At 44.0% G+C, this 144179-nt stretch overlaps 3 protein-coding genes across 5 annotated transcripts in view; 2 read left to right on the plus strand and 1 right to left on the minus strand.

The window, feature by feature from the left end:
- The first annotated feature begins 5865 nt into the window (after positions 1-5865).
- Positions 5866-10820, plus strand: PCBD1 (pterin-4 alpha-carbinolamine dehydratase 1). 2 transcript variants are annotated; one of them, XM_070364947.1, is made up of 4 exons: positions 5866-6008; positions 8537-8668; positions 9396-9479; positions 10249-10820. In XM_070364947.1, exons 1-4 carry the CDS (start codon positions 6006-6008, stop codon positions 10345-10347), a joined length of 318 nt encoding a protein of 105 aa, XP_070221048.1. In that variant the 5' UTR covers positions 5866-6005; the 3' UTR covers positions 10348-10820. The 2 variants fall into 2 exon arrangements, with proteins under 2 accessions (XP_070221048.1, XP_070221047.1); XM_070364946.1 differs by having other exon boundaries at positions 5890-6008; positions 9399-9479.
- Positions 10821-57250: 46430 nt separating this feature from the next.
- Positions 57251-111206, minus strand: SGPL1 (sphingosine-1-phosphate lyase 1). 2 transcript variants are annotated; one of them, XM_070364934.1, is made up of 15 exons: positions 111177-111206; positions 110206-110267; positions 88752-88917; positions 83156-83223; positions 79649-79796; positions 77245-77321; positions 75742-75870; positions 69057-69145; positions 67421-67526; positions 65725-65823; positions 64896-65045; positions 63503-63741; positions 62224-62370; positions 61199-61319; positions 57251-60699 (listed from the first exon to the last, which is right to left on the minus strand). In XM_070364934.1, exons 2-15 carry the CDS (start codon positions 110230-110232, stop codon positions 60559-60561), a joined length of 1707 nt encoding a protein of 568 aa, XP_070221035.1. In that variant the 5' UTR covers positions 110233-110267; positions 111177-111206; the 3' UTR covers positions 57251-60558. The 2 variants fall into 2 exon arrangements, with proteins under 2 accessions (XP_070221035.1, XP_070221034.1); XM_070364933.1 differs by having other exon boundaries at positions 111051-111182.
- Positions 111207-136173: 24967 nt separating this feature from the next.
- Positions 136174-144179, plus strand: part of TBATA (thymus, brain and testes associated) — an 11543-nt gene continuing 3537 nt past the window's right edge. Inside the window, exons 1-6 of the mRNA XM_070364719.1 lie at positions 136174-136401; positions 138587-138742; positions 139563-139642; positions 141009-141179; positions 143125-143206; positions 144075-144179. The exon at positions 144075-144179 is cut by the window's right edge and continues 40 nt beyond it. Of these exons, the coding sequence (XP_070220820.1) occupies positions 136248-136401; positions 138587-138742; positions 139563-139642; positions 141009-141179; positions 143125-143206; positions 144075-144179 (748 nt within the window). The 5' untranslated portion in view covers positions 136174-136247. The remainder of the gene's footprint in view (positions 136402-138586; positions 138743-139562; positions 139643-141008; positions 141180-143124; positions 143207-144074) is intronic.

The following is a 144179-nucleotide window of genomic DNA, read 5'->3' on the forward strand; positions in this document are numbered from 1 at the left end:
GAGCCACCAGGAAAGCCCAAATGAGGGGTTATCATTTCTTGTTGACTTGTTACAAGGATAATCTTGAATTAAGGGGGGGGAAAAAGGAGCCAGCAGGCAGGTTAGTGGAGAGGGAGGAAAGTCAGGAGCGTGTGTGGCAGTGAACAGGGTGTCACCAGGGGCATAGGGCCTGGTAGCGCTGGGCCCCTGGGGGCTGCTTACACCAGAACAGGGCAGCATCTGGACATTTGCACACTGAGCCCCACCCTCATTTGTTGCTGGCGGGTGGGTGTGTTAATGCCTCTCACTTCGTGGACAGAGTGCCTCCCACAGGCAGAGAATATCCTCAGGTAGAGAGTGAGGCAGAAAGGCATGATGCAAAGAGAAACTATGCAGGTGACCTCCAGCCTTACTTTTATGGTTTCTGAGTTTCATGCAAAAGAAAGATATTTTAGGTGCAATAGATTAAGCCCCTTGTCTTTTGTCACTCTAAATTTCCTCATGTCACATCCCTCATGTTTGATTGTGTTAAACATCGGACATGTTTGCGGATCGTATTAAGGGCAAGTTGAGTTGGGGATACAATTCGTTTGGGTTTAGAGAGATACATGAATGAATGATTCTCAGTTATACCCATGTCTAGGTTAGTTACTGGTAATAGAAATTCCTTCAGGAAATACCTCCACCCCCTGCTCTGCCGACGCACCCAGCATTGTGAGGTGGTGTAAAGACAAAGGGCCAGAAGCGGTGATAGGAACGCATCCCGCAGCCCCTGGCAGAGACGCTGTGGGTAAAGGAGGAGAAACAAGGCCCGGTGTGTACACAAACAGCATCTAACCTCCGTAAATTTCTTTTAATCATTGGATGCGTGTTATTTGTAAGCAGATGATTTATTTTTATTTATTTATTTATTTTTTAAATTTTCAGTGTGGCTTCTATCACTTGGCATGCTTTTGAGAGTCGTGAATGTTGTTGCATGGGTTGGCAGTTTGTTCCTTTATATTGCTGAGTAGTATTCCAATGTATGAATGGACCACATTTGTTTACTCATTCATCTGTTGATGGGCATTTGGATTGTTTCCAAACAGAGCTGCTCTACACATTTGCATACAGGGGTTTTGTGTGTGTGTGTGTATGTGTGTGTGTGGACCTGTTTTCCTTTTTCTTGGAGTGGGATTGCTGACTTACGAGTTTATGTTTAACTTCATAAGAAACTGTGAAATTGTTTTCCAAAGGGCTGAACCATTTTGTTTGTTCACCAGCAACACATGAGAGTTTCAGTGATCTCACATTTTTGTCAGTGCATGGGATTATCAGGTGGCATCTTTTTTTGATGAAGGTGAAGGAAGAAAGGGAGAAAGCTGGCTTAAAACTCAACATTCAAAAAATGAAGATCATGGCACCCAGTCGCCATCACTTCATGGCAAATAGATGGGGAAACAATGGAAACAGTGACAGACTTTATTTTCTTGGGCTCCAAAATCACTGTGGACAGTGACTGCAGCCATGAAATTAAAAGACGCTTGCTCCTTGGAAGAAAAGCAATGACCAACCTAGGCAGCATATTACAAAGCAGAGACATTACCTTGCCTACAAAGGTCTGAAGACATTACTTTGCCTGCAAAAGTCAAAGCTATGTTTTTTCCAGTAGTCATGTATGGATGTGAGAGCTGGACAATTAAAAAGGCTGAGCAGCGAAGAATTGATGCCATAGAACTGTGGTGCTGGAAAAGACTCTTGAGTCTCTTTGACAGCAAGAGATCAAACCAGTCAACCCTAAAGGAAATCAGTCCTGAATATTCATTGGAAGAACTGATGCCGAAGCTGAAGCTCCAATACTTTGGCTACCTGATGGGAAGAGCTGACCCTGATGCTGGGAAAAACAAGGCAGGAGGAGAAGGGGACAACAGAGGATGAGATGGTTGGATGGCATCACTGACTCGATGGACATGAGTCTGAGCAAGCTCCGGGAGATGGTGAAGGACAGGGAAGCCTGGTGTGCTGCAGTCCATGGGATCACAAAGAGTCAGATACAACTGAGGAACTGAACAACAATTTTTTTTTTCCTAGTCCTTCTAAGAGGTGCGTAGTGGGATCTCATTGTGGTACCAACTGGCATGTCCCTAATGATCTCACAGGAAGAAGGCGTCTCTCCACATGCCGCCTACGTTCTTGCCCTTCTCCCGGTGGTACACTACTAGACCCAGGTTCATGGTAGGGGGCTGGGCTCTCTGTTGCCCTGGATGCTGGAGCTTTCTCAGTGTTCCTGCCCATCCCTGCCCCACCCCTACTCCTGTGGCAGCCAGACTGCCTCATGTCTGTGGCTGCACTTGTATGGGTTTCCTGCTTTTCCCCAGAGGTAGCTGACCTCTAGTGGTACTGGCATAGGATCCTGTAGCCCAGACTGTTCCTTGCCCCTCCCCAAAGGCAGAGGTGTTTGTTTGTTTGTTTGTTTTCCCCCTACAGGAAATGAAGCCACAATGCATCTTTATCTGGGTCCCAGGGGTGACAGGATTTGTTGGCCTTCTCCTAGTGATTTAACGGCTTTTGCTCCTTTAAGACAAGGATTTGGAGAAGACTGCACTTTGGCATTTTTCCCACAGCAGCAGCCAATCCTCTGCTTGTCTGGGGAGGAGGGAGAGCAGGAGTAGGGGATATTCGCTCCCACCTCTTGCCCTTACCCCACTCTTTCCTGAGCACTCAGCGGAGGTTCATAAATAAAAGCTGTTCTTGTATGCAAACTCTCCCTGTGTCTCAGGGCTCCAGCTGTTCAAGACTGCATGCCAGCACACACCTGGCTTCCAACATGTTAACATTTTATATCTCTTCTTACCCACTTTTATGGAGACCGCGTGTCTTCCCCCTCCCTGCTCATGCCTGGCACGGTTGAACCCCTCTGTGCATCCTGCCTCCCATGGTTGCCCTGTGACCTCAACTCCCTGGCATGCTGAAGAAAAGTGATGACTTTGTATCATCTCCAGGCTTTTCTCATCCTTAGTGTGGGAGCAACACTCTTTCCGGCTGACTACACCCTAGGAAGTCTAAATTCTCCTGTCTTTGAAACCTCTCTTCCATCTTCTACCCACCAGTGTTCCCAAGCTGATGCTACCTGTTTGAGGTTGGTCTTAACACTCCACTTTCAGGGACCAATTTTTATTCAGGAATCTATTTGTCCTGTTATCTATTGCTGCCTAACAAATGACCTCAAAATTTGGTGGCTTAAAAATGTCCTACTTTTCTCTGAGTTGCCTGGTTTTTGTTGGGCAGTGTTCTTGCTTGGGGTCTCCCATGTGATTGCAGTCAGGTGTCATTGGAAGGACAAGGCAGCCAACAAGTCTCACTCCTGCGACTGGTGGTTGATGATCAAAAGTCATAAGACAGGAATCTGGGAGTCAAGTTTCACTGGAGGGCCATCTTTGTAGACTAGCTGGCTCAGTGGTAAAGAATCCACCTGCCAAGCAGGAGATGCAGGTTCGATCCCTGGGTCAGGAAGATCCCCTGGAGAAGGAAATGGCAACCCATTTCGGTATTCTTGCCTGGGAAATCCCATGGACAGGGGACTTGGTGGGCTACAGTCGATGGAGTTACAAAGAGTTGGACACAACTTAGTGACTAAACATAACATCTTGCTTAACATTGCATACAAAAGGGACCTTTCATACTTTGGTCTTAAATTTATCTAACTATAAAATTAACAGAAGGAAAAGGGACAATATTTTTGTGACAGTGATTTGTCAAGTAAATCTTCAAAAGCATAAAGGTATAAGTAGAGGACAAAATATAAATCTTATTACACCAAAACATAGGATTTCTGCCAACAAAGAACATCATGGAAGAAGTTATGTACAAATGGCTAAATGGGAGGAGATATTTGCAGTATCTAAAACTAACAATGTTGAGATATAAAGTCCTGATAACCAACTTAAAAAAAAAAAAAAAACACTACAAATTCTAAAAAAATGAAACCCGAGACTATAAAATATGGAAGAAAAACAGAAAAGTCTTTGTGACCTTGGATTAGACAAAGATTTCTTAGTTACAACATCAAAATACCAACCCAGAAAAGAAACGTTTGATAAATTGGATTTCATCAAAATTAAGAACATTTGCTCTTTGAAAAGCATTGTGAGAATGCAAACAAAATATCTGCAAATCAAAAATATCTGATAAAGGGCTTGTATGCAGAATGAAGAATTCTCAAAACCCAATACAAAAACAAACTCAACTTTTGTTGCTTTTGTTGTTGTTAACGGACGGGCGATTTGAACAGGGAATCCACCAAAGATGGGTCGTTGGCAAATAAGCACATGAAAATGAAACCATGTGGTCTTGTTTCGGGGGCTCCAAAGATCTCCAGGAACACAGTTCTTCAAGTCTCGGCACAGAAAGAACTCAGTGAGAGGCAAAGTGATGGATAAGAAGCGATTTATTAGAATAAATAATGTGAGGCTTACAAGCAAGTGGGAGAGAGGATGCCATTCCCCAGAAGTTAATGCGCTACAGTTTTATAATCAAAGGAAAAGTGGGAAGGAGAACTTCTTTGTCTTTCTTGAATAGATGTCATCATCAGTTGCCATCATCAGTTCCTCCTCCAGGTTGGGTAGGGAGTTTTCTTGTCCCTGTGTGGTTAAGTTAGGTTCACAAATTATTGTGGATTTTTTAAATCTGTGCAGAGAGCATGTCCTAGGGATCATTAACTTACTGAGTTCCCTGGGCAGGATGTGGGTCTCCAGCCACCATTGTTTAATTGTCTGGGGGCATGTCTTATGCTTCTGTTCCATGGTTTTGCTGCTAAGTAAGCCTACTTGGTTTTGTGGTTAAGCAAACCTGCTCTCCTGAGTAATCATTAACTTACAGGGGTCTCCTATACTTTTTTCTACTTACAATCCCCTTGTGGGATTAACTATTTAATCACCTACTCTATCCCTTTACTCTGTCCCTAATCAAAGAGGTATTTAACATCATTAGTCATTAAGGAAACTCAAAACCACAGTGAGATACCACTGCATACCAATTAGAATGGCTAAAATTAAAAAGACTGACAGGGCAAATTTTTGTGCACCTGTGAAGCGGCAGGGGCACTCGAAGTCTCATACACTACTGCTGGGGATGTAAAATAATCTGACCACTTTGAAAAGCAGTTTGGTAGTTTTCCCAACAAGTTATAAGCATATACCCCTGCATATGAAAGAAAAACGAAAGCATATATGAACGCAAAAGTTTACAGCAGCGTTACCTCTAATAGTCAAAACCTGGAAACAACCCAAATGTCAAACAAATGGTAGCATTTCCCAAATGTCCAACAAACGAACATTTCCAACACAATGTAACACTATTAAATAACTTCTACTCGGCCATAAAAAGAAACTATTGATATATGCAAAAGCATAGATGAACCTCAAAGTAATTATGCGGAGTGAAAGAAGGCAGATATAAAGAATGGAATGTTATGTCCATTCACATATCATTCACAAACCATTCACATAGAAAATGCAGTCTTATCTATAGGGAAACAGGTCAGGGGTTATTTGAGTTAGGAGGAGGCAATCTAGGGGTTATGGCTATGTTCATGATCTTCATCGCGGTGACGCATACCACGTGGTGATGCATGGTTGCACAGATGCATACTACGTCAAAACGCATCGAAGTGTACTCTTGAAATATGCGCAGTTTATCGTGGGGGTCAATTTCTCAATGAGGTGTTTGTAGGAAAGAAAAAGTAATCTCGCGCCGAGTCACGTAGTAGGAAGCAGCAACGCGCAATGCAAATACTGAAGTCCGCGTTTGGAGCCAGCGTCCTTAATTCCCCCAGCTCCCTGTAACTTTGCCTCCGAGGAAAGTGCTGGAAGGGAACCTCAGCTGTAGTTAATGATTACCGGTGGGCGGCTCCTTCTCGGCCGCGCTCCCGCCTCGGGGCGGCCCGAGCGTGGCCCCGCCCGACGGCTTCCCAGAGCGCCAGGCGTCGCGCTAGTGGGCCCCGCCGCCACCTGCTGCTGCTGCTGCTGCCGCCCGTCCCCGCGTCCGGCATGGTAAGGGGGCTCAGGCGCTGCCACCGTCTGGGCAGCGGGTTAGGAGCGGACGCGCGGGAGGAACGGAGGAGGGCCAGGGGCCCGCGCAGTATCCCCGCCCAGGCCAGAGGACCGCGCTAGGCGTGCGGGGAGCCTCCCTCCCAGGCCTTAGCGAGGCAGCCGCGCGCCGGGCGGGGAGAGTCGGGGTCTCGGTCCCTCCTCCACCCTACCCGCAGTGGTGCCGCCGGGGACACTGAGGCCGAGAGACGGGCGGTGGCAGGTTCAGTGACAGCCAGGAGGGAGCTCAGGCCAGAGTCCGCTCAGGGCCTCGGTGCCTCGGGCAGGGAGTGGGGCGGTGAGGCGGGGATGGGGAATGGCAGCATAGTGAGCCCGCAGACGCGGCCCTGTCCTATATTGGGGGCTGGCGCGGGGCGGGGTGCAGCGGCGAAGAGACCGATGCCTGTGTGGGTGTGCAAAGGAGGGGCGGCTGAATTTCCCCTGTGCCTCTGCCTGCCTGTTTACTGCCCTTTTCGCTTGCACTTCTGGGCACGAGGTCTAGCTGAGCCCCCTCTGCGGAGCCCGGACCTCAGGGCCAGCCTCTGGCGCCTAGTTTGAGGCCTGTGCCCGGCAGTGGGGACGTGATTGCTCAGGATCACACGCCCTCCAGGCTGAGCTTTCTGGGAGCAGAGTGTCAGCTATAGAGATGAAGGTGAACCTGCAGGGCAGCAAGAAGGGAAGCTTCTAGACCCAGACCTTTACTAAACAGCAAAAACGTTAGGCTGCAAAGCATCAGGAGCAGTTGGGACTGTGGTGACACCTGGGAGGGCACTTTGGAGACCTTGGCTTGAACATAGGGGAGGTGGTGGGTGAGCTGATTGTGAGGTACATCCAGGCTCCGCAGCTGCAGGGCATGGGTAATCAGTAACCCCTCTGCACACCCCCAGAGGCCCAGGCCTGGCCTGGGATTTACTAAGCAAACACTGCCCCTGCTCCCTCTCTGAGCCCAGATCTCAGAGGGGTTTGTCAGTTCAGCCCCAGGCTGTGAAATGTGGGGATTCCAGAAGACTCTAAAGAGAAAGGGGAGCCTCCTAGGAGCCCGCTAGTAGCCATGCACTCCTTTCAGAGTCAGCGCACTAGGTGGTAGCTTCTGATGCCTTAGCTGCCATCTGGTTGCCTGGATACACAGACCAGGCTTATCAGCCACTGAGACAGGGCCAGGCTCCGGAAGAGAGACTGGGTTGAATGGTGATGCAAATCTCAACTGTCCTTGCTGATCTTCCAGAGCCTAGGAGAGGAGACGGACCCATCCAGATCTCTCCAGAGAGAGCCCACGCTTTTTAGGAGGGAGAAAACTGTTGAGTTAACAGAACCCTGCAGTGTTTTGTTCAGTTCTAACCCACACCTGAAGGCCTGTCATAGACCTGCTTGCCCCAGGAAGTCTCCTTCTAAAAATGCAGATAATATCCCTGTAATAACAAGGGAATTAAGCGTCTCCTGGCTCCCCTTGCTGATTCCTAAAGTGGCAATTCTCGTAACTTTTACCCTTCAAGCCAGGAGAAATGAGTGCCCCCAGGCCACCTGGCTTCCAGTTTGCAGGCTGCCCTATCAAAACTAAATTAACCTCCCTCATATTCTTTTCCCAGACCTAACTAATTCACTTTTAATTTAGTACCCAACGATGTCCATCCTTGGGTAGTTCTACTTCACAGGCCTGAATTCTAGGATCTCTTAAGCTCCTCCGCCTGGATCTTTTTAAGAGGCTGGAGAACGGACCTTCCCTTTCTTCTGTTTTCCAAGAGAAGGTTCCACTCATGGCCTGAATGGTGCCAGTTTGGGCTGCCCTGAGGACATTTTGCACAATAGGAAAATGGCACTGCCCTGGCCGTTTGCCCTTGGCCAAGTTACTCCTGCTTTGGGCCTGAGCTCTGGCTCAAGCTGACAGAATAGAAAAGAAGGTGCAAATAAAAGAAACATAGGCCTGGCAGCTGGGAAGCAGAGGCTGTGTAGGAACGAGGTGGGGTACCCACCGGGAAGGAATACCAGTGGCTAAGAATCTCCTGGAACATGTTTTAAGTGCGTTCCTTTGCCAATCCCCAAGGATATGGACCCATCTTGAGAATAATGCCTGTGCTTTCACTGACTGGGGGGAGGGGGGCTGGTCATTTCCCCTCTCCAGGCCTGTTTCCTCTTCAGTACACAGTAACAGTAGGACTTGCTTTTATTCTCTCATGAACGAAAGAGACCTGATTTTTAAATGGAGGGGTGCCCTCTGAAAGCTCTGAGGACAGGCGCAGGGAGGAACATTTCTCTGCCCCGGTGATTGGCATTACACCTCAGGACTCTGTTCTCTAAGAACCTACGAGTGCCCGAGCCAGAGCCCCGCCTCCCAGTCTGTTGCGTTAGACAGGCTGCCCTTTGACTGTGTCACCACGGCCACCAGTGGAGGCTGGCTAAATTTCCCCAATGGCCCAGGGCCCTCTCTTTTGTCCTGTTTAAAGGGAAAAAAAAAAAATAAGTGCCCTTGAGCTTCTGTGTTTTCCCTCTCCTAGGCTGGCAAAGCACACAGGCTGAGTGCTGAGGAAAGGGACCAGCTGCTGCCAAACCTGCGGGCCGTGGGGTGGAACGAGCTGGAAGGCCGGGATGCCATCTTCAAGCAGTTCCATTTCAAAGACTTTAATCGGGTATGACGGGTGGGACACAGTTCTGAGACTGGGGCCAACTGGGTCACATTCCAGAACGTGTCCCCTCCCTGAGAGTCCTGTTAGCCAAGACTCTCAAGATGCTGGGCTAATCCAGTTTAGTTGTCTTCATCCAGTTTAGCTGAAGATAGGTCCTGGGCTGTCTCCATTTTCTGTGTGTGAGTCGCTCAGTCGTGTCTGACTCTGCGACCCCATGGACTGTAGCCTGCCAGTCTCCTCTATCCGTGGGATTCTCCAGGCAGGAATACTGAGTGGGTTGCCATGTGCTTCTCCGGGGGATTTTCCTGACCCAGGAATCGAACCTGGGTCCCCTGCATTGTAAGCAGATTCTTTAGCCACCAGGGAAGCCTTGGACTCTCCATGCCTGGAACTTTTAGAAGTAGTCCTAAGAGGAGACAGTTCCAGTGGGAAACGGGTGACTATTTGAAGACATTTTAGTAGATAACCTAAAGATTGGCCAAGATGCAAAACCTCTTTGGGATTTCCACCTTCTTAGTGGTCCTGGTGATAAGACTTTCTACTGCAGAAGGACCACCTCAAACTCCAGCCTCAGAACTAGTGGCAAGGCACCAGGAGGAATGCTTAAAGCTGGGAAGGTCACCTTGGAGGGAGCGGGGCTATCCTCTTCCTTCTGGGCCTCACATTGGCCATAAAGGGAGCCCAGCTGTCCTTTCTCTCAGAATACTAACCTGGGTCTCACTTCATTAAGCAGGCTTTTGGCTTCATGACAAGAGTGGCCCTGCAGGCTGAGAAGTTGGACCACCATCCCGAATGGTTTAACGTGTATAATAAGGTGAGTGATGCATGCCTTGAACTCCAACTCACTCTGAGGGCCTCTCCCTTGGACTTCCCTGTGGGCCCTCCTCACTGACATAGTATCAGCTCCAGTTCCTTTCATCTCCTTCCTAGAATCGACATAAATGGCCCCTGGAAAATATTCAGTCTCACTACAGATAAAAAAAAAAAAGCAAACTAGAACGCTAGTGAGATAATGTGTGGCTAAAGTAGACGTTAAGGAGGCAAATCCCAAGGACGGAAAACCTGTGGGAACCAGGCATATTCATTGTTAATCGCTCTCAAGGGCTGAAATTTTTCTTGAGATATAGAAGAATGAAAAAGCAATAATCTTGAACTAAGAATGCCCAGGCACACCAGGAAGGTCAGCCTATCTGCTGAATGAACGGAAACAGTCATTAAATGCCTGCCATGCGCCAAGCGCTGTGCTGGACTCTTTCTAAAACATTACGGTTGGAAGAGACAGTCTGTAAATGGACAGTGTTTAGGAGCTGAAGTTGGTCTGGAGTCTTGTCTGTAGCTTTTAGGTTGCTCTTGATATTTGGATATTTCTTTTTGATCCCGTGCTGCAGTCACCACTGTTTATGGAGATGTAGTAGAAGCCAGTTTTGCCCTGTTAAAGACCGGTCAGGAAGGCAGCCCCGGGGAGAGCCAGTGTGCCCAGGTACTCTTCATAGTGTGCTTGAGCCCGGGAGCTGGCGACTCCCGCCTGCTCGTGGGTTCAGTTGGTGGAAGCAGCTGGCCTGGAATCTCTGGTTTTGTTTCAGGTCCACATCACCCTGAGCACTCACGAGTGTGCGGGCCTTTCAGAACGGGATGTAAACCTGGCCAGCTTCATCGAGCAAGTAGCGGTGTCCATGGCGTAGACCCTGCCCTCTGTCAGCTCTTCCGGGGAAGGGTTGGGGGCACTGAACTGGGATCCAGAGAGGGAGCTGGGGGAGCCCGGAGATGCTACTCTAGTCAAAACTGCCAAAGCGACCCTGCTGCCTCTTTAGGGGCAAGTCCTTGCTGCTGGAAGGAGAGGCCAGCATCACTGCTAAGACCAGGAACTTAGACCGTTTTATCCCACATCACTTTCATCTTCCTTGAGGCTCTGTGATGTGTACACTGATTTGAATAAGCTCTTCTCTTTCATTACAACTTTCCAGCAAAAATAATGACTTTATGTCCAAGCTGTGTCTTGCTCCCTTTCTAATTCACTTCCTAAAAAGCTGTGATAAAAGCTGTGTATAAGATAAACAGTCTTATCTTAGAAGCTAGGATCCTAGGGCCATCTTTATCCTATGTGACAGAAACCCATGCACTTTTATGCCTAAAATAAAACTGTTGTTTCACTTGGCCTCAGGCTCTAGAATCTTCTTTTCCACAGTTCAGTCGCTCAGTTGTGTCCGACTCTTTGCAACCCCATGAATCGCAGCACGCCAGGCCTCCCTGTCCATCACCAACTCCCAGAGTTCACTCAGACTCACATCCATCAATTCAGTGATGCCATCCAGCCATCTCATCCTCTGTCGTCCCCTTCTCCTCCTGCCCCCAGTCCCTCCCAGCATCAGAGTCTTTTCCAATGAGTCAACTCTTTGCAAGCCAAGCCAAATTGGAATCAATAGACATTTAAAGCACCTACTTTGTACAAGACAGTGTTCAGATTGCTAAGGGGAAAGGGGACCAGAACACCCTAAGCTCCTATTGTCTCTGGGAATTAAGTAGAAAAATAATTAAATATTACTAGGCAGCATGAATGAAGTTAATGCCAGATGCAAAGATAAGAAATGAGTAAATGAACATACAGTGATTCACACAGTTGAACCAGGAAGAATTTGACTTAATTCTTGAGGCAGAGGTAACTGAGGGAGCATCTTGAACAAAGATAAAGGTTAGCCAGACAGTTTTATGCATGATGGGACCTATGACTGGGTCGTCTTCCTGGCCTACAGCATCCAACATGGAGACTTTTTTTTTTCTTGAAGCATAGTTCTTTTGCCATATTATGTTAATTTCAGGTGTAAATCAAATTGATTCAGTTGTATATATGTGTGAGTACATATATATATACATACACAATATACAGGCATATGGTTTTTATACTTTTCCATTGAAGGTTATCACAGACTATTGGATATAGTGCCCCTTCTGTACACTAATCTTGTTTATTTTATATGTGATAAGGTATAGCTGTTAATTCTGTACTCCTAATTTATCCGTCCCCGGCCTTCCCCTTTGGTAGCCATGAATTTGTTTTCTATTGCTATGTTTCTGTTCTCTAGTTAATTTCTTAATTCCACATATAAGAAATTATATTCTGACTGATTGCATGTAGTACGGTAATCTCTAGGTCCATCCATATTTTTGTGAACAGCATTCTTTCTTTTTTTATGCCTGAGTAATATTCCATTGTATGTGTGTGTGTGTGTCTATGTGTGTTCACGCACACGTAAACGTGTGTGTACAAATGTATATACAGGGGTCCTCAACCCCCAGCTGAGGACTGGTGGTGGCCCGTGGCCTACTGGGACCTGGGGCAGACAGCAGACGGTGAGTGGCTGGGCAGGTGAGTGAAGCTCCATCTGCTGCTCACCATTGCTGGCATTACCACCTGAACCTTCCCTACTCCATCTGTGGAAAAACTGTCTTCCAAAAAACCAGTCCCTGCTGTCAAAAAGGTTAGGAACCGCTGATATAAACTGTATCTTCCTTATGTTGATGGACACTAGGGTTCCTTCCGTGATTTGGCAATTATAAACACTACTGCTTGCATATTGGGGTGCATGAATTTTTTCCCCAATGTGTATCTATCATTTCTTTTAATGAAAAGCAATTAGAGAAAAAACAAAGAGCATATATTTCCCTAAGTGCATTTTTATTTTTACATTTATAAAATGTAAAACTTATTTTTACATTTATAAAATGTAACTTACTGGAAATGTTTTTAAAATTTTTATTTTATATTGGGGGATAGCCGATTAACATACGATGTGGTGGTGGTTTCAGGTGAGCCGTGAAGGGACTCAGCCATACACACACCTGTGTCCATTCTCCCCCAGACTCCCCACCAGCCAGGCCCGTGACACTGAGAGCATACCACACTGTAAGTTCCGTGGGCTACACAGGACGTCCCTTTTGGTTATCCATTTTAATACAGCGTGTGTGTAGCATGTATATTTTTTAATTAGTTTTTTGGAGGGTATATTCCCAGTCCTGCAATTCCTGGATCACATGCTAGCTCTATTTTTAGTTTTTTAAAGAACCACCATGCTCTTTACTGTTGAGGCTGCACCAGTTCACATGGCCAGCAACAGGGAGGGGGATTGCTTTTTCTCCACTTCCTCTCCAGCATTTATCATTTGTAGCCTTTTTGACGATAGCCAAGACTCAGACCAGTGTGAGATGACAACTCACTGGAGTTTTCACTTGTGTCTCTGGTAACTAGCGATGTTGTCTGTCTTTTCACGTGCCTGTCGCCCCTGCGTATGTTGTCTTTGGAGAACTGTCTCTTGAGGTCTTCTGCCAGATTTTAAAGTTGGGTTGTCGATGGTTTGGTATTGATTGTATGAGCTGCTGGTATATTTTGGAAGTGAAGCCCTTGTTATTCGCTCTTTGCAGATATTTTCTCCCAGCCCATAGCTTGGCTCTTGGTTTTGTGTATGCTTCCCTTTGTTGTGTAAAAGATGGTGAGCTTGACTGAAGTCCTGTTTGTTTAGTTTTGCATTTTAGTTTGGTTTAGTTCCTGTAGCCTTGGGAGACTGACCTAAGAAGACATTACTAGGATGTACGTCAGAGAATGTATTGTCTGTTCTCTTCTAGGAGTCTTGTGGCGTCATGTCTTGTGTTTTAACTCGGTAAGGCATTTTGAGCTTATTTTGTATGTTGTATGAGGGAGTATCCCAGCCTCATTGATTCACATGTAGCTGTCCAGCTTCCACAATACCAGTTGCTGAAGGGACTGTCTTTTCTCCATGGTATATTTTCTTGCCTCCTTTGTCTAAGATTAATTAACCATAGGTGTGTGAGTTTATTTCTAGGCTCTTGGTCATGTTCCCTCGACCCATAAGGCTGTTTTTGTGCCAGTACCATGCTGCTTTGCTTACTGTAGCTTGGTAATACGGTCCGAAGTCTGAGAGCTTTCATTTTGTATACAGGATTGCTTTGGGCATTCTGGGTTTTTCTGGTTCCATATACATTTTAGGACTATTTATTTTAGTCCTGTGAACAACGTCATAGATTGATTTCAGTCGTATGAAATCTGTCATTTGCTTTGGGTAGTGCACGCACGCATGCTGAGTCCCTTCAGTTGTGTTCAACTCTTTGTGACCCTATGTACTATAGCGCCAGGCTATGTCCATTGTATTCTCCAGGCAAGAATTCTGGAGTGGGTTGCCATGCCCTCCTCCAGGGGATCTTCCTGACACAAGGATCGAACCCATGGCCTCTGCACTGCAGGCAGATTCTCTACCACTGAGCCACCAGGGAAGCCCCGCCCCCACACCCAAGAGAACAGGGTGGCTGTCAAATTTTGAATCCCCTTCAGTTGCCTTTATCCGTGTTCTATAGTTGTAAGCAGATGAGTCTCTCACCACCTTGGTCAGGTTTATCCTATGTATTTTATTTTGCTTTTTGATATGATTTTAAATGAGACTCTTTGCTTTACTTTCCCATTCTGTTAGCGTGAAGAAATGCAGACGATTTCTGTGTATCAGGTTTGTTTCTGCTACATTGCTGCATTCACCACTGCCAGGAGTCGATGTGTGACATCCTTAGGGTGTTCTGTGTACACTGTCTCATCATCTGCATGGCATTACAGTATGCTCTTTCCTTCCAATCTGGACACCTTTTCCTTTTTTTTTTTTTTTCTGATTGTTGTGGCTAGGATTTCCAATATCATGTTGGATAGAAGTGGTGCTAGGGGGCATCTGGATTTGTTCCAGCTTTCAGTGGGAAGGCAGTCAGCTTGTCACTAGTGAGCCTTATGTTGGCTGTGGGTTGGTCCTACATTGCCTCTTCCCATCCCTGCTTTGGGAAGAGTGTTTGTGATGAATGGTGTTGAATTGTATGAAACGCTTTTCCTGCATCTGTGGAGATGATCATGTGATTTTTGTCTTTTCCTTTGTTGACGTGCTGGGTCACATTGATTGATGAACACTGAACCATCCTTCTGATCCTGAGATGAATCCAACTTGATCGTGGTGTATGATCCTTTTTTATGATTGAAGTATCTTTAATTTAAAATGTTGTGATAATTTGTGGTGTAGAGAGAAGTGACTCAGTTAAATATGTGTACATCTCTCTATTCCTTGTCATAGTGTTTCCATTATAGCTCCTTATAAGACATTGAATGGAGTTCCCTGTGGTACGGTAGGACCTCGTCTTTCAGTTCTATATATAGTAGTCTGCCTCTGCTAATCCACAACCCCTCATTTATCACTCCCCCACCCTTTCCCCTGTGGTGACCATGAGTTTGTTTTCTGTATATGAGTCTGTTTCTGATTTGCAAATAAGTTCATTTATATCGTAGTTCAGGTTTCACATATAAGTGATCTCACAGAATATTTGTCTTTCTCTGTCTGACTTCACTTTGTATGCACATTCACATTGCTGCAAGTGGCATCATGTCATTCTTTGTTGAAGACTGAGTAACATATTCATGTGTATAGGTAGAGATATTCATATGTGTCTATAGAGCACAACTTTTTGCATTCATCTGTTCATGGCCATTTAGGCAGCTTCCATGTCTTGGCTATTGTGAACAGTGCTGCTATGACCCTTGGAGGACATATATCTTTTTGAATTAGAGTTTTTTCCAAATATAAACCAGGAATGGGATTGCTGGATCGTGTGGTAACTGTGTTTTTAATTTTTAAGGCACCTCCATACACTTCTCCATAGTAGCTGCACAGTTTCAAGGCCACCAAAGGGTGTTGGGGTTCTTTATTCCCCACATCCTCTCCAGCATGTATTATTTGTAGCTCTTTTGATGATGGCCTTCTGATGAGTGTGAAGTGATAATTCATTGGAGTTCTGACTTGGACTTTAATAATTAGGGATGTTGGCCATCTTTTCACATGCCTTTGCCCACAGGCATGTCTTCTTGGAGAGCTTCCCTGGTGGCTCAGTGGTAAAGAACTCCCCTGCCAATGCAGGAGACATAAGAGATGTGGGTTCGGTCCCTGGGTTGGGAAGATCCCCTGGAGGAGGGCATGGCAACCCACTTCAGTATTCTTGCCTGAAGAATCCCATGCACAGAGGAGCCTGGCAGGCTATAGTCCATGAGGTCACAAAGAGTCAGACACGACTGAAGTGACTTAGCATGCATGCACCCACATATCTTCTTGGAGAACCAAAAAAATTGGGTTGTGTCCAATTTTAAAGTTGGGTTGCTTGTGGTTTTGGTATGGAAATGTATGAGCTGCTGATGTATTTTAGAAGTGAAACCCTTGTGGGTCATTCTGTTTGCAGATATTTTCTTCTAGTCTGTTGATTGTGCTTTGATCTTGTTTATGGTTCCCACTGCTGTGTAAAATATGATAAGTTTGATGAGGTTCTATTTGTTTAGTTTTGCTTTTGTTTCAGTTGCCTTGGAAGAATGACTGTAGAAAAACATTACTATGATTTATGTGAAAGAATGTTTTGCCTAATGTTCTCTTCGAGGAGTCTTGTCACCGGTGTATTGTGTTGTATTTAAGCCATTTTGAGTTTATTTTTGTGTGTGGTGTGAGAGAGTCTTTGAAAATTTTTGACATGTGACTGTCCCGCTTTTCTAGTATTACTTGCTGAAGGACTATTTTTTCTTTATTGTATGTTCTTGCTTCCTTTCTCAAAGATTAATTAAGCGTAGATGTGTGTGTGTTTATTTCTGGGATCTCAGACCTGTGCTGGGAAGATTGAGGGCAGGAGGAGGAAGGGCCACAGAGGATAAGACGGTTGGATGGCATCACCGACTCAATGGACATGAGTTTGAACAAACTCCAGGAGATAGTGAAGGACAGGGAAGCCTGGCGTGTTGCAGTCCATTGGGTCACAAAGAGTCAGACATGGCTTAGCCACTAAAGAACAACTGACCTGTGCCTCTGATCCATATGAATGTTTTTGTGCTAGTTTCCTGAATGTTTTGGTTATTGCAGCTTGATAGTAGTATCTGAATTCTGGGCAGCTTTTTCTTTTTGCACAGGATTTCTTTGGTTTTGGTAGGTCCTTTATGGGTCAATATACATTTTAGGATTATTCTAGTTGTGTGAAAAATATCATGGTTAGTTTGATATGTATCACATGAAATCTGTAGCTTGCATTGAGTAGTAGAGACAATTAAATAACCATAATTTTTCCATTCCAAGAGTGTGGGATGAATGTCCATGTCTTTGAATCATTTTTAATTGCCTTTATCAATGTTTCAAAGTTGTCAGCAAAGAAGTCTCTCACCTCCTTGGTCATGTTTATTCCTATGTATTTTGTTTTTTGAAACCCATTTTAAGTGGGATTGTTTTGCTTAACTTCTTTTCTGAAATTTAGTTGTCAGCATGAAGAAGTGTAACGTTTCTGTACGTCAGTCTCGTACCCTGCTGCCTTGCTGAATTTGTTGGCCAGTGCTAGTGGTTGATGTGTGGCATCTGGAGGGTGTTATCTGTATAGGATCATGTTACCTGCCTACCATGACTGTCATACCTCTTTGCTTCCAATCTGAGTGCCTTTCATTACTGTTTCTTGTCTAATTGTTGACTTATTCCAGATTTTAGTGGGAAGGTTATCAGCTTTACATTATTAAGCGTTACGCTGGCAGTGGGCTGGTTCTGCTGCTGCTGCTAAGTCGCTTCAGTCATGTCCGACTCTGTGTGACCCCATAGACAGCAGCCCACCAGGCTCTGCCGTCCCTGGGATTCTCCAGGCAAGAACACTGGAGCGGGTTGCCATTGCCTTCTCCAATGCATGAAAGTGAAAAGTGAAAGTGAAGTTGCTCAGTCGTGTCTGACTCTTCGCAACCCCATGGACTGCAGCCTACCAGGCTCCTCCATCCATGGGATTTTCCAGGCAAGACTGGGTTGCCATTGACTTCTCCTGGGCTGGTTCTACGTAGCTTTTATTATGTTGAGATGTGTCCCCCCCATACCCAGTTTGGGAAGAGTTTTCATGATGAATGGATGCTGAATTTCATGAGATGCTTTTCCTGTGTCTGTGGAGATGATTGTTAGGTTTTGTCTTTTCCGTTGTTGACGTGCTTGGTCACATTGATTGACTTGTGTGTGTTGAATCCTTCTTGTGAGACTGGGATGAATCCAACTTGATCGTGGTGTATGCCCTTTTTAAAAAAATTTTTTGTTCATTCATTTTTTACTTCCCTCAGTCTTTGGTGCCGAGTGCAAGCTTTCTCTAGTTGCAGTGGGCAGGCTTCTTATTGTGGGGACACTCTTGTTGCAGAGTATGGCCTCTAGGGCATGGGGGTTCAGTAGTTCCAGTGTGTGGGATTAGATGCCCTGCTGCCTGTGGAATCTTCCCAGACTAGGGATTGAACTTGTGTCCTTTCCTTTGGGAGGTTGATTCTTAACCACTGGACCACCAGAGAAGTCCCCACTTTTTAAAACATTGAATTGCCATTAATTTTCAATGTTGTGATAGTTTCTGGTGTACAGATGAGAGGTTCAGTTAAAGATATCCTGTCATTGTCATATTGTTAAATTATAGTTCCTAAGACAGTGAGTAGAATTCTCTATGCTGTACAGATGGGCTGTGTCTTTTATCTGGTTTATATATAGTAGTTTGTATCTCTTAAGCTCAAACTCCTAATTCATCTCTCTGATGCCATCCAGCCATCTCATCCTCTGTCGTCCCCTTCTCTTCCTGCCCCCAATCCCTCCCAGCATCAGAGTCTTTTCCAATGAGTCAGCTCTTCACATGAGGTGGCCAAAGTACTGGAGTTTCAGCTTTAGCATCAGTCCTTCCAATGAACACCCAGGACTGGTCTCCTTCAGAATGGACTGGTTAGATCTCCTTGCAGTCCAAGGGACTCTCAAGAGTCTTCTCCAACACCACAGTTCAAAAGCATCAATTCTTCAGCACTCAGCTTTCTTCACAGTCCAACTCTCACATCCATACATGACCACTGGAAAAACCATAGCCTTGACTAGACGGACCTTTGTTGGCAAAGTAATGTCTCAGCTTTTGAATATGCTGTCTAGGTTGGTCATAACTTTCCTTCCAAGGAATAAATGTCTTTTAATTTCATGACTGCAATCACCATCCACAGTGATTTTGGAGCCCCAAAAAATAAAGTCTCACACTGTTTCCACTGTTTCCCCATCTGTTTGCCATGAAGTGATGGGACCAGATGCCATGATCTAGTTTTCTGAATGTTGAGTTTTAAGCCAACTTTTTCACTCTCCTCTTTCACTTTCATCAAGAGGCTTTTTAGTTCCTCTTCACTTTCTGCCATAAGGGTGGTGTCATCTGTATATCTGAGATTATTGATATTTCCCTCGGCAATCTTGATTCCAGCTTGTGCTTCCTCCAGCCCAGCGTTTCTCATGATGTACTCTGCATAGAAGTTAAATAAGCAGGGTGACAATATACAGCCTTGACATACTCCTTTTCCTGTTTGGAACCAGTCTGTTGTTCCATGTGCAGTTCTAACTGTTGCTTCCTGACCTGCATATATAGGTTTCTCAAGAGGCAGGTCAGGTGGTCTGGTATTCCCATCTCTTGAAGAATTTTCCACAGTTTATCGTGATCCACACAGTCAAGCCTTTGGCATGGTCAATAAAGCAGAAATAGATGTTTTTCTGGAACTTTCTTGCTTTTTCGATGATCCAGTGGATGTTGGCAATTTGATCTCGGGTTCCTCTACCTTTTCTAAAACCAGCTTGAACATCTGGAAGTTCATGGTTCACGTATTGCTGTAGCCTGGCTTGGAGAATTTTGAGCATTACTTTACTAGCATGTGAGATGAGTGCAGTCGTGTGGTAGTTTGAGCATTCTTTGGCATTGCCTTTCTTTGGGATTGGAATGAAAACTGACCTTTTCCAGTCCTGTGGCCACTGCTGAGTTTTCCAAATTTGCTGGCATACTGAATGCAGCACTTTCACAGCATCATCTTTCAGGATTTGAAATAGCTCAACTGGAATTCCATCACCTCCACTAGCTTTGTTCGTAGTGATGCTTTCTAAGGCCCACTTGACTTCACATTCCAGGATGTCTGGCTCTAGGTCAGTGATCACACCATCATAATTATCTGGGTCATGAAGATCTTTTTTGTACTGTTCTTCTGTGTATTCTTGCCACCTCTTCCTAATACTTTCTGCTTCTGTTAGGTCTGTACCATTTCTGTCCTTTATCGAGCCCATCCTTGCATGAAATGTTCCCTTGGTATCTCTAATTTTCTTGAAGAGATCTCTGGTCTTTCCCATTCTGTTGTTTTCCTTTATTTCTTTGCATTGATTGCTGAAGAAGGCTTTCTTATCTCTCCTTGCTATTCTTTGGAACTCTGCATTCATATGCTTATATCTTTCCTTTTCTCCTTTGCTTTTCGCTTCTCTTCTTTCCACAGCTATTTGTACAGCCATTTTGCTTTTTTGCATTTCTTTTCCATGGGGATGGTCTTGATCCCTGTCTCCTGTGAAATGTCACGAACCTCAGTCCATAGTTCATCAGGCACTCTATCAGATCTAGTCCCTTAAATCTATTTCTCACTTCCACTGTATAACCATAAGGGATTTGATTTAGGTCATACCTGAATGGTCTAGTGGTTTTCCCTACTTTCTTCAATTTCAGTCGGAATTTGGCAATAAGGAGTTCATGATCTGAGCCACAGTCAGCTCCCGGTCTTGTTTTTGCTGACTGTATAGAGCTTCTCCATCTTTGGCTGCAAAGAATATAATCAGTCTGATTTTGGGATTGACCATCTGGTGATGCCCATGTGTAGAGTGTTCTCTTATGTTGTTGGAAGAGGGTGTTTGCTATGACAAGTGCATTCTCTTGGCAAAATTCTATTAGCCTTTGCCCTGCTTCATTCCGTATTCCAAGGCCAAATTTGCCTGTTACCCCAGGTGTTTCTTGACTTCCAACTTTTGCATGCCAGTCCCCTATAATGAAAAGGACATCTTTTTTGGGTGTTAGTTCTAAAAGGTCTTGTTTATGCTGTGGTAACTATGAGTTTTTCTTTCTTTTTTTTTTTTTTTAATGTGTATGAGTGTTTCTGGCTTGAAAATATGTTCAAGTATATCCAACCAGTCCATCCTAAAGGAAATCAGTCCTGAATATTCACTGGAAGGACTGATGTTGAAGCTGAAACTCCAATACTTCATCCACCTGATGCAAAGACCTGACTCATTTGAAAAGACCCTGATGCTGGGGAAGATTGAAGGCGGGAGAAGAGGGGGACGACAGAGGATGAGATGGTTGGATGGCATCACCGACTCAATGGACATGAGTTTGGGTAAACTCCAGGAGTTGGTGATGGACAGGGAGGCCTGGCGTGCTGCAGTCCATGGGGTCGCAAAGAGTCTGATACGACTGAGTGACTGAACTGAATTGATATCAAATTATAGATTTCACATTAAATGATAGCATAGAATATCTATCTTTCTGTGTCTGACTTCAAAGGACCGTCTCTTGGTCCATCCACACCGCTGCAAATGGCATTACGTCGTTTCTTTTTTGAGGGCTGAGTTGTATTTCATGTGTACGTGTAGAGATTTACACATATCTAAATAGAGTACGTCTTCTTTATGCTTTCCTCTGTTGATGGAATATTTAGGTGGCTTCCATATGAGTGTTGTAAACAGTGTTGCTGTGACCACTGGGGGGTACATGTATGTTTTCTAATTAGTTTTCTCCAGATACATTCCCAGGAGTGGGATTGCTAGATATTATGGTAGCTCTCTTTTTAGTTTTTTAAAGAACCTCCCATAGTGGCTGAACAAAAAAACACAGCCACTGACATGATTGAGGGGTGGGGTGGGGATTCCTTTTTCTCCACATCCTCTCCAGCATTTAATATTTATAACCTTTTTGATGATGGCTGTCTGACCAGTGGGAGGTGATGACAACTCATTGGAGTTTTGACTTGCACTTCTCTAACAATTACCAATGTTGGCCATCTTTTCATGTGCCTGCTGTACACGTGGATGTTATCTTTGGAGACTGACTGTAGAGGTCTTCTGCCTGCTTTTAAAATTGGGTTGTCTGTGGTTTTGGTATGGAGTTGCTTGAGCTGCCAGTATATTTTGTAAATGAAGCCCTTGTCAGTGACCCCATTTGCACGTTTTCTACTAGTCCATACAGTGTACTTTAATCTTGTATGTGGTTCCCTTTGCTGTGTACAAAGATAATATGCTCGATGGTGTCCTGTTTGCTTAGTTTAGTTTTGTTTCTATTGCCTTGGAAGAATGACCTAAGGAAAACATTACTAAGATTTATATCAGAGAATGTTTTGCCTGATGTTCTCTTCTGGCAGTCTTTTGGTGTCATGTTTTCTACTTAAATCATTATCCTTTTTGGGTTGATTTTTGTGCATGGTATGAGGGAGTGTTCCAACTTCATTCACTGACAGGTGGCTGTCCAGCTTCCCTAATACCATTTGTGGAAGGGACTGTCTTCTCTCTTGTATATTCTTGCCTCCTGTGTCAAAGATTAATTGACTGTGGGTGTGTCAGTCTCTAGGGTCTCTGTCCTGTTCCCTTGATTAATCTTCTTTGTGTCTCTCCCATGCTATTTTGGTTACTGTCGCTTGGTGGTGGTGTCTGAAGTCTGGGAAGCTGTGTTTTTTGTGCCCAGGATTGCTTTGGTAATTGCAGGTCTTCTCTGGTTCCCATGTGCATATTAGGGTTATTTGTTCTAGTTCTGTGAAAAATGTCATGGATACTTTGACAGGGATAGAATGAAATTTGTAGTTGGCTTTGACTAGTAGAGTCTTTTAGATGATATTAATACATCTATTCCAAGAGCATGGGGTAGTTCTCCACTTGCTTGAATCATTTTCATTTACCTTTATCAGTGTATTATACTTGTCTGCATATAAGTCTCTCACCTCCTTGGTCAGGTTTAGCATTACGTACTTTTTTTTTCAGTATGATTTTAAATGGGATTGCTTTGTTTTCATCGCTTTACTTTCACTTCCTGATTTCTGTTGTTAGCGTGAAGAAATGCAGCCAATTTCTGTATGTCAACCTTATATCCTGTTACCTTGCCAAATTTGTTTACTAGTGCTAGGAGTTGATGTGTGGCATCTTCAGGGTGTTGTCTGAATAGTATCATGTTACCTGCATACCAGGACAGTCATACCTCTTTGCTTCTAGTCTCAGTGCCTTTCACTTCTGTGTCTTATCTGATTGTTGCAGGTAGGATATCCAGCCCCATGTTGGATAGAAGGAATGCATTTGGGCTCCCTTTCTTCTTCCAGATTTTAGTTGGAAGACTATCAGCTTGTCACTGTTGAGCATTATGTTTGCTATGGGTTGGTCCTTCATAGCTTTTATTATGTTGAGATAAGTTGTCCCCATGGAGAATGGAATGGCAGCCCACTCCAGAATTCTTGTCCAGAATTCTTTCCACAGATGAAAGGCAAATGGACAAAGGAGCTGGCGGGCTACAGTCCATGGAGACATAAAGGGTTGGACATGACTCAGCAACTAATACACAAGCATGTTGCCCCCATACCTGCTTTGGGAAGATTGTTTATGATGAATGGATGTTGAATTATATGAAATGCTTTTCCTGAGTCTATGGAGAGGACCATGTGGCTTTTGTCTTTTCCTTTGATGATGTTCTGGGTCATGTTCATTAATCTGCATTTGTTGAAGCATCCTTGTGAACCTAAGATGAATCCACCTTGACTGCGGTGTATCCGTGTGTATTACGTCACTTCATTCAAGTCCAAGTCTTTGCAACCCTGTGGATTGTAGATTTCCAAGCTCCTCTCTTCATGGGATTCTCCAGGCAAGAATACTGGAGTGTCTCGCCATGCCCTCTTCAGGGAATCTTTCCGACCCAGGGATCATACATGCATTTCTTATGTATCCTGAATTGGCAGGCAGGTTCTTATACCACTAGCACTACCTTGGTGTGATGTATGATTCCCCCTTAATTTTTTGATTAAAGCATTAATTTACTTTAGTTCCTGGTGTATAGTGACTCAGTTAAACATACCTGTATACCTATTTTTTGTCATACTGCTTATGATTATAGTTCCTAAAGACATTGGATATAATCTTCTGGCTATACAGGAGGACCCTGTTTCTCTGTTTTATATATTTTTTAAAAAATGTTTATTTACCTCTGTCGGGTCTTACTTGCGGCCTGTGGGATCTTTTGTTGAGACTTTCTCTAGTTGTGGTGTGCGGGCTCTAGAGCATGTGGGCTTAGTTGCCCTGCGGCATGCGAGATGTCGGTCCCCCAGCCAGGGACCAAACCCACGTCCCCAGCATTGCAAGGTGGAGTCCCAACCACTGGACCCCCAGGAAGTCCTGTCTGTACAAGTATAGCAGTCTGAACCTGCTAATTCCAAACTCCCTATTTATCCCTCCCTCCACGCTTTCCCCTGTGGTGTCCATGAGTTTGTTTACTATGTGTGTGAGTCTGTTCTGGTCTATAAGTAAGTTCACTGGTATCATATTTCAGATTCCTCAAATAAGTGATACCATCATATTTGTCTTTTTCTGTCTGACTTCACTTTGTATGATCATCTTTCTATTTCTTCACGTTACTGCAAAAGCCATTATGTCATTATCTTTGATATCCGAGTAGTATCTCAGTGGTATATACAAAGATATCTGTATAGAATACATCTTGTTTATGCTTTCATTTGTTGATGGACATTTAGGTGGCTTCCATGTCTTGGCTGTTGTAGACAGTGCTGCTGTGACCCTTGGGATGCATGTATGTTTTGGAATTAAGAGTTTTCTCCTGGTTTAAGCCCAGGAGTGTGACTGCTGCTCATGTGGTAGCTCTATTTTTAGTTGGTTTTTTTTTTTTTTTTTAGAGTGAAGTAAGCCAGAAAGAAAAACACCAATACAGTATACTAACGCATATGTATGGAATTTAGAAAGATGGTAACAATAACCCTGTGTACGAGACAGCAAAAGAGACACTGATGTATAGAGCAGTCTTATGGACTCTGTGGGAGAGGGAGAGGGTGGGGAGATTTGGGAGAATAGCATTGAAACATGTATAATATCATGTATTTTTAGTTTTTTAAGGAACCTCCATACTCGTCTCCAGAGTGGATGTGCCAGTTTTCATGACCACCAAAGGGCAAGGGGGTTCCTTTTCCTCCACATCCTCTCCACATTTATTTATTATTTGTACCCCTTTAGGTGACGGCCTTCTGACCAGTGTGAGGTGACAACTCATTGGAGTTTTGACTTGCATTTCTCTAATAATTGGACTTTCCCAATGACTCAGCAGTCAAGAATCCACCTGCAATGCAGGAGGCCTGGGTTCAGTCCCTGGGTCAGGAAGATCCTGTGGAGGAGGAAATGGCAAACCACTCCAGTATTCTTCCCTTAAAAGTCCCATGAACAGAGGAGCCTGGCATGCTACAGTCCAAAGAGTCAGACATGACTGAGTGACTGAGCACGCTCTCAAATATTTAGGGATGCTGGCCATCTTTTCCTATGCATATTGCCCACAGGTATATCTTCTTTGGAGAACTATCTGTTGAGGTCTCCTGTCTATTTTTATTTTTATTTTATTTTATTTTTAAACTTTACAATATTGTATTAGTTTTGCCAAATATCGAAATGAATTTGCCACAGGTATACCTGTGTTCCCCATCCTGAACCCTCCTCCCTCCTCCCTCCCCATACCCTCCCTCTGGATCGTCCCAGTGCACCAGCCCCAAGCATCCAGTATCGTGCATCGAACCTGGACTGGTGACTCGTTTCATACATGATATTATACATGTTTCAATGCCATTCTCCCAAATCTCCCCACCCTCTCCCTCTCCCACAGAGTCCATAAGACTGCTCTATACATCAGTGTCTCTTTTGCTGTCTCGTACACAGGGTTATTGTTACCATCTTTCTAAATTCCATATATATGCGTTAGTATACTGTATTGGTGTTTTTCTTTCTGGCTTACTTCACTCTGTATAATAGGTTCCAGTTTCATCCACCTCATTAGAACTGATTCAAATGTATTCTTTTTAATGGCTGAGTAATACTCCATTGTGTATATGTACCACAGCTTTCTTATCCATTCATCTGCTGATGGACATCTAGGTTGCTTCCATGTCCTGGCTATTATAAACAGTGCTGCGATGAACATTGGGGTACACGTGTCTCTTTCCCTTCTGGTTTCCTCAGTGTGTATATCCAGCAGTGGGATTGCTGGATCATAAGGCAGTTCTATTTCCAGTTTTTTAAGGAATCTCCACACTGTTCTCCATAGTGGCTGTACTAGTTTGCATTCCCACCAACAGTGTAAGAGGGTTCCCTTTTCTCCACACCCTCTCCAGCATTTATTGCTTGTAGACTTTTGGATCGCAGCCATTCTGACTGGCGTGAAATGGTACCTCATAGTGGTTTTGATTTGCATTTCTCTGATAATGAGTGATGTTGAGCATCTTTTCATGTGTTTGTTAGCCCTCTGTATGTCTTCTTTGGAGAAATGTCTATTTAGTTCTTTGGCCCATTTTTTGATTGGGTCATTTTTTTTTTCTGGAGTTGAGCTGTAGGAGTTGCTTGTATATTTTTGAGATTAGTTGTTTGTCCGTTGCTTCATTTGCTATTATTTTTCTCCCATTCTGAAGGCTGCCTTTTCACCTTGCTAATAGTTTCCTTTGTTGTGCAGAAGCTTTTAAGTTTAATTAGGTCCCATTTGTTTATTTTTGCTTTTATTTCCAATATTCTGGGAGGTGGGTCATAGAGGATCCTGCTGTGATGTATGTCGGAGAGTGTTTTGCCTATGTTCTCCTCTAGGAGTTTTATAGTTTCTGGTCTTATGTTGAGATCTTTAATCCATTTTGAGTTTATTTTTGTGTATGGTGTTAGAAAGTGTTCTAGTTTCATTCTTTTACAAGTGGTTGACCAGTTTTCCCAGCACCACTTGTTAAAGAGATTGTCTTTAATCCGTTGTATATTCTTGCCTCCTTTGTCAAAGATAAGGTGTCCATATGTGCATGGATTTATCTCTGGGCTTTCTATTTTGTTCCATTGATCAATATTTCTGTCTTTGTGCCAGTACCATACTGTCTTGATAACTGTGGCTCTGTAGTAGAGCCTGAAGTCAGGTAGGTTGATTCCTCCAGTTCCATTCTTCTTTCTCAAGATAGCTTTGGCTATTCGAGGTTTTTTGTATTTCCATACAAATTGTGAAATTTATTTGTTCTAGCTCTGTGAAGAATACCGTTGGTAGCTTGATAGGGATTGCATTGAATCTATAAATTGCTTTGGGTAGTATACTCATTTTCACTATATTGATTCTTCCAATCCATGAACATGGTATATTTCTCCATCTATTAGTGTCCTGTCTAATTTTATTTATTTATGTACTTACTTAGTTATTCATCCATTCCATCCATTCATTCATTCATTTTTTATTTATGACTGCCCCATGTCTTCATAGCTGTGCACGGGATTTCTGTAGCTGCAATGACCAGGGATCACACCTGCGTTCCCCACATTGGATGGCAGACTCCCAGCCACTGGGCCACTATGGAATTCCATGCCCAGTTTTCAAGTTGGATTATTTGTAGTTTTGATATTGTTGTTTGAACTGTTGGTATATTTTGGAAAAGAAGCCCTAGTTGGTCACCCCGTTTGTAGATGTTTCCTTCCAGTCCGTTGGTTGCATTTTGATGTTTATGGTTCCCTCTGAGGTGTAAAAGGTGATAAGTTTGATGAGGTCCTCTTTGTTTAAATATGATTTTGTTTCTATTGCCTTGGAAGACTGACCTAAGAAAAACATAACTAGGATTTATGTCAGAGAATGTTTTGCCTGATGTTCTCTTCTAGTAGTCTTTTGGTGTCAAGTTCTCTATTTAAGTCATTAAGCCTTTTTGAATTTGTGTCTCTTGTATGAGCGAGTGTTCCAACTTCACTGATATCTGTATGTCCAGCTTCTGCCATCCCACTTGCTGAAGGGACTCTCTTCTCTCTCTTGTATATTCTTGCCTCCTGTATTGAAGATTAATTGACCATAGGTGTGTGAGTTTATTTCTGGTGTCTCTGTCCTTTCCCTTGGTCAGTCTATCTGCTTTTGTGCAAGTTCCATGCTGTTTTGTTGCTGTAGCTTGGAAGTATTATTTGAAGTTTGGGCAGTTTTGTTCTTTTTGCACAGGATTGGTTTGGTAATTCTGGGTTTTTATGTTTCCATGTACATCCTTGGATTATTCTAGTTCTGTGAAAATTGCCATGGATACTTTGATAGGGATGGCATGAAATCTGTAGTTTGTTTTGAATGGTAAGACTCTTTCAGTTCAGTTCAGTTGCTCAGTCGTGTCCGACTCTTTGTGACCCCACGAATCGCAGCACGCCAGGCCTCCCTGTCCATCACCAACTCCCGGAGTTCACTCAAACTCACATCCATCAAGTCGGTGATGCCATCCAGCTATCTCATCCTCTGTCGTCCCCTTTTCCTCCTGCCCTCAATCCCTCCCAGCATCAGAGTCTTTTCCAATGAGTCAACTCTTCGCATGAGGTGGCCAAAGTACTGGAGTTTCAGCTTTAGCAGCATTCCTTCCAAAGAACATCCATTCTGATCTCCTTCAGAATGGACTGGTTGGATGTCCTTGCAGTCCAAGGGACTCTCAAGAGTCTTCTCCAACACCACAGTTCAAAACCATCAATTCTTCAGCGCTCAGCTTTCTTCACAGTCCAACTCTCACATCCATACATGACCACTGGAAAAACCATACCCTTGACTAGACGGACCTTTGTTGGCAAAGTAATGTCTCTGCTTTTGAATATGCTATCTAGGTTGGTCATACCTTTCCTTCCAAGGAGTAAGTGTCTTTTAATTTCATGGCTATAGTCACCATCTGCAGTGATTTTGGAGCCCCCAAAAATAAAGTCTGACACTGTTTCCACTGTTTCCCCATCTATTTCCCATGAAGTGATGGGACCAGATGCCGTGATCTTAATTTTCTGAATGTTGCGCTTTAAGCCAACCTTTCCACTCTCCTCTTTCACTTTCATCAAGAGGCTTTTTAGTTCCTCTTCACTTTCTGCCATAAGGGTGGTATCATCTGCATATCTTTGGTTATTGATATTTCTCCCGGCAATCTTGATTCCAGCTTGTGCTTCCTCCAGCCCAGCGTTTTTCATGATGTACTCTGCATAGAAGTTAAATAAGCAGGGTGACAATATACAGCCATGACGTACTCCTTTTCCTATTTGGAACCAGTCTGTTGTTCCATGTCCAGTTCTAACTGTTGCTTCCTGACCTGCATATAGGTTTCTCAAGAGGCAGGTCAGGTGGTCTGGTATTCCCATCTCTTGAAGAATTTTCCACAGTTTATTGTGATCCACAAAGACTCTCTGAATAATACTAATACTTCATTCCAAGAGCATAGGGTAGCTTTCCACTTCTTTGAATCATCTTCAGTTGCCTTTATCAGTGTATTATTGTTGTCAGCATATAAGTCTCTCACCTCCTTGGTCAGGTTTAGTTTTAGGTATTTTACTTTGTTTTTCAATGATTTTAAACAGGATTGTTTGTTTTCTTAGCTTTACTTTTCCATTCTGATATTCTGTTGTCAGTGTGAAGAAATGCAGTTGATCTCTGCACATCAATCGTGTATTCTGCTATCTTGCTGGACTTGTTTACCGGTGCCTGTAACTGACGTGTGGCATTTTTAGGATGTTATCTATATAGTATCACATTACCTGCATACCGTGACAGTTGTACCTCTTTGATTCCAATCTGGATGCCTTTCATTTCTGTTTCTTAGCTGACTGTTGTAGGTAGGACTTCTAGTCCCATGTTGAAGAGAAGATGTGCAAGCGGGCTCCCTTTTCTTCTAGATTTTAGTTGGAAGGCTATCAGCTTGTCATGGTTGAGTATTATGTTTACGGTGGGTTGGTCCTGCATAACTATTACATTGAGATATGTTCCCCCCATAGCTGTTTTGGGAAGAGTGTTTATGATGAATGGATGCTGAGCTGTATGAAATGCTTTTCCTGCATCTGTGGAGACGATAATGTGGTGTAGTCTTTTCCTTTGTTGATGTGCTGGCTCACGTTGATTTATTTGTGTTATGTTGACCCATCCTTCTGAGCCTGAAATGAATCCAACTTGAATGTGGTGTGTGATCTTTCTGTGTGTGTGTGTGTGTGTGTGTGTGTGCTTAGTCACTCAGTTGTGTCCAACTCTCTGCAACCCCATGGACTATAGCCTGCCAGGTTTCTCTGTCCATGGGGATTCTCCAGGCAGGAATATTGGAGTGGGTTGTCATGCCCTCCTCCTCCAGGGGATCTTCTCAACTCAGGGATTGAACCCGGGTCTCCTGCATTGCAGGTGAATTCTTTAGGGTCTGAGCCATCAGAGAATCCCAAGAATCTGGAGTGGGTATCCTGTCCCTTCTCCAGGGGAACTTCCCGACCTGGGAATCAAACAGGGGTCTCCTGCATTGCAGGTGGATTCTTTACCAGCTGAGCTACCAGGGAAGCATGTTGTAATAGTTTGTGTATAGAAAAGCAGCTCAGTTAAACATATGTATATCTATCTATTCCTTGTTATAATGTTTGTTTTTTAGTTCCTTGTTAGACATTGGAGTTCCCTGTGCTATACAGTAGGACCTTGTTTGTCTGTTTTATATATATTAGTCTGCATCTGCTAATCCCAAACTCCTAATTTATCCCTTCCCCACCCTTTCCCCTGTAGTGACCATGAGGTTTTTTTATGTGTATGCGTCTGTTTTAGGTTTTCAAATAAGTTTATTTATATCATATTTCAGATTCCACATATAAGTGATCTCACAGGATAATTGTCTTTTTCCGTCTGACTTCACTTTATATGATCAACTCTCCATCTGCCCATGTTACTGCAAATGGCATTATGTCATTCTTTCTTGATGGTTGAGTTGTATGTGTTCGGTTGCCCAGTCGTGTCCAACTCTTTGTGACCCCAGGGGTTCTTCTGTCCATAGTATTTTCTTGGCAAGAATGCTGGAATGGGTTGCCATTTCCTCCCCCAGGGCATCCTCCTCACCCAGGGATCGAACTCATGTCTCCTGCATCTCCTCCACTGCAGGCAGATTCTTTACCTTTGAGCCACCTCAGTCTGTCCATGTTGCTGCACATTGCATTATGTCATTTTTTGGTTGATGGCTGAGTAGTCTATCCATGTGTATATATGGACATATCCATATATCTCTGTAGAGCACAACTTCTTTTATGCATTCATCTGTTGATGAACATTTAGGTGCCTTCCATGTCTTGGCTATTGTGGACAGTGCTGCTATGACCCTTGGAGTGCATATACCTTTTTGAATTAGAGTTTTCTGTGAATATAAGCCAGGAAAGGGGTTCCTGGATCATGTGGTAACTGTTTTTAGTTTTTAAGGAACCTCCATACACTTCTCCATAGTAGCTGCGCCGACTTTCAAAGAGTAGCATGGTTCCTTTTCTTCACATCCTTTCTAGCATTAATTATTTGTAGCCCTTTTGATGACGGCCATCTGAACAGTGTGAGTGACAAGTCTTTGGAGTTCTGACTTGCACTTTAATAATTATGGATGTTGACTGTCTTTTCATGTGCCTTTCCCTAGGGGTAGTCTTCTTGGTGAAATGTCCGAGATCTTCTGCCCAGTTTTAAAACTGGGCTGTTTGTGGTTTTGGTATGGAGTTGTATGAGCTGTTGGTGTATTTTGGAGATGAAGCCCTTATCAGTCACTCTAGATATTTTCTTCCAGTCTGTTGATTGTGCTTTGATCTTGTTTATGGTTCCCATTGCTGTGTAAAATATGGCTTAAGTTTGATGAGGTCCTATTTGTTTAGTTTTGCTTTTGTTTCAGTTGCCTTGGAAGAATGATGACAGAAAAACATTACTTCGACTTATGTCAGAAAATATATTGTTCTTTTCAAGGAGCTTGTGGTGTATTGTGTTGTATTTAAGCCATTTTGAGTTTATTTTTGTGTGTGGTGTGAGTCTCTCAACTCATTGACATGTGGCTGTTCAGGTCTTCAAGTACCACTATTTGAAAGACTATCTTTTCTTTAATGTATGTTCCTACTTACTGTCTCAAAGACTAATTGACTGTAGGTGTGTGGGTTTATTACTGGGCTCTCTGACCTGTGCTGGGAAGATTGAGGGCAGGAAGAGACGGGAGTGACAGATGAGATGCTTGATGCATCACTGACTAAATGGACATGAGTTTGAATAAACTCTGGGGAGATAGTGAAAGACAGGGAAGCCTGGCATGCTGCAGTCCATGAGGTCACGAAGAGTCAGACACGACTTACCGCTGAACAGCAACAGCTGACCTGTGCCTTCGATCCGTGTGAATGTTTTGTGCTAGTTCCATGAAGTTTTGATTGCTGCAATTTGGTAGTACTGTCTGAATTCTGGGCAGCTTTTTTCTTTTTGCACAGGATTGCTTTGGTTATTCTAGGTCTTTTATAGTTCCATATACATTTTAGGATTATTTAGTTTTGTGAAAAATATCATGGCTAGTTTGATAGGTGTCACGTGAAATCTGCAGTTTGCCTTGAGTATTAGGGCCAATTAAAAGCCATAATTTTTTCTACTCCAAGAGCATGGGATGAGTGTCCACTTCTTTGAGTCATCTTCAAATCTGCATTTGAAGTTGCATTTATCAATGTTTTTAAGTTGTTGGCAAATAAGTCTCTCACCTCCTTGGTCATGTTTATTCATACGTATTTTGTTTTTTGAAACAGTTTTAAATGGGATTGTTCTGTTTACTTTTCTTTCTGAATTTCATTGTTAGCATGAAGAAGTGGAAATGATTTCCTTGTGTCAGTGTTGTATCCTGCTGCCATGATGAATTCGTTCACCAGTGCTAGTACTTGATGTGTGGCGTCGTTAGGGTGTTGTCTCCATAGTACCACGTCACCTGAATACCATGAATGTCCTACCTCTCTCCTACCAATCTGGATACCTTTCATTATTGTTTCTTGTCTGATTGTTGTGGGTAGGACTTCCATTTCCATGTTGAATAGAAGGGGTGCCAGTGGGCTCCCGTTCTTCTTCCAGATTTTAGTTGGAAGGCTATCAGCTTGTCACCATTGAGTATTATGTTTGCTGTGGGTTGGTCCTGTGTAGCTTTTTTTATGTTGAGATATATACCCTCCATACCCACTTTAGGAAGAGTGTTAATGATGAATGGATGTTGAATTGTATGAAATGCTTTTCCTGGGTCTGTGGAGGTGATTATGTCATGGTTTTGTCTTTTCCTTTGTTGATGTGCTGGAACACATTCATTAATTTGCATTTGTTGAAGCCTGCTTGTGAACCTGACGAATCCAACTTGATTGTAGAGTGTGTGTGCGCGCTTAGTCCCTCCAGTGGAGTCCTACTCTTTGTGACCCATGAACTGTAACCTGCCAGGCTCCTCTCTTCATGGGATTCTCTAGGCAAGAAAACTGGAGTGGATTGCCATTCTTACCTCCAGGGGATCTTCCCGACTCAGGGATTGAGCCCACATCTCTTATGTATCCTGAGTTGGCAGGGGGGTTCTTTACTACTGGTGCCACCTGCGAAGGGCATGGTGTGGTGTATGATTCCACTCGTGTTTTTGATTGACGTATCATTGAGTTACAGTGTTGTGATAGTTCCTGGTGTATAGACAAGTGACTCGGTTATACATGTATGTATATCTACTTTTGTCATATTGTTTATGGTTATAGTTCCTATAAGATGTTGAATATAGTCCCCTGTGGGATACAGAAGGACCTTGTTTCTATGCTTTATATATATTTTTAAAATATTTGTTTAGCTGTGTCGGGTCTTAACTGAGGCCTGTGGGATCTTTTGTTGAGGCTTTCTCTAATTGCGGCCTGTGGACCCTAGACAGCATGGGCTCAGTTGCCCTGCAGCATGTGGGGTGTTAGTTTCCCGACTGGAGATCGAACCCACGTTCCCCAGCATTGGAAGTCGGACTTCAACCACTGGACCTCCAGGTAAGTCCCCTCTGTTTTATGTCTAGCAGTCTGAACCTGCTAATTCCAAACTCCCACTTTTCCCTCCCCCATGCTCTCTCTGTGGTATCCGTGAGTTTGTTTTCTATGTGTGTGAGTCTGTTTCTGGTTTGCAAATAAGTTCATTGGTATCATAGTTCAGATTCCTCACTTAAGTGATACCATATTATTTGTCTCTCTCTGTCTGACTTCACTTTTATGATCATCTCTTGGTCCCTCCATGTTGCTGCAAATGCCATTATGTCATTCTTTTTCTGATGTCTGAGTAGTATTTCAGTATGTGTTTATAGAGATATCCATGTATCTGTATAGAGTACATCTTGTTTATGCATCTGTTGATGGACGTGTAGCTGGCTTCCATGTTTTGGCTATTGAAAGCAGTGCTGCTATGACCATTGAGGTGCGTGTAGTTTTGGAATTAGAGTTTTCTCCCAATATAAGCCCAGGAGTGTGGCTGCTGCTCATATGGTAGCTCTATTTTTAGTTTTTGAAGAATTTCCATACTTTTCTCCAGAATAGGAGGGCCAATTTTCATGGCCACCAGAGGGTAGGGAGTTCTTTTTCCTCCACATCCTCTGCAGCGTCTAAATATTTGTAGCTCTTTTGATGATGGCCTTCTGACCAGTATAAGGTGACAACTCATTTGAGTTTTGACTTGTGCTGGGCTTCCCCAGTGGCTCAGCAATAAAAAAATCCACCTACAATGCAGGAGATTCAGATTCGCTCCCTGGGTTGGGAGATCCCTTGAAGGAGGAAATGGGAACCCACTCCGGTATTCTTACCTGAGTAATCCCGTAGACTGAGGAGTCTGGCAGGCTATAGTCCAAAGGGTCACAAAGAGTTATACACAACTGAGTGACTGAGCACCCTCTCTAATAATTAGGGATGTCAGCCATCTTTTCATGTGCTTGTTGCTTACGGGTATATCTTCTTTGGAGAACTGTCTTTTGAGGTGTTCTGCCCCATTTTACTTTTTTATTCAGTTATTCATCCATCCATTTATTATTATTTTTTTGGCTGCCTCATGTCTTCATTGCTGTGCATGGGTTTTCTCTAGTTGCGGCGAGGGGCCCCTCTGTTGCAATGTCCAGGCTTCTCTTTCTAGTGGCTTCTCTTATCTCAGGGAACAGGATCTACGTATGCAAGCTTCAGTTGTTATGGCACACACCTCACACTGGTTAGAAGGCCGTCATCCATAGGGCTACAAATAATAAATATTGGGGAGGATATGGAGAAAAAGGAACCTCCCTCCCCTCGGGGGCTATGAAAACTGGCTCGGTGTTTGCAGCGTGCAGCTCTGTAGAGCGTGAGTGGCCTGCAGTAATTGCCGTCACCAGCTTAGTTGCTCTGCACCATGCAGGGTCTTCCTGGACCAGGGCTCACACCTACGTTCCCTGCTTTGGAAGGCAGGTCCTCAACCACTGGACCACCAGGGAATTCCATGCCCAGTATTAAAGTTAGACTGTTTATGGTTTTGATACTGAACTTATGAACTGTTGGTATATTTTGGAAATGAATCTGTAGCTGGTCACATCATTTGCAGATATTTTGTCCCAGTTGTTTGTTGTGTTTTGATGTTGTTTATGGTTCCCTTTGCTGTGTAAAAAATGGTAAGTTTGATGAGGACCTATTTGTTTAGTTTTGATTTTGTTTCTATTGCCTTGGAAGACTGACCTAAGAAAAACATAACTAGGATTTATGTCAGAGAATGTTTTGCCTGATGTTCTCTTCTAGTAGTCTTTTGGTGTTATGTTCTCTATATAAGTCATTAGCCACTTTGAGTTTATTTTTGTGTGTGGTATGAGGGAGCGTTCTAACATCACTGATTGAAATGTGAATGTCCAGCTTCCCTAATACCACTTGGTGAAAGGACTCTCTTTTCTCTCGCATGTATTCTTGCCTCCTGTGTTGAAGATTGAGTGTAGATGTGTGAGTTTACCTCTGGTGTCTCTGTCCGGTTGCTTTGGTCAGTCTATCTGTTTTTGTGCCAGTTCCATGCTGTTTTGGTTACTGTAGCTTGGCAGTATTGTCTAGAGTCTAGGCAGCTTTATTGTTTTTGCACAGGATTCATTTGGTAAATCTGGGTCTTTTATGGTTCCATGAACTTATTTGTATTATTCTAGTTCTGTGAAAAATGTCCTGGATACTTTGATAGGGATGGCATGAAATCTGGATTTTGCTTTGGTAGTAGGGCATTTAAATAATCCTAATACTTCCATTCCAAGAGCATGGGGTAGCTGCCCACTTCTTTGAATCATCTTCAGTAACCTTTATCAGTGTATTATCATTGTCACAATATATCTCTCACCTCCTTCGTCAGATTTAGTTTTACATATGTTTTTTGATATGATTTTAAATAGGATAATTTGCTTTGCTTTACTTTCCCTTTCTGATATTCTGTTGTTAGGGTGAAGAAATGCAGCTGCCTTCTATACATCAATCTTGTATTCCGCTATATTGCTAAATTTACCAGTGCTGTTAATTGTAGTTGATGTGTGGCATCTTTAGGATGTTGTTGCCACAGTATCATGTCACTTGCATACCATGACAGTCATATCTCTTTGCGTCCAACCTGGATACCTTTCATTTCTGATTCTTGGCTGACTGTTGTGGGTAGGACATCCAGTCCCATGTTGAAGAGAAGGTGTGAAGTGGGCTCCCTTTCTTCTTCTAGATTTTAGCTGGAAGACTATCAGCTTGTTACGGCTGAGTATTATGTTTGCTGTGAGTTGGTCCCACGTAGCTTATATTGAGATGGGTTCCCTCCATACCCACTTTGGGAAGAGTGTTTATGATGAATGGATGTTGAATCATATGAAATGCTTTTCCTGGGTCTGTGGAGATTATCCTGTGCTTTTTGTCTTTTCCTTTGTTGATGTTCTGGGTCACGTTCATTAACTTGCATTTGTTGAAGCATCCTTGTGAACCTGAGATGAATCCAACTTGACTATGGTGTATGAGTCCTCTTTTGTTGTTTTTGACTGAAGTACCATTAATTTAGAGTGTTGTGATAGTTCCTGGTGTATTAAGGGACTCAGTTAAATATATATGTATACCTTTTCTTTGTCATATTGCTTAGGATGCTAATTTCTATAAGACAGTGAGTGGAGTTCCCTGTGCTGTACAGGAGTTCTTTCTCTGTTCTATATATATTATAAATATTTATTTAGCTGTTAGGTCTTAGCTGCACCATGAGGGATCTTTTGTTGAGACTTTCCCTACTTGTGGCCTGTGAGTTCTAGAGCATGTGGGCTTAGTTGCCGTGCAGCATATGAGATGTTAGCTCCCCACCCAGGGATCAAACCCACTTCCCTTCGTTGGAAGGTGGACTCCCTACCTCTGGACTTCCAGGGAAGCCCCCTCTGTTTTATGTATAGTGGTCTGAATCTGCTAATCCCTGATTCTCAATTGATCCCTCCCCTACCCTTTCCCCTGTGGTGCTCATGAGTTTTTTCCATGTGAGTCTGCTTCTGGTTTCCAAGTAAGTTCATTGGTATCATATTTCAGATCCCTCATATAAGTGATACCTACGATATCTGTCTTTTTCTCTGACTTCACTTCACATGATCATCTCTCAGATCCTCCACATTGCTGCAAATGCCATTATGTCATTCTTTTTTGATGCCTGAGTAGTATTTCAGTATGTGTATATAAGAGATCTGTATGTCTATATGGGGGCTTCCTCAGTGGCTCAGTGGTAAAGAATCTGCCTGAAACGCAGGAGACACAGGTTCAATCCCTGGGTCAGGAAGATCCCCTGGAGGAGGGCATGGCAACCCAGTCCAGTATTCTTGCCTGGAGAATCCCATGGACAGAGAAGCCTGGCAGGCTTCAGTCCATAATTTGCAAAGAGTTGGACAGGACTAAAGCGACTGAGCATACATATATCTATATAGAGTACATCTTGTTTATGCATTCATCTGTTGATGGACATTTAAGTGGCTTTTGTCTTGGCTATTATAGCATCACTACTGTGACTCTTGGGATTCATGTATCTTTTGGAATTAAAGCGTTTTCTCTGTATATAAGCCTGTATGACTGCTCCTCACATGGTAGCTCTGTTTTCAGTGTTTGAAGGAACCTCTCTTCCCTTCTCGTAACAGCTGCACCAGTTTTAAGTGGCCACCAAAGGATAGGTCATTCCTTTTTCTTTACATCCCCTCCTGCATTGATTATTTGTAGCCCTTTTGATAATGGCCTTCTGAGCAGCATGAGGTGACAACTCATTTGAGGTTTGACTTGAGCTTCTCTAATAATTAGGGATATTGTCCATCTTTTCATGTGCCTATTGCCCACAGGTATATCTTCTTGGGAGAATTGTCTGTTGAGGTCTTCTGCCCAACTTTATTTTATTTACTTGTTTATTTATTCATCCATCCACTCTTTCTTTTTCCTTTGGCTTTGCCAGTTCCTCATTGCTGTTACAGGCTCTCTCTAGTTGCAACAAGCAGGGGTGACTGACTCTCCATTGCATTGTCCAGGCTTCTCACTGTGGTGGTTTCTCTTGTGGAGTACAGGCTCTAGGCATTCGAGCTTCAGTTATTGTTGCATATGGGCTCAGTATTTGCAGTTCATGGGGTCTAGAGACTCCCATTTGAATGCAGAGTTCCAAAGACTAGCAAGGAGAGGTAACAAAGCTTTCCTCAGTGATCAGTGCAAAGAAATACAGGAAAACAATAGAATGGGAAAGATTATAGATCTCTTCAAGAAAATGAGAGATACCAAGGGAACATTTCATGCAAAGATGGGGACAATAAAGGACAGGAATGATATAGACCTAACAGAAGCAGAGATATTAAGAAAAGGTGGCAAGAATACACACAAGAATGATACAAAAAAGATCTTCATGACCCAGATAATCATGATGGTGTGATCACTCACCTAGAGCCAGACATCCTGGAATGCCAAGTCAAGTGGGCCTTAGGAAGCATCACTATGAACAAAGCTAGTGGAGGCGATGAAATTCCAGTTGAGCTATTTCAAATACTAAAAGATGATGCTGTGAAAGTGTCAATATGCCAGCAAATTTGGAAAACTCAGCAGTGGCCAGAGGACTGGAAAAGGTCAGTTTTCATTCCAATCCCTAAGAAAAGCATTATCAAAGAATGTTTAAACTACCACACAACTGCACTCACTTCACATGCTAGCAAGGTTATCCTCAAAGTCCTTCAAGCCAGGCTTCGACAGTGGGGGCTTCCCATGTGGCACCAGTGGTAAAGAACTCACCTGCCAGTGAGGGGACATAAGAGACCTGGGTTCAGTCCCTGGGTTGGGAAGATCCTCTGGAGAAGGAAATGTCAACCCACTTCAGTATTCTTGCCTGGAGAATCCCTTGGACAGAGATCTTGGTAGGCTATGGTTCACAGGGTTGCAAAGAGTCGGACTTGACTGAAGTGACTTAGCACAGTAGAAGTTTCAACGAGTACATGAACTGAAAACTTCCAGATGTATAAGCTGGATTTAGAAAAGGCAGAGGAACCAGAAATCAAATTTCCAACATTCGACGGATCATAGAAAAATCAAAGGAACTCTAAAAAAACATTTACTTCTGCTTCATTGACTACACTAAACTCTTTGACTGTGTGGATCACAACAAACTGTGGAAAATTCTTAAAGAGATGGGAATACGTGACCACCTTACCTGTTTCTTGAGAAACCTGTATACAGGTCAAGAAGCAACAGTTAGAACCAGAAAAGGGACAATGAATGGACTGGTTCCAAATTGGGAAAAGAGTACGTCAAGGCTGTATATTGTCACCCTCCTTATTTAACTTTACGCAGAGTACATCATGCAATATGCCAGGCCAAATGGAGCTCAAGGTGGAATCAAGATTGCCAAGAGAAATATCAATTACCTCAGATATGCAGATGACACCACTCTAATGGCAGAAAGTGAAGAGGAACTAAAAAGCCTCTTGATGAAAGTGAAAAGAGAGAGTGAAAAATCTGGCTTAAAACTCAACATTCAAAAAACGAAGATCATGGCATCTGGTCCCATTACTTCATGGCGAATAGATGGGGGGGGAAATGGAAAGTGTCAGACTTTATTTCTTGGGCTCCAAAATCACTGCAGATGGTGACTGCAGCCATGAAATTAAAAGACATTTGTCCCTTGGAAGAAAAGTTATGACAGACCTAGACAGCTTATTAAAAAGCAGAGACATCATGTTGCCAACAAAGGTCCATATAGTCAGAGCTATGGTTTTTCCTGTAGACACATATGGATGTGAGAGTTGTACCATAAAGAAGACTGAGCACTGAAAAATGGAGGTTTTGTACTATGGTGCTGGAGAAGACTCTTGAGAGTCCCTTGGACAGCAAGGAGATCAAGCCAGTCAATCCTAAGGGAAATCAACCCTGAATATTTACTGGAAGGACTGATGCTGAAGTGCCAATACTATGGCCACCAGATGTGAAAAGCTGACTCATTGGAAAGGACCCTGATTCTGGGAAAGAATGAGGGCAGAAGGAGAAGGGAGCAACAGAGGATGAGATGGTTGGATGGCATCACTGACTCAATGGGCATGAGTTTGAGCAAACCCCGGGAAATAGTGAAGGACAGGGCAGGCTGCTGTGCTGCAGTCCATGGGGTCACAAAGAGTCAGACAGAACTGAGCGACTCAACAGCAACAATACCTGTTTTTTGTCATATTGTTTAAGATTATGGTTCCTATAAGACATTGAATAGAGTCCCCTCTGCTATATGAATGAGAGGACTTTGTCTCTCTGTTACATATTTTTAAAAATATTTATTTAGCTGGATTGCATGTTCGTTGTGGCCCGTGGGATCTTTGTTGAGGCTTTCTCTAGTTGTGTGTGGGCTCTAGAGCACGTGGGCTGTTGCCTTGCAGCATGTGGGATGGTACTTCCCCAACCAGAGATTGAACCCACATCCCCTGCACTGGAAGGCTGACTCCCAACCACTGGACCCCCAGGGAAATCCCCTCTGTATTATGTAGAGTAGTCTGAATATGCTTACTCCAAACTCCTAATTTATCCCTCTGCCACCTTCCAGCTGTGGTATTCATGAGGTTGGTTTCTATGTGTGTGAGTCTGTTTCTCATTGATTGGCATTATATTTCAGATTCCTCATATAAGTGATACCATATATTTGTCTTTGACTTCTTTTTATCATATCATCTCTCGGTTCCTCCGTGCTGATACAAATGCCATTATGTCATCCTTTTTTGATGGCTGAGTAGTAGTTCAGTGTTTCTATGTAGAGATATCCATAAATCTGTATAGAGTACATCTTGTTTATGTATTCATTTGTTGATGGACATTTAGGTGGCTTCCATGTCTTGGCTATAGCAAAGAGTGCTGCTGTGATCCTTGGGGTGAATGTGTCTTCTAGAATTAGTTTTCTCCTGGGATAAGCCCAGTGTGACTGCTGCTCTTATGGTAGCTCTATTTTTAGTTTTTTAAGGAACCTCCATACTGCTCTCTAGAGTGACTACACCAATATTCATGGCCACCAGAGAGTAGGGGTGTTCCTTTTTCTCCACATCCTCTCCTGCATTTATTATTGTAGCCCTTTTGATGATGGCTTTCTAAGCAGTGTGATGTGACAACTCATTTGAATTTTGACTTGAACATTTCTAATAATTAAGGGTGTCTATTACCCACGGGCGTATCTTCCTTGAGAACTGTCTGCTGAAGTTTTCTGCCCAACTTTATTTTATGTATGTATTTATTCACCCATTCATTGATTCAGTTTTAATGTGGCCGCACCAGGCCTTCATTGCTCTGCATGGGCTTTCAGTAGCTGCAGTGAAGCAGGGCGGCTCTTCACTGTGCTGTTGAGACTTCTCATTGAAGTTGTTTCTCTTGTTGCAGGTTGTTTGCACAGGCTCTTGTTCCTGTTTGCACAGGCTCTAGGTGTGCAAATTTCAGTTGTTGTAGCGTACGGGCTCAGTATTTCCTGCACATTGGACTCCATAGAACATGTGTGGGCTGCAGTACTGGTGCGCTGACTTAATCGCTCTGTGGCATGAGGATCTTCTTGGACAAGGGTCGAACCTGCGTGCACTGCATTGGAAGGCAAACTCCCACCACTGGACCACCAGGCGATTCCATGCCCAGTTTTAAAGTTGCATTGTTTGTGCTTTTGATGTTGAATTGTTTGGGCTGTTGTTATAGTCTGGAAATAAAGACCTTGTTGGTCGCCCTCTTTGTATATATATTTTTTCCCAGTCTGTAGGTTGTGTTTTGATCTTGTTTACAGTGCCCTCTGCCATGTAAAAGATGATAAGTTTCATGAGGTCCTCTTTGTTTAGTTTTGATTTTGTTTCTATTGACTTGGAAGACTGACATAAGAAAACATCCTAGGATTTATGTCAGAGAATATTTTGCCTAATATTCTCTTCTAGCAGTCTTTCGGTGCCATGCCTTGTATTTAAGTCATTAAGCAACCTTGAGTTTATTTTTGTGTGTTGTATGAATGAGTGTTCCAACATGTGGATGTCCAGCTTCCCCCATACCGCTTGCTGAAGGGACTGTCTTTTCTCTTTTGTATATTCTTGCCTTCTGTGTTGAAGATTAATTGACCGTATGTGTCTGAGTTTATCTCTGGTGTCTCTGTACTGCTCCCTTGATCCATACGGCTTTGTTCTTAGTGCCAGTTCCATGCTATTTTAACTTGGTTGTGTTGTTTGAAGTCTGTGCAGCTTTGTTCTATTTTGCACAGGATTGCTTTGGTAGTTCTGGGTCTTTTATGTTTCCACATATGTATTAGGATTCTGTGTTCTAGTTCTGTTGAAAAATGTCATGGATACTCTGATGGGGATGGCTTGAAATCTGTAGTTTGCTTTGGGTAGTAGAGCCCTTTAAATAACCCTGATACTTCATTCCAAGATCATGAACAGCGGTAGCTGTCCACTTCTTTGAGTCATCTTCATTTGCCTTTATCACTGTTTTATTGTTTTCTACATGAAATTCTCTCACCTCCTTGGTCAGGTTTATTTTTATGCATATTGTTTTTTGATATTATTTTAAATGGAATTTTGTGTTTGCTTTACTTTTTATATTGTTAACGTGAAAAAATGCAACAGATTTCTGTGTCTTGTGTCCTGCTGCCCTGCTGAAATTGTGTATCAGTGCTAGGAGCTGATGTGTGGATCCCTAGGTATCCTATGCATAATATCACATCCTCTCCACACCATGAAAATCATACATCTTTGCTTCCATCTGGAGACCTTTTATTTGTTTCTTGTCTGATTGTTTTTGGTAGGACTTCTAATCCCATGTTGAATAGAAGGGATGTGAGTGGGCATCCTTGACTTGTTTCAGATTTTAGTGGGAGCACTACCAGTTTGTCACCATTGAGAATTATGCTGGCTGTACGTTGGTTATAAGTGGCTGCTTATATTATGTTGAGATATGTTCCCTCCATACCTGCCTTGGGCAGAGTTTTTACGGTGAATGTATGTTGGATTTTATTAAATGCTTTTCTGCATCTATGAAGTGATTTATGTGTTGTTTTTTCTTCCTTTTCTGTGTGGGTGTTCTGGGTTGTTGATTTGTTGTTGTTCAGCCATCCTTAAATGCCTGGGGTGAATCCAACTTTAACTTGGTATTTCATCTTTCTTATGTGTTGTTGCTTTCTTTTTGCTAATATTCTGTTGAGAATTATTCCACAGGGATATTCCACAGAGATATTTGCCTTTAATTTCTTTTTGCTAGTGTTTTTGTCTGTTTTTTATATTGGGGTAATTTTCCCTTCACCAAATGACTTCTCTGTGTTCATCCTCTTGAGTTTTTTAAGAGTTTCAGAAGGATCCATGTAAGTTCTTTGTATGTTTCTTGTAATTTCCCAGTCAAGCCATCTTAGATCGGTTTTTTGTTTGTGGTATATTTTCTAAAAATTATCATTTGTTTGCCAGTTCTTGTGATCGGTCTGTTTTCATTATATATTTCTTTCTGATTGAATTATGGTGGAATGTTCTTTTCTACAAACTTCGTCATTCTTTCTAGGTAGTGCAGTTCTGGGGGATTTGGGATATGTGCAGTTCACAGGATTGTGGGGTTTTTTTGGTATTTTTCCAATATCAGTTGTTATATCTCCTCTTTCATATCTTAATTTTTTAATTTAGGTCTCCTGTTTATTCTCTAGTGTCCTGCCCAGAGGTTTGTTGATTTTGTTTATTACTCTTTGAGAAAAACAGCTCTTGGTTGTTTTGAAATCTTTAATTATTGTTTCATCTTGTTTTATTTTCTCTCTAATCTTTATTGTTTCTTTCATTACCTTTACCTGTTTTTTTTTCTAATTTTCTTAGGTAGTAGGTTAAGTTGTTTATTTGAGATTTTTCTCATTTATTAGGAAGACTTGTATTTATTTTATTTTAGGAAGACTGTACTTCCCTCTTAGGACTGCTTTTGCATCATCCCAGAGATTTGGCATGGTTGACTCTTTTTTTTTTGGCTCTGCCACATCTTCACTGCTGCATGGGCTTTTCTCTAGTTGCAGTGAGTGGGAAGAACTCTGCAAATGCAGTGCACATGCTTCTCATTGCAGTAGCTTCTCTTGTTGCAGAGCATGGACTTTAGGATGTTCAGGCTTCACCAGTTGCTGTGTGTGAGCTTCAGTTCAGTTCAGTCGCTCAGTCATGTCCGACTCTCCACCGCCCCATGAATCGCAGCACACCAGGCCTCCCTGTCCATCACCAACTCCTGGAGTTCACCCAAACTCATGTGCATCAAGTCAGTGATGCCATCTCATCCTCTGTCGTCCCCTTCTCCTCCTGCCTCCAATCCCTCCCAGCATCAGGGTCTTTTCCAGTGAGTCAACTCTTCACGTGAGGTGGCCAAAGTATTGGAGTTTCAGCCTCAGCATCAGTTCTTCCAATGAACACCCAGGACTGGTCTCCTTTAGGATGGAATGGTTGGACCTCCTTGCAGTCCAAGGGACTCTCAAGAGTCTTCTCCAACACCACAGTTCAAAAGCATCAATTCTCGGTGCTCAGCTTTCTTCACAGTCCAACTCTCACATCCATACATGACCACTGGAAAAACCATAGCCTTGACTAGACGGACCTTTGTTGGCAAAGTAATGTCTCAGCTTTTGAATATGCTGTCTAGGTTGGTCATAACTTTCGTTCCAAGGAATAAGTGCCTTTTAATTTCATGACTGCAATCACCATCCACAGTGATTTTGGAGCCCCAAAAATAAAGTCTCACACTGTTTCCACTGTTTCCCCATCTGTTTGCCATGAAGTGATGGGACCAGATGCCATGATCTTAGTTTTCTGAATGTTGAGTTTTAAGCCAACTTTTTCACTCTCCTCTTTCACTTTCATCAAGAGGCTCTTCAGTTCTTCACTTTCTGCCATAAGGGTGGTGTCATCTGCATATCTGAGATTATTGATATTTCCCTCGGCAATCTTGATTCCAGCTTGTGCTTCTTCCAGCCCAGCGTTTCTCATGATGTACTCTGCATAGAAGTTAAATAAGCAGGATGACAATATACAGCCTTGACATACTCCTTTTCCTATTTGGAACCAGTCTATTGTTCCATGTCCAGTTCTAACTGTTGCTTCCTGACCTGCATATAGGTTTCTCAAGAGGCAGGTCAGGTGGTCTGGTATTCCCATCTCTTTCAGAATTTTCCACAGTTTGTTGTGATCCACACAATCAAAGGCTTTTGCATAGTCAATAAAGCAGAAATAGATGTTTTTCTGGAACTCTCTTGCTTTTTCGATGATCCAGTGGATGTTGGCAACTTGATCTCGGGTTCCTCTGCCTTTTCTAAAACCAGCTTGAACATCTGGAAGTTCACGGTTCACATATTTCTGAAGCCTGGCTTGGAGAATTTTGAGCATTACTTTACTAGCGTGTGAGATGAGTGCAATTGTGCAGTAGTTTGAGCATTTGGCATTGCCTTTCTTTGGGATTGGAATGAAAATTGACCTTTTCCAGTCCTGTGGCTGCTGCTGAGTTTTCCAAATTTGCTGGCATATTGAGTGCAGCACTTTCACAGCATCATCTTTCAGGATTTGGAATAGCTCAACTGGAATTCCATCATCTCCACTAGCTTTGTTCGTAGTGATGCTTTCTAAGGCCCACTTGACTTCACATTCCAGGATGTCTGGCTCTATGTCAGTGATCATACCATCATGATTATCTTGGTCGTGAAGATCTTTTTTGTACAGTTCTTCTGTGTATTCTTGCCACCTCTTCTTAATGTTTTCTGCTTCTGTTAGGTCCATACCATTTCTGTCCTTTATCGAGCCCATCTTTGCATGAAATGTTCCCTTGGTATCTCTAATTTTCTTGAAGAGATCTCTAGTCTTTCCCATTCTGTTGTTTTCCTCTATTTCTTTGCACTGATTGCTGAGGAAGGCTTTACTATCTCTCCTTGCTATTCTTTGGAACTCTGCATTCAAATGGGAATATCTTTCCTTTTCTCCTTTGCTTTTCACTTCTCTTCTTCCCACAGCTATTTGTAAGGCCTCCCCAGACAGCCATTTTGCTTTTTGCATTTCTTTTCCATGGGGATTGTCTTGATCTCTGTCTCCTACCATGTCACGAACCTCTGTCCATAGTTCATCAGGCACTCTGTCTATCAGATCTAGTCCCTTAAATCTATTTCTGACTTCCACTGTATGATCATAAGGGATTTGATTTAGGTCATACCTGAATGGTCTAGTGGTATTCCCTACTTTCTTCAATTTCAGTCTGAATTTGGCAATAAGGAGCTCATGATTTGAGCCACAGTCAGCTCCCGGTCTTGTTTTTGCTGACTGTATAGAGCTTCTCCATCTTTGGCTGCAAAGAATGTATCAATCTGATTTCGGTGTTGACCATCTGGTGATGTCCATGTATAGAGTCTTCTCTTGTGTTGTTGGAAGAGGGTGTTTGCTATGACCAGTGCGTTTTCTTGACAAAACTCTATTATCCTTTGCCCTGCTTCATTCTGTACTCCAAGGCCAAATTTGCCTGTTACTCCAGGTGTTTCTTGACTTCCTACTTTTGCATGCCAGTCCCCTATAATGAAAAGGACATCTTTTTTGGGTGTTAGTTCTAAAAGATCTTGTAGGTCTTCATAGAACCATTCAACTTCAGCTTCTTCAGCATTACTGGTTGGGGCATAGGCTTGGATCATTGTGATATTGAATGGTTTGCCTTGGAAACGAACAGAGATCATTCTGTCATTTTTGAGATTGCATCCAAGTACTGCCTTTCGGACTCTTTTGTTGACCATGATCACTTCTCCATTTCTTCTGAGGGATTCCTGCCCACAGTAGTAGATATAATGGTAATCTGAGTTAAATTCACCCATTCCAGTCCATGTCAGTTCGCTGATTCCTAGAATGTTGATGTTCACTCTTGGCATCTCCTGTTTGACCATTTCCAATTTGCCTTGATTCATGGACCTAACATTCCAGGTTCCTATGCAATATTGCTCTTTACAGCATTGGACCTTGCTTCTGTCACCAGTCACATCCACAACTGGGTATTGTTTTTGCTTTGGTTCCATCCCTTTATTCTTTCTGGAATTATTTCTCCACTGATCTCCTGTAGCATGTTGGCCACCTACCGACCTGGGGAGTTTCTCTTTCAGTATCCTATCAATTTTGCCTTTTCATACTGTTCATGGGGTTCTCAAGGCAAGAATACTGAAGTGGTTTGCCATTCCCTTCTCCAGTGGACCACATTCTGTCAGACCTCTCCACCATGACCCGTCTGTCTTGGGTGGCCCCACACAACATGGCTTAGTTTCATTGAGTTAGACAAGGCTGTGGTCCGTGTGATCAGATTGGCTAGTTTTCTGATTATGGTTTCATTGTGTCTGCCCTCTGATGCCCTCTCGCAACACCTACCATCGTACTTGGGTTTCTCTTACCGTGGACGTGGGCTTAGTAGTTGCCACTCCTGGGCTCTGGAGCACAGGCTCAATAGTTGCGGTGCACGGGATTAGTTGCTCTGCAGCCTGTGGGATCTTCCCAGCCAGAGATTAAACCTATGTCTCTGGCATTTGCAGGCGGATTCTTTACCACTGAGCCACCAGGGAAGCCCATGTTGATTTTTCTTTGTCTGTCTCACAGTTTTTAAAAATTTGCTCTTTGAGGTCATCATTCACCCATTGGTTTCTTAGTAGCATGCTATATAGTCTCCATGTAAGCCTTTTTTCCTCCTCTGTGTCTCTGTAGTTGAGTTCTGGTTTCATACCACTGTGGTCAGAAAATATTCTTCAAATAATTTCTATCCTTTTTAATTCATTGAGGCTTCTTTTGTGATCTAGTATGTGGCTTATCTTAGACAATGCTCTGTGTGCAGTGGAATAGAATGTGTATTCAATTTTTTTCCATGTAATATCCTAAAAATATCAATTTAACTGTTCTATTGTGTCGTTTATGATCTCTTTTGCCTTACTGATTTTCAGTCTAGAAGACTGTCCATTAATGTCAGTGGGGTGTACAAATCTCTTACTACTATTATATTCTTATCAGTTTCTCCCTTTATGTCTGTTAGTATTTGTTTTACGTAGTTAAGTCCTCTTATAATAGGTGCAAAATGTTGATGTAGTGTCCACTTCTTATATTGATCCTTTTATCATTATATTGTGTGTGTGTTTCTTTACGGCCTTGGTTTTTAAGTCTGTGTCATTTGATATGAGTGTTGATCCCCCCTCCCACCTTATTGTCATTTCCATTTGCAAGAAATATTGTTTTCCATCTCCTCAATTTCAACCCATGTGTCCTTTGCCCTAAAGTGGGTCTCAGGTAGACAGCATACTCTTGGCTCTTGTTTTATTATCCAGTCTGCCAGTCTGTGTCTTTTGATAGCATTTTAGTCCACTGACATTTAAAGTAATTACTGAAAGACATCTTGTCACTTTAAACCTTATTTTCCCATTGATTTCTCATTTCTTCTTTGTTCCTTTTCTTAAAATTAATTTATTTTTGGTTGTGTGGGTCTTTGTTGCTGCGTGTGAACTTTCTCTAGTTGCAGCAAGTGGGGGCTACTCTTGGTTGCGGTGCAGGGGCTTCACACTGTGCTGGCTTCTCTTGTTACAGAGCACAGGCTCTAGGCACATGGGCTTCAGTGGTTGTAGCCTGCAGACTCTATAGAGCATGTATTCAGTAGCTGAGGTTCCCAGGCTCTAGAGTGTGGGCTCGATAGTTGTGACACATGAGCTTTGGTTGCTCCAGAGCATGTGGAATCTTCCCCTGACTAGGGATCAAACCCGTTGTCCCTACATTGGCAGATGGATTCTTATCCACTTACCACCAGGGAAGCCCCTTTTTTCTTGTAATTTGATGGTTCTTTTTTGTATTATGCTCTTGTTCTTTTTTTGTTTTTTTGTGTGTACATATTCTATGTTTTTGTTTGGTGGCTACCCTGTTTTTAAGTATGTTAACCCATCATTATATCTACTTACTTTTAACTGGTAGCCATATAGGCTCAAGCCTATTCTGAAAAATAAGCTACATTGTCTTTCTTCCTCCACATTTTAAGATTTTGATGTCCTCTTTTATCCTTTTCGTGTTCATTGTAGTTACCATGACATACAGAAAAACTTTTATTTTTTTAATTTCTGTACTGGTTTATTTAAGTGATTTACTTTCCAATTGTGTTTTCTCTTTGCTATAGATTCTACTTTAGTGAATATCTTTCAATATTTCTTTTAGTGTAAGTTTTGGTTTTACTGTATTCTTTTATTCTTCTCTCAGACATTCTTTCTCTCTCCTTCCATTCTAAATGATAATCTTGCTGGTTAGAATATCCCAGGTTTCAGGTTTTTCCTGCCACTCGCCTCTGGTCTGCAGTGTTTCTGTTTTGAACTCAGCTGTAGCCTTACGGTGGTTGCCTTGTAATTAACTCTCTCTCTCTTGCTGACTTTAGAATGGTCTCTTAACTTTTGCCATTTAAATTACAAGACGTTTTGGTGTAGGTCTCTTCATCTTATTTTGGACCATCCATGTTTCCTCTACCTGGATATCTGTTTCCTTAGGATTGGGAAGTTTTCAGCCAGAATTTCTTCAGATACATTTTTAAAATCCCCCTTTGCCTTTTCCCTTCTACTGGGATTCCTATTGTGCATAGATTGACATGCTTTATGTTATCCCATAGGTCTCATATATTCTTTAAAAAATTTTTGTTGTTCTGATTGGGTGATTTGCTAATGCAAATTTCTATCTTCCAGATCACTTATTTATTCTTATGGATTATTTAGTTTGCTATTTGTTGCCTTTAGCTTGACTTTCATCTTGGATAATGAGTTTTATAATTGGCTCCTCTTTATGGTTTCTAGGTCCTTTTACACTGATTTGTATTTTGATCAATAGCCTTTCTTAATTCCTTCAGTGTTTTTTATTACCTCCTTCTTGAACTCAGGGCCTAGTGGACCAGAGAGTTCTGTTTTATTGTTCTTTCAGGGGATTTTCTTGTTATTTTAACACATTATTGACCAGAGATATAGTAATGTCTTTTGGTGCCTGATCATTATCGACTGGAGATGTTTCAGTGTTCACTTACATAACACATACCTGGCCAAAGATATTTGTTTCTGCAAAATTCCCCCAGTCATTATTGGGAGTAGTTCCTCCGCTTTTTCATTTCACTTAAATTTCTCCGACTCTGATTTGAGGTAGGTGGGACTAGCGCAGATTCTCCAGAGTCAGTTATGGGCACTGTGGTCGTCACACACCTGGACCCGCCATAGGATGTGTGCAGGACAGAGTGTAGGTCGGTCACAGAAACCCTACTATTAATGTGCACACAAAGGGAGAGGTGGGGTCCTGCCATAGCAGCCACATTGTGTAAAGTGCTTACAGAATGTAGGCAACCCACCAGCACCTGCACACTCGTAGAGTTGGTGCCATGCTCACTGTTAGCACCTCACAGAAGGTGGCCAGGACCAAATATGCTGGTCTGTCTCTCTCTTCTGCCTACTGCAAGCCAACTGCTGCCCACTCCTCTGAGTTCTGAAGCTCCCTGTCCTGGCTCATCACCCAGCTGATGAAGGGGCTGCCCAGGGTGAGGGAACCTTTCCTTTTTCACAGCTCCCTCCAAGGGGTGAAGGTTCTGTTAGGTAGTTAGAATAGGAAACAGGAGTCCAGAATGGCGGTGGCTAAAAGACAAGGGAAAAGCCTGTGAAAATAGAACAAAAGAAGGTCCGAGGACCGGAGTGAGGACCTCGGGTGGGACAAACAGCACTCCTGACTAGCCCAGTTTACACAGGCCAGGCCCGGGGAAAAGGAAAAAACATAAAAAGAGGAGCCAAAGGGCTGGGAGTCTCTCTCCCCTCATCTTTTGGCTCGTCATGCCCTCATGCCTCTAGCATGTCTTTTATTTTCTAAATAAAAGTGAGGGAGCTATAACACTGTCCGAGAGCTGTGACGCACGAGGCCTTTAACGTCCGTCGCTTCAAATTTTTGTTGAGACGAGACAGAACCAAGGAGGTTACACTCTCCTGACAGTTCCATCCTGGTTCTTATTTCCTGTTTCATCCTACCCAGTTACATGGTGATCTTGCCTGCAACTTTTTTGTATGAGATTTTCTACCAGCATTCAGTAGGTAATCTGTGAGAATTATGCCACATGTAGATGTATTTTTGATGTATTTATGGGAGAAGGTGAGCTCCATACATATCATTCTATTTGCCATCTTGATCTTTCTCTTTGATGCCTATTTTTTATTGGAATATAATTTATTTATAATGTTGTGTTAGTTTCTGCTGTACAGCAAAGTGAATCAGCTATATGTATGCATATAACTCCTCCCTCTTGAGCCTCTCTTCCACCTCCCCAACCCCATCTAACTCATCTGGGTCATCACAGAGCACCAAGCTGAAGTCCTGGTTAATACCGCAGGTTCCCACTCTCTGTTTTATACATCAGTTCAGTTCAGTCGCTCAGTGGTGTCCAACTCTTTGTGACCCCATGTACTGCGCATGCCAGGTTTCCCTGTCTGTCACCAACTCCCGGAGCTTGCTCAAACTCACGTCCATCGAATTGGTGATGATGCCATCCAACCATCTCATCCTCTGTTGTCCCCTTCTCCTCTTGCCTTCAATCTTTCCCACTATCAGGGTCTTTTCAAATGAGTCAGTTCTTCACATCAGGTGGCCAAATTATTGGAGCTTCCGCATCAGTCCTTCCAATGTATATTCAGCACTGATTTCCTTTAGGACTGACTGGTTTGATCTCTTTGCACTCCAAGGGACTCTCTCAAGAGTCTTCTCCAACACCACAGTTCAAGCATCAATTCTTTGGTGCTCAGCTTTCTTTATAGTCCAACTCTCACATCTATACACGACTACTGGAAAAACCATAGCTTTGACTAGACAGACCTTTGCCAGCAAAGTATTGTCTCTATTTTTTAATATGCTGTGTAGATTTGTCATAACTTTTCTTCCAAGGAGCAAGCGTCTTTTAATTTCATGGCTGCAGTCACCATCTGCAGTGATTTTGGAGCCCAAGAAAATAAAGTCTGTCACTGTTTCTATTGTTTCCCCATCTGTTTGCCTTGAAGTGATGGGACCAGATGCCATGATCTTCGTTTTTTGAATGCTGAGTTTTAAGCCAGCTTTTTCGTTCTCCTCTTTCACTTTCATCAAGAGGCTCTTTAGTTCTTCTTCGCTTTCTGCCATAAGGGTGATATCATCTGCATATCTGAGGTTATTGATATTTCTCCCAGCAATCTTGAGTCCAGCTTGTGCTTCATCAGCCTGGCACTTAACATAATGTACACTGCATGTAAGTTTTACACATGGTAGTGTATTTATGTCAAATTTAGTCTCCCAATTCATCCCACCCTCTCCCTTTTCTCTCATGTCTACACATCTTTGCTCTCCATCTGCATCTCTGCCCCTGCCCTGAAACTTGGTTCATCTGTACCATTTTTTAGATTCCACATACATGCATTAATATATATTTGTTTTTCTCTGACTTTATTCTGTATGACAGACTCCAGGTCCATTCACATCTCTCCAAATGATCCAATTTTTTTTCCTTTTATGGCTGAATAATATTCCATTGTATATATGTACCATATCTTTTTTATCCATTCATGGATATTTAGGATAGACATTTAGGTTGCTTCCATGTCCTAGCTGTAGTAGATAGTGATGCAGTGAACATTGGGGTTCAGTTCAGTTCAGTCGCTCAGTCGTGTCCAACTCTTTGCGACCTCATGAATCGCAGCACGCCAGGCCTCCCTGTCCGTCACCAACTCCCGGAGTTCACTCAGACTCATATCCATCAAGTCGGTGATGCCATCCAGCCATCTCATCCTCTGTCATCCCCTTCTCCTCCTGCCCCCAATCCCTCCCAGCATCAGAGTCTTTTCCAATGAGTCAACTCTTCGCATGAGGTGGCCAAAGTACTGGAGTTTCAGCTTTAGCATCATTCCTTCCAAAGAAATCCTAGGGCTGATCGCCTTCAGAATGGACTGGTTGGATTTCCTTGCAGTCCAAGGGATTCTCAAGAGCCTTCTCCAACACCACAGTTCAAAAGCATCAATTCTTCAGTGCTCAGCTTTCTTCACAGTCCAACTCTCACATCCATACATGACCACTGGAAAAACCATAGCCTTGACTAGACGGACCTTTGTTGGCAAAGAACATTGGGGTACATGTGTCTTTTTATATTATGGTTTTCTCAGGGTATATACCCTCTAGTGGGATTGCTGGGTCATACAGTACCTCTATTTTTAATTTTCTAAGGAACCTATGTATTAATTCTCCATAGTGGCTGTATCAATTTACATTCCCACCAACAATGCAAGAGGGTTCCCTTTTCTCCACACCCTTACCAGCATTTACTCCTTGTGTATTTTTTTTTTTTATCATGGCCATTCTGATTGCCATGATATGGTACCTCATTATAATTTTGATTTGTATCTCTCTAATTAGTGATGTGGTAAGCATCTTTTCATGTGCCTCTTGGCCATCTGTATGTTTTCTTTGGAGAAATGTCTGTTTAGGTCTTTACCCATTTCTTTTAATTGGGTTGTTTTTCTGATACTGAGCTGCATGAGCTGTTTGTGTATTTTGGAGATTAATCCTTTACTGCTTCATTTGCAAATATGTTCTGTTCTGAAGGCTGTCTTTTTGTCTTGCTGTGCAAAAACTTTGGAGTTTAATTAGGTCCCATTTGTTTTTGTTTTTATTTTCTTTACTCTGGGAGGTGGATCCAAAAAGGTGATTTATATCAGAGTATTTTTCCTGTAAGAGCTTTATAGTGTCTGGTCTTACATTTAGGTCTTCAGTCCATTTTGAGTTTATTTTTATGTATAGGTAGTGTTCTATTTTCATTGTTTTACATATAGCTGTCCAGTTTTCCCAGTACCACTTATGGAAAAGATTGTCTTTTCTCTGTTGTATGTTCTTTGCTCCTTTGTCTTGGATGAGATGACCATGATGCATGGGTTTATCTGTCCTATACCACTGATCTCTATTTCATATTGATCTGTATGGTATTTGTGCCAATACCATACTGTCTTGATTCCTGTAGCTTTGTAGTAGTCTGAAGTCAGGGAGCCTGATTCCTCTAGCTCTTTTTCTTTCTCAAGATTGCTTTGGCTATTTGGGATATTTTGTGTTTCCATACAAAGTGTAAAATTTTTTGTTCCCATTCTGTGAAAAATGCTGTTGGTAATTTGATAGGGCTGTAGTGTATGTGTAGATTGCTTTGGGTAGTACAGGCATTTTCACAATATTGAGTCTTCCCATCCAAGAACACGGTTGTATCTCTCCATCTGTTTGTGTCATCTTTCTTTCATCCGTTTTTTAGTTTTCTGAGTACAGGTTTTTTGCCTCCTTGGATAGGTTTATTCCTAGGTATTTCATTCTTTTTGTTGTGATGGCAGATGGGAGTGTTTCCATAATTTTTTTCTGATCTTGTTTGTTGTTAGTGTATAGGAATGCAGGAGATTTCAGTGCATTAATTTTGTATCCTGCAACTTTACCAAATTCATTGATGAGCTCTTGTAGTTTTCTGGTGGCATCTTTAGGATTTTGTGTATAAATAGTATTATGTCACCTGCAAACAGTGACAGCTTTACTTCTTTTCCAACTTCTTTTTTTTCCCTGATTACCATGGCTAGGACTTCAAAAATTAGGTTGAATAATAGTGGTCACAGTGGACATCTCTGTCTTGTTCCTGACCTTAGAGGAAATGCTTTCAGTTTTTAACCACTGAGAATGATGTTTGCTGTGGGTGTGTCATATATGGCCTTTATTATATTGAGATAGGTTCTCTCTATGCCCTTTTCTGGAGTTTATTTTTTTTTTAATCATAAATGGGTATTGAATTTTGTCAAAAGCCTTTTTTGTATCTATTGAGGTGACTGTGTGGTTTTTACTCTTATATTTGTTAGTATAGTGTATCACATTGATTTTGTATATATTGAAGAATCCCTTCATCCCTGGGATAAATCCCACTTGATCATGGTGTAAGATCATTTTAATGTATTGTTGGATTCTGTTTGCTACTATTTTGAGGAGTTTTGCATCTGTGTTCACCAGTGAAAATGGTCTGTAATTTTCTTTTTTGTGTGTGATACATTTGGTTTTGGTATCTGTGATGGTGGCCTCATAGTGTGTTTAGGAGTGTTCCCCTCTCTGCAATTTTTTGGAAGAGTTTGAGGAGGATAGGTTTTACCACTTCTCTGAATGTTTGATAGAATTCGCCTGTGAAGCCATCTGTCTGGTCCTGGACTTTTGTTTGCTCGAAGATTTTTCACTGCAGATTCAATTTCATTACTTGTGATTGGTTTCTTTATATTTTCTAATTCTTCCTGGTTGAGTCTTGGAAAGTAGTGCCTTTCCAAGAATTTGTCCATTTCTTCCAGGTTGTCCATTTTATTGTCATATAGTTGCTTACAGTAGTAGTCCCTTACGATCCTCTGTACTTCTGTGGTGTTGTAATTTATTTCTAATTTTATTGAGTCCTCTCCCTTTTTAATTTTTTAAAGAAAATTTTAACTGGATAAAAATTGCTTTACAATGTTGTATTGGTTTCTGCCATACAACAGTGTGTTGCTGCTAAGTCGCCTTAGTTGTGTCCGACTCTGTGTGACCCCATAGACGGCAGCCCACCAGGCTCCCCCATCCCTGGGATTCTCCAGGCAAGAACACTGGAGTGGGTTGCCATTTCCTTCTCCAATGCATGAAAGTGAAAAGTGAAAGTGAAGTCGCTCAGTCGTGTCCAACTCTTCTCAACCCCATGGACTGTAGCCTACCAGGCTCCTCCGTCCATGGGATTTTCCAGGCAAGAGTACCGGAGTGGGTTGCCATTTCCTGCTCCACAACAGTGTGAGTCAGCCATAATATACACATATCCCCTTCCTCTTGAGCCTCTCTCCCCTCATCCCACCCATCTAGGTCATCACAGAGCACCAGGCTGAGCTGTGTTATATAGCAACTTCTCACCAGTTATCTGTTTTACACATGATAGTGTATATATGTTGATGCTACTTTCTCAAATTCAACCTACCCTCTTCTTCCCCACTGTGTCCACATGTCCATTTTCTTCATGTACATCTCCATTCCTTCCTGCAAATAGGTTCAACAAAACCATTTTTCTAGATTCCATATATGTGCATTAATATATGATATTTTTCTCTTACTTCACTCTCTATAAACAGGAGCTGGGTTCATCCATCTCAATAGAACTGACTCAAATTTGTTCTTTTTTGTGCCTAATATTCCATTGTATGTATGTACCACATCTTCTTTATCCATTCATCTGCAGATGGACATCTACACTGCTTCCATGTCCTGGCTATTGTAAATAGTGCTGCAGTGAACATTAGGGTCATGTGTCTTAGAATTGTGGCTTTCTCAGGATATATGCCCAGTAGTGGAAGTGCTGCGTCATGTGGTAGATTTATTCCTAGTTAAGGAATCTCCATAATGGCTCTATCAGTTTCCATTCCCACCAACAATGTCGGAGGGTTCTCTTTTCTCCATGTCCTCTCCAGCAATTTATGGCTTGTAGATTTTTGGATGATGGCCATTCTGACTGGTGTGAGGTGATACCTCATTGTAGTTTTGATTTCTCTATTAAGTGATGTTGAGCAACTTTTTATGTGCTTATTTGCCATCCCTTTTTTCCTTGATTCTGGCTAAAGGTTTATCAATTTTGTTTACCTTCTCAAAGAACCAACTTTTAGTTTTACTGATCTTTGCAACTGTTTCCTTTGTATCTACTTCATTTATTTCTGCTCTGATCTTTATGATTCCTTCTAACTCTGTTGTTGCAGTTGTCCGGTTGCTTTAGGTATAAGGTTAGATTGTTTGAGATTTTTCTTGTTTCTTGAGATGAGACTGTATTGTTATAAGCTTCCCTCTTAGAACTGCTTCTGCGGTGTCCCACAGGCTTTGGGTCATCATGTTTTCATTGTCACTTGTTTCTATTTTTTCTCTCCTCTTTGATTTGTTCAGTGACCTCTCAGTTATTCAGCAGAGTGCTCTATCAAACCAATGAAGTGCAGACAGTGGTCCTACATCCGCTTCACTTCTGACTTGAACTCTTCTAAATGTGCTTTGACCTAATGACTATGGATCAGAGCACAAGTCAGTAGTCATGGACTACTGTGTTATGTTGAGTCTGTGTTATGTCACCTTCTTGTCTCTGCTTACTCTCATGCATCAAAGGCTGAAAAACACCAGCCTGGAGGGCACTACAGTTATATGAAGCACTTCTATGTGGTACAAAGACATAAACAACACTTTTTAGAAATAAATATGTTTATTCTAAAATTAATGCAAATAATTAAAATTATAGACAAGGATGTTAAGGAGAGATTATGGGAAAAAAAGCAAGCACAAGATAAAGTAAGGCTATTACAACAGACAACTCACAAGGCTCTCAAACAGCTGATTTTTTACAGGCTGTAGCTGGTGGCTACCGAGTCAGGCCTCTGTCATTACTTCTGTCACTACTGGATCTAGGTAAAAGCAGGCTGTTGCTAGTAAGACCCACAGAGAAGGCAAAGGAGCTCACAGCTGTATGGAGCAGGCCGAAGCATCAAACCACCACCTCTTGGGTGTGCCATGCCTCCCTCTAATCATATCCTGGGCCTTCTTTCTCTAGAGTTTACCCCTAGCAAGTAGGTCCTCAAGGAACCAAGTCATTTGGCAGAAAACTATATAGCAAAGGTGGCATTCTTTGGCTTGATTCTGGCAAAGTACAAGTGGGCTGAGAGCCAGAATGCAAAGCTAGGGTACCTGATGGACAGAACTAATCCAAATAATCCTTGAGAAAGACTTCTCACTTCCTGTTCATAATGGAACAAGAGGCCCAGTGGTTACCTCTGCAGATATCTGAAGGGTTTTGTCAGCTCCCAAACCAAATGCAGGGTTTGAAGTCAGTGTCCTTTCATAAGATGGAACCACACTGCCCAGCTAGCTAGGGACCACCCAAGACAGTCCAGTCCATCATTAAGATGTGTGCAGATACGCATGATGACAACTGAAAACATAAGGCAGGACACTGGCTCTGAGGAACTCAAGATGTGAGTTCCCGACTTCCCTTTCAACAGGTGTGACCACCACTCCTGGTGGAGCTACCAAGGGTAGTGCTTGGAACTGAGCAGAGCTGCCAGTCATCTATGGCTGTGACCTGGTTCTAGTATCAGTGGGCACACACAACCACCTCACCACAAAGGAGCACTTTCTCACCAGCAGCCAGTTTGCAGCAACCACCACCCCAGCAGGTTATCTCCCCTGTATGCCTAAATAAACAAATGAATGCAGTCATCCGTCCACAATGATTAAGATTTGGGACATTTTATTACTTAGTTGCTTCTTAAGAGATTATTGCTACAATTAGGAAGGGAGCCTTGAGATGGAAAGGGGGGAGGTTAAAGACAGAAAAGATTTAAAAGAGGCAAGTACCATTTTCCAAGTATAAAACTGGTCATATTAAAAGTGACACGGCAGTATATTCATGCAACTACTTAAACTCTAACCCAGAAACAAGAGTACAGTTTTTGCAGAGGCCAATGAGACATCTGCAAGCAACATGATACCATGAAGACATTCCATCTACCTCTGCAGACTAGATGCTACTTACGCACACAGGTATGTAAAAAAACAGAAAGCCCACAAGTGTTAAGTCTAACACTCATGATCGTAAAGTGGCGACAGCAGGTCCCTTTGAAAACACCACAGCCCACAGAGGAAGGTCCTGGGGAGACATGGGAAGCAACAGGACACTCTGCAGGTATGTGCTTCTTCATTTTTAGCAGCTGACAAACCACAGAGGTGCCTCTGAGTGGTTCTGGGTCCCTGGAATTCCTCCAACACGATGAACGCACTGGAGATCCAGGGATGGTTCACACAGAGTGCCCATCAATTCATCAACCAGGGGGAGAATGTAACTCCCCTATCCAAAGGATCTCTGCTTCTAACACAAACATACCCACATTCCTGGAGCCTACAAGGACAGAATGAAACACAACACACCAGCCCTGCAATGACGCAGCCAGCCAGTCAGTTATTGTGGAGGAAGCACAGTGCTAAAGAACACTTAGACAAATGTGCCAGGGAGTCTGGGGGAAGTCCAGGCCAGCACTCCCAGTGAAGAAGGCTAGAGGACACCAGCCGGAGGCGGCTGGGTATTCAGGAGTCCCTGAGAAGGGTGGTGGAACAGAGGAAAGTGTCTCCTGACTTACCCTACCCAGGTAAAAACCTCAAAGGCTGATTCAGTTCCCTCCGGGCCTGGGTCAGGAGTAGCCCAGCACTGCTCACTGCTGAGAAAGAAGGCACGTCGTGTGTTGGCATGCGGGTAGGACAGTGGCTCAACTGAGATCACGGCCCTGTGCCAGGGGCAGAGGGCAGGAAGTGGGCGCAGGGTTGGGTCCTGTTCCTGCGCCACCCTGAGCAACTGGTCTTAACGAAGGAATCCCAGGCCCTAGGCCTCAAGTGACACTTGATGTCTTCCTATTCCAGAGTCTCTCTCATCCTAGCCAGGGCCGAGGAGCGTCCAGTACCTGAGGCTTGACTGCCGTCGTACCTTTGGGAGTTGAATGAAGGGGAAAGAGGCAGAAAGAACACACTAACAGAGATTTTCCTTGCCTTGGGGGGGCTCTCACGCCCTCCCTGGGGAAGTCAAGGCAACTTGTGAAGGTGCTTTGAGCTGTTCCTTCAGGCAAACAAAAAACAAACGTGTATGACAGCTAGAGCAGCAGGGCGGAGGGACTGCTGCTAACTCTGGGTGCTCGTCCTGTGCTGATGCTCAGGGAAGTCTAGAAAAAGGCTTGGTTCCCGTCTTCAGGGGCCCAGCAGAGGGCTCAGGTGTACTCCAAGAGGCAGCACCAGGGCCAGAAGGTCCTAGCTTCTCTGGAACCCACACCATTCTTGTCCTAATCCATGCAAAGAGGAACAAACCACTGGGAACGGAAGGTGATGGCAACCAAGTACTACAAGGGGACCGCAAGCACAGATGGGGAGCAGCAACCACTCCAGACCCTGCCTTGGGGGACTGAGCAGATTTGCCTGACCCTGCTGGCCCCGCATAGCAGAATGATGGCTGGCCAACCTGTGTCCTTGAAAGCATAAGCTGTGAAAGAAGGGACTCTAAGAGAGAACACTAGGGCTGGGAAAGCCTCCTGCTTGAGCAGACCTGACCCTCACCTAGGGGAACACCAGATACAGAACAGAATTCCTGTCTGACTAGCCCAGCTGCCTGAGGTAACAAAGTACACCTTTCCTATCGTAAACTGGAGCCCAGCTTCCCTAAGGAGTCAGGACAGGTCAGAGCTGCCACACCGTGATTAAGTGAAGTTGACAGCAAGAGAGGTTAGAGAAGGAAATGGTTAAAACAATTCCTAGGGGAACATTTAGAACAAGGACAAAATAATTACGTCATGGGATCCTTTGAGGTCTTCACATTCAAAACCACCAAAGGATGAGAATCCTGAGGATCAAGCTGTCTCGTGGTCTGCGTCGTGCTCTATGGAGCAAGACCAGATGTTGAAACCGCATGGCCTGTCCCACACCCCGAGAACCTTCTGAAGGTCAGACACCCCTCGGGGTTACAGAGGGTCTCAGCTCAGCGGGGTTTCGGAGAGCCATTCATCTGGCTACCCTGAGTTGTAGCGTCTGTACTGAAAAGGCTGTCCAAGAAGACGGAGGACAACTCCGCCACCAGGTTCCTGTCGATGGTAGCCTGGGCCATGCCATAGATCGCACCCTGGAAATCCAGTCAAAGAATGTCATTAGTGATGAGGGGTTTGAAGGAAATAGAAAGCTGTGGTCATGCGCTCCTCCTCCCTGCATCTCCCCACTCCCATCCCAGGCGCAGTTCCACCAGAAAGATAGCTGGCATAAGATGTTTGTCATAGGCATTTGCCAGTCTGCCCTTCTGCCTAAAGAACTAGCCTGTGGGATCTGGTGTAGAAAATTTCAGAGGAAACTGGCTTAGTGCCTTTCCTGTGTAAAGATTTTCTTTTTAAAGGAATACTACCACTGCCTGCCTTCATGTTAACACTTATTATTATATCTATAGATACCTTACTTGAGACCAAAAATCCCTGGGAATGGGTAAGCAGAGACCATCAGTTCTGATTAATAAAGAAGTTTGTGGATAAGGGGCAGAGGCAGGAACAGACTGGAGGTCATCTGATTTTTTCAAACCCACCACCAACACCTAAGCTTCCACAGGAAAAAAAAAAAAACCCAAATGTCCCTACCATTCCTGTGGTCTTTGCTTTCGGATTCTTCATGATTTGAGTAACGGATTCCCGGATATCCTTAAGGAACTGTATGGCTACCCGCTTGCGGGTGTGTACCAATGTGATGCAGAAATGAAGGCTACGGAAGAAGAAAGACAAAGTGAGATGAATCTGGGACAAAGAGGGAAAAACATTCTGAAATCAAGGAGCTCCAAATGCAGGAATTTACTGGTTGCTTATTTATGTTATTATTCATGACAAGCATAGTCAAGTTGCTCCCAGTCCTAGGCATCAGGGCTCTTAAATACCCAGACTCTTGACTGTAGGCTGGCATGAGGGCATCATGCCCTGAACGTGATCAAGAACCACCGTGGTAAGTCGAATACAGCTGGCTGTTCTGTGCCACCCCTCCCCTCAAATTGTCCACTGCGTTCCTTCAACTATAGGACACTTATCTTAGGTGGTAAACCTCATGGTGATAGGGCCATATGGCTGGGGTCTTGAAGGACTTCAGGGCAAAGAAACTCTGACTCCCTTTGGAGGGAGACTGGGTACAAAAAGATTGTGAAGAGGAGAACAGGGAGTCCGGATGGGACTGGCAGTGCACCAACACGTGAAAGCATCAGGGCTGCGTGGAGGACACCGAGACCCCTACTCTTGCAGCGGAGTGCTTATTTACAGGCATCATGCAAGACTAGAAATGCATATGCAAGGTGACACTATCAGGTCCAAATGATTTAGAGGCCCTCTGGAAGGTTCTAAGCTCACCATTCCTCTGATTACCTGAGTAAGAGAGAGAACAGAGCCCAGAGCAAGGGTGCGGGTAACAATCTCACTGTCTCAAGAGGTTGCCACCTCATTTGCCACAGTTTAAAGCTAACAGTCTTATTCTTGAAACTGAGTAACTCCTAACGGCAAGGCCGACAATCTACAGATACTACAGCTGCCATGAAAGTGCTGCTAGCAGTCCCTCTATCCTTGAGGTCACCTTGCTGCCAAAGTTCTTCAGCAGCCATAGACCAAAGAAGCATCTTCAAGCTCACCTGGGTGGGAACTGCAACTGATTCAAGTTCCAGCCCTTGGCATTCATCAGGTTGAATAGTCGATAGATATCAAAATCACGAGAGCCCAGAGCGATGACTGACAACTGAGGATCCCCAAAGACAAAGATGCCTTTGATATTTTCTAGTCTTAAACAAAGGGAACAGAAAGGAAATTCAGTCACATACTTCTGGCCATCATCTCATGTCACCCTTATAACAATCTGAGCTTTGGGGACTTGAGTTTCCTAATCAGGTGGCTAGACTGAGATCAGTAGTTCCTAAATATTACAAACACTTAAAGGCCCAAACCCCACTAGATCCAATACTTTTGGCTCCTAACCTGTCTGCCCAGCTCCTAAATTATGTATCCCCCCACCTCCCACAGGAGTATCTGAGGAATAAACAATGCACTTTTTTTTTTTTAATCCTAGAAAAACGATCCCTCCATCTCTCCTTAAAAACTCATCCATGTAATCCCTGAAGCAGGAGATGGTATAGCAGTTCTCAGCAGATGGGTGTATCAGGACAATATACGGGCCTTGGTCAAACGAGCCAAGCCTAGTGGCCACTTTCGTTCAAACCTCGGTAACACACAGAACCAAGCAGGTAACACATGAAGAAGAGACATTAGTGGAGAAGGAAATGGCAACCCACTCCAGTGTTCTTGCCTGGAGAATCCCAGGGATGGCAGAGCCTAGTGGGCTGCAGTATCTGGGGTCGCACAGAGTTGGACACGACTGAAGTGACTTAGCAGTAGCAGCAGCATGGTTTTGCCTTAACAACCCAGATTTCAGCACCCCTTCCTCCCCGACCCCTTCCAATTCTTTTCTTCTTCTAATGATTCCATAAGTGTGATTCTTAGACCTGCAGCATTGGTGTCTACTGGGCATTTTCAGAAATACAAATCCTCACATTCCTGTTCCACACCTACTGCGTCAGAATACTAGGAGTGGGGCCTGGTGATCTGCCTTTTAACAAGCCCTCCAGGTGATTAGGATTCAGCCTCAAGTTTGAAAACTACTGTCTTAACCATTAAGCACTTGGTAAGAGCTGCCAGTTGGTAAGACATCCTTGGAGACAAGATGGCCTACAGAGGAAGCCTGGCTGTGACCCCAAGTCACAGCACAGCAAGGGAGCTTATTCTCCTCAGCCAGCACCACACTCCTAAGCTTCAGGGGCCTACAGGTGCTGGAGCTGTGGTGCTTGGCCTGGCAGATACCTTGAGCCTATGTGCATACAACGCAAGAGACAAGGCAGAATGCCAGCCTTGCACACGTACTCTGACTTGAGGAAGCGAGTGGTTTTGATGATCTGTTTGGTAGCTTCAACGTAGCCGCTCTCACCGAAGTACATCAAGGAGGCCCAACAGGCTGCACTGATGCCCCCAGGCCGTGAGCCCGCAATGGCTGGGGAAGCGTAGATGCCGCCCTGCCAGTCTGTGGCAACGAAGAACTGATAGCTCCTGTACTTCTTGTCAGAGTACAAGAGCACGGAAGAGCCCTTGGGGGCGTAGCCATACTGCAGGGAGAAGCAGACAGGTGAGTGAGTGGTTCGCGTGCAGACCCGCCCCAGCACTCCAGGCATTTCCCCTTCACCTGTCAGGGTCTCTTGACAGTTTCATCTCACATTAAGATTTCCAACTCAGAACTTACTAAAGAATAGAGGAAACCAAAGGGATGGAGTTTAAAATTCTCTATTTTAGGATTAAGGAATCTGAGGCCTAGGAAAAACAATGTCTTATCTAGTTAATGGATTTGCCTCCTCTCATCCAGCATGTAGTTTTCCTTATTTAAAACAGGACCTCAGGGTGGTATGTCAGGATTGAAACTTCCTGGAAGGTAAATTTCCACTGGAAGCCAGGAAAGCAAGGAATTCAGGTCACTTGGAGCAACTAAAATCATGGTTTGACTCACTTTCCATCTTTTTTGCTTAGTATACTTTCCTCTTCAGAATACCATGGTGCTCAAAATCTAGAAGCTACTTAATCCAGCTTTAAAATAAACTATGTACTTGACTAACGTGCCCTCCTAATTAAGTCTCACTGAAGCTAAGATGGAACTCATTTCACTCCCTGAGCCGCACAAGGACAGATGGTAAGAAAAAGGGCATGGGGCTATCTGATGTAGACTTTGCCTCTGGGGATAGCAGGCACGGACACTTCAAACTTCACAAGGCAAACATTCCTGAGCTCGTAAGGGTTCATCCCTTTTCCCAGAGGCCTCTTCTGTTGATAAATTCCAGTCACTCAGGTGCAGGACCCCCAGGAGCATGGGGGCTGAAACATTAACATACCTCCTCTTAGGAATTCTGGTATCAACCTCACCTCTTCCCCAACCCCAAAACTGTTAAGGGTCCAGGATCCTTTCTTTGTGTAAGAGCCACCACACTAGTATGTCCTGGTTACGTATAGTCACTGGATACAGAAATTCTCTTAGCCATATGATACAAAGATAATAGGTTCCTTTCCACTACTGCTCATCACCTCCAGCTCTATATCCTGTCATATCACTTTACCTTGTGACAACCATCAGCTGCCCTGGCAAGAGCAAAGAGCCAGATCTAATTTTACACTTATGGGGGAAACTGAGGCTTTGACTGATTTCTTTTGTTGATGATAGTCAAAATAATCAACTGTCAACTTTGATTAACATGTGGTCTCTCTCTTCACTCACCTTATGAGTATCAGCTGAAATGCTGGTCACGCCTTTCACCCGGAAATCAAACGGCTGCTCCAGCGGGTATCCCGCTTTCTCCATGAAGACGATGAGGAAGCCCCCCAGACAAGCGTCCACATGAAGAGGTATTTTGTATTTGACAGCCAGCTAGTTCCAAAGACCATAAAGAATATCAGTTATAGCCCTATAACAAAAGCTTTGCGAGACATGGGTGGAAAGCTGGGATATAACCACAGAGCATTATGTACTATGTTTTAAAATCCTGGCTATTTTTGACATTTTTTTTTTTTTTTTTTCTATTTTTGACTTTCTTAATAAAGCTCATCTTTCAAGTATAGTTAGCCTTTAAAATAATTCACCTGAAATGTGATTTCTATTTTAAATATGCAGGGCCTCCAACTCACTGCAAAATCATACAAGAAATAAGCAGAACTGTGATTTAGGCTTGAAGGTGTGTGGTGTCCTGCTCTAGTAACTGCAGGGTGGGGAAGGAGGGAGGGGTGCTCTGGGGCAGCACAGTGGGTGAAGATCACCCTCTGGTAGGCATGCCCCTAAATGCAGATTATTTCCTGATCTGAATCAAAATGTCAGTACCACTGCAGAATGTACAGTTTAAATGTGTGTTATCCCTCCCCCACAGCCCGAGCTAGTCACCTTCAGAGGCTTCCAGAAAGCTGTGCAGCTTACCTCAGGGTGGATGACCGGTATTCACCACCACTGGGCTACAATCTAAACTCAAAATCACTTTCTTCTTTCCTATAAGGCACCATTAGACTCTACTCTAAAATCTCTATCTGCCTGCCTAGTAGTCCTTTCTCCCACATACCTTGGCCACTTCAGGGATAGGGTCTATCACACCATGAGGGAACTGTGGGGCAGAACAGACGAGCATGGCCGTATTCCTAGAGATGGCTCTGCGCATTGCCTGAGGGGATAAAGTTGAAAGGAAAATGAGAAGTCACATCACAGTTACTCTGCTCTTATGCTGCCAAGAGCAGCCTAGGCTACCAACCTAAAGGTTCAGCTCCACCAGCACACCCCCTTCACCTCTCCAGCCCAGAGGATGACCACTGCCCCACCATGGTGGCCAAATACAAACACCGGGGGAAAACAGTCTGCAAGCATAATATGAAACCGCAAAATCACTGTGATGGTAAAGAATAGTGGGCTAAGAGGCAAGAGAGCCAAACGTGAGTCCTGGCCCCACATTAGCAGTGAAAGCTTGAGGAAACTACTTAACTTCAGTCAAGTATGTTTCCTCATCTATGAGATGCAATAATACTAACTGCTTCTATGCTCTCCCCAGGTTATCATGAGGCTCAAATGCGGCTCTGAAACTAGAAAGTTCCTCTACATAAATGCAAGGCACAAAAATAATTACTAAAGGCTTATTATTCTGGCTTAAAAAAGAAAGCCTACCATTTGAGACCATGTAGATGAACTTGGAGGTCACAATGCTAAGTTAAATAAGTGAAGTGAAGTCGCCCAGTCATGTCCAACTCTTTGCAACCCCGTGGACTGTAGCCTACCAGGCTCCTCCGTTCATGGGATTTTCCAGGCAAGAATACTGGAGTGGGTTGCCATTTCCTTCTCCACGGGATCTTGCCAACCCAGAGATTGAACGGAGATCTCCCACATTGCGGGCAGACGCTTTACCCTCTGAGCCACCAGGGAAGCCCTAAGTTAAATAAGCCAGACATAGAAGGACAAATACTGCATGATTTCAATCATATGGGGAATTGAAAACAGTCAAACTCATAGAAGCAAAGACTAGAATGGTGTTTGCTAGGAGCTGGAGAATGAGGGAAATGGGGAGATGTTGGTCAAGGGGTGCCAACTTCCAGTTATTAAGACGAGTAAGTTCTGGGGATCTAATGTAGAGTCACGTGACTACACTGAACAACGCTGCACTGTATACCGGAAATCTGCTTATAGATCTAGAGGGTAGTTTTAAGTATGCTTACCATGAAAAAAAGAAAAAACTATGTGAGGTGATGGAGATGTTAAATAGCTTAACTGTGATGGTTATTTCACAATGTATCCATATAGCAAAACACCAAATTGCATACCTTAAATATACACTATTTTTTTTGTCAATTAACACCTCAATTAAGGTGCGAGAATAATGCTAGTGGTAATAAATTGGACAGTTTACTTCTAAAAAATACTTACCATTATAAGGGCAATGGTACTAATTCAGGCCAACTGAAAACAACAATGAGTGTCTTGGGGCAAGTTAGTCCAGGCTCATTTTACAAAGAGAAGAGAAAGTGATGGTGCTGAAGCAAAATTCAGGTCTTTAAGGTACCACGTTAGTCTCAGCTTCCTATTAAGAGTTCATGTACATATGAAAAGACTGATGCTGCAATGACTCACCACTGCCAGTGGCAGATTTTGCAAGTCCTAATGCTATAATCAAAGGCACTTTGAGCCTATCCATGTGTGACCCTGAAAAAAGCTAGTGATCAGGTGCACTTCCTGCTTCTCCCAGCCCCAGACAACAGCCCTTCAAAGGAACTCACCCGAACATCCACCTCCATCATTTTGTTCAGGGGAACCCGTATAATCTTCATCCCAAAGTAACTGGCGGCTTTGTCAAATGCAGCGTGGGCACTCTGGGGGGCTACGCTAAAGAAAACAGTGAAATTCAATCAAACCAGGTTCAAGAGATACCATGGCTAGCAGTGAATTGCAATCACCAGGAATAAACTGCTGGTTATTTTTCCTCAAATTTTTTAAAGTGTTTCTGTTGTTTTACTTTTTGTTTTAAACACAAACAAAAAGAGGTCAAATGATTTTCTAGAGAAACCTCCCTGCTATTTAGGAAATCACTTTGGTAGCAGGAAGAAACTGGAAGTAATGCCACAGGGAGGAATCCCAAGCTTAAATCAGGGCAGACAGGTAAAAGGGGACAGAGAATTTGGATCAGATCAACGTGAGGGTGTGCTTTCTGGTGGTTGTCTATCCAAAGAAGGGCACCCCAATGAGGAGCAGGCTTCCTGGCACAACACACGCTCAGGCAGAAAATAAAAGACTGCTTGGCAGGGATGTTAAAGCAGCAGTCAAGCATCACATCGATGGTCGTCTTCATCTCTGGAAGACCACGATCCTGTGAAAAACTAAAATCTCCGTTTGTCCTACACAGTTGGGAACAGCATTTCAATGGTATTGAAAAAGGAAACCAAGTCATTTGCTTTCAGACTTCCCTCAATTACTCCACTCTTAAAATTAATCTGTTCCCTTTGAAGGAAAAAAATTGCCATCACTAAGTACCAAGTACCAAAGATGTATGTGTGAAGAAAGATGGTAGCCTGACTTCCTCTCTCACGCTTGGCGTGAATTATAGCATGAGATCACTGCAACAAAACCCGCAGTCACTGACACCTGTGGGAAACCATTAACCCGAAAGCTGTGGTATGCGCTACTGTACAAGGGAGGGGACTGAGAGAAAAAACTAAAGCAACCAAATAAAATTATGGTCATCTCTGGATTTTTAGAATTTTCCTTCCAAGAACACAGCTGGCAGGCTGAAATTTTCTTAGGGAGCACCCTGAAGCAGTCTAAGTAATTTTTATTGAACTACAATGTTAGAGGGTTTTCCTTAGGTTCCAGATAAACTTACAGTAAGTATCACAGAACTCAAAGATACAGTCCTGTTACTTTTAGAAAAAGAATCTTGTTCTTGCAGTATATACCGTGTATAAGTTTGGGGGTGGGGGTAGGAAAGGGACTATGAACTAGCAGATGCACTCAGGATTTTGCCAAATGTGAAGGGCAATGGTCAAGGGCACAGGATAGGACGGAGAGGACTGGAATTGCCAGAAGAAGCGGAAAACAGATGGTCAGGCTGTTTCACACAGAGAAACTTAAATGGGGGGAAAAGTCAGCTACACATAACACAAAATATTAGGGGGGAAAAAATTCCAAAAAGCAAAACCTGGATTTGCTGCACACCAGCAACTGTTTACATAGCATTTACATGTTAAGTACTGTAAGTAATCCAGAGATAGAGATGATTTAAGACTATAGGGAGGATGTGTGAAGATCATGTGTGAATACTACACCACTTTACATAAGGGGCCTGAGCATGGAGGATTTGGTATCCACTGGGGTCCTGAAACCAATGCTCCATGGATACTAAGGAACAACTGTACCTACATTTCTGGAGTTTTGATCCCATTCTCGAAGGCTAGTTCCCGATAAGCTTTGCAGGCCATCAAAATACTTTCTGTCCCCCCAGAGGTCACCTGTAATAAAAAAGAGAATTGGGGTAGCTATCAGCATGCACTTTCTGCCTTGATCTTGAGGGTATCTGATGCAGAGACGTTTAAGCTCTGGGATGCACACTTTAGAGCACATGCTGCTGTCTTTCAGAAGGAAAATTTGACTTTATTGGCTAAGCCCAATCTTGGCTCAGGAGAAGAATAAAACTACTGAATGATCAGAAGCTCCACACTGTATGTGTGAACAAATAAATGCGTATCTGCCCAGACCACCTGTGCACAACACACTTACATTTCTGTTGTTCATCCAATTGCAGACAGGACAGGGCATTTTATCCCCTTCCAGAAGCATCAGAGTTACTGACTGATTTAAATTTTTAATGCCCACTAAAGAATGTGAAACTGGGAAGTTATAGCTCTAGTCAACTATGCGATACATTAGAAGACCAAGAAGAGACACTCAGACATTCCAGAGTAAACTTGTGATTTTGATAAGTTTGAAAGACAGAAAAGCAAGGAGCCTCTGCTTAGTTTATTAACTTACTTATCTGAAGTCAAAACAAAAGTCCTAATATTTTTAAAGAAAAATGTCTTCCTGAAGCTAGGCCTACCTAGCCCCTCTGACACAGGCAAATTTTACCTGAGTTGATACAAAAATACTCGAGGTCATTTCCTTCATCCTGTTTGCCTCACTGGACTACAACCTCATGAAGGTGGCGACCAGTCTGTTCATGACAATATTCCTGATACCCAGCTAGTAAAGCTGACACCCATCAGACCATCAGTTAACATTTCCTAATGCCTGATTTGACTCTCAGTAAACCACAACCAATACAGGTACGCCATACCCATCTGGCTATCCTTTGGTAGCTTCTAAGAATGAAATCATTTCAAAACACACACAACAAACAAACAAACAAACACAAACAAAACAAAACACACAAAACACAAACAAAAAACACACAAAACACACACAAAAGAGCCATAGCATTGAGCTAGGTGAATATTTCCTTAGATTTGTCATCTCCAAAGATTCATACAATCTTAGAAAACTTTTCCATTTTATAGGTAAGAAAACTGAGCCCTGAGAGACTGATTCACCCAAAGTCATCCATCTTTTGATAAAAAGTAAACCTTTCTATATTTTTGTATTTAGTGTAACCCGATGAGATGAAATGAGAGCAGATGATGGCTGAAATTTCCTAAAGTAATATCCACATATAAGACAAAAATACCATAGGCTACAAAATCCAAGCGGTCAGGAGTTACGTGGCAGATTAAAAAGTCAGTCATTTTGTAACTGAGGAAGCCGTCAGGAAACACATGACCGTCATCCACACAGGCAGGTACTGAGCTGGGGCACAGGACCCTTGTTTGTAGGCTCCTGCATTTCTGCTTACAGCTGAGGTCAGTGCTGCAGATCGCAGTGTGTCCTGGGGTCCAGCATAAAACCTCAGAACACCACATGAGGAACCAAGACAGCTGTGAAGGAAGTCAGGAAAGCACCAAGTTCTCAGTGCACTGTTCTCTCACTAAGGTTCAGCAATGACCTAAGCAGAAATATTTCCAAATCCCTAGTCACTCACTTTACATGTCCTATTTTCAGTCCAGTAACAAATCCAATCAGTATCATTATCTGTTAGGCAAACAATGGTGTACTTTGGACTGTAAAAGCAGGAACACCTAAATTCTGCCTCTGATTTTAATTTCTGACCCCAAATTCTGTGTTCAAATTTTGCTGCTGCTATTTCCTCTATCCCCTGTCCCCTGTCCCACCCCTCCAAAATGGAAATCTAATTCTAAAGTAAGAAGACAGAAGCCTCAGTAACTACTTGACACGTTAGTCAACATCTTTCAACACTTTCAAAAACTCTCACCCCTTATATGCTATGTCAGAAAACAAGAGTAGAACAGGACCTACTGGGAAATTTTTCTTTTAGATACTCTTTGGACCTGATGGCATTTGTACAAGCCAAGACTTTACTGCAGCAACCAAATTTCTTTCAGTATATAAAGTCACCTCCCACTCATTCTAACTGAGGCAAATGAAGCTACAAAAAGGAAAGACAGTGTCAGGTAAAGAATACAGAATGAGAAGAGCTTAAGACCTTAGTTAGGAACAGGCTCCAGACTGCCCAGGCAGTTGGCTTTGTCTTCTGTTTCCTGCCTCTGAACTTTCCTCACCAAAAGGAGATCATCCAGAGAGAGACAGAGACAGATACACAGAAAGGCAGAGACTTAGGAGAGAACCAGAGAAACTCACATAATCCCAGAGGTAATTAGTTCTCTTATAAAAGTCTAAGTATCTGAACAGGCTGGGGATCTGAGATTCTATCTGTCCTTCTGACCCCTGACACAGCACTAGAAAAAGGTCCTAATTGGAGAGGCACGGTTTAATTGTAGCAATGCAAGAAAACAAGAGTTGGACTTTGGTATTAAGATGGAAGACTGAAACTACGTCACAGATTTTCTCTCCCTCGGTACATGAAAGAATGAAGGAAAAAAGCAGTAAAACCCTGCAATAACAACAACCAAACAAGGAGATAATCTAATACAACAAACTTCAAATACTGGTGATGAGAAAACAAGCTTCTGAATCATGGCAAAGAGTCAAACACAGTTCCTAATCCCTCCTCCAAGATATGGAAATTGTCCAGATAAAACAGCAAAATGCTGAGAATTGTCATTAATATTCCCCAAGTCTTCAGAGAAGCAAGTGGAGGGGGTTTCCTTATTGTCAGATGAGTGGGTAAGAGGGATGGCGGCTAAGGAGAAACAAGCCGCCCAGGGACAGGGAACACCAGGACTTGCTCTTTAAAGTGAAGACTCCAGGGATATAGGATGAGCTAAAGAAATAATCAAAGCCCAAAGAGTATTATTCTCTTCCAGTTAGGCAGAGTGAACTCTGGTAGGTGACTTTGAATGAAATCGCAGAAGAGGCCGAGATATTCTAACACAGGTGGAACAAAGCTTTACCCAAGCCTTCCCTCTCAGACAAGACCAGACCTGCCATGCATCAGAACAAACAGAATGTCTAGAGACAGTCACCGAAACACGAGCCAAGATGAAAGAAGATGACATGGTAACTATGCAAACACAGAAAAAGAAAAGAAGGTAGCCTGCAAAATAAAGGCCAACTCAGAAGGTAACAACCTAAGGAACAGAAGGAAATTCCTCCTGTTTCTCACTGTAGGACAATATAATAAGAACAGGAATTCAAGAAAACAAGAGCTCAGAGTGGACACTGAAATAACAGAATGAGGCTGCAGACCTAAAAAAACACAAAGTATCACAAAGCATGACTGCAGAATTACTATATACATTAGGACAGCAAGGAACATATTAAACACTGCTGAGAAGCCGAGAACCACTATGCTGATTACAGGAAACGTTTGAGGTCAATTTAGTGAATCCAGAGAAGGCAGAGACTGAAAACTCAGTGCTCTGGAGAACTGTGTCCATGTGCTAGTCATACATAGCCAAAAAGCACTAAGAGGAACGCTGGGCACACATGGAAATCTGTGAGATCATATTCTCTTAGAAAACTGAGTGTCGTAGGAAAACCATGGTGAAGAGAGGATTTGGGGGAAAGAGGCTTTCAAGTATACAAAGGTCTCACATGTAGAAAAAAATAATCATGGAACTTCTGTTTCCAGCAATATACATTATACATCTTGGGCCACCCTCCTATATGAAACAGCTAAAAGAGCCTGCTAAAACATTAACAAGTATTTTTACATCCATCCACGACTGAGCTAACATAAAGGAACACACTGAATCAAGAATTATATGATCAAGAATCATATAAGCTAAGTGTCAAAGCTGGTTTTAACTCGGAAGGTTACTGCCAACTCCTAGATCAGACTTCAAACTTTCACTTTGACAAATAAACAGGAAAGAAGTTTGGGGCCTGTTCAAGGTGAGGCATCTAAGAGGGCATGGCTGAAAACACTGACTTCACCCACACTCCTGGCAGTGAGAGAAATAAACCCCGCTGGTACAGAAGAAGATAGCAAGAAAAATTGCTATTACCCAGATACTCAGGGCAACGAAAAATAAGGATCTCTCAAGAATGTACGCTGAAACTGCTTTTATTTGAGTGTGTGGTCTGAGTTCAGACTACTTCCACAGTACAAAACTATGGGCTGAAAACTGGACTTACACTGGCTCCGATGTGGCAGTACTTCCCAGCCATTCCCCAGTAACTGGCAGAAGTAAATACAAATCTCTGAAAGAACTTAACTTCAACCATCAAAGTTAAGTTTATAGGAAAACCCTAACTCATAGGGGAAAAAAAAAAAAATCAAAGAGATAAGGATACAAGACAACATAAGTAAAACCAGAACAGAAACAAAACAAAACAAGTAAGGCTCATGGAATTATCAGACATAGAATGTAAAACAATTATGTGCAATATATTTAAATAAACAAAACATATGCCAAGGAAAGGGACTACAAAGAACCAAACCAATTAAAAAAAAAAAAAAATTCTCAAGAGTGAAAAACACAGTAAATGAAAATAGAAACCCGATGGAAGAACGAGTAGAATACACACAGTTAAAGAGGGAATTAGTAACACACCTGCGTGTATCACCCAGCTCCAATGTTTCTTAACTCACAGCCCATCTTTCTTCTACCAGCAACTGCCCAAGCCATTGCTGCTATCGAGACTATCAGTTGTTCTAACAGTTACACCTTTACAGGCTATCTATTTTGGGGGACTGCTTTTAAATATGAACTAGAGGTGTGTTAGCCTTTCTCACTCTTTCTTTCATATCTCTTAACTTTCTATTCGTCTCTCTGGGTTTTATTCTGGTTAACTTGTCTTTGTTCCATAAATTTTACTCTTAGGAACCATGAAAATATTTTACATGGCTATAAATGAACTAGGGCTGATTCTGGATCTGAAGCAGGAAATGTAAAAGATATTTTCACCAAATAAAAATATTTTGTCCAAAAAAAAGGGGGGAGGGTGGGGAGGAAAGAAAGGAGGCTTTCAAAAACTACTTTGAGTCATGCAAAAAGACATAGGAGTCAAAATTAAGAAGCTCTCACTGGCAAAAACTGGAGTAATCTGAGCATCAATCTGAGTGACAGCTATGGTAGATTGAAGCATACACAGTCCCTACAATTTATCAACCCCACCACTGACAGATATTTGAATTATTTCCAGTATTTAACTATCATGAACAATGTTGCTATGAATATACATCTATCCTGATATACACATGTACTAGCTTTCCTAGAATATATCCCAAGAAGTGGAATTTTAGGGTCATAAAATATGGATATTTTCCACTTTACTAGATAAACTGCAAATTGGTTTTGTGGTTGTTTAACCTGTACTCTCTTAAAAGTTCATAAAGAGTCTAATGGCACAGAATACCCAGGTACTGTAAGAATACTGGCATCTGTGTTACCCATTCATCTAAGTGCCATAAGGGAACCCACTTATGATTCAGTTTTTAACAGTTTTAGAATTTTTTTTTTTTTAAATGAGTGTCTGGAATACCAGATTGATTTTTCATGGTGCCAACTGAAAAGTAAAACCCAATGCTGCTTACTGGGGGAGAAAAGAGTAACTATAAAATGTTCTTGTCTTGGATGGGCCCTTCAGTAGTTTAACTTGCAGACTTTATGATGATTAGAGAAGTATGACAGGATCAGCACCTAGAGGTTACCATTATAGTACCCCGGGTTAACTCCATCTTGCATAAGCTGAAATTTAGTTTTTTCTAGAGAAGGCAATACCAGTCTGTAGTAACAAATCTCAGTAGAAGTTCATCAATCACAGTTTAGGAAAACTAACAAACATCTACTAGAAAGAACAGTTGAGAGAAGGAATCCTCGTGTGTATCTTTAAATACAATGACTCTTTCTTTAATCCTAAACCAACTAAGATTTGATTTATGGCAAAACAATATCCAGCTCAAGCAAAACAAGTATATCAAAAAATGATGAGATGCTTTGACAAAATTATACAGCAAGGAGATCCAACCAATCAATCTTAAAGGAAATCAACCCTGAATATTCACTGGAAGGACTGATGCTGAAGCTCCAATACTTTGGCTACCTGATGCAAAGAGCTGACTCATTGGAAAAGACCCTGATGCTGGGAAAAATTGAGGGCAAGAGGAGAAAGGGACAATAGGGGATGAGATGGTTGGATGGCATCACTGACTCAACGGACATGAGTTTGAGCAAGCTCTGGGAGTTGGTGAAGGACAGGGAAGCCTGGCGTGCTGCAGTCCATGGGGTCACAGAGAGTCAGACACGACTGAGCGTCTGAACAATAACAACAAAGTGGTTAGGTGTGTGGGTCAAAGAAAGAAAGGGAGGGGGAGAAAAAGAGGAGAGGCAGGAGAACTATCCTGACAATGTAAGTTTAAAGATTTTCAAAATAAAAGACTGAAGAGAAAAAAAATCTAGAAGATATTTACTAAAATGCTGATAAGACACTAATTACAAAATTGCAAGTAATCTTTAAAAATTTCTGTTCAACTGGATCTTCCTACAATAATCATGTATTATTTGTGTAATAATATGTTTTTAATAACCTTCTACTTTATGCTAAAAAAAAACACAAGTCATATTATAGAATGTCATTTGCGTATACTTACACATCCACAGGAATCTGGTCCCCCATTGAATAGGGAACAAGCCATCCTCACAATCTCTGCCTCTATCTTCCGGAGTCCGGGGAAGATGTCTGGATGCAGTGGATTACTCCATGCGAAATCTCCATAAGCCTACAGAGAAACGCAAGCACAAGTGGAGACGCTTACGTCATACAGGAAAAAGGATCAGGCAAACCATGTTAGATACAACAGGAACTGGGAAAACGGTAGGATACGTCCTCCGATCTAAAGAAGATTGAAGTGTTGTAGTGGAGGAGACAGGCATAAAAATTATTTTGACAAAGTGGTAACAGAGGAAGTATAAATGTGGTTAAAAGCACTGACTAAAAACACCCACCAGACCCAGTTTGAAATCTTAGCTTTATCTGTCACTTCTAGCTGTGTAATCTTAGGTAAATAACCTCACTGAGGCTGTTTCCCCATATGTTAACGAGGATAATCCCAGTACACAGCTGATGGGGTTCTAGCCGTAAGTAAGATAAGACACACGTAAAGCACACACACGCAAAGCACTTAGTAGAGTGTGTGGCACAACTATTTTCAGTGTGATAGCAGATCTGTGTATGTACATGAAGGTAAGGGGCCTCAAAGAGGGAGTAGCAAACATTCTGAGTGGTCTGGTGGTGTCTGTTGAGTGGAACCTTGAGCCGTGAATAGGAATTCATCATTAAGAACAGGTAGCAAGAACAAGGGAAAGGAAAACAACAAAGGAGCAAGGCACTCAGTAAACAGAAAAGGCAGCGGTTAGTGTTCATGTGGGAAAATCTGGCTCACGAAGGGACTGGCATTTTTGGTTGCATAAGCAGCTTAGGATTTGTCCTATAGACAATGGGAGTCACTGAAAGATTGTTAAGCACAGAAGTAAGGTCAGGGTATTATGTCAAAATACAGCTGAGCAAAACATGTAGTGTGTAGTAAGCTGTGCACAGTTTCATAGTTCTAATAATCAAACACAAAGACCTTAGAAAGCAACAGTCCAATGCCAATTTTGTATGACAAAGTGAGATTTAAAAAATAAATCTGATTAGAAATGGAAGAAGCTAAAGCAATTCTAAAGTCAACCAAAAAATATGAGAATTATATGAATTATAACTGAGACCACTGCTCATTCTCAGATTCTGTGATTTGAGACTCAGGAAATCATGACCAAGTTTCCATCCCTTATCTCTTCTGATCCAACAAAATATACCTTATCATTAATAATTGCAAATGATGGACTACCTTCCCTAGCAATCTGCTTTCTACACAAGGTGTCTATTAAGCCTGGAGACATAAATAACATCTTACTTTTTTACAGACTGAAGATGTCTTGGACAATGTTATGCATTTTTGTCTGTTGGGTAAGAGACACTGAACCTCTTTAGTTTTAACAATAAACTTTGCTTAAGTAATTTTTTTTTAAATTACAAGAATAAAGAGAAAAAGATGTGATCATCTAAACCAGCAGAGCCGCACACTCCTTCCAAGGACTGAGCACTTGCTCACCTTCACGAGGAGGTCGGTGAGCTCCTTCTCCCCACTATACACTGCTCCGGAGGCTTTCCCCTCTTGCCACAAGACATCTGCAGAGAAAAGGCAGACCACTGGGTCAGTAAGCAGGAGCCTTTGGGGAGACAGATTCTAAAGAAGAAACAGGGAGAAACTCCTCTGTGTACAAGAGTTGGAGCAGAACCTCCAAGGCGTCCTTACATTAAATCAAGAAAAAGAGCTTCAGTAAAGAGTGTCACAGCAAAATAAAGATGAAAGGTCAACCACTACCATCAACAACAGTGTGAAAAAGGTAGCAACAGCATCTAGGTACAATAGAGAGCGTCCACTAGTAACGTCGTCATCCCCAGCTGGCCTCTAACAGCAGAACCACTTCTTCTGTCTACACTCGTTTTCAGTTCTCTGTATGGCTCCGCTTGACCTTTTTCTGCAGTGGCTTCCACCTTCTCTCCCTTTCTAGCCAGTCAAAGGGAGTGTGGAAACTGCTATGGGCACAGTTAGCAGAAAGAGTAAGGCAAAGTGCAGAATTTCAGCACAGTATCACCAGAGCTGGAGTCAGGGAACTGAATCTCTGACTGGACAAACCATGGTGAGATGTGAGCCATCAGCATCGTCCTCAGACAAGCCTGGAAACCCATACAGAGTTAGCCACCTGCTTCCAGCAACATGTGCTGCAGCACTCAGCGTCAGCAGCACAGCCAACACTGGGAGAAGGACCAGAGGAAAGGTTCCTGACCGGGATGTGAGGTCCGACCTGCCACTATTCTCTGAGGTCCTCCCCCAGAAACACTCCCCAATACCAACAAATCCGTTCACGTGAGGGTCTCGGGTCCTTTAAGACAACATGCCTGTGCCCTACTGAAAGTGAGTGGTGAGAATTATAGAAGCACTCAAACTGAAAACTGCTGCCATGGTTCTGACAAAGCCAAGGTCCGCAGCTCCAGTGAGAGCAGAGACTGAGCAGTGACTATCCAGACAAACCCTCGTTCTCATGTGACCAGCAGCTCTGGCTTGTGGCCAAGCTAACTTTGTCCTCAGAGGGACTGGTTTGTGACAGGCACGTCTTCAGACCAGAGGTCACCTGCATTTCAAAAGTAGGGTGTGTGCTTTCATTTCCTGTTCTTTTACTGGAGCTGCAGAGTAATGGCAATGGACAGCGACTTAGAAATGGAAGGGAGGGAGACAGGAGGCAGCCAACCCAGCACTCATAATTGTAGACATCTTTAATCTACAGGTCTCAGAATGCTAATCCCTGTTTTATATCCTGTATCATTCCTGGACTGTATCTAGTTTTGTATCACCTGATCAAAAATATCATCAAAAATTCAACACATGTCAATTAGAACTTTTTAAATACAATATGGTACCCTGGATCCTAGAACAGGAGAAAGGACATTATAGAAACCCTGGTGAAATAGGAATTGAATCTGTGGTTTAGGTAACAGCACTGTACCAATGTTAATTTTTTTTTTAGTTTTGACAAATGTACCAAGCTTATTTTAGATGTTAACATCAGGAGAAGCTGAGTGAGAGGTTTGTGGGAAATCTCTGTATTATCTTTGCAGACTTTCTATAAATCTAAAATTATGCCAAATGAAAATGCCTATGTTTAATTTATTTGTAATATAATCCTAAGTTTGTAACAAACATGTTTGCATTAATAATAGTTAACATTTATTGAAATTTATTGAGTACCTATTATAAGCCAGGTATTATATGCTTATATGTATGACTGCATGTAATCGCTACAATTATCCTTTCAGGTAAGTACTACAATTACTATCCTCATTGTAGAGAGACAGATACAGAGGCATGGAGAAGTGAAGTAACTCACCTGAGGCCATCTTGTTAAGTGGCTGAACCAGATGTGAGTCAAGCCTGAGTCCATGGGCTGTACTCTTAACACTAGGCTGCTAAGTGCATTTATCCTTCCTACATGCATACATGTACATGTGTGGGCTTATTACACAAAACACCATTAACATTCTGAGAGAGAGAGAGAGATATATATATCATCTGTGTTGGTCTTTTGAGGATGAAATTATACTGACTTCTTATTTCTTCTGTGCCTCTATACAGATTCCATAATTTCTAAAATGAATCTCTATTTCAGTCTTACCACATATTTTGTCTTTCCAAAAAACAAATCTATTTTATTCAGGCTTAGAAAAGAAAATGGAACCAAGTTCCATCTTCTCTGAGATCTGCTTGCTTTATAGGTGAAGAATGAATCTAAATACAATTTTTAAAAGATGAAATTCAGCCTTTGAGACAGGAGGCGGGCCCTCCTGAACACAGAAGCACCAGGGATGAACTCTACTTAACCTCTATAAACATCCATGATGAGCGAGTGACCAGCCACAGGAAGAAGTAGGGAGCATGCATCTGCTGAGAAGCGTACCCTTCGAGCTGTATTCTTTGAGTTTCTCCAGAACGGCAGCCGGGCTCAGGCCTTGAGAGGGCAGGGCTTTCACGTAATCTTGGTCCACTTTCAGGAATGTCATGCTCTTGCTAATATCTTCCTTGGTCTTGTTCAACTTATCTTGGATCTCCAAAGGTAAGGAAGATAAAGTTAACAGGAGACAGGAGAATATAGTACTGAGAGTGAAGAACCAGTTACATCACCAAACAACCACTTGATGCTGGGCACTGCACAAGTGCTTGAGAACAAGGACGGTACTTTTTCTTAAAGAGGTACGTTGACATTTTGACCCCTTCACTGTTATCTCACCTGGACAACAGTCTCTTAAAGTCTGAAAAGTCAACTTTCTCTCGAAAGGTCAAAGATACACTCGGTTCCCCACCCCACCCGTCCCTTTCCTTTGTCACGTTGCTATCACCAATGCTTTGCTTGGTTTGCATTTGCTGAAGTCAGCACTTCTCTGTGGGCAAGAGTCAGACCTTGTTCATGCCTTGACAGCAGCTACAATATATGCACCAAAGAAACCAAGGTAGAACCATGAACAGTAGCCAGAGAACAGGCCAAGCAGCAGTAAAACAGATTCCGGTGCTTGGGCAAGTGATGGGCCCCTTCACCAGGCACGCCCAGAACCACCAGGAACTGGAGGCCTTACCAGAATCCCCACACAGAAGAGTAAGACAGACGTGCTGGGAAGAGCCAGGGAGGCTGCCATCTGTCTCCTCACGTTGGAAGCTCACACTGCCCCATTCTCCAGTGCCAGGAAAGTGGTCCTTCTGCCACATAATTTATCAACTATGGTTATTTCGTTTCCATCCTCATCAGACATGTTCTTTCATTCCTTCACTTGGTAAACATTTGTTGAACTACACAGCAGTGATACACAGTGAACAAAACAAACTCAGGCAGTACACAGCTTAGGTGGGGCAGGGCTAAGTCCTGTCCTGAAGCTTATCTGTAAGCATCACAGTCAGAAAATCAAGGTAATGAAAAGTGCTAGGGTAAGAGGGGAGGGGAGGAACAGAGCAGATGGGAAGAATACAGCAGAGGCTGCCAGTGGTAATGAGAGACTCTTGGTTTGCAGATTTAGGGAAGGGTGGCTACACATTACGACTTGTGTGTGTCACAGTGACATGGTTTCAGCCCTATGTCTGCTAAAGTTTGATGTCTCATTCCCAACATTTAGGTTGTCTCATCTCTAGCAGTGGATGATTAGAATCCAAGACGGTCTTAGATGCGGCCCTCAAAAAAACCACAGGGAAAGCCCCTCCTTTAGAACATGTCTGTAACAGTCTATCAGGCAGGCACTGGCAGGAAGACCAGGGCACACTCCTGGACAATGCCAGGGCAGCATGTGATGGACATGAAGATATTTTTTAGATTTAAATAAAGAACTGTGCTGCATAAATGTAACCAGAACTATGAAAGCTGGGCTTCCATGCACAGATGATGCTACTGTAATAAAACAGACAAAAATGACCATGAGAGGCATATGAGAAAGCACAGCAAGCACTTCCTCAAATCATCTCATCAATTCTTGCCTCAGAAGCTCCACTGCATTTTGATTTCTTCACAGCATTTATCTCAAAGGGAAATTCGTATGCATTTGCTTCCTTATTCATTTTCTGTCTTTCCTTAGTACTGAAATGTAGATTCCATGTGGGAAGGGCATGGCCTCCCAAGTGGTCCTACACTATGTCCCCAGCACCCAGAATGGTACCTACGCTGAGCAGATGCTCAATGAATGAGGAGGGACACACACACTCGCTCAAAACGAGTAACTTTTGTCTCTGCACCTCAACATCTGCATCTGAAAGTTGAAAGGTGATTATACATTTTCTAAGTACCTTCCAATGCTGTTGTATTTACTGAGTAACAAAATTGAATAGTAACTTCCAATGCTGTTATCATATAAATTTAATGGGTTCTGGAACCCCAGCATTCATTTGTATCAAAATTAGAAATGGAAGGAGCAAAGTGTAAGGAATAAGGGCAGGGGAAAAATACAGGAAATGATAAGGGGAAACACTCTTCTCCCTTGTAATCAGCCTGTCCTCTGTATCCTTCTTCTCCCCTGCTCTTTGTTCTCTAAGGACTACAGCAGATTGATTTTAGGGCTTAATATGATTAAGGGTCAAATAAAAGCCCTCATTTCTCTCCTTCTCCAGCCGTTACTACTTCCACTTCCCCACAGGAAATGAACCTAAAAATACAAAGTTCTGGGAGAGTTCACACAGTGGTCTGAATGAACATCAGTCAAAGGCTGGAAGTAACTGCCGTCTTTTCTGATTTGGCCAGGCAAGGGGGAAAGGAACTGAAAGCCAAAAAAGAAAGAAAGCTTGCAGGAAAGCTGAGGGGGAAGGTGGGAGGCAGGGGAGATGACGCCATCAGGGTCGTGTGCCTTCGTTAGAACCCGCAGAGGGGCCTGCCCTATTTGTCTTCATCTGTGATAAAGAACCCGTGGGAAGGCAGAGGTGACTGTCTCATCCTGAGCATGGGTGAGGTCAGAGAGGAGCCAGTGAAGGGAGCAGACTAGACTACAGATACGAACAAAGAGCAAGAGAACAGCTCTGCTCTCTAAGTTTCTGAACCTGGGATCAGCAAACTACAGGCCTAATCAAACTACAGGCCGAGTGTGGACTGTGGCTGTGAAGAGATTCTTGCTGCAACACAGGCCCACTCCTCCACCCATTGTTCTACTGCTGCTTTCCCTCCACAGGGACAGAGCTGAAAAGCTGACAGATGTGGCGTGGCCTGCCACGCCTAAAACGCTTCATATCCAGCCTGTTACAGAGAAAGCCTGCCAACCCTGAACCATGTAAGCACTCAATCCCTGCTAAGTATCTAAATTCAGCTCAGCCAAATATTGCTCTGCTTCCCTCGTAGCTTAGTTGGTAAAGAATCTGCCTGCAATGCAAGAGACCGGGGTTGGATTCCTGGGTCGGGAAGATCCCCTGGAGAAGGAACTGGCAACCCACTCCGGCATTCTTGCCTAGAGAATCCCCATGGACAGAGGAGCCTGGCAGGCTACAGTCCATGGGGTCGCAAGAGTTGGACACGACTCAGCGCCTAAACTACCACCACCAAATACTGTTCCAAAGCTTCCTGTCACTTCTGTCGGGTTGTCTAATTTCAAATTTTTCCTGAACAGACATCTCCTTTCTCCTCTGGTCAAATATGGTGGAGAAAGTGTCGTCACGCTTCTCACTTGTGGCACTTCCGGCGTTGAGTCTGATGGGTCTCCGCTGTGTGGCCTGTCCTGCGACTGGAGGATGTTTAGCAGCATCCCTCGCCCCTGTCCGCTCAGTGCCCAGAGGACTCACCTCTGGGTGATCAGAGGTGAGTCATTTGATGTGATCAAATGTTTCTTGGAGATGGGGGACAAAACGCACCCAATCCCCCTTGAACTCCTAGTTTTAGTAAATAGAAAGAGGTGTGATGAACATGGGGGAGGAAAGCAGTAGGGAAAAGTGAAATGACTCTGCTTACCTTACGACCAATGATAGGCATCTTCCGGATAAGCTTAAAACATCTCTTCTTAAACCTTGACCATAAACCTAAAAGAAACAAATGGTTCTATTGAAATTCCCATGGATTATGACCTGATAGTCATAATGTATGAACTATTGAATATTCAGCATGTCCTCTGTAATCACACTTGCCTTCAGATTACAAAGGTAAGTTTCTTAAAACAAAAAAACAACTTTTAATTTTTGAACAAGTAATATAACATGGTTCAAAAAAATAAACACACACACACACTCTCATCTATCCCCCAGACCCTCATCCTACCCCCAGCTTAGTACAACTACTACTAGTTTCTAGATACCCTTCCAGAGTTTCTGTATGCATATACAAGCAAGAGGGAAGACTTGTTCTTGTCTTGTCTCTTTTACACAAAAGGTAGCATACTCCAGCACTGCACGAGACCTGTTCTACTCAGCAGCAGTCTTTTACAGACCGGTGCTCCCTAATGCAATCTTACAACTGTAGAGTATTCCATTAGATGGACGTACCTTAGTTTATTTAACCTGCCCTTTCCTGATGGAAACTTAGGTTGTTTCTGATGTCTGCTGTTACAAACCACGCTGAAATGGCTCAGCCTTGTAACACATGCTGTACTGCATGAGAGCATATCTGCAGGATAAGTTCCCAGAAACACAACTGCTGGGCCAAGCATACCGCAGACTTCCTTACCTTCCCAAGGTTGCCAGGCGCCCAACACTTCTCTCCCCTGCCTCAAAATAAATGACCAACCCATGCATCTTCTCAGAATCTGTGCTCTAGTCTCTCATTCAACACATATCCCAACAACATTTTCTGGACCTAGAAAGGCTTTCAGATATCATGGACACCAATCAGACTTCATTCTGTTGGGCATAGGACAAATCTGAAATCCTGATCCTGTAAATTACAATTATTATAAATACATGGCATCTAAATACACAGTCATGCCTTTTAATGAATTCACGTTCAGTGTATCTCAACTGACTCCAACAGCAAGATTTTGAGGCTGGCATAGAAGGCACTACCTACTGTCCAAGGGCAGCTAAGGATCAAAGCATTAATAACTTGCTCAAGGCCGAGGATCATATCAGTGATGGGGCAAGGATTTAAATGAAGTCTCTGTGTTTCTAGTCCTAGACTCCTAGGACTCTATACTGCTTCACATGCACAACAGAATTTTCGGTTATCTCAAATGAGTTTCAAAGGAATCTAGACCTATGCTTTCTGCAAGGATACAAGGCATGAACTGAATGAACTTTGCTGCTTTCCTAGGAGATATGGGGATTCCAATTTCCTTGCCCAAAAGCAGCTTTCAACAACCAAAGAAGGTGTCTCCACCACCTACGGGTATTTATTAAATGGTGCTATGCATCTTTACTAGTAGTGTTTGCCTAGGGTGCATCCGTAAGTGCCTAGCACTGAGGTTGACACTCTATAAATGTCTGGGACAAAAGCAGGTATCTAAGACACAGGCTGACTAAGACAAAGGGCTGAAACCAGTTACTTTTTGCTTAAATTTTAGAGTATTTTGTTTCAGTCCTGAAATCTTATGGTACACAGAATACTGTATTCTCTTCTCATTTACAGCATTTCTACATTATTAAAAATTCTTCCAAAGTGTATTTTTAAATGTCACCACAACAATCCATCAAACGAGCAGCATTTAGTGTTAGATGGTTCAGCTGCTTGTTATTTGATTATTTCTAACAGTGTTAAAGCTGTAAAGATTCAGAACTACTCCCTATTTTAATGGATAAAGCAATTAATTAATGAGGTAGAAAGAAGTCTAAAAATCAGCAAGCTGAATCAGGTGTCTGAAAGTACATTCATGTGACTGGGAGGAGGAGAACACATAATTTTGTGAAACCTGTGAGATAACACGGTACAGAGTAAAAAGAACAGAATACAGATCAGACAAAGAGAAATTAAGAATGAAAAGACCATGTGGTCGAGACCTAAAAAGAGTATCTCCAAAGTAAAAACCAAGAACTGGGAGAGTGGGACTAACAGAAGGTGCACCACTGTGCACAGAATAGGCAACTAGTGAGAACCGACTGTGCAGCTCAGGGAGCTCCAGCACGGTGCTCTGTGTGACCCAAATGGAAAGGAAATCAGACAGACATGCATACGGACAGCTGATTCACTCTGCTGTACAGCAGCAAGTAACACAACAGTGCAAAGCAACTACACTGCAGTAAGAGTTAATTCTTTAGAACAGTAAAAACCCCCAGAGGTCCAGAAAGAAAAGTAACGAGAATGTTTTAAGGTAATCAAATAGGAAATGCCAGTGTGACAACAACAGTGCATGGCTCTTTTTAGTTTACAAATCCCTTCACACCAGTGATGCCACTCAAGCCTCACAGCACTCTCTGACTGGGTAAAGCAGTATAAGTATGCCCATTTCACTGCGAGGAAGCAGGCTAACAGGCTTAAGGGCACTGCCCAAGGTGCCATGGCTAGAAACCTCCTCCAACCACAGAACTCTGATGTCTACTGATGAACTACAGACAATCCCACAGGTAAAACCAACATCAGTGAGGAAGGATGTGAGCTGATAACCACAGAGAAGTAGAAGAGAGATCACGCCTTAGAAGACTGCCAACCCTGCCCTACCCTCCTGCCGTGTCCAGTTCTTATCTACCTGTGTCCATGCTGTGTTCCACAATTACCCTCTCTCCCTCAGAAGGGTACGCAGAATTTGAAGATCAGCAAAATTTTTCACTAGTCAGACTTTAGACTCCTCTAGGGCAATACACCAAAAGGAACTTGATGCTCACTAATACACAGAACACTTCTACGTGAGCAAGGTGCTAAAAAAATTGGCAATTCTATCAAAATTTCCTGATCTCTGGAGGAAAGACATTTCTATCCTTGTCTAAAGTTCAAGTTGGAAGTTATAAAATAAAAAGTGTGTTGTGTATTTAAGCAATATGAAATTGCCAATATTCAGCAATTTTCAACCTACGAAATTAATTTTGTATAATTCAGATATAGAAAGAGATGGGTGCATGCATGATCAGTTGCTCAGGCATGTCCAACTATTTGCAACCCCATGGACTGTAGCCTGCAGGCTTTTCTGTCTGTGGAATTTTCTAGGCAAGAATACTGGAGCAGGTTGCCATTTCCTACTCCAGAAGATCTTCCCAACCCAGGGATTGAACCTGCATCTCCTGTGTCTTCTGTATTGGCAGGCAGATTCTTTACCACTGAGCCACCTGGGAAGCCATAGACAGACATACAGATACATAAACAGTGGCTATCTCTAGGTAACAAGATTTCAATTTTATTCTTATGGTTTACCATATTGCCTGATTTCATACAATGAAAATGTACTGCTTTTATAGTAAGAAAAAATGTTACTAAAAACCATGCAATGGCTTGGAGTTCACGAAGATTTAGATGGCACACACCATTAACACACTGCTAGTGTTAGTTTTCTCATGGCATGCTCAGAGCTGGCACACTCGTTTCTGAACACTAAAGGCAGGTAGGTAAGTTCCAGGACCTCAGATGGCTGAGCTGCTACTATGGGTTAAACAAACTGGACACGGGCACTGTGGGCTGCACAACGGAAAATACAAGTAAATACCTAAAGCTAATACCCAGCATATTGAAGAAATATAAACCTCAAGGTCTCTGACCTTGACTCCGGTCTGACCAAGGTCTCTGACCAAGACCAAGTAAATAGTTTCTCTAACAGGAAGACATGCTTATGATAGTGAGTAAGTAAATCTGTAGTTCAGATTTACAAATGCGCCACTTTAAAAGGAAAAGCACACAGAACAGTGAATGCCAGGAGCTGAGGAGAGAAAGTAGTGGGAAGTTCAAGTTTCATGGGCACAGAGCCTAAAATTATGAGAAAGGTGGTGGTGATGGCTCCCTAACAATGTAAGTGTTCTTAATGTCACAACTTTCCACTTAAAAATGGGTAAAATGATACATTTTATGTTCTATATATTTCATCACAACAAAAAAAGCAAGAACTGCTACTCCTTAGAACCCTCTGGAATCAGACAGAATGGTGGGCGGCACTGAATCAAATGCTTCCCAGGAAAGGAATAAGCCTGAGCAGAAGGACAAGGGTTGCGTCTGTTTCCAAACCATGGAGCAGATGAAGCACAAGGGTTAGTCTGTCTAACCTGTCATGAATTTGTGAGAAAGTTTTGCAAGCACTAGGAGCAGAGACTGAGGACATTTCACCTCTACTTTAATTAAGCGCAATGCTAACTCTGCTATAACTTGGCAATGTGGCACAGTGTTACCGGATGGCTGGCTAGTCATCATGGTAAAGGGATAAAACAGAATCTGGCCTCTAAGCTGACTTTCCTAGGGGAAGAAGAAAAAAAGCAGAAAAAAATATCAGTTGAAGAGCCTCTTCAAATAGATGTTATCAGGGAAGCAAACAGTTAATGGAAATTTTAAACAGATGGGAAATGATAAGGAAGTCTCATCAATGTTTCTAACTCAGATACCCTACTGTGGGTGAGGAAGGGGTGCAGGGGCGTGTACGGAACACCCATCACCTCTCCTACTGCTGACTTACCCAACCCAGCCCACAGGGGAAGAATTCGTAAGGAGCTCACACACAACCAGGTGGTAGGCGGGTGGAGGGGGTGGTGCAGGGAAAGTGAGCAGGGTCTTAGGAAGATGAAGATGAAGATGGACAAACTGATCACTACAAACTTCTCAGTTTCCACACTCCCTGAGGAGTGGCCTTCTCTTCCCATCAGTCTGGCTGCCGGAGTCCCTGCACAGGAAGTTCAAAGGGTACTGTCTCCTGACAGCAGAGGTTCAATTCTAAGAGGACAGGGACCCTGTATTACTTGTACTGTAGAGATAGCCCTCGAAGAAGGCAATGGCACCCTGGAGTACTGGAGTACTCTTGCCTGGAAAATCCCATGGATGGAGGAGCCTGGTAGGCTGCAGTCCATGGGGTCGCTAGAGTTAGACACGACTGAGCAACTTCACTTTCACTTTTCACTTTCATGCATTGGAGAAGGAAATGGCAACCCACTCCAGTGTTCTTGCCTGGAGAATCCCATGGACGGGGGAGCCTGGTGGGCTGCCATCTATGGGGTCACACAGAGTCGGACACAACTGAAGTGACTTAGCAGCAGCAGAGATATCTCTAGAGCATGGCAGTGCCTGACACACAGCAGACATTCCCATGGTCGCTGCATGGGTGCTGTTCTAATTTCACATAATCTTTATTGAAAAAAAAGCCTACAATGAAAGCAATAAATCCATGCTTGGAGAACTCTGGGTGACACAATTATGTTCTAGGCAAGAAAGTAAAAGTGAAGAGGGTTTGAGCCACACTCTGGATCCTTATGATGACTAATCTCTCAGGGGTTTTAATGTAAATTGCAAATCCAGAAAAATCAACATAAACAGTTACAGTCACACAAGAGTCCTATTAAAACGTTACCAGTCAGAAGGCAATGCCCTTTCTATCTAAATAGATTTTAAAAATCAGAACCAAACCAACCAGGCAAGAGGTTAGCCCAATCCGTTCGCCCCGAGTTCCAAAGCTGGGGTTCACTCCACTGTACCTTTACAGAGGGGGCAGTATACTCACTCTCTGGCTGGAAGACAAACTCATACACCCAGACTATCAGCAGAGTCCACACGACACTCCACACAATCAGCTGCCAGGGCTCGTACTTGGTACAGTGCCCATTCACGTAGTTCTTGGCCTTTGTGGAATATACTTCCAAAATCTCAAAGTAGGGCTCAAAGGCCTTCTAGAAATACAAAAGAAAAAAAATATTACTTTCAGAGAGAGAAAGGAAGTCTGTTCTTAGTTTGTTTTTCAACCTTATGTTTTCAAGGGCAAGGCCATTCATGATGTGGCCCTACCCCAGCAGTAATCTTATCATCCTCTGAAGTCCGCAAAGCTTCTGCTCCAGGAACTGCAGCGGACACTGCCCCTTAACAGACACATGGACTTTGACAAAGTTTTTGATCCTCTGTCTGTAAAATAAAAGGTTAGGCTGGGTCATCATTTCAGTCTAAAACTTCTGGAAGACTGCAGGATTTACTGTCCTACTGTCTTCTTTGTTGGCTGCACCGGGTCGCTGCAGGGGCACAGGCTTTCTCCAGCTGTGGCACATGGTCTTAACTGCCCCACGGCACGTGGTATCTTAGTTCCCCGACTAGGGATCGAACCCACATTCCCTGCATAGGAAGTGGATGCTTAACCCCTGGACCACCAGGGAAGTACCCATCCCATTATCTTAACTCAAACTAATCCTCTCAATATCTTTCTCTTCTTCTCTTCTTTATTTGAATCTTTCCCGTTCTTTAACCCAAAAGGCAAACAGACAATTCACTGGAAAAGTCCCCAATGCTGGGAAAGATTGAGGGCAGAAGAAGAGGACATCAGAGGATGAGATGGCTGGATGGCATCACCAATGAACATGAACCTGGGCAAACTCCAGGAGATGGTGAAGAACAGGAAGGCCTGACATGCTGCAGTCCATGGGGTCGCAAGGAGTCAGACACGACTGGGCAACTGAGCAACAACAACACAACCCGAAAGGCAGCAGACTGTTTCTGTAAAAGGCCACAGGCTAAATATTTTAGGTACTACAGGCCAAACAGTTTGTGTCACAACTACTCAGCTCTGCAACCACAGCAAACGCAGCCACAAAACAGAGGGTGAAGACTTGAAGGGAGCCGTGTTCCAACAAAATTTAATTCCAGATGCTAAAACTTGAATTTCATGTAATTTCACAATCACAAAATACCTTTTTTATAAAAACAGTTGCAAAATTAAAGTATCATTCTTAGCTCACAGGCTATACAAAAACAGGCAGCAGGCAAGGTTTGGCCCATAGGCCATAGTCCACCCATCTCTGCTCTAAGGTCCCATTTGACAAAAACTCTTAAGGCAAGGAACTGTATCTTATGACATGAATCATTCACAACAGCTAGCACTAGCAAGAAAAAAAAACCCTCTCCTCTGAAAAGTCACCAGAATACCCAACTCATGAGAGTAAATTCACTCGTGCCTCAACACAGAGCTTATGACAATGTGCCATGCAGTCGACTCATGATCTTCATCTCCCTGCATGGTTGGGGACCTGAAGATTGACCAGATCCCAGCCATATTCACAAGCCCCCCAAGTGCCCCAGACAAATTAAGTTCATCTTTAGTTTGCCATTCATTCCCTTCCTCAACATTTATGAAGCTTCTCCAGTGTTTAAGACATTAAGCTGGGGGAACATCAAGGTAAACAGTGTAGCTTCTTGCCCTTACAGAGCTTAGAATCTAATGAGAGAGGCCATACATACACACGCAGACACACATGGGCACACGCATAAATAAATGAGTAATCAGAACTACTCAGGATAAACACTATAAGAAGGATGCTAAGACAGATCACTAAGGAAGCCCTACCTCTCTCTACCTGTGGGGAGATGGGGAAGACAAGACAGAGGATAAAATCTATAGAATGACCAAATAAAAGTCTCTAGGCAGAAAAAACAAAAACTCATACCCAGAAGACAGAATAATAGCGGCAAATGCATCAGGGAGCCTGGGAATGGCAAAAAGCCCTGTGCAGTAAGAGCACACACAAGATGAGGGCAAAGACCGGACTCTGTCTTCTCCAGAATTCATCCTCAGCACCCAGCATGGCGCCTGGCAGACAGGCTGTATCGAACAAAGGCTGGGACAGTGGCTGACAGAGACCAGGTAAATGAGGGAACACATCAAGTTACAAGCGAACCGAGGCTAGGAGGAGAACACTAGGTCCGGATTTAAAATGATCTTAAAAAAAAAAAAAAAAAAAGCACAGATGGAAGCATAAATTGACAGGTACTTTTGTAAGTGATTTGTCAGTATCTATTAACATTTTACGGAGAAGGCAATGGCACCCCACTCCAGTACTCTTGCCTGGAAAATCCCATGGGAGGAGCCTGATAGGCTACAGTCCATGGGGTCGCTTAGAGTCGGACACGACTGAGCAGCTTCACTTTCACTTTTCACTTTCATGCATTGGAGAAGGAAATGGCACCCCACTCCAGGGTTCTTGCCTGGAGAATCCCAGGGACAGGGGATCCTGCTGGGCTGCCATCCTTGGGGTCGCACAGAGTCGGACACGACTGAAGTGACTTAGCAGCAGCAGCAGCAGCAGCAGCATTAACATTTTAAATGTACATTCATTTTGACTCAGTAATTCCAATTTTGGTATCTACCTGTTTGTATCTATGTGCATGTTCAAGGACATACACTTTGTGACAGCAAAAGAAAAAAATATAAACAAACATAAACATCTACTGATAGAGAAACAGTTAAATAAACTATAATATATACATTTTATATATCCATACTTAGCAGCATTAAAAAGACAGATTTAAATGAACCACAATGAGAAATTTCCAGAACACGGTGTAGAGTTTAAGAAAAAAGCAAACTGAAGAACAATTAAAAACAAAACAAAATGCATGGGTTATTAATCAAGAGAGCAATTTTTTTCTAAGATAACTTCATGGGAAAGGAATAGAAACAGGACAGGGATTATAGAGACAAAAAATTTTAGTTAAGAGGATTGTTGAAATAGTCCAAAACAGAAATAAACTGGGTTTGACAAGAGCTATATATCAGGGCCAAAAAAACAGCACAATTTGAAAAACAATTTTAGAAGTAGAACAAACAGGGTTTAGTAACTTATCAGACATAGGAAGTATGGAGCGGGAAGCATACAGATAATTCCAGATTCTCAAATTCTCGTTTGAGAGACTGGGTAAGCAGTGACAGCATTAACTGCGGTAGACAAGAAGAGGGGAGGGAGGGAAGCTGAAGATGGAGGAGGAGATTGTGAAAAAAGACAATGCTGCTGCTTTACATTCCTGTTGGCAATCTACATGCCATGTTCTAGCAGTAGCATGAAAGCTTAGGAGGAGGGTGGATGGCTCAACTAATGTTTGCTGAAAACATTTGTGCCCTTACCAATTAGGCTGTGGCATACAGTAATTAGCACTGGGCAATTCCTGGGTCCCCAGAGGGCTATCCATAGAAACACAGCTTATTTGCAACCCCCTCCCCACAGTTCTTGGTGGTCATTCCCTAGAGCACACTGTTGCTATCAACAATCAATGCTGCACAGCAGTGGCAGTGCCGGCTGAGACCTGAGAAAGAGCAGAGGAGTCTACCATCATCGAAGGTATGTCATAATTTCGATTATTACAGAGCATCTTCTAGTGTTAAAGCTGTGATAAAACCAAATGGTTAAAAGTGTGCATGAACGGGACGATGGGAGAACCATCATTCCAGCTTTGCAGATCAGTTTTCCCTCTGGTGATTCTAGCTCCTAGTTCACCCATAAAATAAGAGGTTACCAATGTCAGAAGATAACTGGATGTTATCATAGCACTGACTGAACAAAAAAGTAACATACTAGTATTAGGCAAAGGGCAAAGGATCAGCAAATGCTGACTATTAATAATTCCATTGTTAAAAGCCTATTAAAATACAAAGGCATTCCTTGCTAACGTTTACAAAATTATATTCAGCAGAAGTATATTTTCTTTGTAATTGCTCTGAGAAGATAATGGGAATCCGTGAATTTGAAGTCTTTGACTACATCTCCTTAAGCACAAAGAAACACCTTTTAAGGAGATGTATTTCTGTATTCTCTTATTCCAATGATAGAATGCTACTGTACTTGGACGGGTCCTAGCAAGTTTTCTGAATAGGTAACTAGTTGGTCACAGAAATTACACCTCCTGGCCTCACTCCAGGGTCCTTTTAGGTCACCACAAACAACCTAGGCTCAGTCCTCAACGAAGAAGCACCTCACAACACTGGCGGCTCACGGCGTGACAGGGCTGTGCGGTAATGTTTGCTATCTCCTTGGATAGCAAACGGGAGGCCGCAGTTCCTCGGGGCCTTGCAAACAACACCAACCCTAGGCTGGATTCTGACGCAATAAGCCAGCCCTGGGGAAGCATGCAATCTAAATGCTGAAGAGAGCTTTAGAGACCAAACCCACGTTTTCATTTTATAGAGGCCCTTACGTGGAACGGGGTGCCTAAGCTCATCCGGATGGGCTTGCGTTAAAGCAGAGACTAGGAACCCACGCCTCCCGACAGTACCCAGTACTCTTTCCAGCCCTCATTCTCAGCGGCACAGGCAGAGGAGTACTAAACACATCACAATCCAGCGCCATTCCCAGAATTTTCTTTCTATACTCTATGCTCTGGGTAGAATATACCTTGGATATATGGTAACATACAACTACAGAGGCTTCTATTTATTCCAACTTAATCTCTACACTGTGTCTCTGGAAACAGAAGAGCTATGAATGGTCATCTACGAAGGCCACTAGCTTATTGTACAACTCCAGGCAAACTACTTCACCTGTCTGGGCCTCTATTTCTGTACCCAGAAGGGACACAGAACATTCACTGAATAGTGTCTGTGTGTGTGTCTGTGGGGTGGGTGTGGGTGTGGTCTATTACGCAAGGATCTTCTTGGTATTGGTGAAACTTGCACCAAAAAGCATTCTCTTCTTCATACTTTGTTAGAAAACTGAAAATGTATTCTTGTAGGAAAAAACAAAACACTTTGCCCAATGAATGTATATAAAATGAAAGTAAGGAATACCATAAATCTTTTAAAAGTATATTAAAGGAAAAAAGATCAACTTTAGTGTGAAGATTCAAACATTAAGCACTTTAAGAAGCTATCAAATAATGATAAAAGTAACCAGACTTCCTCTTTCTCTCTTTATCCCATTTCCAATCTAAAGGTTTATTCAATAATCCTAATCATTATTAAACAAAAGGCAACCGCTGGAGTGTCTGGGAGCTTGGTAGCATTCTAATACTGAGCTCTTTCACCCCCTGTGTCATTTCAAGGGTGCAAGCAGTCTACAAAGCTAGTAAATTTAGGGCCTGTTGCTTTTTAGACTGAGTTTCAAACTTTCCCAATGCAGTTCCACAGAAATGTATTTTACAACACAAACTCACATATATAGCAACAGAAGATATAAAAACAAAACAAAAATTTCCAAAATACTTTATACTTTATTACTAGTGACAGACTTACATTTCTTTTCTATTTCTTCCTTCTTTTTAAAGGTTTGGCCCACTGAATTGATTCTACATCCCTCTAAATGGATCATGACCTTCAGGTTTAAAACCAGTGTCTTAGAGTGATTTCCCTCCTGGCTTCCTTAAATTCAGAACGTGACTGTGTAACAGCACAGGAATTAACACTAAGGTTCCACTCAACACAATCTCAGTGCTTTTTATACTTAGGGTTTATTTTCTTAACATTTTCACGAGGCCAGGACTATGATGTGACAGAGTCCATCTAAGTCCAGGAAACTCAGAATTCTTGCATCACAAATTACTTTCCTATCAGCACGGACCTACAGATCTCCCCAATGATATTAACCATTTTCAGTCCTTGAATCCCTTCAAGAGAACATGACTCTGTAAGCAAACTTTGCATAATGGCACCATCCACATCTTCTTTCCCCCTCTCCCCTCCAAAAACCTTCTTTGAGAAACAGTACTGCACCTAATCAACTTCCTAATTATGCAGTGATATTTTTTCCCCATTAAATTTCTTAATTAACAACTTAGACCAGAAGAAGCATTCTAAAAATTACTATCACTCAAAGAAGGTATTTCCAGACCCACAAGGGATGATGCTTCTTTCCTTAATAATAACCATCCTTTCCATTACAGGGAAAGGATGGTTATTATTACTTCTAACCAGTAGAAGGCACCAAAATCATCCAAGGAGCTTTTCTCAGAATAATCCACCCTGCAGGACTGTACGGACAGAGTGGAGCCCAGAAATACATATTTTGGAAAATGTCCCCCAGGTGACAGTGACATCCTCACTTGGTTAGGAACCCTTTCTCTACACCATAACATGGCCCCTTCTCTCCTCATCCCCTACTTTGATAAAAGAAATACTCAGTAATTGAGTTAATATATTACTGTGCTTAGTCGCTCAGTTGTGTCCGACTCTTGGCAACCCCATGGACTGTAGCCCACCAGACTCCTCTGTCCATGGGGTTCTCCAGGCAAGAATACTGGAGTGGGTTGCCATTTCCTTCTCCAGAACATATTACTAGATGGGGGTAAGAGACATCCACCAAGCTTAACTGGAAGTGTTAAAGCTGGGGCCCCGCCACATCAATTCACTGCTCATGGCTAATATTTATTCTTTGGTGAGATACTAATGATCTAATCTAATCTAATTATAGATACTAATAATCAAAATCCTCTAGTAAAAGTGCACAACTCAACACTCAATAGTCTTTCCACAAGATCCCGAAGTCTGAGCTTTAAAGCAGGAATGGGCTGTTGAGGAAAAGAAAAACCTGTTTTACCCAGTCCACCCACTGTCTTAATGTCTTAAAAGCAAATCATACTCTAATGACTGAGACTGCAATAAGGGCATGAAATTAAAATAGAGAAGAAAGCCAAAGAGTTAAGAGCTTATTCTTACTTTACTTCTACTCTAAAAATAGGAGGAAAAAAGTTAACTGAATCTGATTCTCCTTCAGATTACATTCTGCAAAACTTCAAAGTATAAAGTAAACAGGTAAGAAAACACTATTGTCTTTAGAGCCTCAAAAGGCATTAAAGTTTATCAGCAAAAACAGATCACAAGCCCAAAGGGAAACCTCCCTTGAGTCATTAAAGAAATTGAGCAATAAACCAAACAGCTATTCCAACCAACCAAGGGTAACTGTGTGATACAGGAACGTTTGAAGGCAATGAGTCATCATTTCTTAGGAGGTAAAAAGCAAACCATATACTTCCCCCAAAATTCCGCTATGTAAGTCAAATGATCCAGTATCTGAGAAGTTCGTCTCAAAACGCTTAACTGTCCACACTTTCCCTTCCAGTCAGGCCTCAACAGTCAGATATACATTCTCAGTACTAGTTCACAGGCCTGACAAGACTGACTGCTCTACACTTAACACTAGATTATTTGGGCAAAGCACCTCAACCATCACTGGAACACAATCTTGGCCTCTGAGAGGAGACAGCCATGCAATGTAACACAGTTGTTAAGAGTGCATTCACAGAAAATTCAAGTTCCTAAAAGCTGGCAGCCCCAAAGACTACCAAATGGTTGTTGAAAACTTTTTATTAATTTAGGTCAGGAGCAGGCATCCAGTGAAGACAGATGCTGATTCTGTCAACTGTTAACTCTGAGCACCGCTCTTCTAAAATACATCAAAAAAGACATTATGGGGAGCTTCAACCTAGCAGAGAATACTGAAATACACAAAACTAAGTTCAACAAGCAAAAGGTACAGACTGAGGGATACAGTTCGTGCTCAGTCACTCAGTCATGTCCAACTCTTTTCAACCCCACGGACTGTAGTCCTTCACTCTCCTCTGTCCATGGGATTTTCCAGGTAAGAACACTGGAGCAGGTTGCCATTTCTTTCTCCAGAGGATCTTCCTGACCCAGGGATCGAACTGGCATCTCCCATGTCTTTTGTATTGGCAAGCAGATTCTTTACCACTGAGCCACCAGCGTTTTCTTGGTAAATATGACCTCAGGCCGAGGGAAGTACGGAAGTAGGGCAGATGTTGAGGGAAAGCACTCCGCAAATTTGAGCACATAATGTTGCCAAATCTGCAATGAACTCCCAGAGTCTCTTACAGTCAGTAGCTAAATGACTTACTGTGCACGTGTACACAAAGTTACCTGTCAAAGTGCAAAAGAAGTTCATCATCCTCTTAAGACCAGAAAGGACCCCTTGGATAATAAGCAAGGTCTAGTAGGAACAGTAGAAGAGGACAACAGAGGATGAGATGGCTGGATGGCATCACCGACTCGATGGACATGGGTTTGGGTGGACTCTGGGAGTTGGTGAAGGACAGGGAGGCCTGGCGTGCTGCGGTTCATGTGGTCACAAAGAGTCGGACACGACTGAGCAACTGAACTGAACTGAGTGGGAATAATCCCACATTCTTCACACAAAAAGGAGAATTCTTGACTTCCCTGAGCAACTGGGGAAGAAGTCAGTCATCTAGGTTTCTCCCTTCCCGTACTTCTTTTACTAATAGGATTATCCACCTACCTTTGTCAAGAGTTAAGACAGCTAGACTTTCCAAATTATAACTAGTTACAGAAATCCCCTCCCTTCAATAACAGTCACGCAGCTATTAGAAATGAGAAATACTGAACACATGCCCAAAAGTGTGACCTAAGTAAACCGCAAGGGCTACTTCTCTGGAACTTTCTAACAAGTAACACTGTTCAAAAAAATTACTAGAGACTTATCCCTGGGTCTCTGATCCTCAACAGATACAAACACTTTTAGAATGTCTGCTTTCAAAATCTAGTCATGAAGGAGCTACTTTTTAAAACTGAAGACTTTAAATTTAAAATGAATACTTGGAAGACTTTCAGACTTTTTGGATAATCTGTTCAAAGTGTAGGAGAAAATGTGTGCTTCCAATGAAAAAGTATATACTGTCAAGGACACCCCTCTGAATTATTGGATTCTGATTATATGTAAGTTGTTTTACAGGTTTGGGCTTTGCAGGTGGCTCACTGGTAAAGAGACACAGGTTTGATCCCTGGGTCGGGAAGATCCCTTGGAGGAGGGCATGGCAACCCACTCCAGTATCCTTGCCTGGAGAATCCCAAGGACAGAGGAGCCTGGTGGGCTACAGTCCATACAGTTACAAAGAGTCAGACATGTACAAGCTGTAGATAAGATAGTAATGCAGACTCCTCTTAATCTATATCTCATGACCAGCGAAGGCTCAATGGCCTCCCTTCTCCACTACGGAAGAAACTGTTTTGACTCTATTTGCATATTCATTTTAATACTCCTGAACTACAAATGTATTGGTTCGTTGGACTTCTCTTTTGAACACTGTAAGTAAGATAAAAGTGTGTATTCATTTCATACCTGTATGAGTGTCACAACTTTACCTTCTGGGGGAAATTATCTTTTAACAAAAGCTAAATGTTCTCAGTCCCCTATGCTCCCCCATCAAAAAATGCTTTGGAATATAAAATCTCGCAGATAATTACAAAGGGTTCAGGGCATCCTAAAGGCCAAGTCCCTGGGGTCATATTCCTCAGGTTAATAACTCCTCTAATAACAAAAAACTATCCTATTGTATAAAGCAAACCCAAGACGCCTATGTTTCCTGCAGGTGAGAACAAAATAGAAACACTGAATATATCCATTACTTAAAATTCTTCAGGAAAAGCCTCACGCCTATAAATAAAAAGGAATGACATTCTGATCCAAGCTACAACATGGATGAATCTTGAAAACATCATGCTAAGTGAAAAAAGCCAATTATAAAACACCACATAGTATATAATTCTATTTATAAGAAACGTTCTGAACAAGAAAATTTATCAACAAAAAGTAGTCTGGTATTTGTTCAAAACTAGGAGACTAGGAGGAAGTTACTACTAAAGAATAAGGGGTTTCTTTTGAAAATGTTCAAAAATTGTGGTGATGGCTTCACAAACTCTGTGAATACACTAAAAACCACTGGATTGTATACTTTAAAAAAAAAAAAAACATTATGACTCAGCAATTCCATTTACGTTCACCAAATGTTCTCTCAGCTAAGACCAACCACCTAAATTGTTTGTATTCACAGACTTAAAAAAAAAAGTCTTTCTGAAAAAAAGTTTCCATATGACCAAAGATAGCAGAAGCTTTGCAATTCCAAAAACAGAGATTAAAGCTTTGGGCTCCAAATAAAAGGATCCATTAAGTGTCTAAAAACAATGAAGAAATCTGTACAGTAATTATGTATAAACTAGACAAAAAGGGTCACTACTGTTTAAAGGTATCATTTTGAGAGTTCATAAACAGAAATACTAACTGCTAAAATGATGACACTTTTTAAAAACATCTTTTGTGTTTTTTTATGAACACATACTCCAGCCACTCTCCAGGATATCTGAAAAGGACACCCACCTCTGAGTACTGTCCTGAACTTAAACCTCATCACGACTCCTGTGGACTCTGAGAGTTGTGTTAATAGTGTTTCACAGGCCACTGTTGTATCCTAGAAAGTCTGGATAGTATTCAAAGGCTTCTACTCTAATTTTCGCTCTAACTTAGAAGCTGTGTGACTTTTGGTAGTTACTGAACCTCTATGCAACTGGATTTTCCTCATCTGCAAAAACAGATGCCATTGTTATAATTCAACAAAAAAAAATTCACAAGAAAAATAATAATTCAAGGGTTGCTGTGAATCTTAAATGCTGTAAGGTAATGAGCAAACAGCTTCAGATAATACACACTTAACTAAGTATCTGATGAGTGAGTTCTCTGGTGATAAACATTTTCCTTTCCTTTTCATAAGCAGCAAGGAAAAGTGACCTTTGCAAGTTCCAAGCAAAGCCATAGAGGCAAAGCTTTAAGAGGCTTTACATAGTTTGATTCCCATGCCTATGCTGTATTTTCTTACACATAATGTTAATAAATGCAGGTAAATAGTAAGCTGCTCCTTGGTTTTGTAAGACAGATGTTAAGTCATCTTATTGCCTTCATCAATTGAATTCAATCAGAAGGTTGCAAGTGTCCCCTTTGATTCTAAGAAAACCAGATTAAACCAGTTACCTATTAATAATTATGTTTACAGATCATAAACCTGATTTCAGTCATCCAGATAGACTGCTGTTGACTGCTGCAGTCATGATTTGTGGGACAACGTCTGAAACCTTATCAAAAAAAAGGGTTGGGTAATGTAATCCTAGGCTTTCTTTCACCATGCCTGTGATACAACTCAACCATGAACAGGGCCACAGAGGCATTCTCATATTTGTCCTCAATTCCGTCCCATTAAAATTTGAAACAAATATCGATTTGCCTCAGCTTTCTCAAAGACTCAGCACCATTAAGACCAGAACTCAAGATAGGATCAATGCATTCCTTTTTAGACTCATCAGCCAAAATGCAATTCAAAGGACTGAATTCAAATGCCTCTCGGTAAAAGTCTCCAAAGAGACAGGTCTTCTCACTACCGAGCATGAAGTATAAATATTCCACAACTCCTACTTAGGTTTCAAAGAGTTCCAAAGGATTATGATTTCAGCCTTGGAATTAACCGCTACAAATGGTGTTTTACAAATCTAAACTTTTAATATTCAAAAAAGACCAAGTTTGCTTGTTTTTCCCATCAAATGTTTATTAATATTTACAGACTAGGTAAGACTGAAGAGAAAAGAAAGGGTGTAATCACATTTTAAAAGTACCTGCATTACTTCAGGAAAGTTCTCAAAGCTCTCTACACTGTCTAGTATGCAGGTAACAAAAAGTGAAGACTTTTTGCCCAAAGCTAAATCCAATAGTTACATATTAAGAAAACATAGGAGTAGCAACTGGTACCACCACTTTAGAAACCTGTTTGGCAGTATACGTCGTGACCCAACAACTGTATTTATGGTTACTAAAGGATAAGTTCAAAAATGCTGCAATGTCACTGATAACAGCCAAAAAATAGAGACATAAATGTTCATCAATTATAGGATGAATAAATTATAGTATTTCATACACTGTAAAACTGAATAGCAATAATTTTTAAAAATCTTCCTACATAGGACCATGGATGAAATTCACAAATACAATCAACATTGGAGGGAAAAAGACATTCATGAAAGATAATGTATGTTTCCATTTACACGAAGTTGAAAAATCTTCAAAACCACTTATCATGAGAAGAGTGACCACCTTTGGCAGGCATCAAGTGGGAGGGAAATAAGGAGCTTGCTGGGAGGCTGGACACTTCTCACATCTTGATCTGGGCAGTGAGGACATGTATCCATATGCCCATAAAATTAAGACTGGAGCCCTTTACTGTATACAAGTTGTACCTCTCAAAAAGAAAACTCTATTGCCTTTTTAAGTGCTTTGTTCACTTCATAGGATAACAGGACACATAAATAACTGTGCCAGGAGAACAGACTTGGCGGAGTGCTCTGAAGTTTCTGCCTCTACAAGGTAAGTCATTCATTCACCAAAAATTTATAGTTTGCCTACTTCATAACAAAAAGTTCATGTAGCTATGTTATATTAAGTCAAAAAGCATTGTTAGATAAAAATCGTAGCTTACTAGGTAAGATGTAACAATTTTAAATCTCTATGTACCTAGTAAGAAAACATCAAATTATGTACAACAAAATCTAACAGAACTACAAGAGGAAACAGATAAATAATAAGGTATAAGATTCAAAGAGGTATCCACAAAACAGGAAATCCAAATAGTCAATAAACATTTAAAGGACACAACATCATTAGTAATCAGGGAAATGCGCAAGGAAAGCAATTAGATTTCAACCCTACTGGACTGGTAAATAAATGTAAAACTTTTAAATATCAAGTTTGTCAAGCTCTGTAGAAACAAGACTTGCATATAATGTTGCTAGGAGTTATAAACTGTATCAACCTCTTTGGAAAAGTCTGGCATTATCTAGGGAAGTTAAGGCTATATACTCTTTAGAATCCACCTATTCCACTACTAGGAATAAATCCCAGAAAAACTCTTTTAACACTGGTGATCATCTGTCAGATACAAGAATGTGTGTAACAGTAATCTTCAAAAAGGAAATTCCAAATATCTATCTTCAGTGGTATGGCAAATAAATTGTGATAATCATGCATTGATTATGCTATAATGAAATGCTATACAACAATGAAAATGAATGCACTATGAACTACATGCAACAACATGGATGAATCTCACAAGTACTAATATAGGAAAACCATCAAAAACACATATAAATTATTCAATGCAATCCCTTATCAAATCATCAGTGGTATTTTTCACAGAACTAGGACAAAAAAATTTTAGCTTGTGTGGAAACATAAAAGACCCCGAACAGCCAAAACATTCTTGAGAAAGAAGAACTGGGAGAATCATACTCCCTGACGTCAGACTATACTACAAAGCTACAGTAATCAAAACAGTATGGTGCTGGCACAAAAAGAGAAATATAGATCAATGGAACACAATAGAAAGCCCAGAAATAAACCCACACACTTATGGCCAATTAATCTACGACAAAGGAGGCAAGAATACACAAGGAAGAAAAGACAGTCTCTTCAATCAGTGGTGGTGGGAAAACAGGACAGCAACATGTAAAAGAATGAAATTAGAAAACTCCCTAACACCATACATGAAAATAAACGCTAAATGGATTAAAAACCTAAATGTAAGACCAGATACTATAAAACTCTTAGAGGAAAACATAAGCAGAACACTCTTTGACATAAATTGCAGCATTATTTTTCTGGACCTGTCCCCTAGATAAACAGATACAAAAACAAACAAACGGGACCTAATTAAACTTAAAAGCTTTTGCACAGCAAAAGAAACCATAAAACAAAAAGATAACCTATGGACTGGAAGAAAATATTTGTAAATGACGCTACTCAATGAGGGATTAGTTTCCAAAATACACAAAGAGCTCATGCAGCTTAAATATCAAAAAAACCCAAACCACTCAATCAAAAAATGGGCAGAAGATCTAAATAGACATTTTTCCAAAAAACACATATATAAGAATGTTTGTAACAGTAATCTTCAAAAAAGTCCCAGATTGGAAACAGTCCAAATATCTATCTTCAGTGGAATGATAAATAAACTGTGGTAATCATATATTGATTATGCTATAATGGAATACAACAATAAAAATGAATCAACCATAAACAGATGGCCAACAGGCACACAAAAAGATGCTCATTATGTCTAATTATTAGAAAAACGCAAATCAAAATTACAACGAGGTATATAACAGTCAGAACGGTTAACATTAAAAAGTCTACAAATAATAAATGCTGGAGAGAGCGTAGAGAAAAGGGAACCCTCGTACACTGTTGGTGGGAATGTAAATTGGTGCATCCACTATGGAGAATACTAGGGAGGTGTCTTAGAAAACTAAAAATATAGTTATGTGATCCTGCAATCACACTCCTAGACATATATCTGGAGAAAATTCTAATTCAAAAAGATACATTCACCTCAGTGTTCATCACAGCGCTATTTACAACAGCCAAAGCATGGACGCAACCTAAACATCCACGAACGGGTGATGACTAAAGAAAACGTGGTGCACACGTACAATGGAACACTGCTCAGCCGTAAGAAAGGACGCAGTGCTGCCGGGTGCAGCACCACGGAGGGATCTAGCGATCACCGTGCCAAATGAAGCAAGACCAAGACAAATACCACACGATGCCACTTAGAAGTGGAGTCTAAAAAATGATCCAAATGAACTTATCTACAAGACAGAAATAAGACGCAGACACAGAAAACAAACTAATGGGTACCAAAGGGGAGAGTGGGGACCAGAAGGATAAACTAGAAGTCTGGGATTAACATATACACACTACTGTATATAAAATAAACAACCAAGACCTACTGTGTAGCCCAAGGAAATATATTCAGTATCTTGTAATAGCCGATAATTGACAAGAACCTGAAATATAAATGGATATGCACATCTCTCTCTATATATGCTGCTGCTGCTAAGTCGCTTCAGTCGTGTCCGACTCTGTGCGACCCCACAGACGGCAGCCCACCAGGCTCCCCTGTCCCTGGGATTCTCCAGGCAAGAACACTGGAGTGGGTCGCCATTTCCTTCTCCAATCTCTCTCTGTATAAAAATGTATATGTATGTAACTGAATCACTTTGCTGTACACCAGAAACAAACTCAACACTGTACATTAACTAAACTTCCATTTTTTTAATGGTTAAAAAAATACATATAAATCCATTTGTAGCAAGTTGAAAAATAAAACTAAAATTAGGGATGCACAAATAGGTGGTAACACAATTTTTTTTCTTAAACAGCAAGGGAATAACTATTCTGCAAAATCAGGATAGTAGAGTAGTATCCCTAGAGGAAAGGGAAGGAGATGTTACCAGGGTGGGGAACATGGGGTTGGGGGTAGATATTCTATTTCCTAACCCAGGTGGTAGATACATGATTGTTTCCTTTATTATTATTCTTTAAAATGAGGATAAGTGCTTTATTGGGGCTTCCCTGGTGGCTCAGACAGTAAAGAATCTGACTGCAATGCAGGAGGATCCAGGTTTGATTCCTAGATCAAGAAGATTCCCCTGGAGGTAGAGATGGCAACCCACTCCAGTATTCTTGCCAGGAGAATCCCATGCAAAGAGAAGCCTAGAGAGCTACAGTCCACGGGGTCGTAAAGAGTTGAACACAACTGAGCGACTAATACTTTCACATGCTTTATACAGGTTTGCTTGTATAATAAATTAAGAATGCAGGCAAGCTCTTCTCCTTCCCTTTCCTCTTCCTGCCAAATGAAACGCAAAACGTGACAGCTCAAGCTCCAAGCAGCTGTCTGACCCCGAAGGGATGCACTCTGAGCAGTGGAACTTCCTCAAAGAATTAGGAATGATGGTTATCAGTCATCAACTGTCTACTCTGGATTTCTCTTTAGAAAAATTTACTTCTATCTTAAAAATCTCTGATACTTTAGATTTTTCTCTTACATTCAGCCAAACCTAATCCTGATACATTCTGTGATTTGGACAAATAAAAAACTTTCTAACAATTAAAGCTGTCCGACAATGGAAAGGATCCCCGAGAAAGTCTTCTGCACCCACTCCTGGCCAGGCATCCGAGAACGGCTTCCCACACGGCAAGGTAAGTGGCAATGAAGGATGTCTAAAGGCCCTCTGGCAGTTAAGGTTCTAAGGCTACTATGGAAACAAACTAGCTCTGAAGTTGCGGCAACTGTGCTTCTGAATCTATGCTTCTGTAATAAACGACAACACTTCTTTTCTATAATGTTCCCTGACCTGCGTTCTTCAAGACTCTGCTCAAACACTGTCTTCTCACCAGATCTTTCAAAACTAACCTGAGGGTTTCCCTGGTGGCTCAGTGGTAAAGAATCCACTTGCCAATGCAGGAGACACGGGTTTGATCCCTGATCCAGGAAGATCCCACATGCCAGGAGCAACTAAGCCTGCGCACCACATGCCCTAGAGTCCCTGTTCCATGACAAGAGAAGTCACTGAAATAAGAAGCTCGAGCACCACAACCAGAGAGTTAGCCCCTGGTTGCCACAACTAGAGCAACGAAGACCCAGCACGGCCAAAAATAAATTAAGGGAAAAAACCCCAAAACTAACTTGACCTTGATTTCAGCATACTGGGTATCCTGACCCTCTACCCAACCTTCCCCAACTCCATTACGTGCCTCATGGGGCTGTCCTCTCAATTCAATCACCCAGGTCCCCATGTCCTCTGGCTGCCAGCTGGGTTTGACAATGAAAACCTCCAGCAGAACAGCTGAGGTGTTTATTTCCCTGGATCCCCTCCTGCTAGGCCACTGTTCGGAAGTGGTTCCATTCCCACAGCTTACTCTCTCTTTCAAGTCCCTCTCTTGCCCTTTCAGGCCTAAGAGAGCTAATCGCTCTTAACACCAACCCCGCTGGTGTTCCCTAACTCTGGGCACTCAAACTGTTGGAGTGCACCAGGAGATAACAGACAGACCCAACAAATTATTTTCAGCCTGCACTGTTCCATCTTCCCCGGTGAATGGCTCCTTTCTCTGCCCTTACCCCTTAGCATGGCTTTTCTCTCAGTAATTGCATTCTGTGTCTTTCCACATGTGGACCAATTCACTGCAGATCAGTTCCCTATGGAAAAGTCTCAATCCCAAGCCGATTCCCATTTCTGCCACCAATGTGAACAAACTGCATGTAATACTGGATTGTGCAAAACCTAATTAGGAAGCTATCTGTTACTAAAAAGTTACTAAAAATTCCTGACACACAGACTGCAGAGTCAAGCCAAAGACTAGGATTTGGGGATTATCTATTTATAACTTCCCTTTCCTTCACACCAAAAACTGGAGAAATTATCATACTTGTTATTATAATCTGCTTTATTTACAAAATTAGAACCGTCAAAACCAGTGCTCATCCTACAATGGCCACTCAAACTGTCAACAAAATTTCAAACGTCCTGCCTGTCCTCCCTCTCTTCTAGACAAGCCTACAAATAAGACATCAGATTCAAATACAGAAATGAGCTTTTAGTGTCCATCTTTCAGTTTATTGCTTAACTCCATTAGAGAGTCATTAAGAAAGCATCCCTGAAAAGGAGTCAAGGGTGAAAGATAAAGCTCTAAGATCTGGAAAGATCTGATTTTTGAACCAGAAAAACAAAACTGAGACGGGTTTACTGCTTCCAAATCAAGAAAACTGTGCTGCAGAAATGTAGTAAAAGACAGCATTTCTTAGGAATTTTACCATGCTTCAGAAAAGTATGCTCTCCAATGTATATTCCAAAGTAGTAGAGCTTGATCCACGGGCAAAATAACCCAACTATCACTGTGCTTATGCTCACTCACCTTAGTCGTGTCTGACTCTTTGCAACCCTATGGACTGTAGCCCTCCAGGCCCCTCTGCCCATGGGATTCTCTAGGCAAGAATACTGAACAGGTTGCCATTTCCTACTCCAGGAGATATTCCTGACCCAAGGATCAAACCTGCAACTCCTGCATTGCAGGTGGCTTCTTAACCACTGAGCCACCAGGGAAGCCCTTAAAAATGTCTCTGCTGCTGCTGCTGCTGCTGCTGTGTCGCTTCAGTTGTGTCCGACTCTGTGCGACCCCATAGACCACAGCCCATCAGGCTCCCCCGTCCTTGGGATTCTCCAGGCAAGAACACTGGAGTGGGTTGGCATTTCCTTCTCCAATGCATGAAGGTGAAAAGTGAAAGTGAAGTCGCTCAGTCGTGTCCGACTCTTAGCGACCCCATGGACCGCAGCCCACCAGGCTCCTCCGTCCATGGGACTCTCCAGGCAAGAGTACTGGAGTGGGGTGCCATTGCCTTCTCCGAAAAAAATGTCTCTAGACATTGCCAAATGTCCTGGGGCTGTGGCGGGGAGGGGAGCAAAAATTGCTCCTGGTTGAGAACCTCAACCCTAGATATACAACTATCACTCAAACCCCACCCAGAACTACCACAGTCCATACAGTAACACTGCACCGTCCCTTTAGACAAGTCTAAAACCTAGACTTAGCTTTACAAAGTATCTTTTTCTTAGAATCTAGGAGTATTTTGCAACTCTCAAAGTGATCTAGCCCCTGAGCACTAGGAAGGAGGAGAATATGGATAAAAAGAATGGTTGCTAAAGTGGAGAAAGATTGCTAAAAGATTTCCAGACTTTAATTCCCTCTGAAAGCATTGCAATTCTCAGATGAATGAATCCACTCACTCGTTTTATTCTCTCTGAGACATAAGTGGAAAGTATTGCAGTCCATGGCATAAATGAGCAAATGGAAAAAAGGCAGGCATACCACCTTAATCAAATGTGGACAAAATCAAGGGCAGGAAAGCACCGAGGGCTGACAGCCCAGGAGTCCTCCTCCAGAACCCTAGGCTTGTTACACATGGACTCCAGTTCACCTTCAAGTTTTACTGCCCTCCACACAGTGGTATTCAACCCTATCAGACCCAATGCCCTTTTCTATAACTAATACTTCATAATGCCCTTTATTATGAAATGAAATTCAAAGAATATAACATTATACCTATAGACATAACTTTTAAAAATTTCAATATAATGCCCTAACTGCAACGGAAGAGAAAACAAACATGAAGATCTGTATAATAAAACATGTATGTTCAGACAAGACTAGATCAGAAGCCAAAAGCACCCTCCCCACTCTTCCAAAGTGCCCCCTTAGAGGGCAGAACTATTTCACTCCTGCTCCACACAAACCTGCTCTCAACAGCCACAAAGTTCAGTAACTTCTTTACCTTTCCATGAAGACAACTTAGAGGTGGCTTCACAAAATAGACAAGAAAGAGGGTTTTTAAGACAGACTAACCGTGGTTAAAATAAAGCTCCACCACCTCATTGCTATGATATGCTAAGTCTGGTTTTTCATCTATAAAAGGAGAATGCCAGCATATTTTTCAAGGAATTTTAGGAAAATTAAATGAGTATATAGGGTATCTATTTCTGCACCTAATGCGTAATATGTGCTTAATAAATGTTAGCTATCAGACTTACATTATTACTCCTGAATCCATCTCTTATTGTATCTTAGCTTATGCCTATCTGATTCCCCCAGGAGAAAAGATGGATGACTGGATATTCATTTAGCAGAAATACTCTAAAAATGATGCATGTACAATAAAAGTAAGAAATTGCATCATATAACTTGCAAGGTTGTTTCTAATTCTGTAATTCTACCATATGCTGCCCTATGCTGAGGTTATCTTCTATTAACTAGAGGCCTTTCTTTCCAGTTAGAGGGCCAAGAACATGTGTAATGCATTACACGATACAAAGCAAGTACAGAGAAACACCTTGAACTCAGATGTTGACCAAACGTTTATAGCATCCTCATTGAAAACCCAGCCCTGATCACTGGTTCTTTATCATTTAGCACAGTACAGTCAAAGAAAGAAGGACAATTTTTCCCTCAAGGGCACCTCAAGCAACATGTACAGTGTCTTCAGAGAGGGATGATTCTCACAGGCCAGCTGTTATTTATATGATTTAATTCTTTGCACCAATGAGCAAGGCAACACCCATAAAGAACTAGATTTTCAAATGAGGAAGTGAAAAGCAGTAGTGATAGCTAGAGAAATACTTCAAAACAAAACTGATTCCAAAGTTAATATTGTAAATAAAAGCACTCACTGCTCAGACTGCTAAAGGGAGCCCACAGGCCCAGGATGTAATACACACATCTCTGGGTATGGAGTTATATCCTACTAACATATAGGAATCTTAATTTACATATACGTACTGATTTATAAAAGAGAAAGAAATTGCCAATTATTGCAGATCATTCTGCAAGGTGCTGGTAGTGGCTATTTCTGAATAGCGGAATTATTGGGGGCTGCTTCCTTTTATTAATAGCTTCCAATTCTTCTAACATAACTGCTCTTGTAATAAGAATTTAATAGTACAGAACACAATTTATTATCTACTGACAATGTATGAAATTTGAGGCAAAAACAACTATTTTAGGTGAACCCTTCATCTGAATCTTGGATAAACCAAGTACCTGTCTATGTCTCCAAAGTCATCCTTGCTCCTCACCGCAAACCAGAACTAGTCACAACTTGGTTGATCTCTCAACTTCTCCTGCAGACCTTAGAGATTTTGACATTACAGGACATCAGCCGTGGATATTTAAAAAAAAAAAAAAAACTCACTACTAGTTTTTGCCAACTTCCCAGTGACAGCTATCAACTCTCTGGGATACTGACATCGAGAGAGGGAAAGGAAATGTTTTCATATCAATGTCTCTTTGTACAAAGAGACATCAAAGATGTAACTTATTAAAAACTAAACATATTGCTATTTGAAAATCATGGGTTCCTCACAATTCTCTCACTAACACCCTCTATGAAAAAAATAAAAATCAATAAAGAACTTCTATGGAACCTACAAATGTCCCAAGAATAAAACGTCATTTTGGTAAACGCTCATTTGGCAATTCTATCTTCCCTGCTCACTGGGAGAAGCACAGAAAGATCTCAAAAGAGGGGAAAAAACAGCCTCTACCAAAACAGGCCAACTCCTCACCACAAAAGAAGAAAGTACATTCAAACTAGCTCAACTCAGCAAATAGCAACTTATTATATACAGAGCACCATGACAGGTGTTTATCACCTCTAAACAAATAAGACAAGATATCTGCCTTCCAGGGAATAACTCTAGTCTGGGAAACTAACACTTATAAACTAATATATGGCAGATCCAGACAAAATTTCATTGACGTTTTAAAACGGTTCTGGTAGTATACGAAAGGAGAGATTAAAATCAACTGCAAGAATTTTGCAAAAATTCTTCACATTCATTAAATATATATATATTCATACATTTATTTCAGTCACTACCCATCTAATCATTAAATCCAAAGTAAAAGGAGGCAGAAACTCTCAGCTATCAAAGGCAAGCATCAGAGATGAAATCTACACACTCATCCTTTGGACTAAAAATAAAACATACTGGACAAGTGCCTTACAACAAGAAAGATACTTGGAAAAGGACTCACCAACGACATTAGGTCTGCACTGGGCATTTTCCTCTCCCAGACGTCCTTTCAGCGTCTCCCCTCTGCAAAAGGAACCAGGTTTGTTTACTTCTAACGCTACAAACTGTCCCGCTGGCCCGCCTATATTCGCCAGAGCTGCAGAGAAATGGTTCTGTTCCCTCCTTGGAGAGCTCAGCTTTCACTCTTCGCTTTCACACTAAAGCCCAGCACCCCAACCCAGCGAATTAAGAATCCTGCTGGCACTCTGCCTCCCTCCCGCCGCTGACCAAACGCCACCAGAGCCAGCCCCCCTACAAAAGCAATTCCCTTCCAGGTAGATACTAGGGAAACGCCCAGCCCGCAGCAGACCGAGGCCTCGAGGCCCGGAGCCCCGCCCACTTCAAACTAACCCGGCGGACCAGCGGCCGCTCCAGGCAGCCCAGCCCCAGGGTCCAGCCTCCACTGGCAGCTCTTCAGAAACAAGCTGGCCTCGTTCTAGACTTCATCCCTCCCTCCACACAACCCTTTCCTCGCCGGGGAAGGATCGGCAAACCTGCCCACCGCGAGATCACTCCTACCGCGCCCACGAGTGGAGTGTCATATCCCGCTCCGTCTCGGCCCTGGCGCGAACCCGGCATTCAACTCAAGACCTCGGGTGGCCTGCGCCCCTACCCTCAGCCCGAACCCGAGCCCGCCCCGAGGTGCTGGCCCCTCGGTCCGGCCCGGCCCTTCCAGCAGTCCTCACCCTCTCCGCATCAGGCCCCCCACCGTCCCGCCACTCCTCCTCCGCCCCGGCCAGGACCCGCCTCCCATTCAGTCCCGACTCTCTCCAAACCCAAACCAAAGCCCTCCTCCCCAGCGCGGACCCGTCTTCTTCTTCAGGGTCCGCGGCGGCCCAGTAAACCTTCTCAGCCGGGAGCCAGCTCCCGCGCTCCTTCCCCGCTGACACTCTGTAGCTGGCCTTGCCTCTCTTCACAGCGAAACCGACTCACCGGCTGCCGCCGAGATTAAAGATCCGGCCGCCGGCGGCCCCGCCCCTCCCCGCCCCGCCCGGAAATGGCCCTCACGTTGCCCCCCGCCCCGTTCCTCAGCCCTGGCGTGCGCGGCCCCGCCGCCGATCACGCGCACGCGGGGAGTCGGGCGCCGGGCCCGCGTCGCCTCCAAGCCCCAGGAGGCGCGCGCGCCTCCTACTGGCCTGGCGGGGGCGGCACCAAAGCCCTCCTGGGAAGGTGGAACCAGCCCTCCCCATAAAGTCCCCAGGTTCGTCAGTCTCCTTTAAAACCAACTTACTGGCAACTTTTGGTGACTTGAAGCCCCTGAGAGAGTCAGCCTGCAGAGCACTGTACAAACTGATCCAGAACGTCGATTCAAGATGTGTCTCTAGAGAGGCTTCTGGGATTTCAGTGAGTGACTCAGAGATATGCTCCTTGTCTCTTTCCTAAGACTTCTATTGAGGTCAACGATGCGTGAAAAAAAGCGACAGGAAAAGGCTCCCTTATTGGAAATGTCATCCCCATCCTTCCCTCTGCCCACAAAAAGGGAGAATAGGGACTATAAGTGCAAAAATTCTACCAATACTACTTTATTTTCATGAGCAATGTTGATGAAAGTACTCACCGAGATAGCAGAGGTCACCCGTCATTTCTAAAAGCACTAACTCTGAAGTCAGTTTCATGACTTGTCTATGTTGTCACGACACTAATTCGGCAGAAGCATAAGACAGGTTAGTCACTTGTAACTGATCAGTGATCTGCATACAGTATTTTTTCAACAAATTATTTAAATGACACCTACCTGGAATCTTGACATCTTAATAAAAAATGACATTTAAGGAGGGTACCGAATTCCATCCTCTTGCAAAATGCTGTCATGACACTATTTGGGGGGGGGGTGGTCATCACTACTGTCATTACCCTCATCTAGTGTTTTTAGGATGGAATTCCTTGTTATCACGCCTGCCCTTCTCTGCACAGCCCCTTTTGCACTTCACAGTTTCCCAGCTAGAATGGTCAAAATTCTGAAAGAGTCAAATAAGTTCTCTCTGGGCTTCCCCGGCTTCGCCTCCACCCATCAGAAGTCCCGGACACCTCTGCTTATCAGAGCCCTTGAATCAGACACTAATAATGCCATACCCTTAGCCCTTTTACTGCTGTTCCCCAGTAGACATTCACTCTCTACTGTGTTGAAGGGTCAGAAAATTTTCTGGAAAAAAAGAAAAAAAAAAAAAAAGAAAATGTTCTGGGACTTCCTGCCAATGCCTATTCATCAAGAGTAATTCGGGGGACTGGTGGTCCAGTGGCTGGGAATCCACCTGCCAATACAAGGGACACGGGTTCAGTCCCTGGTCCGGGGAGACCTCACATGGCATGGAGCAACTAAGCCTACACACCAGAACTACTGAAGCCCACGCACACCTAGAGCTCATGTCCCACCACAAGAGAAGCCATTGCGATGAGAAGCCTGTGCACAGCAACTAGAGAGTAGACTCTGCTTGCCACAACTAGAGAAAGCCGTGCGACAATGAAGACCCAGAGCAGCCAAAAATAAACAAATAAAATACCTTTAAAAACAGAGTAACTTTAGGGCTTCCCTGATAGCTCAGTTGGTAAAGTATGTGCCTGCAATGCAGGAGACCCTAGTTGGATTCCTGGGTCAGGAAGATCTCCTGGAGAAGGGATGAGCTACCCACTCCAGTATTCTGGCCTGGAGAATTAAGTTATGACCAACCTAGACAGCATATTAAAAAGCAGAGACATTACTTTGTCAGCAAAGGTCCACCTAGTCAAGGCTATGGTTTTACCAGTAGTCATGTATGGATGTGAGAGTTGGACTATAAAGAAAGCTGAGCACAGAAGAATTCATGCTTTTGAACTGTGGTGTTGGAGAAGACTCTTGAGAGTGCCTTGGACTGCAAGGAGATCCAACCAGTCCATCCTAAAGGAGATCAGTCCTGGGTGTTCATTGGAAGGACTGATGTTGAAGCAGAAACTCCAATACTTTGGCCACCTGATGCGAAGAGCTGACTCATTTGAGAAGACCCTGATGCTGGGAAATATTGAGGACAGGGGGAGAAGGGGACGACAGAGGATGAGATGGTTGGATGGCATCACCGACTCAATGGACATGGGTTTGGGTAGACTCCAGCAGTTGGTGATGGACAGGGAGGCCTGGCATACTGCAGTTCATGGGGTCACAAAGAGTCAGACACGACTGAGCGACTAAACTAAACTGAACTGATACAGTCCATGGGGTCACAAAGAGTCGGACATGACTGAGCAACTTTCATTTTAACTTTGGGGATTCCAGGTTATGTCTTCCCTAGCCCTCAGGCCCCACCTTTCTGCTTTATTTCTTCTTCAGATCCTAGGATCTGCTTTCCCTAGCCTGCTTCTTAGCTGTCACCTCTCATCCTTTAATCTAGAATGTCTGTGCCAGCTGACTGATGAGCAAGGTCCATGTCTGATTCCTCCCTACACTAGTGTGGTACAGCTTCACTGGTCACACGCACAGCAGGCAGCCTGTTCGTCCTTCCCAAGTGAATCAGTTCAACTATATTGTCTAATCTTTATTGTTATGGACTAAAAGATCTCCCCCGAAATTCATATGTTGAGCTCTAATGGCAGGACCTCTGGGAAACAGTTAGCTTTAGGTGAGGTAGTGAGGGTGGAGCCCCAAAATAGGATTCAAGTCTTTACAAGAACAAGACAACAAGACCAGACAGAGCACACACCCCCTGTCTGTCTCCCTTTCTCTCTCTCCCTATCTCTCTGCACAAAGTAGTCATGCAAGCACACGGTGAAATGGTCGGCATTTGCAAGCCAGGAAGAGGATCTTGCCAAAAACTGAATTTGCCTGCCCCTTGACCTTGGACTTCCCAGACTGTAGAACTGTGATAAATCAATGTCTCTTGTTTAAGTCATTCAGTCTGTGGTACTCTGCTATAGCAGCCTAAGCTGACTGAGATAGAACTGTGCTAGGCACCTTTACATCCAAAGCTCTATTTATGTCCTAACGTGCCCAGACAAGCCGACACTCATCATCTCTCAACTTATAAATAAGGACATGCATGTGTGCTTAGCTGCTTCGGTTGTATCAGACTCTTTTCAACCCTATGGACTGTAGCCCGCCAGGTTTTTCTGTCCATGGAATTCTCCAGGCAAGAATACTAGAGTCAATTGCCATGCCCTCCTCCAGGAGATCATGACCAGAGATAAATGACCAGAGATAAAACAGGTGTAAGAATTAAGAAAGAAAACTTCAGCCTTTACAGGAGAATCACAATGTACTAAAACAGAACAACGTCCCCACTGACTATCAGATTCACATGTCCTAGCTATATTGGTGGGCCCTGGGGAGAAAGGAAGAGAACAGAGAGCAAAGGGGACATAAATAAAGGAGAGAATTACGGTTCAGAGAGAGGAAGGATTTGCAAAATTAAGAGTGGTGGTTAAGGAAGGGACCACATGCCCTCTCCTCCCTCCCCCACCCCCTAGACACTCCCATGCTAGAGACTTCAGAAGTTCTACAAATGAGGGGCTCATCTGGCTGGTGGAGGGGCAGAGGTCGGGTGCTGGGGCTCCCATACTGGCAATGAGGTCTCCCAGCGAACATCCCTGGCATCCCAAGGGAGCTGATTAGAAATGCAGGTTCCTGGAACCCGGCTCCAGACCTACAGAACTGCAATCTACATTTTATTAAGATCCCCAGACGTGATAATATGCACAGTAAAACTTCAGAAGCACTTCCCTGAACACCTTGCTTGCAGAGAAAGCTTGGTGTTTTTCAGTTAAGATTGTGTATTTGTTTGGGATGGTTTAAATACTCATCTCACATGCAGTAAAGTAATGCTCAAAATTCTCCAAGCCAGGCTTCAGCAATACATGAACCGTGAACTTCCTGATGTTCAAGCTGGTTTTAGAAAAGGCAGAGGAACCAGAGACCAAATTGCCAACATCCGCTGGATCATGGAAAAAGCAAGAGAATTCCAGAAAAACATCCATTGCTGCTTTATTGACTATGCCAAAGCCTTTGACTGTGTGGATCACAATAAACTGTGGAAAATTCTGAAAGAGATGGGAATACCAGACCACCTGACCTGCCTCTTGAGAAATCTGTGTGCAGGTCAGGAAGCAACAGTTAGAACTGGACATGGAACAACAGACTGGTTCCAAATAGGAAAAGGAGTACGTCAAGGCTGTATATTGTTACCCTGCTTATTTAACTTATATGCAGAGTACATCCTGAGAAACGCTGGACTGGAAGAAACACAAACTGGAATCAAGATTGCCGGGAGAAATATCAATAACCTCAGATATGCAGATGACACCACCCTTATGGCAGAAAGTGAAGAGGAACTAAAAAGCCTCTTGATGAAAGTGAAAGAGGAGAGTGAAAAAGTTGGCTTAAAGCTCAACATTCAGAAAATGAAGATCATGGCATCCGGTCCCATCACGTCTTGGGAAATAGATGCGGAAACAGTGGAAACAGTGTCAGACTTTATTTTTGGGGGCTCCAAAATCACTGCAGATGGTGACTGCAGCCATGAAATTAAAAGACGCTTACTCCTTGGAAGGAAAGTTATGACCAACCTAGATAGCATATTCAAAAGCAGAGACATTACTTTGCCAACAAGGTCCGTCTAGTCAAGGCTATGGTTTTTCCAGTGGTCATGTATGGATGTGAGAGTTGGACTGTGAAGAAAGCTGGGCGCCGAAGAATTTGGGTGCTGAAGAATTGATGGCTTTGAACTGTGGTGTTGGAGAAGACTCTTGAGAGTCCCTTGGACTGCAAGGAGATCCAACCAGTCCATTCTGAAGGCGATCAGCTCTGGGATTTCTTTGGAAGGAATGATGCTAAAGCTGAAACTTCAGTACTTTGGCCACCTCATGCGAAGAGTTGACTCATTGGAAAAGACTCTGATGCTGGGAGAGATTGGGGGCAGGAAGAGAAGGGGACGACAGAGGATGAGATGGCTGGATGGCATCACTGACTCAATGGACATGAGTCTGAGTGAACTCCGGGAGTTGTTGATGGACAGGGAGGCCTGGCGTGCTGCGATTCATGGGGTCGCAAAGAGTCGGACATGACTGAGCAACTGAACTGAACTGAACTGAAGGAGACTGATCAAAAAAAAAAAAAAAGGATGGGGGTAAAGAGGAGAACTAATGCTCCCCAAGTTGGCCTTTGGTGCCATCATGGAGCCTTTCAGGATAACAGAAGACTGGGAGGGTTTAGAAAGGCCAGGAGTGGTGGGGGGAGAGGGAGGGGGAAGGGGGAGAGGCGGGGTGGCAGGGTGGCTGGGGGTGGGGGGCAACCAGGGAGGGACTGAAATAACTGCTGATGACAGAGGGCTGGGGATGGCAGGGAGGAGAGTGTGGAGGAAGATGGTCTGGGATTTCCACCACCCCACGTGGATTCTTTTAAAATAATTCATATCAGCAAATCTGTTTCTGCTTAAAATGGCAGCTGGCCATGGCCAAGTTGGTGACACCCCTCCCTTCGCATACAAGCACACACGCTCCACTCTGAAAAGCAGGAACATGCTATCATGCCTCCACTCCTGTTCCTGACACCCCTCCCCCAGCCCCAGCCATCCCAACCGGGGACCTTCTGTGGGAGCTCTGGTTAGGACAGAACTGCCAGCAAATCTCAAAGAGGTTGCAGCTTCTGAACTCTTGGGAAAGAACAGCCCACAGGAAAGCCCCCCACCGCAGGACATCCGCTCATGGAGCCTAAAACGCCTTGCCCAAGGAGGGGCTGTAGACCACTCAATGGCATCAGGCTGTGAAACGACCGTGACCGGACCTGCCACTGGGAAAAAGGGTGCTGAGAGCCAACCCGACGTGGGAGCACCTGGGCAGGAAGCATGTATCCAGAGGTTGCCAAATGGGATGAAGACTAAGGAGCAGTGGATCACTAAGCTACATGTCCCAGGCGCCAATTCAGCCAAAAGTCAGAGTGGCCAAGTCTGATCTTGAGAGACAAGCGATTTCCCAGGAAAGCCCACCTTTCCTGAGGAAGCCCCCTGTTGCTATCCAGGCTGCACATTCACTCCTAGCAAAGCATCAAAACCAGAGAGCGACTGCTTATCGAAAACCAAATAAATACCAACTTCCTTGGGCAAAAGGAAACCACCTGGGCCTGCAGTGACGGAACAGCTTTGAAGGCAGGCTAGCCTCTACCCAGAGATCACTGTGTGGCCTCAGGAAAGTGGGTTTAACTGAGCCTGGGCTTCCTCAGTTGAAAAACAAAGGTTGATAGCATCTATCCTGGGACTGTGGTGGCAGGTGGATATGTGTACCCAATGTAGGGCCAAACCCACAGAAGGCATTCAAGAGGTATTAGTCTAACCTCCCCCACATACATGATAGAGTTCAGATAACCTGCCAGTCTGGGCTCTGGCACTGGCTAAACCAAACCTTGCCCTCTCACCTCATTGCTCTTGGTCTGGCTCGGTCCCCATCAGGACCTGATCCTGACAGTTGATTAGTCTTTCCAACCAACTTGCCACTTGCCCCATTAAGTGCACCCTAGACCATTTGCCTAGGCCTTTTCCAGGCTTTCCCAAGAGCTACAGTATTCCTGCGGGTTTTGTTGTCTGTTGTCTCTAAATCAGTAAGTCCCAAACCAAGGAGCCCCAACACCCTTTTTACGGGGGTTACAAAATATATGTCATGTACAGGGGTGTGTACCCACCTATATAGCAATATAGTATCTTAACTTTAAAAGTGAAAGACATCATTTAAAAAATTGTCCATGAAGTTAGCAGATGCGTGAACTTACAATGAATAAGTACTCATTGAAGAGAAGGCAATATTTAATCGAATATCGTTGTCACTTTTTCCTTTATATTTGCCGTTTTGAAGTAAGGGCTAAATGAGGTTCTTTATATTAGCACATACAGCTTTTGAGAACAGGAAAGCTACAAATGCAGGACAGAGGTCTGGTCTTTGTGACTCTATTACCCTGTGAACAGCAATGCCATGGGTGATGTGATTTTCCAAAATGACAGGTTAAGAGTTGATAAAGTTCCAAGCAAAATGAAGGATAACCTACATGCAACATTCCGCATGGTAGATGTGTACCAGGAAGAGTGTATAATAAAACCATGTTTTTAAAGAAATCCACTTTTTTTTTTTTTTGTATGAAAGTGAAATTGAGCTCTTGGCTCATGTGACTGTGAAGCACAGCTTTTCCCCTATATGATTTTCTGGCTGTGTGTTATGTTAAAAAAACAAAATGTGTAGGGGTCAGGACACCTCTTCGTTGTGAGGGGCTACCTTTGCAATGTCCACATTTCAAGACATCTAACATTCATCACCGTCACTGAATGCCAGAGAAACTGCCCCAGTCATTGTGACAACCAGAAATTTTTAAAATTTTAGGATGCCTCCTAGGGAGCCAAATTGTCCCACTGAGGACTGATGACAGGAATGAATGCTAAGACAAGCCTCATCTTCATATCTACAGCTGAATGTCTGTCAAGTTAAAGGGACTCAAGGATCATCCAGCCCAACCTTGCCATCTAGCATTACACATCAGAACTGCCAAGGAACTTTTCTGAATCCCCAAGTTAGGACTTCCCTATATTCCCTGGTGAATGAGGGATAGGGTCCAAATATCTGTATTTTGAACACCCTTCCCTGGTGGCTCAGTAGATAAAGAATCTACCTCCAATGCAGGAGACTTGGGTATGATCCCTGGGTCAGGAAGACCCCCTGGAGAAGGAAAAGGCAACACACTCCAGTATTCTTGCCTGGAAAATCCCATGGGCAGAGGAGCCTGTTGGGCTACAGTCCATGGGGTTGCGAGAGTCAGACACAACTTAGCAACTAAACCAGCACCAGATAAAAGTTGCTAGATTCTATTCATTGTCATCAGTGTCTACGCCTTGGTCCCATAGCTAGTGGAAACCGAACCTAGAATTCCTGACCTTCCAGCTCCAGGAGCCCACGCCCACAAAATGTAATGAAACTTACAGGTTCTCACGATGCCTTTGAGACTCACACACGGTGTGGCTTTGGGTGCACCATTTGCCCTCTCTGGGTCTCAATGTCCTGACCTCAAATTTGTACAGACAGGGGACACTGCTCTCCAACTCTGTCAGCCTAGAATTCTCTCTGCCCTGCTTGGGTTACACTTTCCAGGTGCCACTCCACCTCTCTGTGCTCCAGTTCCCAGGAGGGACCCTTGATCACATAGTTTCTTGGAGGCAGATTGGAGGCAGAGGGTATCTGCCCTGGTCCTGTGCTGCGGGTGCATGGGGTGGCCCGGATACAGCAACCCTCCCCCTCTCCTCCCTCTCAGTATTGACACAGATGGGATGTGATGAAGAGTAATACAAGTCCTTTGCAAACAGAGGACTAGGCGGGTAATTAGTGACCCAAGGTTACTCCTTGCCTGGCCCTGTAGAACCGGTTTCCAGGGCTGACTCACTCAGAGGAGCCGGCTCGGGACAGCTGGGCAGTACCTGCATCCAGGGCTCAGGGTCAGAGTGGAAGGAGAAGGCATCCGTCTCTGCAAGCAGATGAAAAGCATTTTATGTCTTACAAGGTCAAAGAAATTTCCCCATGTTGCTATTAGTTTGCTTGTTTTTAAACTAAGGGCAGTTGTTCTCCATGTTCTGTGCCTGGGAGAATGGACGCAGGCAGAGGGATCAAGGATAGCATGAGCTGAGAGGGCAGAATGAGCAGGAGTTAACCAGGCAGAGTGATGCAAGAAGAGTGTGCTGGCTGAGGGAACTGTGCATTCCAAGGCCCAGTGGCCAGTGTAGGAGGGCCAGCGAGTGAAGCCAGAGTAAGGGGGAGGGGAGGGAGAGGCTGTACAGGTCAGTAGGGGCAGATGTGTAGGTCAGGGGTACAAATACACATGCCTTCAGGGTCCCAAGCATGTAAATGGGAGAGTGACTACTTTGGGGAGCAGACCTCAGGCTCATTCATTCATCCATTCAACTACTTATATGTTATGTTGCAATACCCCGAGTCGGGGATGAATCACTGAACAAAACAAAGATCTGTGCCAACATGCAGCTTGCATTCTTGTGGAAGGAGACAAACAGAATAACTGACTCTATGGTGAGTTAGAAGGTGCCAAGGGCTATGGAAAAAATAAGTAAAGCCAAGTATGGGAAACAGAAAGTGTAGGGGACGAGCAGGTGGTCATGGACGCTGCCGTTTTAAGTAGAATATAAGGTGAATGCAACTTGCGAAGACTCTTTTGCCTTAGTTAGCAATAGGAAACAGCAAGCCAGCATAATTTCTCAAGAGAAAGCACAAAAATATTGTAGGACCACATTGTGTTCCTGTTGTCATTTGCAAAATCTATCTTGTGACCATGATGTCACTTGCTGAATCACCCGTCTTTGTTAATTCCATCTTTCTCTCCCAAGATACAGAAGAGAAATTTGTAGTTGCAGAGTGATCATCAAGTGATCACTTGGCTGGAAGAAGAATCGAATGGCAGACTAGGCACCAGGCTTTTGCATTTATCTCAGCAAAGAGTAAAGACAGTTGGTTCTAGAATTTGAACAAGGGCACGAGCTTAGGACTCTTGTAAAGTGAGATAAACAGACTAAAAAGAGCTCCCTAGAATTACAGTCCATGCTGTGCCCTGACCAGCATCCTGCCATGTGTGACCTCAGGCCAACAGCCCCAGGGGACAAGTCATGTTCATAGCTCAAGACAAACTAACCCATGTCTAGAAGGCTATACCTTTAACCTGTCAGACCAGGATGGGTACCTCCCCCTTAACCACAGGATTCTTTCTGATCTGATCACTTCCCACAAAACAGAGTGGGTTTCAGCAGTAACCAATAGAGTAGCTACATTCATGCTGCAGCTATTTCTATCTACCCTCGTGTGGTATGCTGAATTGTGCCCCCCAATAATTCATATGTTGAAGTCCTCACTGTCAGCACCACAGAATGGAACATTCTTTGGAAAAGGGGTCACTGCACATGTAGTTAGTTAAGGTCAAACTAGAGGAGGATGAGACCTTCATCCAATGTAACTGGTGGACTTATAAAAAGGGAAAGTGTGGACACAGACATGCAAACAGAGAGAACACCACACAGAGACAAAGGTAGAGATGGGGACAATGCTTTTACAAGTTAAAGAACACGAAGGACGGCCAGAAAACTGCCCGCCTAGGGCAGAGGCTTGGGGCCCATTCTTTGTTACTACTGCCCCCGGAAGGAACCAGTCCTGCCAACACCTGGACCTCAGGTTTCTAGTCTTCAGAACAGTGAGACAACAAATGTCTGCCGTTCAAGCTACCCTGTTTATAGTCCTTTGTTACAGCAGTCCTAGCAAACTCATACACCTAGATTCCCATGCTTCAGTAGGTTGGAAAAGGACGCCTGGGAAGGGCAGGATGACACAGCCATTCCTACTTGCCTTACGTCCCCTCTGAGCATCCCAGTGTCAGAGCAGTGACTAGGGTTCCGAAGTCTCCAGAAACCCTGGGGTCCACTGCTGACTCACCTCCTGGTGGGCAAAGCAGCCTGAAGCTAGTCCTTGTGGATCTGCTTGAGGGGACTGCGACACTCAGTTTTGAGGTGCAAACCATCATCTGCCACTTAGGGACAGATGTTGCAAGGGTCACTGCAAAGGAAACCACTCACTCAGACATATCTCAAATACCTACTCTGACTATCCGCTTCTCATGTAAGTCAAGCATTCCAAATGTATAAACCATTCCACTGACTGCCCAAACAGTTAATGAAACAATCCCTCGTTATTGCATCATCTTAGACCCAATTAAAAACTCGTTTCGTTCAAATATTCTTATAAGTCCCTATCATATACAAATCATTTCAGTCCTTTAAAGCAAGTTGTTTATAGCTATAGGCCTGCTTCTGACACTCGCTACATCCCTCCGGGGAAGTCTTACAAAGTCTCTAGTTGAGAGCAAAAAGTCCAGAGGGGATTGCCCAGTGCCGTCTCTGGACACAACCTCACAACCACAACAAGTCAAAACCAAGGCTAAGTGTCAGAGAATCCATTACAGAAAATGCATGAGCAAGGGTCAGCAGAGATTGCCTGGGCCACCCCCACCCCCTTCCCCAGACTATTTGGAAAGTGCTTACCTGCTATGTCGCCCATAAGTGGTAATCCATAGGGGGCTTCCCTGGTGGGTCAGTGGTTAACACTTTGGCTTCCAATGCAGTTTTGATCCCTGGTTGGGGAACTACAATCCCACATGCCACGTGGCCAAAAAACCAAGGAACATAAAACAGAAGCAATTTTATAACAAATTCAACAAAGACTTTAAAAGCAGTCCACATCAAAACAATTCATGAAAAAGATGGTCATCCACAGCAATAAACACCTATCAGTAGATGCACTGATCTGTCTGTGAATCAAATTATATACCTGGAGAGGATGACCTCTGAGGGAAGGTACCATACAAGGCCCAGTTAACTGAATGTTCTTCTTGAACTTGGCCCACAGGGCCCCTGGGGATCAGCCTCTGCCCTCTCTCTACCTTCAGCTCCCACATCTCTACCTCACTCTCAGACTTTCTACCCCTGGCATAGTTAGAGTAATCATGTAATTAATCATCCAATCTGGGACACTTCTGAGGCTGAGGACATATTAGTAAGTTTTCTGGGAGAGCAGAAAAAACTTGGACTGTCTTGTGCCATCTGGGATTTCTGGTTTCCCTAGCCATGTTCCTATAACATGCAATGGGCTCCTATATCTCCAGACTTTGGCATATACTCTCACTTCTTGGAACATCTGCTTCTCCCATGTCCACTGAGACCACCTTCTATAGCCCACTCCTCTGTGGAGCCTTTCCCAAAACTCACAGATGAACTCAGAGTCTCCACTGTCCTTATTACATTCGATCTTCATTTTTATTGATGCCCCACAAGACCAGTAACCTCTTGAAGGTACTTATTATTTCTTCCCATCTTTGTGTTCTCTAGTGTATTCCATGTTGCAGGTGCTCAACAAATATGTGTCTAATCAGTGATTTTGTGACTAGCCTGGAGAAGAAGAGGTGGGTATGAGAACTAAGGTCAAATGTGTACAGGGTTGTCATCACACAGAGGACCTAGACTTGATTTATTCTTAAGAATAAATCAAGAATATTGACTGGAAGCTTCAAGAAGATATATTTAAGTGCAATATTGAGAAGAACCTTCTAGCCAACAGGATCACACAGAAAATGAACAGGCAACTTTGGGCAGCAGAGAGCTTCCTGTCACTAGAGCTGTTTTGTTGACAAATATTAGCATACAGTGGGTAGGAATTCTGAGGTGAGGATTCAGATATGGAACGGGTGACTGGCCAGAATAACTACCTTAGACTCTGATTCATCTATTCATGAATTCAGTGAATATTTACTGGGCATGAGGCATTGTACCAGGCATTTGATGAATTAGTATAACACAAACAGACCCACATAACTAACCATCATGCAGAGCAAGGCAATATGCTTGATGATGAACAAGATAGAGGTATCCTCTAACCTTTTGGAACTGACAGGCTTAGAGTAAAGAGATGTGAAATTATAAGAATTATTGGGTATTCAAAGAGAGTTTGAGGGGAGAACTTGGGGTGGAAGCAGAGAATGACATTTAAGTTGAAAAGAGATAGGAAACTTGTTGGATTCCATGAACTTAGATCTTTCTGGAGAGCTCAGACTTATTCTCTCTTCTCTGATGTCTGCTCTTCTAAGTCAAACTTCCCGAATGCTGACTTAGACCAGTCTGTAGCTGCCAGCTCCAGAGCCGTGAGTCCTGCTCAGATGACAGGTTACCAGGCAACTGACCATCATAGGGGAGACAGGTGGGGTGGCTGAGCCATGTGGGGTCATTAGTCATGCCTCTTTCTTTCCTCCTTTCTTCTCTAAAATATCATCAAACAGCTAGTCACATGGACTTTGGGACAATAGAAGCACAGGTAATGCCATGGTAGGTAAACCCAAGAGCCTGGTAGAGACTCAATTTTCAGAGCAGTTAAGTTTCATCAAAGCACCCAGCGTTACTGGCCACAATCCAGAATCCCATGTATGAAGCAGAAAAGACACAACAGGTGAGATAAAAGGCACGTCATCACAGGATTTTCTCCTGTACACTAATGGGAAATAGCACCGGGATAATACAGCAGCCATTCATGAAATGTTTGCTTGATTTTGCAAATAGTAAGAAAAAAAATACCATGCATTAAGCCTTCATGATGGGCAAGGCACTGTGCTGGGTGATTATATGCATTATCTCATTTATGCATCAAACAGCCCTATAAGGTTGGCAGAATTATTATCTTTATTTTACAGATGAGGAAATTGAGGCCTAGAGGTGTCAAAACTTATCTAAGACCACACAGCTAGAGAATGGCAGGTCTGAGTATCTCCAGAGCCTCTGTTCTGAGGACTTTTCATGGGGATGAATGGAAGCACAACAAAGCGGAGGGGGTTTCTGAATTCCAAAAGCAGGTGAGTAAGCCCTCAGCAGAATACCAATTTAGGAGGAGAGGAATCTAAATTCACAGCATAGACAGAGTCAACAGAAGATCAATGAACTAGGGGAAAAGTTTTTTAATTACTCATATTAAAAAGAAATAATCTAACATATATCCATGTAAGGACTAAAAAACCAACAGAAAACTGGACAAAGGACGTGAATTGAGATCCCAGGAAATGTATACAAATAGTACTTAAGCATATGAAAAGATGCTCAACTCCATTGATTAAAGAACTGCAAATTAAAACTAAACTTTTTGGCTCAGATGATAAGGAATCTGCCTGCAATGTAGAAGACCCAGGTTCGATCCCTGGGTCGTGAAGATCCCCTGGAGAAGGGAATGGCTACTCACTCCAGGATTCTTGCCTGGGAAATTCCATGGACAGAGGAGTCAGGCAGGCCCCAGGGCATTGGGTCACAAAGAGTCGGACACAACAGAGCAACTAACACTTTCACTTTGCAAGGTAATGTCATCTCCTGTAAACCTGAAAATTTTGTGGAATGCAGCTATTGTGACCTTAAATGTACAATATATTTGAAAAGAAGGAAATTGAAAGCAAATGACTTAAGCATCCTTGTTAAGAGATTACAAAAACACAAACTAAACTCAAAGAAAATGGAAGAAAGAAAATAAGAGAACCCCAAAACCTAAAATTTTTAGTGGGGTTGGGGGAGACTTCTAAACATAATAACCCTGGCAGGACTGATCAAGGAATGAGAGAGAGAGAATGAGCAAATTCAGTGCAATATCCGAAATGAAAAAGATATCACTATATCACTGTAGTTCCTAGAGACGATACAAGGACATGTGAAAGTTAAAAAAGTGAAAGTGTTAGTCACTTCTGACTTTTTGCGACCCCATGGACTTGTAGCCCACCAGGCTTCTCTGTTCATGGAATTCTCCAGGCAAGAATACTCTAGTGGTAGCCATTCCCTTCTACAGGGGACCCTCCTGATCTAGGGATCAAACCTGGGTTTCCTGCATTGCGGGCAGATTCTTTACTGTCTGAGCCACCAGGGAAGCACTGAGAAGTTCCTAGAGGTAATACAAAGATAGAGCCAGTGCTATAAACTTGAAAAGGTAGATCCTTTGGAAAAATTCCTTGAGAAATGCAATAGATGCCAACAGCAAAATTAAAAAGGTATTAGAATTAGAATTATTTGATGTATAAACATGAAGATTTTATAGCAGATGGGATTTTTTAAATGTTTCAATGAGCAATAAGGAACACACTTGAAATAAGTGGGGAAAAAAATAGAAAGCCCTAGCAAGAAATAGGAGACATAGAGACCCAAAAGAAAATTGTAGAACTGAAAAATACAACAATTGAACTAAAATCTCAGTGGATGGGCTCAAAATCATCATAGAAGTGAAAGAAGAAAGAATCAGTGAACTGGAAGATAGTGAAGTCCCCCAGTCAGTCATGTCCGACTCTTTGCGACCCCATGGACTGTAGCCTATCAGGCTCCTCCGTCCATGGGATTTTCCAGGCAAGAGTGCTGGAGTGGATTGCCATTTCCTTCTCCAGGGGACCTTCCCCAGGATTCGAACTCGGGTCTCCCTCATTGCAGGCAGACGCTTTACCGTCTGAGCCACCAGGGAAGCCCCTGGAACTGGAAGATAGAACAATAGAAATTACCCAGTCTGGGAAACAAAAACTAGACCTCCAAAAAAGTGAAAGTGAACAGAGCTGTAGGGACCCGTGGGACTATAACAAAAGCTCTAATATTTGTTCTATCAAAGTCCCAGAACAAGAGAACGAAAGAGTGCAGAGCTGAAAAAGAACTCAAAGAAATAATGGCTGAAAACATTCCAAATTGGGCAAGAGACAAACCTAGAGATTCAGGAAGCTGAACAAATCAAACAGAATAAAGCCAAAGAAATCCACATGCAGACACATTATTATTAACCTTCTAAAAACTAAAGACAAAAAAAAAAGCCAGCCAGAGGAAAACCAACACCTCATCTATAAAAGAAAAGAAATAGAATGACAACAGATTTCTCCTCACAAATCATGAAGATCAGGACGTAGTGGTACAGTATTTTTCAGATGATATAAAAAAGAAATGAAAACCCAGAATCCTATATCTAAGCAAAAATATCCTATAAGAATGAAGGGGGAAATCAAGACATTCTCCAGATGAGGAAAACTAACACGATTTGTCACCAGCAGTCATGCCCTAAAAGAATAAAGAAAGTTCTCAAAACAGAAAGGAAACAATAAGAGAAGAAACCTTGGAACATCAGGAAGGAAGGAAGAAAACAGTAAGTTAAAAATATGTGTAAATAGGCTTCCTTTCTCATGAGTTTTCTAAATAAATGTTTGACAGTTGAAGCAAAAATTATATATATATATTACTGCTTGATATGATTCTAAATGTATATAGAGGAAATTATTTAAGACAGTGGTATTATAAAAGAGGAGAGTAAATTACATAAAAGGAAGTAAGATGTCTATACTTAAAACCTTCACTTGAACTGGTAACACAATGATACCAGCAGACTGTGGTAAGTTTTGTATGTATAATACAATACCTAGAGCAACCACTGAAAAGTTATACAAAGAGATACACTGAAAAACACCACAGGTAAATCAAAATGGAATTCTTTGCAGGCCGATTCTTTACCATCTGAGCCACTTAGGAAGCCCCAGCTGAAACCTCCATAAAAACCTGAAAGGATGAAGAGCTTCTGGGGGTTTGAAGAGCTTCTGGGTTGAGATGTCCACATGTTGGGAGTGGCATCCCCAGTTCCACACGGATAGATGCTCCTGCACACAGAACGTTGTCCTATGTACCTCTTCATATGGCTATTCACCTGTATCCTTTATGATACCCTTTACTATGACTTCCCTGGTGGCTCGGATGGTAAAGCGTCTGCCTACAATGCGGGAGACCGGGGTTCAATCCCATTTCCTTCTCCAGGGAAGATCTCCTGGAGAAGGAAATGGCAACCCACTCCAGTATTCTTGCCTGAAAAATCCCACAGACGGAGGAGCCTGGTGGTCCAAGGGGTCGCAAAGAGTCGGACACGACTGAGTGACTTCACTTTCACTTACTATACACTGGTAAACATAGGTAAATATTTACCTGAGCTTTGTCAGCCATTCTAGCAACCTTTCAAACCCAGGGAGGGGATCATGGGAACCCCAATTTAACTCTGGCCAGGCAGAAATACAGATAACAACCTGGACCTGTGCCTGATGTTATTACGAGCAAGGACTCATGTGTCTGAGGTCACAGAAAGCCAAATTCTGACAGTGGGTGTTTGCAGCAAAGTAAGGGTTTATGGCCACACACCCAGCAAGGAAAAGAGAGACAAGTCTCGAGTCCTCTCCATTTGGTGTCTGAGTGAGGGGTGTTTTGAAGGGAAGAACAAAGAGGCTGGGATTCATCTGTCATCACCGATGACACAGAAGGTGTCATTGGTGATGACGCATCTGTGACTACAGTTTTGGAACTCAGGAGGTTTCCAGTTTAGGATTCTTTGGCCAGGCTGTCCATGGCTCGAGGCCTGTTAGCTCACTTTGCCCTGGAGAAACAGCGTGACTTAGACCTTAATGATAATATCTATGGTAGCAACCTTAGGACACCAGTGTTATCAACAACAGCAATTTTAGTCATCTGACTTTGGCTGGTGAGTGTCCAGTTAGCACAGGACTGAGGTCAGAGGGGACAAGAAAGGGAATTCAGTTTTGGATAGAGAGATTAATCATCAACTTGGTAAGGGAACTAGGTTTTAGTGGGACTCAGTTTCCGGGTCTGAAGAGGGGGCAGCCTTGAAGCACTGAGCTCTTAACCTGTGGGGTCCAATGCTATCCCCAGGCAGATAGAGTCAGAATTAAGTTAAACCTGTAGGACACCCAGTTGGTGCCTGCTGAAATGGAGAAATGTATGGTGTGGAAAAACCCCTATACATCCAGTTTCAGAAATACTGAGAGTGGAGGAGAAAAATAGAGTTTTCCTTGATGGAGTTTTATTAAGAGAGTGTCCCTGGTGGCTCAGATGGTAAAGAATCCACCTGCAATGCAGGAGACCTGTGTTCGATCCCTGGATTGGGAAGATACGCTGGAGGAGGGCATGGCAACCCACTCCAGTATTCTTTCCTAGAGAAACCCCATGGACAGAGAAGTCTGGCAGGCCACAGTCCATGGGGTTGCAAAGAGTCAGACACGACTGAGCAACTAAATACACAGTATTGGTGGAATGGTAGACTCAGGGCATTCGAAAGGAAGAATCCAGATATAGACCCACACATATTTGGACAACTGAATTTTGACAAAGATGATACCATAGAGAAGCAAGTCAAGGATAGTGTTTTTTAAACCAGTGCTGATCAGGGACTTCCCCTGGAGGTCCAGTGGTTAGGGCACCATGCTTCTTTGTTGGTCAGGAAACTAAGATCCTGCAAGCTGCAGTGTGGCCAAATAATAGCAGGGGGAAATGGTGCTGGTCAAAGAGATATTTGTAGGGGAAACAATATGGCTCTTGACCTCTAACTTATACCATACACAAAAACCAATTCCAGATTGAACATAGATCTAAATGTGAACAGTACAATAGGAAACTTTCCAAAAATAATATGGAAAAAAAAATACCTTCATAACTTTGGAGAGGCAAATATTTCTTAAACAGGATGAAAACACCTTTCATCACTAAGGACAAAATTAGCCAATCTGGCTAAATTAAATATAGGAACGTCTTTCCATCAAAAGACTGTATTTGGAGACAGAAGAGTAAGCCATGAGGGGAGAATATACTTTTCTTATACGTAAGAAAGGATTTCTCTGACCATCAACTTCCTCATCTGTAGAGTTAGATAGTATGCTTACAAGGATTAGCTCAATGCCTGTCACATAAGAGGTATTCCATTAAATTTTATATTGCTTCTCTTATAACTGAGGCATCTCAGCAGGATGATTGTACTTCAAACCATTTCCAGGCAGACAAGAATCTCCCTCCTCTTTTTGACGCTCAATAAAGAGGTGGCTCAGTAGTAAAGAATCCACCTGCCAATGCAGGAGACACAGGCTCGATCCCTGGATCAGGAAGATCCCCTGGAGAAGGAAATGGCAACCCACGCCAGTATTCTTGCCTGGGAAATCCCATGGACAGATGATCCTGGTGAGCTACAATCCATGGGGTCGCAAAGAGTCAGGGCATGACTGAGTGACTAAAGCAGCCAAAAGGATTTACCCTGAATTCCCTCATAAATCTTACAAAACAGTGTTGAGGGCATCTATAAGGTACCCCCTTCAGTCCCAAAGATGCAATCTGCTCGGAGACCCAGTGTCCAGTTTTAAGAACACAGCGGTAGGGCTAAGAAGTGCAACGGGAGGATGAGTGGGTTTTATTCTTGACTGAGTCAGGCCACGTTGTGGGAAATCCCCCAGGTGAGCTGAAAGCAGTGTGGAGGGGCCGGCAGGAGGGAAGAAGCCCTCTCTTCTTTCAAATACAGTCTCATTTATCATTGTAGCCACCTGGATTCCCAGAAGCATGCAAGAGGGGGCTTTCAGAATGGTTCCAAAGGGATCACCTCATTCCTGCAGGGACAAGCCCAGGAGAAGCCAGAGCCTAAAAGCACCAGAGGCAAGGTCAAGTTCAGAAGCCACCCCAAAATGGGTCAATGCAGTGGCTTGAGTCACCACCCCACAGAGGGGACGGGCAGAACTTTTGAAGGACTTGTGTTTGCCTCTAGCTATCCTCCTTCCTGCTCTTCTCCCCAGCAGAGGACACAGAGTCTAGAAGCCTCAGGCCACTGATAAGAAGCCAGGAGGCTGAGAAGAAAGATCCTCCAATAGGCCCACACCCATCTGTTTTGAGGGCCAGCAGCCTCACTCCTTGGACAGGACCAAGCGCCGTCTGCAGACTCTTCCGTTTACAGAGCCTGTTTACACCCCTGGCAGCCTCTGATCTCACTTCAGTCCTGTGGACAAAGGATTATCCTGAGCCCCTTTTTCAGCTGAGTCTCAAAGAAGCAAAGTAAACTGCCCGCAGTGGTTCTCAGGCTCAGGACCCATCCCATCCCCCTCCATCAAGAGACCAGTGACAGATTAACCACAATTGAAAAACAAAAGATACCAGTAACAGTACTGATTAGTATTATTACCATTTGTGAGCATCTCTTGTGCACCAGGCATTTGACAGGTGCTTCGCTTCTATCGGCTCATTTGTCCTTCAGAACGACCTGAGAATTAGGTGAGGACACCCCATTTTACAGGCTCCAAGAGGGTAATAATGTAGGAGACATATCTGGTGCCAGGGACTATTCTAAAAACTTCCATGTGCATTACATTCAGTTCAGTTCTGTCGCTCAGTTGTGTCCCAATCTGAGACCCCATGGACTGCAGCACGCCAGGCTTCCCTGTCCATCACCAACTCCTGGAGCTTACTCAAACTCCATATCCATTGAGTGGGTGATACCATTCAACCATCTCATTCTCTGTCGTCTCCTTCTCCTCCCGCCTTCAATCTTTCCCAGCATCAGGGTCTTTTCAAATGGGTTGGTTCTTTGCATCAGGTGACCAAAGTATTGGAGTTTCATCTTCAGCATCAGTCTTTCCAATGAATATTCAGGACTGATTTCCTTTAGGATGGACTGGTTGGATCTCCTTGCTGTCCAAGGGACTCTCAAGAGTCTTTTCCAACACCACAGTTCAAAAGCATCAATTCTTCGGTGCTCAGCTTTCTTTATAGTCCAACTCTCACATCCATACATGACCACTGGAAAAATCATAGCTTGGACTAGATGGACCTTTGTTGGCAAAGTAATGTCTCTACTTTTTAATATGTGGTCTAGGTTGGTCATAGCTTTTCTTCCAAGGAGCAAGTGTCTTTTAATTTCATGGCTGCAGTCACCATCTGCAGTGATTTTGGAGCCCAAAGAAATAAAGTCTGTCCTGTTTCCACTGTTTCCCCATCTATTTGCCATGAAGTGATAGGACCGGATGCCATGATCTTCGTTTTGTGAATGTTGAGTTTTAAGCCAACTTTTTCACTCTCCTCTTTCACGTTCATCAAGAGGCTCTTTAGTTTTTCTTTGCTTTCTGCCATAAGGGTGGTGTCATCTGCATATCTGAGGCTATTGGTATTTCTTCTGGCAATCTGGATTCCAGCTTGTGCTTCATCCAGTCCAGCATTTCTCATGATGTACTCGGCATATAAGTTAAATAAGCAGGGTGACAATATACAGCCTTGACGTACTCCTTTCCCAATTTGGGACCACTCTGTTGTTTCATGTCCAGTTCTAACTGTTGCTTCTTGACCTTCACACAGATTTCTCACGAGGCAGGTCAGGTGGTCGGGTTTTTCCATCTCTTTAAGAATTTTCCAGTTTGTTGGGATCCACACAGTCAAAGGCTTTCCATTAAGCAATCTCAAAAACCCCATGAGAATGAGCGCGAGGATCATCTCCCATTTCAGAGACATGAGAACTGAGGCTCAGAGACATCAGGCAAATTGTCTGAGGCTGCACAGCTAGGAAGTAGAGCTGGAATTGGAACCAAGTATTCTTGCCACTGTCCCACACCTCTGGCAGCACAGATGACACCCCTAGGGCAGCACACCTAGGGCAGGTCAGAATCCCATTGAGACCCCTGCCACCGACAGCCCAGGGCCCTTCCACCCAGCTCTCCTGCCTGAGTAGGGCCGCAGGAAGGCTTTGGATTCTGTTGGCGGCCACCTCCTCTCCATCCAAGAGACAGCTCTCTGAGAATCAACCCCCAGAAATAGGGCACACGGGGACAGACTCCTCCACAGTGGCAGACAGCCCGGTCATGCCGACAGAGCTGGCACCTAACCCAACCAAACCTTTTTGCCAGTTTTTCTCTCTCTGCCTGCTGCACGCTGGCTGAAACCAGCCCCTGATTCTCATTTTCTCCCTTGAGCCCCATTGAAAGTGCTGAATGGGAGAGAGAGGAGGAGCCTGGAGGGCAGGCAAGCAGGGGGTGCTCGGTGAGACCTTCTGCCCCTCCAGGAAGGGTAAGAGGAGCTGGCTAGGGGTGAGGAGAGGGGTGCTGGGGAGTGGTTCTGGAGTTGTAGGGCAGGGGTAACCTAGCAACCACTGGCTGATGTAGTCACAAAGCGACAGGCTTACCCACAGAACTGACATCCTTCGGCTCTTTCCTGCTCAGGCAGCAAGGGCTACTCACCCACATACTATAGCGGCCACTTTCCTTGGTGAGTGCAGAGGTGAGCTGGGGGGGAGGGCACAGAGCGGGAAAAGGAAGTTCTGTTTCTGAATTGGTATCAGCCTTCAGGGCCCTTGTCCCTGGCCAACTGGGAACCCAAGGGGAGAGGGAAGGAAGGTCAAGGGCAGATGCAGTGGGGCCCAGCCTGGACCACTCTGGCAAAGGCAGGCCGGGCCGGCTAGAGGCCCTGTTGACCTCTTCCCAGCAGCTGTGTGATATGACCCACAGTGGCTTATAAAATCAATGAAATAGTTTGATAAGGACAAAATGAAGACAAAAAGTAGGATGAAACTATCAGTATGTGTCATATACAACAAGGACAAGAACTGCTTCAGTTTCACGTACACACACAAGTAAATGCACACGTTAGGATATAAAAATGAGTTTCTTACGATGGTCACAGTCAAAAGTATTTTTAAAAGTCTCTATCGTGTTGATTCCTTTTATTGTAGGCAGGTGGGTATGGGCTTGTAAATGCCCTGTTCTCAGCCCTGCAGCATCGAAGTGCTCCAGAGCAAGGGTCCTCCATCTCTGGGATCTAATTCCTGACGATGTGAGGTGGAGCTGACGTAATAAAACAGAAATAAAGTGCACAATAAATGTGATGTACTTGATGCATCCTGAACCCATTCCCCCTGACTCCCCGATCTGAGGAAAAATTGTGTTCCATGAAACCAGTCCCTGGTAACAAAAAGGTTGGGGAGAGCTCCAGAGCCTAGCCTCTTCATCACGGATGTCCAGACTCCCTTCAAAGGATGCCCTACCAGCTAGTTTTGTCTTTAAGGAAAGATTAGGAGACTGAGTCAGGATGCCTGGCTCCTTGATCTCAAAGTCCCTCCCCTTCCCCAATCTCATGCAGTGCTGTCTGCTCCCCTCCACCCTAACCTGATGGAAGCCTGGCCCTGGGGGAACCTCTGGGGTCCCCTGCAGAGTCTATGACTCAGAGGGTTAATTCTCAGAATGTACTGATTGTTCAACCCATCCTCGGCACCTGCAACCCCAGCACTACACTTACAGATTCATAATCACCTTGAAGTGTCAATTTGGCTTTGACATTTATCTTTCATTCATGTCATCTAGCTTATTTAGTAATATGATGAATGCCAATAAAAGCACCTCTCAAACCAAGAACTAGAATACCAGCACCAGGACATCCCATGTGCTCCTCTCCTCCCCCGACTCTTTATCTGCCCTCAGAAATAGCCACTACATGAATTTTGCAGCGTTTCATTGCTTTTGTTTTATTACCTTTATGATAATTCTGCTTGCTTTTGAATTTTATTTCTAAAAAGGATCTCACGCTATATGGTCTTCTGCAATTTGCTTTCCCTGAGTATTCATTACATTTGTAAGATTCACCTATGTTGCTGCATGTAGCTGTGGTTCATTCATTTTCACTGCAATATAATGTTCAATTGTCTGAATGGGCCACAGCATATTTATCCACTCTTCTGCCATTGGACATGTGAACTATCACCAGGTTTTTGCTGATTTGAACAATGTTGGTTTGAATATTCTTACACATCTGCAAGAGTTCCCCTGGGGTATATTTCTGGGATAGTAATTGTTGGGTTATGCTGGGATATGGCATGCAAACATTCAATTTTAGGGCTTCCCAGGTGGAGCTAGTGGTAAAGAACCTGTCTCCCAATGCAGCAGACATAAGAGATGTGAGTTCAATCCCTAGGTTGGGCAGATCCCCTGGAAGAGGGCATGGCAACCCACTCCACTACTATTGCCTGGAGAATCCCATGGACAGTAGAGCCTGGCAGCCTACAGTCCATGGGTCACAAAGAGTCAGACACAAATGAAGTGACTTAGCAAGTACACACATGTAATTGCTGGGTTACACTGGGATATGGTATGCAAATGTTCAATTTTATAAGACATTGCCAATTTTCCCCCTAAAGTGTCTGTTCCTGTTAGGCATCTTCAACACTCGTATTAAGAGCACCAGTCTTTACTCTGTTAGAGGCACCCCAATGGCTACAGAAGTGAGGGCCCAATTGGCAGAGCGTTCACTGCCGAGGTAAGGTCCCCAGTGCCCTCCCTGCTGACCGAGGAGGTGGAGGGAGCTGGGGAGGGTAGAATACAAAGGAACTCAACAGATTGAGGGTCCAAGGGGAGGTCACCTTCCCTCTGGTATCAGTCAGGTGCCCAGTGGGTTCTCAGGCCTGAGTTAACACAGGTCCAGGCAGGGCCCCTCCTGGGTCAGGAGAGGGTGTGGTGGCTCGGGGCAGGAGCATAAACATTCCAGGGGTTTCAGGGGGTGACTTCTACCGTTAGTTGGGGGCAGGGGAGGTCAGCTAACAGTGATGTTCAGGGAAGGTTTACTTTATTTCTTTAAGTCCCAGATCCCCTAGAAGCGAATCGAGGATGGAACAGGAAACTCAGGGGCCTGGTCATCGAAAGCATCAGAGGGCCCCGGGGCAAAATGCCTTGCTTAGCATATCCAGAGTCCATCTACACACCTCCAGAGGGCCTCCCTTCAGCCAGGGCCGCAAGAAGGGGAAGCAGAGAGTGAGCAGGCAGGTGGTCCCACCAGACCCCTGGAGGAGAGCAGCTCACCCCTGGATCCTTGCTGGACGGACTCCACCTATTCTTCTGGGGGAAGGCACAGCATCCTCAGGAGAGGGAAGGGATGCGGGTGGAGGACGGAGAACCTGAGACGCTTGTCTCCAGTGAAGCGAAGCGAAGCGAAGCAAGAGCTTGAAGCTTCCCCACAGCGACGCAGCCCAGATAGCCAGACCAACAGTTCTGCGGCTCCCAGGGGGGCCCTCATGGGAAGAGGACTGGCTGGCCTAGTCTGGCTTTGGCATCAGCTCCTGGATGCTGAGTCTGGGCCAAAACTGCTCCTGAGGGCAAGGGGGGGTTGGGTGACAGCCTATAGCTGGCTTCTCCTGGACCGCCAACTGTTTGGCTTGGGGAGAGGCCCATGCTAGGGTCAGCCCCCTGGCCCCGGAGGCACACATAACTTGCCTTTGCTCCAACGCAGGTGTCTGGACGAGGAGGTAGGTCTATGGCTTTTCCTTCTGGCTTCAGAAATGGTCTCTGAGAGAAAACCGGGGTCCTGAGAGATTCCATCTGAGTTCTGTCAGATGGATCCTGGCTCTCTACTCAGGCATCGTAGGAAGACCGAAGGTTCCCCAGGGCCAGATGGCATGGCTGAGAAAGGACCTTGGGAGAGGCCCAGCTCTAGTGCCATGGGGGTGGTGGTGGAATCTGTTAAGCAGTTTTCAGAGTATCTCAGGAATGGACTCCCATAAGCTCAGGTGGGCACTGCTGCCTAAGGCTCCATTTGCTTCTCCCTGGCCCTCTCCTTTAGTCCAAAAGGTGAGCTGAAACTGGAAAAGAAGTCGGGGTGCCAGCCAAGGAGCCATGGGGACAGCGGGCCACAGAAAGAACTGATGATCCCAGGGATCGTGGATTTCAAGCTGATCCGAGAGGCAGTGAGGACATCCAAGCCCCACACCCCCAGTGCCTACCGCTTCGGTCGCCTCAGCCACCACTCCTTCTTCTCCAGGCACCACCCCCAGCCCCAGCACGTGACCCACATCCAAGGTAGGGCTGGGGTAGGCCAGGGCCTGACGGTGGGGGTTGGGGGGCCGCTGGAAAGGGAGGACCCAGCCACTCTTGGCCAAGCCGAGACCCACCTGGAGCAGGGTGGGGATTCCAAGGGCAGACTGCAGAGCCCCACAGGATCTACATCCCTGCCGATTCTCCCACCTTACGAATCAGAGAAAGGGATGGATATTCTGCTCCAGAGCTGTGCTCTCGTCTCTGACTCAGGCCATTTCATCCATTCAGCTATTTGTTCATCAAAGATCTAACGAGTGTGAACTATGAGTGGGGCACATTTTCAGGTCCTGGCGTTACGACCAAGCCAGACAGATGGTCCCTGGTCTCACAGAGCCAACCTTTAGTGGGGAAGAATAGAAAACAGATAAGGTGTCAGAAGGCTGGAAGTGCCAAGGCTATATACAGAGCCAAGGCCTGACCAACAGCGTGGTATTCAAGCAAAGACTAAAGGAAGACAGGACATGACCATGTGGATCTCAGGGGGAAGGTGTCCCAGGCAGACGGAAGAGCCGGGACAAAGGCCCCCAGGCAAGAGCCCCCTGTTGGAGAATAGTGAGGATGTGGGTGTGGCTGAAACAGAATGAGGAGGAGGAGAAGTGAGACACAGAGGCAGTGGGGCCCATGTCCTGTGGGCCTTGGAGCTCACCGTCGTCATCCTTAAGCCACCTCACTGAGTCAGATGGCAGCCATCAGAGGGTTGAGAGCAAAGAAGTAACAGAGGGCTCTGCTGGCTTCTGAATGGACAGTGGCTTGGACCAGAGAGATAGCAGTGGAGGAGTTAGTGGCCCTGCTCTAGAGAGATAGAGAAGGCGAGGCCAACAGACTTGGCTGATGGATTAAAAATGGAGTATGAGATGGAGAGAAGACTCAGGCTGACTCCCAAGGTGTTTGGTCTGAGTAACTGGAAAACTGGGTTTGGGCTAACATAGAGGAGCCTGTAGACGGGGCCAGTGGAGGATGGGAAGGGTCGGGGTTTGGTCTGAGATGCTGGGAGATGCAGCATGTGAGATGCCTCTTAGAAGTCCCAGGAGGGTGGGTGGGGAAGCCCGAGGGAAGGCGCCAAGTAGGCAGTCGCGTCAGTTTCAGGCAGAGATGCAAATGTGAGAGCCACTCAAATGGGAGTGGTGTTTGAAGAGGTGTGCTGGATGGGGATCATCACAGGACCCTGTAGAGGCTAGGGAGGAGAACCTGGCATGAATCTGGGGACCCCAAGGTTACGGGGTCGAGGAGATGAAGGGGAAGTGGCAGAGCAGTGACTGGTGAGCTAGGAGGACCCGGGAGAGAGAGGGGTCCTGGCACCCGAGGAAAGTGTTCCGGGAGGAGAGAGTGAGAAACTGTGGTTAAGTCCTAACCACGGTGCTCCCCAAAGCTTAACCATCTAACGATGCCATTGCATACATGCTAAGTCACTTCAGTCACTTTGCGACCCCATGGACTGTAGCCGACCAGGCTCCTCTGTCCAGGGGATTCTCCAGGCAAGAATACTGGAGTGCCATGCTCTCCTCCAGGGATCTCCCTGACCTAGGGATCAAACCCACGTCTCTTTCATGTCCTGCATCGGCAGGCGGATTCTTTACTACTAACGCCACCTGGGAAGCCAATGATGCTATAATCCTACACAGACCTTAGCCTGGAGGTTCCTCACATGTAAGCTGCCTCTCACCACCCCCAGGGTGCCATGCACTCAGACCTGCAAGGCTGACAGATGGCATGAAGTTTTATCCAGAGGGTCTCGCACCCCGTGGTTTGAGTCAAGGCCCTTCTCGCCACAAACTGTGGCTTAACGCCCTGCTCCCACTCCTCTTCTTGAAGCTGCCTGCCTCTGTGTGCTCCACACACTCTGTGCGCTCACACCTGTACTTCCTTACCCCGTCACAGAAAACCAAAGGGACCCCCAGATGAGGGTCCCAGGCAGCCCGGGTTCTCCTCTCCCCTCGGCCAGTCTCACTATGTGACCCTGAGCCCATCCTTTCGCTGCCATGCTGAGTGTCCCCTGGGGTAAGGTCAGAGCGGTTGAGAGGCCCTCCCAGCCCTAGCCATCTCTGGGGTTGTGTTTACTGGAAGAAGTGGGGCTGAGTGCTTCCCTGCCCACCAGCCTCCTCCCATTTTCCTGGAGTTCTTGGGGTCCACTCAGGTCCCCTTTCCCACTGCCTCCAACCCTTAACAGATCTCACCGGGAAGCCTGTCTGCGTCGTCAGGGACGAGCTCTCTCTGGCCACCTCTCCTCAAGCCACACTCTTATCCCGCTACCTGATCAGGATGCCCACCATCTCGGTGCCTGTTGGAGACCCTCAGTCCAACCGGGACCCCTGGCTTTATTCTGGTGGGTACTAGGGCCCTATACCTTGGGGCTATACCTGGCCCCAAGGGCTGCCTGGCTTGGACAGGTGCCTGAGAAGGAAAAGGCCATGGCTCTTAGGTGGGTGGGGGTCCAAGGTCCTCAGAAATGCACCCTTGCTTGGCTCTGAGGTGTTTGAGGAGTCAGAAAAAGCAGAGGACAAACATATCTGGACAACAGACATGTGACTTCCAGCTCTAGCCAGGAACAGTATTGGAAATACTGAATTTTGTAACCTGTGTGCTCAGGCACCGGCCAGTCAGAACAGTTAGCCATAGGGAGTGCTGGGGCAGCATTTCAGAGGCCTCCACTTGGGCCAAGCCTCTCTCTTTCCCCAAAGAGCAGGGAGGATCCTGGAGAAGGGGCAGAGGGGCCCAGAAAGCTTCCTGCAGGGCTCTTTACCAACCTGGCCAGGAGTCGCTCAGTGTTGTAGCAACTGGCACAGCCTATCAACCGAATCTCCACCCTGGCTTCATTTTCCTGAAAGAGGCAAAGCGAGTCTAAATCACAAACATCTCGGTACACGTAGCCAAACATTCTCCAGCATTTCCCAACTAAGACACAGGCTGGGACACAAATGTCAGCAGCAAGCACTCCCACCCACCAACCAATAGTGTGATTCCAGCTCCTTCCCTTGAGGGCACCACCTGCCCTGTGAAAATACCCTTCTCTTTAAGATCCTGGGTGGGAGGGCAGGGAGGAGAGGAGGCTCTTCCACCTATCCCCCTTCCACACTCGGCCCAAAGGGAGGGTGCACAGGGAGACCCCGGGGATCAGTTGGCCAGATCTTGCCCCCTCCTCCCAGAGGCCTGGAAGAAGGAGTTGAAGGACCTGGCTTCCCGGGTGGCCATCTTCACCAAGGAGAGTGAGCTGAAGAGCAAGGAGGTGGGTGCAGAACAAAGGAGCTGTCCAAGAAGAAATGAAATGGACCCACTCCTTTGTAACTAAACCGCTCCCACGTGGTTCCAACCACACCAGCACAGAGCAAACCTTCTCAGGAAGGCGGGAGGCACTGCTGTTGGCAGAGGGGAGGGGTCCCTGAATATAACCCAAGGGACAGGCTCACAGTGAGGGTTCCGAGAACACAGTGTACCTGGTGGAGAAATCCAGAAAGGGTTCATAGTTTAGAAGAGGACGGAGGGAGGTGTTCCTGGTGGAGGCACGTGGCACAGATGTTCATTCGCAAGCTAGAAAATACAGGAGAGCGTTTTAGAAAACGGAGGGTTTAAAAGCACAGGAGATAAGCGGGCAGCAGTGAGAGAGGAGTCGCAGGGGGGCCAACTTTGGATGTGGGCAAGATCAGCTTTCTTCTCATTTCTGAACTTAGTTTCATGTTTCACCTGACAAAGGGATGGAGCATCACTGAAGGATTTCAGAGAGATTGGCGGTAGCCTGAGTGCTATTTGCTGATAAATCAGTAAAGACGAGGAGGAGGCAGCTTGAAGGTAGTTGGAACTGGTCCTAGGACAGGCCTGGCCCCTGTTGGCTGAGATTGGTCCTACCCTTATCTTGGGCAGCAGAGTTCTCATTCTCATTCCACAGCTAACTTGCTGTAACACTCAGGGTAACTCAGCTAAGCTCTCTGGGCCTCAGTTTTCTTATCTTTAAAATGGGTGGTCCCGTGGTTAAAAATTCACCTGCCAATGCAGGGGACACGGGTTCGATCCCTGGTCCAGGAAGATCCCAGTTAAAGAGTTCCCAAGCCACAACTAAAAGATCCCCCATGCCGGAACTGAGACTGAGCCCAGCCAAATAAATAAGTACTAAAAATAAATAAAATGGGGAGAAGGATACTACCAGTCTTAACTGGAGTTCCAGGGGCAGGAGGTCCCAGGCCTCGTGCCCACCTGGCTCGGGAAGGTTTTCCAGGGCAAAGAAAGGATGCTAAGCTGTGGGGGACAGGTTTAGGGGCAGCGGAGCTAAGAATTAAGGAAGGCAGTGGGGGTCTTGGTACAGGATACTATTTTCAAATCTCTGATGGGCTGAGGGGAGGGACCTGAAGGAGGGCCTACCCAGGCAAGACCAAGGACCATGGGGGTGGGGACAGCCGACCTTCAGTAAAATTCCAGGGGGAAGAGCAATGGCTATGAAGGAAGGGCTGCCCCCACTGGTGAGTGGGGTCTAAGACAGGTTGAGGCTGGCCTGGTTGACATCCTGGGTCCCTGGCCTCCTCCTCTGCTTTTCACCTTTCCCCTCTGCTTTCTCTTCTTTCTCTCTTCCTGGAGTCTCTGGCCACATTTTTCCCCAGCAGAAGGAAGAGCCTCAGCGGGAACAGGGGGCAAAGTACTCAGCAGAGACTGGCAGGCTCATTCCTGCTTCTACCCGGGCCATGGCCCGCCGCCACTCCCACCAGGGCCGAAACCAGCCTGCGAGCAGAGATGGAGGAGACCAGACCTTTGTCCTACAGGATCAGGAGCTGCTGGTGAGGTGCTGGGAAGGCTGGGGGCTGTGGACCCTATGGAGGCCCTCATCTGAAGGCAGAGAACTTGGTGGAACCTGCTCCCAGGCTCACGAGGATCCAACTAGGACCCTTGCATAGTGCTTTCACGTATGGCTTCTTCCAGGGAGAAGGTCTTGTCCCTGAGACCCTAAGACTCAAAAACCCCAGCTCCGGGAGTCAGGAGCCTGGATTCCAATCCCCAGCTGCTTCTAGGTTTCTGTGTAAGCCTTTCCATCTTTAAGTCCTTTCCCTTCTAGGGACCTTAGTTCTATCATTTAGTCAAACTGGAAGAACAGATGTTTTATCACAAGGTCTGGCCCTGCGGTGGTACTTGATAAGTTAAGGAAGGGAGCCGCAGTAGTGGAATGAGAAGCATGGAGGTGGAGGTCTGTCTGGAGGTGGAGGCCCTGCCTGGTGCATCCTCACCACACCCAGTTGCCCCCGCAGCCTGCAAGGCTGGTCCCAGCCAGGTCCCCACACTCTGGAGGGGTCTGGTCTGTGCTGGAACAAAGCATAAAGACCCCTCCTCTGTGTTCAAGTTTCCCATTAGGGCCTGGGAGGCACGCAGGACTCATGCCAGTGGGCAAGGCAGTACAAGTCCCTGTTCAGAGGTGCACGTGTTCTCCAGGAGAGGCCAGACTGTGGCGACATCTTGACACCTGCCCCGTGACCAGCACTTTAAAGCATGCAGTCCCCTTGCAGCCTTATGACAGCTCAGGGAACAGACACAGCGGACAGGGCAGGGATCCCCACTCCACAGATGAGGAGGCTGAGGCCCTGCCGGGTGATGGCCTGTGGCCCAGGTCCCCAGAGAAGGAGCAGCCTAGCAGGGGCTCAAACACAGTGCTTTCTCCACCATAGGGCGGCCTCACCTTGCCTGGAAGTAGGTTCTCAGGTCCTGTGGGGAGGGGGCACAGGGCAGGTAAGTTGGATGCGGAGAATGGAGGAGGGTCCCAGGCCGATGAGGGGTGGGGTTCACCTCAGCAAGCGGGTTCCCTGAGGGAGAGGGTGGGCAGCCTAGCAAGCGGAGGCCTAGGGCAAGGCCTGGGGGCGAGACCTGGCCCAGTTTCCACTCTGCCAGGGACGTGGCAGACCTGGGGAGACTGGCGCCAAACACTGAAGGGACCCCACTTTCCTAGGACTCCAGGAGCTCCACCACCCACTGCAGGCCCCGGCTCTACACAGCCGCCGCCATCAGCAGCCCCGCCTAGGGAGCCCCCGTAGCCCTCCTCAGACAGGCCTGGATCTCCTGCCGCTGACCCTTTACTGGAGGACGCAGTGGGGAAAGGGTCCTGAAGTAGCAAAGATGTGGGAGGTTGAGTGGGCTGAGAAGGACCCTGGGAGCGAAGACAGCCCAGCCCTGGGCGGGAAGGGGCTGCCGACTAAGCGGTGCACAGAACCAGCTGGCTCCAACCCTCAAGCTGTCCACAGGGATCAGCCCACCTCTTTGCTAACATCTCCAGACTCTGAGCTTAGGCACTTCAGGAAGGGGAGGCCCACGAGGTCCGTGAAATTCCCACACCAAGGAGCCAGGCATTCGGGACTCGGTGCGTCTCTAAGGAGCTGACAGCCAGCTCTGACCTCGCCTCCCCAGTGAGGGACCTTGGGGTACAACCACACAGGGCTCAGGGATGGGGGGGTCCAAGAAACTGACTCAGAGGCTTCATTCTGCCACAGCATCTCTGCCAGGTGTCCTCCTCAGATCCCTCATCTGTCCAGGAAGGGGGTGAAAAACCTTCCTCCAGGGCTATTGGCAGAGAAAGCTTTCTATAAAGTGTAAAGTCCATGCAGAGGGTAGGCAGGGACCATCGTGGGGGCCAGTCTAGCCAGGGATGTGGGGAGAGAACACTTTATGGGGAGGGGCTGTGCTGCCGGCTAGAACATGCTGTCCAGCCACACTGACCCAGGCCTGTCCTCCTGCCCACAGATCCTGGAACTGCTTTCGCAAATTCTGCAGACAGACTCCTTGAATGCTATCCAGTTCTGGCTACTCTACGCGCCCGCCAAGGGTGAGGACATCGTCCTGGGCCCCGGTTCTCATCTGAGTGGAGGCTGCTGAGGGCTGTGTCCTCTGGTTCTCCAGGACTCAGATTCACTCCGCTCCCATCCCATGGCCTTACACGGGGGCTGCTCCTCCTTTTTGGAGTCACAAACTAACCTTTTCCAGCTAGACAACATCACTGCCTTCTCCTCCGCATTCCTCCGCAGGGTTTCCACAACACTGCTTCTTAGAGCAAACCCTCCTGCATGCTGACCCCTGGGATTTGGCCCCTGGGAAGGAGACAGACAGTCCTTAATCCACCTCTGTGGGAAACACACATGCACAAAGATGCAAATACACACACGTAAGAGCACACATGTATGTGTACACATGAATGGACATACACATTCATGCTAATATATGTGCATAAGAGCATACACATATGTACACATAAATGGATATACACATTCAGGCAAACACACACATAGGCGCACACACATGTGTACATGTGAACAGACGTACACATAGACACTGGGATGGTGAGTGGAGAGTGTATCTAAGTAGAGGGGTGAGGAACAATCAGAGAACTGATTGGACCAGAGAGTGGAGGAGGAAGGGGAGGAGGACGGGGAGGAAGGTGGGTCCCCAGCAGGCTTCCCAGAGGGTTGGGGGTGTGATGGCAAGTAAACCAAGAATAAGATACACACGAGCAGGTGTGTAAAGGTGTGGAAGGCTGAGGCATGCTTAAGGGCCAGAGAGATGCACGGCCCTCCCCGTGGACTCCTGTGGGACAGAAGAGCTAGAGGCCCTGCTCCTGCCCGTCCCATCCAGCAGCAGGACAGGGGCCGAGGTCTTGCCCCTGAGCATCCTCCCCCCAACCTCGGCTGTGCTTACAGAGAAAGACATGGCACTAGGGCTCCTGCAGACCGCCGTGGCTCAGCTCCTTCCCCAGCCCCTAGTGCCCATCCCAGCCGAAAAACTCCTGAACCAGCTCCTGGAAG

The sequence above is a fragment of the Bos mutus genome, chromosome 28 (genome assembly GCF_027580195.1).
Source record: "Bos mutus isolate GX-2022 chromosome 28, NWIPB_WYAK_1.1, whole genome shotgun sequence".
Classification (NCBI taxonomy): Eukaryota; Metazoa; Chordata; class Mammalia; order Artiodactyla; family Bovidae; genus Bos; species Bos mutus.

What these genes read in the sequence shown, in the direction of transcription:
- PCBD1 (XM_070364947.1), top strand. An exon ending in ATTTCAAAGACTTTAATCGG is followed by an intron (nt 8,669 to 9,395) that starts GTATGACGGGTG and finishes CACTTCATTAAG; the next exon opens with CAGGCTTTTGGCTTCATGAC. An exon ending in GGTTTAACGTGTATAATAAG is followed by an intron (nt 9,480 to 10,248) that starts GTGAGTGATGCA and finishes GTTTTGTTTCAG; the next exon opens with GTCCACATCACCCTGAGCAC.
- SGPL1 (XM_070364934.1), bottom strand. Translation starts at nt 110,232, where the DNA reads ATGCCCAGTGCAGACCTAATGTCGTTG. An exon ending in CAAAGAATACAGCTCGAAGG is followed by an intron (nt 77,322 to 79,648) that starts GTACGCTTCTCA and finishes TTTTCTCTGCAG; the next exon opens with ATGTCTTGTGGCAAGAGGGG. An exon ending in CTATCCCTGAAGTGGCCAAG is followed by an intron (nt 65,046 to 65,724) that starts GTATGTGGGAGA and finishes CTTTGGAACTAG; the next exon opens with CTGGCTGTCAAATACAAAAT.